A 142568-nucleotide genomic window follows, 5' to 3' on the forward strand; every position below is an offset into this window, starting at 1 on the left:
TTATCTCTAGTATAAGACAATTGATTTTCTTTCAAGATGGGTGGGGTTGATGGTTTTGCGGGTTCTGGTTGTGCATGCAAGTCCTGTGTGATTATTGATTGGGTTCTTATTGTTAATAATTTTGATATATGCCTAGTTTCTGTCATTCTTATTGTGACTCATTTTGCTTTTTAACTTATATTTATTTTTTTCTGTCTTCACTTTTTATCATATTACAAAGCATTTTTTTTTTCATGTAACAATCTAAACATTGTTTCAGGTAAACTTAAAAATAACAAAGCAAATGCCAGAATCAAGACCCCCAAGACACGTTGTGATGCTCAAACCTTTTTTATTATTAATTTATTTTAACCAAGACACTGATGGAGTGGGACCGTGGCTAAGTATTTAAGAGCCTAAGAACAATTTTTTTTATAAAAATTTAAAATAATATTAATTATATTTTTTATTATTTTTTTAGATTTTAAACTACAAAATTATTTATTAATGTTTTTATAATTAAATTATTCTAACATGTATATATGTGTGCATGTATCTAGGTGTATATTTGTTGTAGTCTATAGCTTTATATCTTTTACTTTCACTTTTAATTATTTATTTCTCTCATTTATTAATTATTAAAATATTAAAATATAACACAACTATTTTATTATGATGTACATTTTTACTTGCATTATTAATAGGCCTAAGACAAATGTCTCCATGGCTATCTACATGACCATGGTTGGAGTAGTTGTTAATTACCAAAGTTTAAGGTAACATCTCTCTGTATGTTTTCTTGAATATTTGTTTGAGTCATGCACATGACTTTGGACATTTGATTGACTGTGTTATTTGAGTATTAATGCAGATATTAGTTGTAACATTTTTTTTTTCTTTTTCATGCATTTCTTATACATTTCCCTTCTAAAAATGTAGTATTATAAAATTTGAAGATGTTAAACATTGAAATTGTTGCTAAATCCAGTACATATTCAAATTATAGTCAAATTAAACATACTTTCCTACTTTTCTTCAAAAGCCTGCAACTGAGAATTGAGACTGTTAAATCAGTTTGTTGCATATATATAATCTAATCCATATTCAGAATGTTGTTGCTTGTTCTGAAATTTGCTTTACTCAAATCCTTTCTTTTCTTTTCTAATACCCATACATTGAAACTACTTTTTCCTGTCTTGATGATTTTTTTTATTAAAAAAATGATGTCTATCTCTTTTCATTAGGAGATTTGTCAAACAGGTGGTTTATTACTTTGCCAACTACTTCCTGATGAAATGTCTGCTCAAAAAGGTACCATGATTTATTCTTGTAAATTTTGAAGTGAGGATTTTTCTCCATATTTGTAAGAATTTTCTTAATCAAGCTGTCTCAAGGAACCCGAGCCTATTATCATCGTATCTGAATCCACTAAGCTCAAGGGAAGCAAGCTAACAAAAAACTACCTTTCCCGCCAAATTCATTTTGAACTCTAACAGATTTGTAACAAACTTTGTAACTGTCTTTGTGTTAGTTTCTGCATCTATTCTCAATCTGTATATAAGTTCATTTTGCTTAATGAATAAGATAGAAGCTTGTTTTGATCATTTTGCTCAATTTCTTTGCTTTCTTGTTCATAAGCTTTTCCTCTTTTCTTCTCGAGCAATAGCCTCTGCTTTTCTTTATCTCAATAGTTATTGCACCTAATATGTAGTTAATCATCTGTGTGTGGTGATTCTCTGGTTCAAGCTTGATTTGTGACATGGTATCAAAGTTCTTCCATTGAAGAGCTCTGCTGCACAATCAAGAGAAGTTTTCAAAGCAATTTATCCTTTCTTCACCTCTGTTTTGAGTTTTGTAACATCTCAATTTTCGTAAACTAGATTAAAAGGAATTGTTATTTATAAATAAATAGAATTTTAAAAATAATGATGAGATTTTATAAATAAATAAATAAGGAGATATAATTATTAATTAAAATAATAATTTGAGAGAAAATAAAAAGGATATTTTATTTATCTGTTTGATAGAGAATAAAATAAAGTTTGTTTTTATAAAATAATAAATAAATAAATAAATAGATTAAATAATAGGTCGAAAATGCCCCTAGCTATAAATAGCAACATGATAGGTCAGTTTTCTCCTCAGCCTCCTCTACCTCATAATTTCATTTTTTTTTCTCTTCTCCCAAAACCCTCTCTTTTTCCCGCAGGTCACCTAACCTATCTCAGAAAAATAACGATCTCAGACTCATACACCGTTGGATCGTCGTGAAATTTGAGCACCACGTTTGCAACCCAATTTCGAGCATTCTCACCGTTGGGAATTTCTATATTATGTCTTAGCTAAGAGAAATACCCCTCACATTGTAGCATTTTCCTTTCCCGTAGACCAGAGCTGTCTCGGAAAAACTACGATCCCGGTTTCGTTAACTGTTGAATTTTCATGAAATTTGGATATGTTGTTCGAAATTCAGTTTAGCACGCTTTCACCGTTGGGATTTGCGAGATAATATTTGTGGAGGGAGAAAAATAAATTGCATGATGACAGTCCAAGTGGAGGCTTCAATCCCTTCTCTGTCTCTTTGACGTTTGGAAACTCTATCGAAGCAGTTAGAGGAAAAAAATTGGAGGAATCTCAGAGAACCGCTAAAGATGCTGATATCGCTGGCTGAAGATACGTGAGCCCGCTTAGAGGTAAGGGATGAGTTATTCACAATTGGAAATTAGTAAGAACATGTGTAGGGATCCTTAGAGATATCAATTGGAATGAGTTGTGGGGTGCTTTTGCAATTTTCATTTTATCCTTATAATTATTACAGTGAAATTATATATGTTTGACAGACCAATTTTTGTGAAATTAATATGCTATTATGTTGAGCATGAACGCTATAAATCAAGTATTTTTTCTAATTAATATGAATTGATGAAATAAAGTAAGGAGAAATTTAGAGAGAGATATTGATTTTGTATTTTCTCTTTTTCTTGTTGTTTAGGTTTTTATATATAATTTAAAAAAATAATATCATAATTGAAATTGACCAAAGTGTTCATATAATTATTTAGAATTTGTGCATTGAAAGCTTACTTTGAAATTTGTGATTCAATATGATGTATGCTAGTTTATAGATATAGAGGTAGTTATTTATATTAATAATTTATGTAAATAATATTGTAGAGTGCTATAGTATGATTTCAAAAATTATTAAGTGTTGGAGTTTGAGAATATTATGGTTAAATTTCATGAACATGTGTATGTTGTACCTTATGAATATCATTGGAAATGTTATGAGATGATTGATATGATGTTATGAGATGTTAAAGTGTGGACATGATATTCGATTGTGAATAAGTGGATGTGTTAACACTTGATGTTACATTAATTATATCGTGAGCTATGAATTGTACAATAACCCGACCAGTGTTTATGCGCAGTGTTAAAGAGAAAGTGTAGGTTCCTAGTTAGGAACTAGTGTTAAATTGTAGCGCAATTGTGTTAAACATGTTTGAAACATGAGTGTGAGGTCATGATATTGTATAATTCATGAGCAGTGCTTATAAATGAAATATGTGATGAATTATGAAATAATATGTTGCCTTGAGATTATAATATTGTTATTGAGATTGAGTAAAAGTGTAAAGTAGAACAGGTGTTGAATTGTGAGATACGTGAAAACATGTGATGGTGGATTGTGACATTATGAGATGTGAAATTGTGAATGAGTTTTGGTTGTGAATAAGTGTGTGATTAACTCTTGATGTAACATTATTTGTGTTGTAAGTTGTGAATTGTACAATAACCCGACCAGTGTTATCTTGATAAAAGTGTAAATGCACAGTGTTAAAGAGGAAGTGTAGGTTTCCTATTTAGGAACTAGTGTTAAAGAAAAAGTGTAGGTTCCTATTTAGGAACCAGTGTTAAATTGTAGTGCAATATGTTGTACGTGTTTAAGACACGAGTGTGAGGTCGTGGGTATTGTATAATTTACTAGCAGTGTCTGTGTGCTAAAATGATTTTAGGGGTTGACCTGAATCAGGAGGGAGAGGCCCTGACAGACTCTTCGGAGTGTAGGCCTTGGGGGTCACCGGGTTTGAGTGCTCCTTTAAGCCTATGCTGATCCCATATGATTGGAGCATTCTTGCAAAACATCGTGACCCTGACTGGTCTCCCTATGATCTTACATAGTGAGAGTGACCTGACAAACCCATGGTGTGGTGTGTCTTGTTATGTACTCCTAAGCGCCCCAGGGTGGTTTTTCACTGACATGGTACCACATTGCATATAAGATTGAGTCTTAGCATAACTGTTGCATATGCTTGCTAATTGATGTGTTATTATATCTTGATCGAAGTGTGGGATTCTTGTGTAATGTGATTGATGATTGAAAAGTGAATTTTGAATGACGAAGTGGTGAAGTTACGTGAGCTATGTTTAAGCAAGTGGTATCTCATTTATATAATATGTATATTTAATTGTCTTGTTTCTCTATTAGCTAGGAATGTGATAACTCACTCCCTGTGTGTTGTTGTGTTTGGATCCTGTGATGATATTGAACTTGTATTCGGGGGAGCAGATGAATAGGTGGATGACTATGAAGAGCCTCATGCTAGAGGACACGGGAACACAACGCTCTGATAGGATGTGACATTAGGATATAGGTTTTATATTAATTGTATGAAGCTTAGACGACCTTGCTTGAGTCGAGAATACTTTATTATTTATTTGGACAAGTTTGAATATGATGTAGAAGAAAATGAATGTGAGCTTTTTTCCCCTTTGAAAGACTTGTAAAAAAAATGTTTTAAAAATACTTTTAATTAATATTTGAATTTTTTTCCTTATTAGTATATATGTGAGGGGTAGAGGGTGTCACAAGTTTCATCTGGCTTTATCTTCGATTGTGACAATGAGTGAAAGAGATACACACATCCCAGCCATAGACAGCTTCCTTTACTTGCATCCAAGCGAGAATCCCGCGAATTCGCTTGTATCTCCAGTTCTTGATTCCACAAATTATCACTCATGGAGCATATCAATGATGTCTGCTTTGAGTGCCAAAAATAAACTTGAGTTTGTTGATGGAGGAGCAGTTGAACCATTGAAAACTGACCGGACCTATGGAGCTTGGAAGAGGAGCAACAACATGGTAGTCTCATGGATTGTACATTTTGTGTCTATGACAATTAGACAAAGCATTCTATGGATGGATAAGGCTGAAGAGATCTGGAAAGATCCAAAATCCAGATATGCACAAAGCGATTTACTCAGGAATTCAGACCTTAAACAGGAAGCAGCTTCGATTAGACAAGGTAACAGTTACAGAATATTTTACAAAACTACGCATAATATGGGATGAGTTAGAGAATTTTAGGCATGATCCTACATGTACATGTAATTCACGATGCACTTGTATAGCACTTAAAACTGTAGCACAGAGAAAACGAGAGGATCGGGCAATTCAGTTTCTTAGAGGTTTGAATGAGCAATTTGGAAATGTAAGATCACATGTACTTCTCATGGATCCACTTCCAGAGATTTCTATAATTTTTTCCTATGTTGCACAGTAGGAGAGGCAGCTTGGAAATAGTTTGATAAATGTTAACAACATAGAAATGAAACCCAGCCTGGTTAATGCAGCAAAACTAGTTTGCAATTATTGTGGAAGGACTAGACATATTGAAAGCGTATGTTATAAAAAATATGGCATGCCTTCGGATAGTAATGAGAGGAACAAGATGAATAACTTTAGAAATAATAAGATCTGCACTTACTGTGGGAAAACAAGCCATACAGTTGAGGTTTGCTATAAGAAACATGTATTTCCACTAGGTTTTAAGTTTTCTAATTCAAGGAGCAGTGCAAATAGCTTGGTGGCAGGAGATGAAGCAATCACCAATAATCAAACACAGCAAATTGAGCCCAAAGAAATTCGATTTTCACCTGAGCAATACAAAACTCTACTTGCCTTAATCCAGCAATCAAGTGAAGGGAATTCAAACAGTATGTCTAGCAGTTCAAAACATATTGTCTCTTGTTCAGTTGATACAACACCAGTCCATGGTAAGCACCCATTCTTTGTGAATAACACATGCACACACTGCACTTAGGTCTTAGATTCAGGTGCAACAGACCATGTGTCGGCATCTCTTAGTTCTTTTAAATCATATACAAAACTGAATCCTCCAATCCTAGTTAAGCTTCCCAATGGTCACCATGTGTCAGCTACACATTCGGGTGATGTATGCATTTTTGACTCAATAGTTTTGTTTTCAGTTCTATATGTTTCAGCCTTTTCTTTTAACTTGATCTCAATATCTAAGTTGGTTTCTACAAACCATTGCAAGCTCATTTTCTCCTCTGATTCATGTTTAATGCAGGATGCACTCACTCAAACCAAGATTGGTATAGCTGAAATGAGAAATGGATTATACTATCTCACTCCAACTAGACCAGCCACTTGTAGTATTGAAACAAAAATTGTTCATCCAAATTGTACCATCATACCAATAGATCTATGGCATTCTAGATTAGGACACCTGTCTTTTGAAAGATTATAGAAAATGCAAGGCACTTATCCCTTTCTGAAATTCAATAAAGATTTAGTTTGCAATACATGTCATTATGCTAAGCATAAAAGGCTTCCTTTTTTAAATAACAGTACATATGCATCATGTAGTTTTGAAGTTTTACACATAGATATTTGGGGACCATGTGCAAAAACATCAATGCTAGGACATAGGTATTTTCTAACAGTGGTTGATGATCGCACACGATTCACTTGGACATTTTTTATGCATACCAAAGCTGAGGCTAGAAAACATATTCAGGATTTCATTATTTTAGTTCATAATCAATTTGATAGTAAAGTTAAAGTTATAAGAACTGATAATGGGGTAGAATTTCTTATGAATGATTTTTATAGTTCAAAAAGTATTGTGCATCAAACCACATGTGTTGAAACACCTGAGCAAAATGGAATTGTAGAAAGAAAGCACCAGCATTTATTGAATGTAACAAGGGCCCTTCTATTTCAAGCAGATTTGCCTCATAGTTTCTGGTCATTTGCTTTGACTCATGCAACTCATTTAATTAATTGCATACCTACTCCCTTTTTGAAAGATGCATCTCCATATGAAATACTTTTTGGAAAACCATGTGATATATCAAAACTTAAAGTTTTTGGATGCCTATGTTGCATTTCCACACTTTCAGCCAATAGGAAGAAGCTAGACCCAAAAGGCCATCCATGTGTGTTTCTAGGCTTTCAACCAAATACAAAAGGATTTTTAGTTTACAATCTCCACACAAATGATTTAACAGCATCCAGAAATGTGGTTTTCTATGAAAATCATTTTCCTTTGCATCATACAACCCAAGAAATTGAAACACAGCCAATACCACCCATAGTTTCTCCTACACCATTCCAGTTTGAACAATATTCATTTGATACACCTGCTTTTAACCCCTCAAATACCTCTATGCCATCTAAACCAGTCCTATAGAGGCCAACAAGAGATAGGAAAACCCCCACATTCCTTACTGATTACCACACATTTCTCAATTCAACTAATACACTCAATTCAATATCAGCTTCAGTGATGCAACCAGGCAAAAGTTCTGTAACTCATCCTCTTGATTTAGTTTTGTCCTATTCTAGATTGTCTCCATCCTACAAACATTTTGCCTTATCCATCTCCACAACTGTTGAACCAAAGACATATACTTAAGCATCTCAGCATGATTGATGGCTTATGGCAATGAAAGCTGAGTTAGAAGCTCTCTAATCGAATAATACATGGACTCTGACAGAATTACCACATAACAAGAAAGCGATTGGCTGCAGGTGCATTTACAAGATTAAATATCATGCAGATGGGTCCATTGAGAGGTACAAGGCCCGATTAGTAGCTAAAGGATATACACAAATGGATGGGCTAGATTTCTTGGACACATTTTCTCCAGTTGCCAAACTTACTACTGTTAGGTTGGTTTTGGCCTTAGCTATCATAAATGGTTGGCATCTTAGGAAATTAGATGTAAATAATGCCTTTCTTCATGGGGAATTGAATGAGGAGGTTTATATGCAATTGCCACCAGGAATGGTAGTCCCTCATTCCAATCAAGTCGATTAAACAGATCACTCTATGTCCTTAAGCAAGCTAGTAGACAATGGTTTCATAGATTGTCTACCCTTCTTCTGAATAATGGGTTTACTCAAGCATCATCAGACCATTCCTTGTTCTTTTCCTTCAATAATGAGAGTTTTACAGCAATCCTAGTCTATGTAGATGACATAGTTCTAATTGGGAATGACATTAAAAGAATCAATCAGATCACTTCATTACTAGATGTTGTTTTCAAGATTAAAGATCTAGGTAATTTGAAGTTCTTCCTTGGAATTGAAGTGGCTCGATCTCCTTAAGGAATCCACTTATGCCAGAGAAAGTATATTCTAGATATTCTCTTTGATTCTGGTATGTTAGCTTGTCGTCCAGCTGCTACACCAATGGATTGTACTACTCATCTTCAAAGCCAAGGTGACCCCCTGCCAGCTACAGCTGCTTCATCCTATCGAAGATTAATTGGCAGACTTATATACTTAACTAATACCAGGCCAGACATTTCCTATGTTGTCCAGCAACTTAGTCAATTCATGAATGCCCCAACCATAGATCACCAGAAGGCTGCCTCGCGGGTTTTGCGATATCTGAAAGGATCACCAGGACAAGGCCTATTCTACCCAACTTCAGGATCCATTCATATTCAAGCCTTTAGCGACTCTGATTGGGCTGGATGTCGTGATATCAGGCGCTCCATTACTGGTTACTCAATTTTTCTTGGAAATTCTCTCATTTCATGGAAATCTAAGAAACAATCGACTGTTTCCCGTAGCTCATTTGAGGCAGAGTATCGAGCACTAGCAGCAACTACTTGTGAGATCCAATGGCTCACTCAATCCAAATTGCTTCCAACCAAGTATTCCATGAGAGAACTAAGCACATCGAATTGGATTGTCACATTGTTAGGGAGAAATGTTTGAGTGGTCTTCTGTAATTGTTACTAGTCCGGTCCTCTATGCAGCTAGCCAATGCATTTACCAAAGCCTTGCAGCCAGCTTCATTCAAATTCATGATTTCCAAGCTGGGAATGATGAACATCTATTCCCAGCTTAAGGGGGGCTCTTAATCAAGCTGTCTCAAGGAACCCGAGCCTATTATTATCGTATCTGAATCCACTAAGCTCAAGGGAAGCAAGCTAACAGAAAACTACCTTTCTCGCCAAATTCATTTTGAACCCTAATAGATTTGTAACAAACTTTGTAACTGTCTTTGTGTTAGTTTCTGCATCTATTCTCAATCTGTATATAAGTTCCTTTTGCTCAATGAATAAGATAGAATCTTGTTTTGATCATTTTTCTCAATTTATTTGCTTTCTTGTTCATAAGCTTTTCCTCTTTTCTTCTCGAGCAATAGCCTCTACTTTTCTTTATCTCGATAGCTACGGCACCTAATGTGCAGTTAATTATCTGCGCGTGGTGATTCTCTGGTTCAAGCTTGATTTGTGACAAATTTTTCAGAAAAATCATTTTTAACACACCTGAAAATATTAAGAATCATGAATCTATAAGAGCACTATTTTATGGTTCGCGGTTGTATTTCTTGCTTAGCTAACTTTTGTTGCTTCTGTTTTGGTGTTTAAGGAAAGGAGCTATTTCTTTGCTTAAATAAAGTTGTAACAACTATCTTAACAGAGATTGGTAGACACTTCATGACTGTGAAGTATTCAAAGTTACCTTTTATTGTTGAATCCACACTATACACAGTGTGTATGTTTCTGACTTGGGCAAGCTTGTTGGAATGTGCCTTCTTGTTCTATTTCCCCAATTCTCTTGACAATTTTTCATGTACAATTGTACATGAATTGTTATGTTATGCTATTCTTCTTCCGTTGTTAGTGCATACTATTAGTATGCTCTTTATCTTTCATTGTTTGAGGTTCTGATAGAGAATTAGTTATAAGGATAGTTTGGTGGTTGAAGGAAAAAGAAAAGAAGAAGAGGTCGTGGGTTCAAAATTTAAATTCCTCTACTAACAAAAACTAACAAATTATTAACTTAAATTTGTCTTTCTGGTTTAGGAAATTGGCTAGTTATATGAGTTCAATCAAGACATTGAGCATGCTAAATCATCTTTAGCTGAACTGTTTGTTCAATTAAGATGATGAGACATTTAGAGTATCGGTTTCCATTTCAAGCCTCTCAAAATTTTTATTCTTTAAAAATTACAAGTAATGGTGTAAGTTTTTTGTCGCCAAGCTAACTAAACTTATTATAGATAATTCACCTTCAGGTAGTAAGCTTATAGTGGAATTTATGAATTGCAAACTTCATAAACACCATCATTCACATTTGTACAGAATGATTCAAATTTCTTTCTTTCATTGATTTCCTTTTTTATACTAGAAGATTTGTGCATTCTATATTGTGTCACATATTCGAATGAGGAGGGTGTTAAGCACCGTATTTAAAAAACATAATCCGTATGAAATTGGAACTTGGGCAGGACTTCCATTTCTAGGTATTTGGCAATATACTGGTAGGTTATTTCCGTTGGATGAACACTGTCCCAGAATACATATTTTGAAGGGTCTTCACATATTGGTGTGAATTCATTACACAATGGAGCTACTTCAAATAAGCCGGTTCCACAACACCCTTTACTCGTTTCCTTGAAACCTGTATGATAAAATGTCAGAAGAGTACATAATAATTGAATTTAAGCCACAGCCATAATATACTCAATAAATATAGCTCACCATATTTTTCTGGTTGATTGATGAGGTTATTCAATGGGTCATACACATTTGTATAAACAACCCTGCTTCCAGGAAGCATTGCTTGTATCTTAAGCAATTGCCGTGCTAATTTTCGATTGTAGAGCTTCGCATCTGAATTCTCATCCTCTTCACATTTCCGATCCTTTAAACTTACAGACTTTGTTGTTATTTGAATGGGTATGCAACCAATGGAAGGAAGCCCACTGACAGCAAATTTTCTACATCCAAGGTCGTATAGTTCCTAGAATTTTTTAACACAAAGGACATGTTAACCTTTATATATTGGTGGTTATAGTTGTGTATCTACACAGCTTTGGAATTGAGCCTTTCCTAAGTCATAATAACTATGATTAACGAGTCCTTGAGCACTTAGGTTTCTATTAACCAACTACTAAATACGCATTGGTTGTTCATATCTGAAAGAAAAAACATGTACATATAGACATGCAAAATACACATTGCCTATTTACTTATTACCTATATATTTTTCACTTATAATTTTTTTTAATTACCAAGAAAAAAAATGTTAAGTTATAATATAATTCAAAATTTATAATAAATGACTTTTGTTTACCTTAATGAAGATTTGAAGCCTACTTTGCACATAATCTTGGTATCCATCAATGTTGAACTCCAATTTTCTAGTGGGAATGTCATAAAAATTGAAGAGAAAGTCATTAGTTCCTGCACTAATAATAACCAAAGCATCTCTAAGTATTCGTTTAGCTTCATTTTCCCCTGCAATGTGCTTGAGCCTTGCTACATAAACTTTGAAGTATTCAATTTGCTTTGACAACGCTATGGCTCCAGTTAAAGCCGTGGTCAAATCATCAAAACCTGATCCCCCAGACGCGAAGCTAACACCTGTTAGAAGTTCTTCATCTGAGAGATTTGGATCAAGGAAAGGAGGGACAGTGTCTTTGAGGTTCAACATAGAGGCAATGAAGTCAGGAACCAGTTTTCCATTAGAAAATCTACCAGTAGGCATGTGACCAGGGAAATCCTTACCATAAGGCAAATGATTTCCCTTGGCTAAAGTGTTGATGTAGTTGTTATTGCCTGTGTCTACCGTTGAATCGCCGAAGACTAGAATGGATAAGAACTTGGTTCTCATCAGGTCATTGCTAATGCTTGTTGTGACAACAACAAAGGTGCAAAAGTGCATCAAAATGATGAAGTAGATTGTATAAGCCATTAGTAGAACTTTTTCATAAGTGGTAAGATAACACTTCAGTTACCATATTATATATAGTGGATGTTAAGAAGAAACGTGTTGATTTCTTTCAACTTTAAACTTGTAAATTGCAAGTGAACTGTATTCAAGAAATCAAAAACGTGAGAACGATGCCAAGATAACCATTTTAGGTAAGTGAAAACAACATATAGGAATTTTCCTGAATTTGATTGAGCTAAGTATATCATCAAGAGAAATGGTGGAGAGGGGAGAACAATCTTTTTTTGTCCATGAAGAAATGAAACATTGTAGGTTCCATTTAGATGTGGGATTATTCTTCCTACACCTAACATATTTTAAAAAATTTCAACTTTATTCTTTTTTACTTTTTATTTTTTTCGTATAGCCTATAGATTCACAATTCATATGGACCATACGAATTACCAATCCATAAAGTCAATCCATATGGGTCCATACAAATTAGCAATCTGTATGGATCCATATGAATTAAATATACATTAGAAATTAATTGTTACAAAATTTATTATGTAAACTTATATATGTATTAAATATATATTAAAAATTTTAGTATTATATATAACGATGTTAATTATTTTTTAACATAATTAGCTTATTATCTCAGTTGATTAAAGTGTAATACTAATAACGCAAAAGTCATAACTTCGAGGCATGTATGGACCATTAATTTTAAATTATTTCATAAAACATATTTTTAACAATTTGTATGGGGCCATACGGATTTCCAATCCGTTATACGAAGAAAAGAAAAAAGAAAGGAACAAAGAAGTAAAAAAGAGTAAAGTTAAAATTTTTAAAAATATATTGGGTGTAAAAAACAATTTGTTGGGTGTAGAAAGAATAACCTTTGAGACTCAAGCCAAGTTTGAGCCCAAAGTGAAAGAAAAAGTACCCATAGTTAATGCGATGGAATTTCTATCCTCACCTCTAAATTGCTATTTTCGTCACATGTGTGGTGACAACTTGTGAAGTTTCAAAACTATCCTTACAACAAAAATATGCTTTCGTTGAACTACTATACATCAAAATCATATTTTTGCTGTGAATTATAGGGACAAGAGAAAAATTAAATAACAAAAATATGATTGTGTAGAACTATTATACAACTGAATTATTTCGGTTGTTTAATTTTATTCCAAAAACATGGGTCATTAATTTTAAATTATTTCGTAAAACATATTTTTAACAATTCATATGAGTCATACAGATTGTCAATCTGATCCATACAGATTAACCTTACAAATTTTCAATCTGTTATACGAAGAAAAGAAAAAAGCAAGGAACAAAGAAGAAGTAAAAAATAATAAAGTTAATTTTTTTAAAATATGTTAGGTGTAGAAGAAATGTTTTTGGGTGTAAGAAAAATAAACTTAAATGTGACACTAAAGTGGTTTGAACCCAAAGTGAAAGAAAAAGTACCCATAGTTATGCAATGGAATTTCTATCCTCACCTCTAAAATTTATATTTTCACCACATGTGTGGTGACAACTTTTTAAAGTTCCAAAAATATGCTTTGGTTGAACTATTATACAATAAAATCATTTTTTTTAATTATAGGGACAAGAGAAAAATTAAATAACAAAAATATGATTTTGTTAAACTATTATATAGCTGAATTATTTTGGTTGTTTAATTTTATTCCCCTATAATTCACGAAGAAACATATTCTGTTGTATTATTATAAAACAAAATCATATTTTTCGTTATACTGTTTGACTCACATCCTTCAAATTTTATTTAAATACTACATCACACAATCAATATATAACAATGGTCAAAATGTGTAACAATTAAACAACCTTTTCAATCAATATTTGAGGACTAAAATCAATATACATATCATTTTCTATCAAAGGAGTGGATTTAATTTTCATAAAGAATGTTCCACGCTAAATGTAATTTTTTTTTATTAAAGTAAGATTATGTTTCACAAAATTAACTTAAAAGTTAACAAGTTTGAAATTGAAAAACTAAAGTATTAAATTATAAATATTTGATAAAATTAGTTATTCAAGTAGCTGAAAATGTTAAATGAAAAAAAAAATCATTTTTTAAAAGAATAATAAAAAAAATTTGATAAATACATTAAAGGTAAAAAAGGAAGAAAATATAAAAGTTAGAAGACAACATTTTTAAAAACATTACTTGAAGTAATATTTTAAAAAAATTTAAAAACTACTAAAAAAGAATATTTATATAATTATCAAATAAATTTTTCAGCTAGTTTAAAAAAGTTAAAAACTAACTTAAATGACTTACCAAATATAATCTAAATGTAGCTTGTTATTCTATCGTGACCCCGTGAAACCATTTCATAGAAGTTCATTGATATACTCTTTTTATAAAAGCAAATAACTTCAATTCTTGAATAATTAATATCACTTTTGCTTCTATTGTAACAAAAGATTCTCTTTTATGTGGAAAAGGTATGCATCAATAATTATGATTTTGCGTATGGATAATTTCTCAATATCTTGTTCATTTCCCAACAATTTTTTTTCTTTTTGCGATGGTAAAAAGAAACATGCTTTTTTGAAGAATATGTGACTTTTCCATTATTACTATAATGTTTTAACCAACTAAACTAATAAACCAATTATGTTAAAAAATAATTAACGTCACTATATATAACTCTAAAATTTCTAATGTATATTTAATACACATACAAGTTTACATAATAAATTTTGTAACAATTAATTTTTATCTAATAATGTAAAAAAGTTAATAATAATTTTGATCTAATAATATTTTTTACATATATAAATTTCTGATATTTTTTTACATACAGATTGCATATAAATTGTGAGGTTCATACGAATTGTCAATCTGTAGACTATATGAAGAAAAAAAAGGAAGGAAGAAGAAAAAATAAAAAAAAATTAAGTTAAATTTTTTTAAAATATATTGAATGTAGAAGAAATTTAAATAACCTAAACCAAAGTAGAACTACAAATCTTACTCGTACAAGTTTTGGAATATCAAAGAAAAAAACGTACACGAAGGTCACGCACAAAGCAAATCTTAACATGGGTCGGGTTGAAAAATAACCACAAGGGACTGACCCAATAAAAGGGTCCAGTCAACGATCTTCAATCTTTTCAACCAGTTCAAGATTTGGACGGTGCTGGAAATCAAGCCATGCTTACTCTAGATACCAAGAGGCAAGAGATTGATATTTCACCAAATGGGGTTATTTTCTAATATTTCACGAATTTATGAATTATTGATTGGTCATTACAAAATCAGAAAAACGTCTATGAACAGACTTCTCTTCCTTTATGAATTCGTTGTTTTTGAAATAATAATAATATGTTTGAAATATAATATTTTATATTACTAAAATTCACATAAATTATATAATTTATAAAATGATACTCGTCGCTTCATTTAAATTTCGTTTGTCTTACTTTAATTCTTACCAGTTTGCACATTGGCCTATAACTACTCTTACCAGTTTAATATTCAATTTAAATTTTAAGTTAATTCAAGTTACTTCAAAAGTTCATTGGCCCTACAAATTAAATATTGTGCGCGTGTAGTAAATAATTGATATAACACTACTTTTATAAAATTATAGATGTAGACTTCTCTCGTCCTTCAGAATTCAGCTGTGGAAATTGGAATAGCAATGAAATGGAGACCCATTTTGATTGAAAATTTTAAAATACATACATATGACGGTAGTTTGAGTTAATATCTTGCTAAATTCAGCGAGAGATCAATGAGAGAAAAAATTACAAAATTCTTGTAGTTTGAGTTTTTTTTTTACAAGAAATATGTATTTTAGTAGTACGACATTTTTGCAAAAAATGAAAAAGAAAACACAAAAAAAAAATCTTTTCAATTTAAAATAAAATACTAGATTGAATTGAATGACCATCTAACTTGTACACATTTCCATTCAAAATTTTCTGGTCCATTAATTTGTTGATATTTATTTTTTATTTAATTTTCCAAGACAAAATTTCTTCTTTAGTGACGTATGTTTATATCACCAGCTAACCTAATTGGAAAAATTAAAATTGAATAAATCATCTATATATTATGAAGAGAATATTATTTGAAATAATTTGAAGATCATGACAATCATGAATTCATCATGGTCCCCATTCTCTTATCCAATTGTAGCTTGGGACCTGGGAGATGAGTACATTATTATTATAGGCTGGTCCACATTTTAACTAAAACACTAAATACGTGTATGAGAAAGCTGATTGACTATATGTATATAATTGGGCTGAGGTACAAGCTGGTACGGCGATATATAGCCTAATTAGAGTTAATTTATTGCATTGAAGCAAGCAAATTAATCCCAGTTTGCACTTCAAAATCAAATTGCGTTTTACTGTAAAATTGTAAGTTCAGTTAAAATTACACCGTACGTCTCGTTGATGAAAATGTTTGATATTTGAAACTCGAGACATATTCTAATCTTAAAAGTTTTAACCCTGTTCTTAAGTTTTTCTATTAATAATACGAATTATCAAAAGTAGCTTTGTTTTTGTAAACAAGGAAAGAAAATTTTTGGGTGCCCAGATCAGTGGGATTACTAGTTTGCTGAGAAACTTCATGGCTTGAGTAATAATTTTCAAACTCCAATTATCCTTGGTTCGAAGCCAGAAAAAAAAAATAGATGTGAGATTTTTTCATCTTAACTCAGCTTCAAATTTGATTCTTAAATATACAACTATATTAAATATTTAAAAGAGATCGGGTTTATTATTTAGATTAGATTTTATCATATTAGAATAAACTTGTCTCCATTAAAGGAAATTTTTGTCAAAAATTAGCTAGATACACAGAAAGAGAATAAAATAACCTATTTGTGATGATTTACATTACATTATTGTATTGCATGTGATAAATATTCTCCATGTGTAAGATTGGTTTTTGTACAAGGCTAAAACTGATTAATAATATTGTGCAATTAATCACATATTTTATCCTGCATGTAATTAAATATGCAAAACAGGTTCTTAAAAGCTTTCAAAGCAATTTTCTAGGGTTTAGATATAAATTTTAGACACCCTGCAGGCTTATATCGATCAATTAATTCTTGGGTAAGAGTACTCCCTCTATATTCGTGTGTTTAGTTAACGAGTACCTCTGTAGAGTGCACATTAAAAAAAATTAAAAATAGTGATTTTTTGTCAATTAAATACTTTTAAAAAAAAGCATTAAACGCGTTGTATAATTTATTTTATAAATTAAATACCTATAATTTTTAATTACGCTATATTGTTCAAAATTAACATAATGTGTTCTGGGTATCCAACACTCCGATCGATATATTCCAATTGTTCTTTCCATGACATTTCTTTTAATCGATCTCTATATGTCTTATCATTTATAACGTTCCTTTATTTGCCATCGATCCATGTTCTTTGAGGGTTTCATTAGATGCTAAGTAACTTGGAGATGGAAACGCTTAAATGATCATTGCTTTTCATATTTTTTTTTTGTTAAGCCATTTTTAGAGCATAGGACACCATCGTACATAATATATACTTAAAGATAAGGGTACCTTCCAATTATCGATTCAATCTTTAACTACCTACCTCAGTACGTGAATTTGCTTGTACTAGATGAACATTAATGAGCCAGAACAGGTGGCAATATTAGCGAAGGTAAATTCTACCGTGTCGTAGTTAATTGAAAGGTTTTTAATACTTAATTTTATGAACAAACTAATAATATAATGTTATGTGTATTAATTTAAAAAAACATAATACACTTTATATTCTAGAATAGAAGATCTCTAACTCCAGGAAAAATTTTATTTCAGAACAATAAAAAAACTCAAATAAATATTATCAATTAAATAAAATTAAACTCTTATTTATACAAATTAATTCTAATATATATTCAATTAATAAAACACTAATTTTAAGGAATTAATTTCTATACAATTTGATAACAAAAAACTATTATACATCGATACTATAAAGACTTTTTACATCGTTAATTAATAATTTATTTTTTTACAATAACAATGTATATCAATTAAACTCAATATTTAATAATATAATTTAAGAAATTAAATATATGAAATACCTTAAAATATGTTTAATCTAAAAATATAATTATAATGTTATATTATATTATTACTTTATATTATGCACAATAAATAACTAAATAATAATAATAATATAAATAATAATAACAACCACAATTTATTTTAACCATTGTATCCTTTAACCGATACATCAGTGGAAAGGAATTACAGTTTAATTAAGGTGTAAAAATATTTAATAAAATGTGTGCAACAAAAGATATAAATATTAAAAGTAAAAATATTATACAAGAAATTTTCACAAAGTGTGACATTAAAATATTAACAAATAAACATTGGTATTCAAAATATTAAAGAAAAATTAAAATATTGCATCTAATAAAATGTTTTGGAGACAAAAAAATATTATCAAAGAGTACTATAACATAATTTGCTCAAGTATTATGTCAGCCCATAACTCAAGTGCTCAAGTGACCTTTCAATCAATTTTTTACGATTTAGGTTATGAGGCTTCAAAACCAAATCTAAGGGAAGTAGCATTCTCATTCTATTGTTCACCTATAAACAATTTTTTTCAATCATTTATTAATGGGATATAGTTGTAAAAATTAACAATATAAAATAGTTAACTAAAAATAATATTTAAACTTACTTGTATTCTCTAATCATTTGCACCGATTTGCATCATTCAAGTAGCTACCCAAATACCACAATCATTCCTATTTTATAAAATCACCGATTTTCAACTTGTAATCACTACTCGAAAATAAATTTTTAAAAATATCAACGTTAACATTAGTTTTTAAAAATTAATGTAAATTAAACTACACAATATCATTTTTCTGAAAAATGGATGTTGTTTTCTGTTCACCAACATCGATTTTTCTAAAAAAATTGATGTATGTTTGAATTTTTTTTTTAATTAACAACTATAATTATACATAACATATTTTATCATTCAAAGTTGTGAAAAATCTAAAAATAAACATAAGTCATTCTTGAAAAGAAGTAAATAAAAACTAAATTAAATAAAATTAGAATATTCAATATATTTTATATAATAAATTGTCTATCTATAAAACGATAAGTTGACAAAAAAATTCCTAATAGAAACATTCCAAGCATCACTTCCCACAAAATATATCACCAAGAGTTATAAACAAAAATTTATAGATATTAGTATAGTATAATGTACTTGAATTATAAACAAATTCAAAATAAAATAAAATTAGATGTTGCATCTAATTTGAGTTCTAACTTCCAAATTTTGTGATTGTGCAAAAGTCATCCATTCATAGCAAATTTTTGTAGACTTCCTCCAATAATTATAAACAATCTTACATTTTGTAATCCCTTCCAAATTCATGAGTGAATTCTACGCCTTTCATAAATAAGTACATGGTATTATATATAATATATTACATATTTAAAATTTAAAATAATAATAATAATAATGTTGAGCAATATTATATATTATATAATTTTGAAATAAATATAAAATAAATCAAAACAAAACTATTAATGCACATAAACGTATATTACTGCCCATAAACAACATGTAAAAAGATAGCAACATATAAATGGTTAAAAAAAATCAAATATACCAATAAAGATAAAAAAAAAAAGTGGTACTTAATTGATATGTAAAAAGCAAAATAAAACAATTTCATAATATAAAAATTAAATTTCCTAGAATTTGCAACGGTTTTTAAAATATATTACTATCTTATTTTTAAAATATTTGACAAATAAAATAAATAAAAATATGACGGTACCAAACCCGTCAATTATAAACGGCACCGAAGCAAGCACCTATGGCTATTAGCGAATCCCTTCGACGGAAGCCAGAATTATTCATATAAACTTTTATAATTAATTAATAATATGCATTTTGTGTATAATATAAATATTTCAAAACTTAGATGAATTTTAAAAATATAAGTTTAAAATATTAATAAATAAAAATATAATAAGTTTAAATATACTTATAAAATATAAAATATTCAAAATAATTAAAATGTACATAATTAATTTAAAAGAATAAATTTTAAAATTAGAAAATTAAGAATAAAATGTAGATTTTAAATCAAGATAAATTAATAAATTAAGTAAAAAAAGTGCTTAACATTATATTAAAAATAAATTACTTTGTATCAAAATATATAATAAGCATACTTATCTATATCTATCACGAAATATATGCTTTTCACCCTGCAACCCGCGTTTTCATAATGTTCATGTTTTATAGTTTTGTCCGTATTGCAAAAGGGTTAGGCTTTTAAGTTAATCTCCTTTTTGTGTGTTTTTTTTCAACCCTTATTCCTTTGTCTCCTTTTGAGTTCTTGATTCAATGCCAATATTTAAATTTATAACCTGCCCACTATTTCCCATGGTTGCTTCTGGATCGATCAGCATGCATGATTCATCAAGGCCCACGGTTTTATGGGGACTGGTATTTTTGTTTTTTCTGCTTATATTAATATTATTAATTAGTACTGTATATTTTTTGTGTTTATACTTTTTTTAACCGTGATATATTATACACTGTCCTTAGCAGAATAAATTTAGACCGAGGCTATATGAATTGCTGCTTTTCTTATGGTATTTGAGTGGGAGAATAATATGTTTGAGGTATTAAGAGTATGTTAGGGTACACTATAAAAAAATGCTTTTCTAATTAATATTGTTTTTTTAAATGGTACTTTTTATCTTATAAAAACACTTGTTTTTAAAAAAACTTAATTACAAATTTTACCATCCAATTTTTATTATTTTATGAATTTTATCACTTAATTTTTATTTTTGTAAATTTTATCATCTAAATATTTAATTTTTATACATTTTATCACTGCCGATGTTTCACAAGAAAAAATTAAATATAAAATAAAACGATATCGTTTTGTTATCAATATGATGATAAAATTTATAAAAATTTAAAATTTATATGGTAAAATTTACAAAATATTGAAAGTTTGATGGTAAAATTTGTGGAAAAAAAAACTTCAAAGGTACAATCCACAAAATTATAAAAGTTGAGTGATAAAATTCACGAAAATAAAACTTTAGTGATAAAATTTGCAAAATAATAAAAATTGGATGATAAAAATTGTAATTAACTTTTTTTTAAAAAAAGGGTTTTATATAATATAACTATTTCAAAAAAAATTATATATAATCATGGTTATCAAACTCTCTAGTTAACTTGCTAACTCGTACAAGTTTATGAGTCTGTTTATCCTCTCTGAGTTGACTCTTGAGTAAACTATTTTTTTAGTAGACTCTGAGTAGATTCTATAAACTCTGAATAAACTCGGTAAACTCTTGAGTTTATCACTGAGTTAACGAATCAGTAAGTTAACAAAATTAGACCAAAATGTAAGTCATTTTGAGTTGTTTTTTGTCTGTTTAGTGTTCAACATACTTTCATTTGGCGTGTTATTCTCAAATACAAAAATTCTCACATTTAATAATATAATACTCTTGTTCTCTAATAATATCAAATTCTCGATGAGAATGATCTACTATTATTATAACATATGCAAGTTATTATTTGGTAATGATGTATTATTAGACTTGATTATTTAAGTATTGTGAAATTTATGATATACTATTTTGCTTTATTATATTGTTGAAATGTTTAATTGATATTTTATTTATAGATATTTTGTTATTATTTTTATATGAAGTGAACTCTTTCGAGTCTACGAGTTGAGTCCACGAGTCGAGTTTATGGAATTCTCACGAGTTTACATACTCTACTCTACAGTTTGGTAACCTTGTATATAATTCTAAGTACAAATAAATAGATCCCATGCAAACACATGTAGGTGTGTGTATACGCTGAGAGGGAGTCCATTGATAGTAGATGACAAACTTTTGTACTAACACTATTTTATAACCTCCTTTCTTTTTTTATAATTAAACTAAACAAATTATTGGTACAAAGAGCTAATTTTAAGCACAAATTTTACTAAATATTAGAGATACAAATCACCAACCAAAACCAAAGCTGCACAGTAAGCCAAATATCTCAAGTACATAGCAAAGAACTAAACATCTACTGATATATAAGTAAGCACATCTTATAATTACACAGACAAAAATATATACTATCAAGACTCTTAAGAATCTAAAGATGCCTTTGTGACATGGAAGGCAGAGCCAATGTCCTGTTTTTGTGTTCCTTAATCCAAGTGTAGGGGTTCTAAGAAACAAAATGTTGAAGAACCACCTAAAACGTATGTCGATAGCTCACTACTTACATCAATTTGTGTTCCACTTACAATTATAAATCCAAATATAAAAGCTTTTCTGTGATGCTCACTCATCCATCTTGAGAGGAATAATCAAAACCACATCTAGTATTGATCCTTTTTCAAGAATACACCTTAGCCATTTTAACAATGTGATTCACGCCCTTCCTATTTGTTGAAAACATTGTAGATTTTCTAGCCATCCATATTGACTAAACTACTGCAAACCGGTCGACAGTATTTTTTTTTTTTTTTATTATTATGGGAGTCACAATTAAGATGTTCCATACACCGAGCATTATTATGTAATGCTGAACTAATAATATCTTACCAACACAAAACATCATTTCATACCGTTGAGAAAAAATGCTTTAAAAAAACAACGGGACTCGCAGAATACTTGTTTGTTGTAAAAAAATGAGAATAATAAATCTGGATTGTACAATTATATATAAATGATCAAAATTATTATAAGTTGTTTATTATAGTAAAAAAAACCACTTAAAATAGTCATGTGTATTTTTATTTTTATTTTAATCACTCATGTGAATTCTTTTAGACAAATCAAAGTTGAAGTATGTTAGACAAATTGTCTTTCGGCAGGGGATAGTGAAATTTGTACAGCATATATTCACACTTGCTACAAAACAAAATGCTGTAGTGATGAAAAACATGTTAATCATCAGACTTACATATGTTAATATAGCCTTTATCATAAAAATTAATTAACTACTTATATAAAACTATGATCAGTTTAAAATAGCTATCATATCTATACTATTAATTGATTTTTATCAAATAAAGAATGTAGGTAACAGAGACATATATTTGGTGTCTATCCATCTGTAGGAGACTATTTTTTTTTTCTACTTAGAAAAAGAAAAGGATGAGCGAGAATATGTTGAACGTGGGCTTAAATATGTTAGAAATCCCTTAAATATATCCAAATTTAGTAACTGATTTTTTAAATTTTTTTATTTTTTGTTGGGTCTCTAAAACTTCAAAAATTTTGTAGGAGATTCGTGTCGTCCGTTCCCGTCCAAAACGTGATTATGCGTCTATTAGTTGGACACGTTAGCGATACATGTGCGAAATCACGTCAAAGGTATCAATGATATGACGTATCACCTGGATATTTTTTTTAATTTTTATATTTAATTTCAAAAAAAAATTGTCCCCACCCATTTTTTTTTCCCTTCCTTCTTCCCCTCTTCTCTTCTTTCCCCGTTCTTCCTCCTTCTATGGCGATCCCAAAACCCCAAACACCACCTTCGTCCAAGTTGACCCCTCCTTTGTGAAAGTCAACCCAACCACTCAACAACAACAGCTTGAAACCCAAACTCTACACAATCCAAATCCGAAATCCAACACCACCACCACCAACAAGATTTGTGCATGTAATTTGCACATGTCAAACCACACCCAACCCAAACTCGAACCTACAACGTTGGAGCTTGATCTTGCGCCTTTGTCCATGGGTTCGCCTAGCACTAGCAACGGTACTCCACTGAAATGTTCAAGGACTTGGCAGTGGCATCTGAGTCAGTGATGGAAGCCATTGCAAAAAGACAGATTTGAAGGTCGCATAATGGTTTGGGTCACGTGGTGGTTTGGTGAAGGTCATATGGGTAATATGAGGGTGAGTGGGGCGACATTGATGGTAGTTTGGGTCTTGGCTATGTGGAGTTCTAGGGGTGCGCGGGGTGAAGGTTGTTTGGGTGATGGATTGATGCAAGGAGGGAAAAGAGAGAGTTCAGTGGAAATTAAGTTTGGGTTTGGAAAGAGAATTGGGAGATAGAGGAGAAGGAGGAGGTGATGGAGAATTCGCGCATGCGAGCAGAGAACCGACCAAGGAGGGGGGAGGAGGTGGGGAAGGAGGAAGGGAGGATGGTGCCGGTGGAGTCGTGGAAGGAGGGGGAGGTTAGGAAGTCAGTGGACTGTGGCGAGGAGGGTGGTGGAGGAGGAGGAGGAGGAGGTGTTGTCATCGCCATTGACGGTGTAGTTCACGAGTTTGGACGTTGGCGATGTAATTCACGCGTTTGAACATCTAACGTGACTTCATATGTGTATCATTAACGTATCCAATTAACGGAGATGTCATCACGTTTTATATGGAAATAAACGGCATGAATCTCACACAAAATTTTTTAAGTTTTAGGAACCCAACAAAAAATAAAATAAATTCAATAATCGATTACAAAATTTAAATATATTTCAGAAATCTCCAATACATTTAAGCTTTTTTTTCTCTATCACGAAAGGAGATAATACAAGAATGATCTGAAAAATTATTGTGTGCAAGTATCATTATTGTGCGGTTAATTGTAATGTTATTTCAGGAGTATTTTCCTGGTTGCTTCTTCCCTTTCCTTTTGTGGATAAGCTTTTGACTGCGTGTATCAGCAGAGTTAGGGTAAACCGCACATTAAACTCGCGTATTTAAATTTTCCACAACAAAGCTGTTTTCCAGGTAGAAAAAGGTGAAGCAAAAAAGAGGAAGTAGAATGCATAACCAACTTGATAAGGTCTAGTATAGTACGAGTACTAACACACTTTTAACATACTAATTTAAACACTTACATTTTTTAAAAAAACTTATTAAAAATCATAAAAACATGTAGATCTCATTTATTATTTAATGAATCTTAGTAATAATTTTATAATTTTTCATTAACAATAAAATTATTCTACACACTCTTCAATTTACTACACCGCCACCCAATACATATTTTCTCAAAGATAATAGAAGGAACCCACCACTATATAACATGTGAACGTGACTGCGAGAAAAATTGAAAACCACTCTTTGTGCTGGGTAGTTTCGTCAATTTGAATCCACAAGTTCCACAATTATTATTAAATCCACATTTGCATTATTATGATCGTACCTACGGTTCACTTGCTATATAAATACACAAACTCACCCTCCAACCCTTTCATTTCACATAGAACTCCCCAACTCAAAGTCTCCACATTATATTATAGAGCAATAATAATAATAATAATATGGGTAACAGCTTAAGGTGTTGTTTGGCTTGCATTCTTCCGTGTGGAGCCCTAGACTTGATCCGCATAGTGCACTTGAACGGGTACGTGGAAGAAATCACGCGTCCAATCACGGCTGGGGAGGTTCTGAAGGCCAATCCAAACCATGTCTTGAGCAAACCTAGCTCCCAAGGCGTGGTTCGCCGGATTCTGATCCTCGCACCGGAGACCGAGCTCAAGAGAGGAGGCATATACTTCTTGATCCCGGCGGCATCGTTACCGGCGGAGAAAAAGAAAAGACACATGAAACATGTGAAACACGTGAGTGGTAACCACGGTGGTGATGATAGTAGTAATAAGAATGCCGTTATCAAGAAGGTGTCTTCCAAGAAGAGCAACCATGATTTGTCATCATCACAACAACGTGATAATGGGGGCTTTGTAGTTTCTAAGGAGAAGAAATGCTCAGGGCGGGATCGCCGGAGTGGTCGCGGCGGATTGTGGCAGCCTCGGTTGGAGAGCATCTCAGAAGACTAGTTTTTTTCCGGTGGCCGGTGCCGGAATTTGGCTTGCCGGTGGGGACTGGGAACCGAAGGTGGTTCAACACTTGAAATTGTTAAAATATAACATGACTTTTTCTCTCTCAATGTATGCGAGTATCTAAATTTGTGGATATAGAAGAGTTACTCTGCCTTCCATGATTTTTCGATCTTTTTTTTTTGGGTTGAATTAATCAATTTAAACATGCTTGCTTAATACAGATCAAAAAATAAAGGAAAGGAAAATAATCGAGGGATCTATGAATAATACATCAAGTATTCTTTCTCTTTCTCATACATTACAGAGAGAGAAAAAAGGATATTAATTTCATTTTATTTTCTTTTATACATATCTCAAATTTTGAATTTCAAACTAATTTATTTGAAGAGAAATTATCATATAGTTTAATACCATCATATAACTATGGTCTTGATCAATATCTGTGTAATAATACATAACAACTTTTTCAATTTATAAAAAAGAAGATTGATTGGACCATGATGAAGTAGGATCATTTAATAATTTATCGTGTGATGGATGACATTTGAAGAATTTGTGGTTCTTCCTAATGAAAAGTTAAGAGGGAGTTTAATTTGTCTTGCTTTTGGTTAATTAATCTATAAATGCCCCCTAAACAGAAAACATTAATGGTGGCATCATGAATTAGATCCATATTCCAATGATTAAGCCGAATTTTAATTTGGATATTTAATTAGAACATGCACGTTAGCCACCTATGCCCACTCAAGGAATCTATTAAGTAACCAGGAATAAAAGGCTTAGGTTGACATTATTATTTAAATTACTAATTATTTTGTAGTTGGTCTAGATTAAAGCGATATAAGTTCTACTTTCAGGAGATGAGTACAGGTGTACTCGGAGCAAACAAATTAAACAATGTCCAAAATAATTAGAAAAATGTACGAGTATTTCTGTTCACGCTAAGAATGAAGTCAAAGCAAAACTTAATTAAGCACATAATATTGGACACATTTTCGTAGGAGACGAACCAAAGTACAGATTGGAGTCCCAATTAAGGTTGATGATTGTACTTCTAGGCTTTCATTCCATCGTTAACAATTCAGGAGACAATTTAAGCTCGGTTAGTGGATTTTAATTAGCTGGCCAACATTAAAAAACTAAGGACTTGATACTAAGATAATTAATTTTATTATATTTCAAAATTCATATTAAACTATAAAATATAAAATTATACCATATACTAAATAAGCAATCTACTACGAAAATGCCTAAGACATAAATCTGTGTATAAAGCTACAAGATATTTGACTCAAATAGTCCAAAATTTACAAGTGATGAACAATTTGTGGCCGCCAAGGAACAAAAATGAAAAGAGAGAGAAGGGGGGCATTCAAATAGCGGGAAACTCCTGATTGATGAATGACCACTCACTAGAAGTTTAGTAAAACAAGTACTTATTAATTAAAATAATAATATTTTCTTTTGGAACAAGAAAAAGATATATGGTAGAAACAATAGAGAGGAGAAAAAGGTGGGACTTAGTAGAAACATTGGCGACCTCACCACGCTACTCAAGCAAGAAAGCTGGCATATCCTCCTTGACCTATTTCTTATTAAATTACTCACTTGTTCACGTGGATTCCCTCTCTTCTCTCCCATACCAATAATACACAATTCTTTCCACATCCCTTTCTCACACTCCAACTCATCCACATATTATTATACTAGTTCGATTGGACCATATACCTACCTTGGTTTCACGCCTCTAGATCATCATATTACACAGATCGATGCACATCTGTTTTAGTGAACAATTAACTTAGGTTTAGTCATTGTTGTTAGTTTTCTTTTCTTTAAATCAAATGGTTTAACTTTAAGCAACATACGTAGGAATACAGATTTGATTGGATGTACTTCTTTCAAGGTGAAATTTCATCGGTTTGGTTAAAAGGAAGGGCAAGTAAACGCGTAAACTTAGCTTAATTAAACTTGCTTTTAATCAAAGAGTTTTTTTTTTCTTAGCATGCTATGAAGTAATTTTTGTTGAAAATGATAATTAATCTTTGTTAGAGACAGTGAATATTCATAAATTAAAGTATGTATTTTCTTCCCAATATAATTTATTTTATACTTAAAGAATTCGAATTCTGAAATACTTAATTAAGAAATATAAGTCGTTATATTACATATGTTAAATATTGTTGATTTTTAATCAAAGAGTATGATTAAGCTAAATACCAACATGTGTGATTGTAAAATAATTTATTTAATAATTTCCAGATTGTTTAACTAGCTAGATATTGTAAAGTAAAGCAATTTTATAAATTGTAAATGTACTTAAAAGAGATTTTATTTGAAACTTAATTTGTGAGTTTCGTTTATGATTGGTAACGTTAATAACAGACTGTCTTCAAAAAAGTATAAACAACATTAGTAAAATATTATGTTTAGTTATATTTTTTATCTCTAATTTTTAATTTTTAGAGAATTTTACCTTCAATAAATAATTTTACATTGTTAATCAAAAATCACTTTTGATATGACTTTTAAGATAGATATTGTAAAAGTTGACAAACTTATCATACTCGGTATAAAATTATTTTACATTGTTATTGTATTGTTTACTTAAATGCTTATTTCGTCCTTACAATTTAACATTTTTTTTCATTTTCGTCCTTGCAAAAAAAATTGTTTTAATCCTTGTAAAATACGTTTAATTTACTTTTTATTCTTAAAGCGTTTTAGATAATATTTTGAACCATACAAAAAATGTTATCTAAAGCGTTTTAAGGACGAAAAATAAAATAAATATAATTTGCATAGATTAAAGCAATTTTTTTCAATGATGAAAAACAAAAAATACTAAATTCTTTTGGATGAAAAACATTATTTAAACCTAAAATCAATTCCATTTTAAAAATTTGGGAGGCTTGAATAAGACAAACTTATTCAAACATACTTAGAGTTAAAAATTACTCAAAAGATACTAAGCATACATATGAGGGAAATCATTGAGGTTAAATTAATGTTTTAGTCTTCTAATTTATTTTTTAGATTTAATTTGATCTTCTATTTTTTTCGTATTCAATTTGGTACTTTAATTTTTTAAATTGATTTAATTTAATCCATCAGTATTATGCATATTTTCCAAAAAAAACAATCAATTTTAAAAATTAAAGGATTAAATTAAACAAAAAAAACTAAATGATCAAATTGAATCAATTTTAAAAATTTGATAACCAAATTAAATTTTAAAAAAATTAGAATAATAAATAAAACGTAAATAATAAATTAGAATAAAAAACACTAATTTAACCCATCATTAACTAATTAAAAAAACTCAATCAATTTGGTGATAATGCATAACATATTAACATATTGTAAAAAGAAATGATAGAGATTCCAAGGACTGGAGTAAGTAGCATTGAGCCTTGCGCTGCAGTTGGTTAGGACAAAGCAGATCAAGAAGCAAAGTTCACGGGTTCAGTCGCCAAATCCCGAAGGAAAACTAGCCTGATTCTCTCAAAACATGCGCATATATCCCATAATTGGAGATTGGAGTTTTAGTATTTGTGTGTGTCTATATATATAGATTAAAATAAAATGTCAAAATTAAAATATTTTAAATTAAAATTAAAATTTTATTTAATCATATAATTTTTAATTAAAAGAATATTTCTGTCACAATTATCATCATGATCATTTTTATTATTATCATTATTAACTGTTATAATCATTATCGTGAACATCACTATGATCACTAATTATTAATAATAATGATAATTATATTGATGACGATAATAATAATTATGAGAGGATCAGAATTCTAATGACAATCTATAAGACATATTTGGTATAATGAAAGCCTCGTGCTTATAACTTACCAAAATTGCGCATATTGACTCCTTATAGAAAATTTCTTGGACATATGCATAAGTAGTCAATATGTATAATGCCTTGTTCAGTGAGTTTTTAAAGCATAGAAAGTATTTTACACATGACCTGTAATTGGAAGAAGTACCCTTAACAGTAGCATATTTATAAGAGCTAGCACTAGCTTTTTCCTACATTTCTTACCTAAATTACTGGACTGAACTTTATATACTTGCTTACTCATTATAGTAATTTATTTATTTTTTGAATTATCATATTATTAATATGAAATATCCACCACATTTACACAGCCATGTTATTCTTTAAAACTGGCTTCAATTGATTCATGGTTTATTTTTTTCCCTTAAATGTTTAAAAAATAAATTAAAAAACAAAAACAAAATAATGTTCAAATTTAATGGCCTTCCAAATAGCTGATATTTATAGAATATGCTCTCTTTGAATCAGTACACCTTGCAGTCCCACATTATAAATTAGGTATATTCAACCAGGTTCATTGTCTTGCAATGATGCAGTTGTGTTTTTTCTTTGGTTGTTATTTAAAACAATTGAAACTCGTGTGCCATTACCTTATACATTTAGTGCTATCTATAAATTTCCCCAAAAGAACTATTTTGGAATCATAATAGGAGAGTGAATTACCATATTTGGAACTTTGTAGATAGACACAAAGTATATTGGAAGACCAGTTGAAAGGATAAAATTGAGGATATCAAGTGATACGACCCCCAAAACAAAATACTTGTTCTAAGAAGATAACATGTTCATCTTATCTAACAGATTTTCAAGGGCTTAATTAATTAGGTAGATCAATGATTTTGCAATTCAAAATAATTATCCATTTCTGTCACTTTTTCTGAGTTTGAATTAATACCAACTAAATTGTTCTTGTAGAAATTTACCTTTAGCCCTTAGACAAGCTAAAAAATATGGTTGTCCTTGTATTCACCGCACTGTTGTCACCATTCAAAGGCACATCATATGTATACTGTAGAAATTTTAATATGTTCCTCCGCAATCTTGTATCCCGAAAAGAAACTTTTTTCAGTTATCAATTTTATGATTCCACTAAGACCGTGTAGATGCTACCTAGTAAGGAGATTGGTCAAAATTTCTCTATTTGAATCGAATTCTCCTGTTTTGGTATTTAAGCAAATGAGGGAAGAGTTGCAACTTGCATCACCTCACTAGTTTGCCATTAGAGTGAAATTCAGCCTTCATGTTGCAGATATCACTTTTGACTAGATCTCAAAACTTGAAAGAATTTGAAACTGTAACCGTCTAAACCCAAGATTTTACTATTGTCACCGCTCCATATTGCTTCTTGGAGTTCACTTTCCTTAAATGTGTAGGTTAACCTTTCATTGCCTGTAGAGATATTTGTTTGAAATCGATGCCATCAAGAGTTGGTTTGGCCCATTTAGTTTTTGAGAATAGTGATGGTAAATGTTTCTCTTGATAAAAATACCTTCAAAATATGATATTATTGAGGGCATATTTAGATAAATTTCTCTAAAAATACTTGTAAGAAAAGAAAAAACTCATTTTGTTTTATTTCCTTTTTTTTGGAAATACTAATAGATAAACTTATGTAAACAGACTCAATAATCTTCAAAATATGATATATATACATCCAAAAATAGTGTTTGATAATTATTGATACAATACCTTCAAAATCAAATCTATATAGAAGAAAAGTTGTTTCCCACGATCATAATCTTAGGTGTGAGTGATTTTAATTTGTAAAAAGAAGAATGTAGGATCCACACAACATCTGTTATTTTCTTCTAATGTGTCTTACAGCATTTGGCAAAGATTCTATTATGGTTGGGTTAATACGGTTCTACTACGTACAAAATAGAATATACCATTTTATTTTGGTCGATCTATGATTTGGCACATGGAAACAAATTCACGGAGTGCTGGAAGCTTTTGTTAACATTGAAATTAAATATGTTTCAATTGAGCACAGTTGGATTTTGATGAGGTGATTGACATTATTAAAGTTAGGAGTTGGTTCTGGCTTAAGGCTAGGCTAAAAATGCCTTCCATGTCATCATATATGAGTAGTGGACCTCTTGTACGTCCTCTTCACTTTGATGAACATATCTTGATGTAGTTGGGCTTAGGATTCCCCTTTGTGCAGAATGCTTCTTTCGATCAAGTTCTTAATTATTATCATTTATTTATTATCAAGTTCTAATTATTAGGTGCTATATTTGCTGATAGCTTGGTGGTGTAAAAGTTTGATATTGGTTGGATGTTTTGGATGTGCTTTTTGGTTTTTCAAGAAGCTTGTGGAAAAGGATAAGCACCTAAAATTGAATGAATTAGTGACTAAATTTTGATTATAGAAAATTATTTTTTCTTCACTAATTCTGAGATCACTAAATTTTAATGATGGAATTTTTAAAAATTACATATAGGTTGTTCTGGCACTAATTTTAATTTTCATAGAAGTTCAAATGATTATATGAGAGAGGAGTATTTAATTATTTATCTTGCAATTTGAAGAAACAATTTATCTAGACTTTCCAAGATTGAAGGGTCAGTTGTTGAAAACTTGAGAAGGGATACTCATCATATATAAGAAGGTTGTTGGTTTGTTATTCCAAAAATATGGTTGGGATTACATAATCACTGAAACTTGCCGTCAAAAAGTTGGTGAATGTTCATCTAGTACCCTCAAAAATTTGTTCAAGATTATATTATTATTGTATATTTCTTCTGTTGTTCAGTTTCTGTTTAATTAGTGTGTGATGGTAGTTTGGTTAGGTAAAAGCCCAACAGAGGTTGGAAATATTTTGAAGAAAATTATGAAATTGTTTATTGAGGAATAGGAAATATGAGAGGAACAAAACTTTCATTGATGAAATTCTTAAACAAAAACAAATATATTTAGTTTTTTTTTTATTTCCCGTGCTTTATATATATAAATAGCAAGTATACAAACAAAAATTAATCAGTATGTACTATCAATTTTCCTTTTTTTTATTATCTAATTTATTTTCTGTCATTGTCCTGCACTCTTCAATTTCTTGACAGTGAAACCCCGCCTATTGGGCATAGAATTATGAAGAAATGACTGTGAATAAAATATAATAATAATCAAATGATTATTAAATATACCCATTTTTCTCTTTATTTCTTTTTAAGTCATGTCCTATTTAGAGACTATTAGACTAAGACATAATCATTTTTTGTTACCCTTTTGTTCAGTGGGATTCGGACAGAAACCTACTACCCTCTCCTTTTCCTCTTCCGCCTCCTTTAAATCCTATCAGACCTTCATCCACAAACTAGGACACCATTTATTTTTCCCTTAAAACTATGCCAAATTAATGCTGAGAATTTATTTTCTTGGTTTCTGAGCTGTTGGTTGGTCTTCCGTTTTCAGGAAAATATTTCAGGAACGATGGTGAACAATGGAAACAGTGTAGGATATATAAGAGGTATATCTGATTTCTTCCCATATTCCATTTTTTATGGGTGAAAATTCTATATTGTAAGGCATTTCTGGAAATGAATTAATTTGATCATCATAAAGAGATGGTGGTGGCATTGTTTTTGGTTGCATATATCTGGGGGAGTTGTACCGTTTTGATTTAAATTTATGAGAATTACTGTGTTGTTTTTATTGGGTTTCATTAATCCTGTGTTGTTTTTAACATATTGTTTTATTGGGTTTCATCATTATATATGTCAATCTAGAGTGTTTCAAGTCATTCTCCTATAGTTGTTTTATATTCCTCCATCCTTATTTTAATCGTTGTACTCGTCTTATCTTTTAGCTAGTTTGCTTGCGAGTGGTATTATGCAAGTGCAACTTAATAGGTTGATAGGGTTTTCAGTTAGGCTTTCCAATACCAAGACAAATTCAATAACATAGGAAATATGTTGCCTTCATTTTAATTATATGTCTGTATTTACAAATCCATAGGCCAATGTTTAATTACCTACAAAGTATTGACAAAAGTGTAAACTATTTAAGTACTCCAGGAGTTCATCTACAGAATCAACAACTATGTTCCTGATTTGTTCAATGGTTAAATCACTGGCCACACCCTTGCATTAGGGTGCACATCCACAACAGTTGCGGGTTCATGCTTGGAAGTGAAGGAACTGTCTAGATGCAAATCATGATGACCAACCCCTAACCTATTTTGTTGTTGTACCACCAACACAGACCCATCAAAAGTTGAATCCGAAGACATAACATATTTGCTATATAACCAAGTTCCGGGTACTCATTCCACTCTGTTAATCGACTAAACAATGAAGACTCTCTTTCTTGGCGCCTACCCACCAAAATCAAATCATAGCAACCTTCGAGTGACCTTATGATACTGACCATTCCCTCACTATCTCTCAAAACTTCCTCTCTGTAATCATGGCGTTTGATTTGGAGGTAGTCAACCATAAACTTGTGAATCAAGTCACCATCAGGGTCTATGTTGATCAATTGTCTACTCTTCTTGTGAGGCTCCATTAAACGAAGCATTGTGACCTTCACATTCGAGTGATATGCCATGTGTATTGCATATGCCAAGGCTTCACGGTCATCTGGCCCTTCTATAAACACAATTCCAACACTGTAGAAGGACACAGAAGTTGAAGGGTTGTTCCTAGTCAAGTTTTCACGCTCAACTAGGATCCGAACGGAGCATGGCGCGGTTCGAAGCAAATGGCGATTCAATGCTCTAATGGGGTATGCTGATTCCATGACCTAATTTGCTCCCCATTTCCTGTGAAATGCCACAATCAACATGGCATGCATATTTCGTCGTGCATGGTCTCATAAGGGGAAATGGATGTGCAGAGTTTCACCATCACGTTGCCCATGTTCTGTGAATGTTTAGAATGTAACGTATCCTTGTTCTTGGGTTGATGATATATTAAAACTGTCTGCCTTTCAGCTCAACCAGGTGTAGAACATATGGAAGCAAATGGGGTTCTCAATTGTGGAGTTGGACATTTCTAGAAAATTGATCATGGGTGGGGTGTTTTCTTCATAGTGTATGCATGCCTTCAAGGGAAGTACAATATTGGGAGGAGCATGCTCAATGGTCCTCCTTTTAGTTAAGGACAAGTAACTCTTAGATGGTTCATACATAAATTTCACTATGGGATTGGAAGCTGTTGTCAACTATATTAAAGCTATAACAACATTTGAGCGTATGACAATCATCTATAATCTGCAAGACATGTTCAACTTCAAATTGGCTATTAGAAAAAAAAATGAAAAACTATGTAGCTAAGTAACTAATCATTAATTATGTCATTGCATCTATTTAGTTTTTTCTCCTCTGCAAAGCAAATTAACCATTTTCACACAGGGTTATCTAACTTATCCCAAGTTTAAAAAAAGGATTAGAAAACCCATCACACTTGATTGGTGCAATTAATACCTACAATCAATAATCTTAAAGTACATAGAAGAATTGCATAAATCAGAAGTGATGGAGTAGTTTAACCCCGTTTTTACTTGATATAAGTTAGACAACCCCTGCATACATAGATGTTTGCATGGGACTCAAATTAAATTGCCTAGCACTGACAATAAGGAGAACAAATGTTAGTAGTAAACCCTTACATGAAGGTATTGTAAACTTTGCAAGTGAAGCAACTGCGTGAGGCCTTGGGAACTCATGATGAGACCTAAGGTGAGAGCATCAATGAGTGGCAACATGCAATAGAGTGAGAGGGTAATATAGTTCCTACTAGCTTCCCAAAGAAATCAACTATGGCCACAGGCTGCACAATTGCAAAGCCATAGAAATCCACTAGATGGAACTTGAATCTGGCACTACTAGAGAAGAAGAATAATGACATAAACACTGTCGAGGTCAAGGTATCTAACCTTTCTACCAATGTTGAACCTAGTGGTGGGCCTTCTGGCATCGCTAGGCCCAAAATCATTGGCCCAACTGCCAATGAACTCACCAAATAATGCACACACTAACAGCATAAGATAGATGGAAGCTATGGAGGACTTGATAGTTACATAAAAGTATTCTCAATATTTGCAACGGAAAATTATAATTTATTTTACATTCAAAAATATATAACAATAATAAAAAAAGAAAAATAGATTTGTGTACTCGGATGTGTGTTTTTGAAGTAACAAATCTGTTTCAATAGTGTGAAAATTCTACATGTATCCAACCGAGATTAATTTAAGTTATCAATTCTTTGATGAGTGGAACTCTATAGAGCAAATCATCTTTCTATTTTCCAAGTCTAAAACTAGGCGGCTTGGACTTTTCTAGTTCGTGTCTTATATACTTCGGCTCATGTATACACTTTTATTTATAATATTAAAGAGATATGGATTTTAACCTTCTTTAAAAGAAAAAAGGAAAGATTTTATTTAAAATAATTTCATATCTCTTTATCTTTGTAACAATAAAAAAATTATCTCATATCTTTTACTTTTAAAAGACGATTCACAATTAATCACATTATCTGATCATGATATGTAGCACTAGAATATTATTCTTATTTTATGGACAACTTCCACATTTATAAAATAATGCTCCCTTTTTTATATTAATTGCATTCTTGGTGCTAGCAAAAAATATAATACTATTTCACTAAAATATTTATTTGATTAAATTAAATTCTCTAATTTAATTATCAAATAAATTATTCTTTTGCAAAGATTGAAACACTCGTTTGATAGTAAATTAATTAAATTAATCATAATTAATTTACTAATTAAGGTAGGCATCTAACAACACTCATGAAGTAACATTTTTACCTTCAAGAACCAATAGAAGAGTAATGTAATATTTTCTTCCATCATTTATAACTCAAGGTTAATTCTAGAGTATAGTATTATTATCAAACTCTAATAAGCTAATACATTTAATCAATGAATGACTTAACCAAAGTCTTAATTCTATCATAGAGCCCAAACTCATTAGCTAGAGTTAATGGATTCATTCTTGATTGATCATTAATTCTACAAGTATTTAATCATATCTAATATTCATTCAACTAGTGTTCTAAGTCATTAGATGTTTGAAATTAAAATATAACAAATAACTTATTAATTCTTATGATAATCTCGTGTTAAAAAAAATTATTATATTTCTTCTTGAGAACTTCCTATTGACATATCAAGGTAATATTAACTATTAAGAATCCTCAATTAAGCCAGTTCAATGATGACATCCACATATACATATGCAATTTAATAAATGAGATCTATTAATCTTTATCCAATAAAGACCATTACATATATATTGATATATCCGGATTAGTGATGTCTTATTTACAATAATCTTATGTTGAAGAACAATTTAGATTAAAATTATAAAGGAGTTGTTTCTCATTATCATAATCTCTATCATAATAACAAGCATTTAATTTTAATTAAGGACTTGTCAAATTAATAATTTAATAAAAAAAATATATATGATAATAAAATAAAAAACAATTCTTTACTAAAAATGATAACGATCGAATCTTAAGAATATATATTTATCCCCATGAGGACTCTCTAAGTCGCTTCCCTTTAGGTGTCTTGCGTATCATCCATAACATGATAGGTCGTAAAACACATACAATGATAATCACCATAACAATGAAAAAAAGGCTCGTCATTTTGGAAGAGTTCTTTTTGTGTTTCCATATATAACTCTTTGCTGATGTGAGACTAGAATGCCCTGCATGCCACACTTTAGAGATTAATCCATTTACCAAAGATGCAGAGATTGTCAATCGACCAACCTCTGAATTTAGTAGCTTGAAGTCTTCCAAAACACTAGTAGTGACTTGAAAGGAACCAGTTGACGAGAATGTTGCAATGAAAAATAAGGACTTGTAGAGGTCGATTTCCGGGGACAAAACTTGTCGTAGAATCGAAGCAGCACATAAGGTAAATAGGAGTGGCAAGACACAAGAACACACGCCAATGGTCCATGTTTTTTCCCCCGTGCTCATCACACTAGATATATTTACTTTGACTGTCATCAAGAATAGGAATATCATGGTCCCGTAAAAAAGAGATTGTCTCACATACGTAGAAAGGTTTTGGGGCGAACAACAACTCGTTAAAGTTTTCAACTTGTCCAAGCATTGATGGTCCCGTTAGTATCCCTGCCTGAGTACATGCATTTCCATAACCAAATTAAGTATTAGCTAATATCCACCACCAATTTTTCTTCACATGCATTCCCAATTGGACTTAAGCAACACTTGTTTACACTATACACATCAATTGGGGGAAGGACATAAAGTTGGAGTGATAAGGAAGACATGATTCTAATACCCCACTAACATAACATATTAACTACTAACAAGTGTTGATCGATACATTCCTTTAGGGGTATATCGTAATACTGGTATATCTATATGCATAAATATTTCCTTTGATTAAACTTTCATTTTTTCTATAATCTTTTAATGTTATGAAACATTTTTTTATTATTAAAACACCTTATTTTTTGAGTTAAAAGAATTATGGATACAGTTATATAAATAAGAGAAAATAGGTTATTGTTAGAATTGATTTTACCTTAAGTTATTGTTTTTGTTTTCTCGCTTGTATTTCTTGGGAAGGAATAGGTTGTTAAGAGTTAGGAAATTCTGTTACTTCTCATAACCAAATTTCCTATGTGGTTAGTGGAAATGTAGGCTTGTAACTAACATCATTAATAAATATACAAAAAAGCTTCTCTCCTATTAATTCTCTCATCTTCTCTAAACACTATTGATTAGCCTAGGTGTTCCTTTCTTTTCAATACCATTGTACAATATCTGTTTATTTCATAACAGATTGGTATCAGAGCTCAGGTTGGGTTTTTTGGGGAAGTTGTTCTTGGTAAAATCAAAAATGGATTCTGCAAAGTTTGATATTGAGAAGTTTACCAGCAAGAATGATTTCAGGCTATGGAGGATGAAGATGAGGGCGTTGCTGGTTCATCATGGATTAGAGCAAGCTCTTGAAGGAGAAAAGGGGTTGCCTACAACAATGTCAGAAAGGGAGAAGAAGAAGGTTCTTAACAAGGCTCATAGTGCTTTGATCCTGTCTTTTGGAGATAAAGTACTAAGGGAAGTTTCGAAGGAGAAATCGACTGTAACGATTTGGAACAAGTTGGAAAATTTGTACATGACCAAATCGTTGGCAATAGGTTATACTTGAAGCAGAAATTATACACCCTTAAAATGACAATAGGGAAGTCGCTAGAAGATCATTTGGATGACTTCAATAAGATCATTCTTGATCTGGAAAATATTGAAATCACCCTAGAAGATGAAAACCAAGCACTTTTGCTCTTGAGATCATTACCGAACGAGTTTGACAGCCTCTCTGATACACTCATCTATGGCAGGGATACTCTCTCATTAGAAGAAGTACAAGCAACTTTGTTTACAAAAGATTTGAGGAGGAAGTCAAAAAGAAAGGGTGATCTAGATGCAGGGGGATTGTTCACTAAAGAGAGGCCTGAAAAGAAAGAATTCAAGGGCAAGAAGATACAAGATCCAAATCGAAAGAAGGCAAGAAGATGAGATGTTTCATTTGTGGAAGTGAAGAACACTTCAAGAAAGAATTTCCTGAGTACAAGAAGAAAAAGAAACAAAGGGACCAGTCAAACCAAATTGGGTTATTGACTCGAGTTGCTCATTTCACATGTGTCCTACAATGGACCAGTTTAGTTCTTATGAGAAGATTGATGGGGGCAGATTTTACTTGGCAACAATAAAGCTTGTAAAGTAATGGGAATTGGTACTGTTACTCTGAAACTCTGACACAAGACACTAAGGGGCACTCCCAAATAGAATGGATTGGCCGAGAGGATGAACTGAACTATTATGGAGAGGGTCAGATGCATTGCATCTTATGCAAACTGTTTTACACATTTTTGGGCTGAAGCTATGATGACCATAGCTTACTTAGTAAACAGATGTCCATCCACTGCTATTGAGATAAAAACTCTAGAAGAAAAGTAGAGTGGTTACCCTTAAAATCTTGGACATTTGAAGACCTTTGGTTGTGTGGCATATGCTCATAAAAGGCAAGGAAAACTAGAACCAAGGGCTCTGAATTGTATGTTCCTAGGATATGCTCAAGGGGTTAAGGGTTATAGGTTATGGTGTATGGAGAAGGGCCAGCCTTAAGTTTTGATCAGTAGAGATGTTGTGTTCAAGGAATCTGAGATGTATTACACAAGGAAGGCCTCAACAGATCAACAATCAGGATCAAGCATCGATAATAATGTTCTAATGGAGGTGGAGCCAGTACAAGAAAGACCAAGACCAGATATCAAAGTTGAGAATCAGGAGAATGAGCCTACACAGACTCAACCTGATCTGCAGAACTATAAATTGGCCAGAGATAAAGAAAGAAGAGTCATTAACCCGTCACTAAGGTTTGGCTATGTTGACATGGTTGCATTTGCATTGAATGTAGTAGAAGAAATTGAGAATGATGAGCCTAGGAATTATGTTGAAGCCATCAAGAGCAACTAGGAGGTCATTAACAAGATATGAGTTGCTCCAGTGTATGAAGAAATCAACTCACTTCAGAAGAATGATACTTAGGTTTTGGTAGAGAAATCGAAATGGACTAGACTGGTCAGCTGCAAGTGGATCTTCAAATTAAAGGAAGAAGTTCCAGGGATTGAAAAAGTAAGGTTCAAGGCAAGACTAGTTGCAAGAGGATTCTCTTAGAGGGAAGGAGTTGACTATAATGAGGTATTTTTACCAGTTGTAAAACATTCTTCAATTAGAATGTTACTTGCTAGTAGCTCAAAACAACCTAGAATTGGAACAATTAGATGTGAAAACAGCCTTCCTACATGGAGAATTGGATGAGAAGATTCATATGACTCAACCATAGGGATTCATTAAAGAAGGTGATAAGAACAAGGTGTGTTTGTTAAAGAAGTTCCTTTATGGCCTCAAACAATCTCCCAGACAATGGTACAAAAGGTTTGACGCCTTCATTGTGGAGAATGGACACAAGAGGTGTAAGTATGATAGTTATGTGTACTTGAAGGATACTGACACTGAATCCATAATCTACATACTACTATATGTAGACGACATGTTGATAGCTTGCAAAAGCAAAATGGAGATTGTAAAGGTGAAAGAAATGCTTAAAGGTGAGTTTGAAATGAAAGATATAAGGCTTACTAGTAAGATTCTAGGAATGAAGATACTAAGGGGTAGAACCAAGGATATCTTGACTGTTACTTAGAAAAGCTATATAGCCAAAGTGCTAAAAAAGTTTAGTATGGAGAAGTCCAAACCAGTGGCAACTCATATGGCTCAACATTTCAAACTTTCACACCAAAATTCACCAAAGTCAAAAGAAGAAGTAAACTATATGAAGAATGTACCCTATTCAAATGCAATATGGAGCTTGATGTATGTAATGATATGTACAAGGTCTGATCTAGCCTACTCAGTAATTGTAGTCAATAGATACATGGGGAAACCAGGAAAACTACACTGGGAGGCTTTGAAGTGGATACTAAGGTACTTGAAAGGAACCATTGAAACTGGATTGTTGTATGAGAAACATGAAGAAAATGTAGGGAATGTGACAGGATTTGTTGACTCAGATTATGCTGGATGCATTGATACTAGGAGGTCATTAACAAGATATGTGTTTCAGTTCTATGGAAAAACTATTAGTTGGAAGTGCAACCTACAGAAGGTGGTCTCATTGTCCACAACGGAAGCAGAGTTCATTTTTGTGACTAAGGTAGTGAAAGAGGCAATATGGATGAAAGGAATGACAGTGAGTTTATAGGCTCAAAAAGGAGTTTCTAAGGTCTACTGCGACAACCAAAGTGGTATATATTTGGCTAAAACCAAACATTCCATGAGAGGACTAAGCACATAAATGTTAAGTTTCACTTTGTGAGAGAAATCATTGCAAGTGGGGAGGTGAACCTAGAGAAGATCAACACTGATCATAACCCAACAAATGCTTTGACTAAGGCTCTACCTAGACCTAAGTTTCTTCATTGTATACAGATTATGCAAATAGTGTAGATAGTTGAAGGTTTAAACCAAGGTGGAGAATTGTTAGAATTGGTTTTACCTTAAGCTATTGTTTTTGTTTTCTCTCTTGTATTTTTAGGAAAGGAGAGGTTGTTTGGAGTTAGGTAATTTTGTTACTTCTCATAACATAATTCCCTATGTGGTTAGTGGAAGTGTAGTAGCCTTTATAAGGCTTGTAACTAACACCATTAATAGATATACAGAAAAAGCTTCTCTCTCATTAATTCTCTCATCTTCTCTAAGCACTCTTGATCATCTTCTCTAAACACTCTTGATCAGCCTAGGTGTTCCTTTTTTTCAATACCATTGTGCAATATCTATTTATTTCATAATAATTATACATTTATCATGTAAAATAATTGTATATTGTTATTCTATCACAACTCATCATGTATGATAAGTTTGATAAATTTTATGATAATCACTTAAAAAGTCCTATCAATAATAATTTATGAGTAGATGATAGTATAAAATATTAGGAAGAGAAGACTGATTTTAAATTAGGAAGAATAGAAATTAATTAAGAATAAAAATGTATTTTAATAAAAAAAATATCAAATTTGTAAAAAAAATCATTGAACTTTAATTGCAAAACACAAAAAAAAATAAACTGAATTGTCTGATATGGTGATGTAAATCACGTATCATTACATGATTAAATAATATATAAGTCACAACTTAATAAAGACCCTAATAAAAACTAATAAACTAATAAGTAATATTTGTCAATTAAAAAAATTAATATATGAAATAACAACTTTTGGAAGTTTAAATAACAATGAAAGAGTATAAATAGCAAAGCCCCTCCTCAAAGACAAGTTCAGCCCAGCAGGTTGTGAAATGAAAGTACGTTTTAATATGTGACCGCCATATATAAAAAAATAATATTCTACTTATATTTTTATCTATTTGCACCCTTTTATTAAATTCTATTACGAAAATTTAATTTCCAAAATAAAGAGATGTAATAAGAAGAAGAAAAATGAAATATAAATAGAATTACCCTTTATATAAAAATGGCATGGGCAGGTCAGAGACGCTTTCCCTGCTTCCCAGGTCCAGTTGTTTTGTTTCATTCAGTATATCGCATGCAATGTTTGTTGGACTATCAATATGGTTTTGAGTTTTGACAGCTAATATATTCCACTAACACAAAAATTACATACAACATTTTAGGTATTTTTCTGTTATTATTAAAAATTAACATTTGAATTTAATAATTAATATAAATTTTTAAATCAACTTATTTCATTAGTTAAATCTTCAGATACCACTAAAATAACTCTTAAAATACTACTCATAACTTTTTATCTATTTAACTATTGTAATATATATAAACAATTTTGAAATTAATTTAAATTTTTAATTTTAAATTAAAATTAATTAATGACTATCAACTCAAATTACTAATTGTTAGATTTTTTTTAACTCAAATTAAAATTAATTAATGACTATCAACTCAATTTTGAAATTAATTTAAACTACTCATTGTGAATTTTAAATTAAAATTAAGTAATGACTATCAGCTCAAATTACTAATTGTTAGATTTTTTTTATTATAGATCAATTTAATTATATGTTTAAACAATTTTCAATTTTATTGATAGGATCCTTAATTTGTATACCTAATTGATCAATTTATATGTGATCTAATAAATTTATGATCCATAAACAGGTTTGGAGTTTAAGTATATATTATTTTAATTTTAATAATATAAAATATATGATGCTAAATAAAAGAATGTGTATAATATTTTCAAATTATGAATTAATTTAAGATTATCATATTTACTAAATAGTAATTTGAATGCATATTTTAATAATCAATATATATATATATATATATATATATATATATATATTAAAAAAATCTACGTAAACTGTTCATCTACATATTTTATTAGATTGGAAAATATGTGTTGATTATTGAATTTAGTAAATATTTTAAATTCATGTAAAAAGAATGTCTTGAATAGACACATTATAATAAACAATAATTAACTAATAACTAATGATAATGATTATATTTTTTATTATGGAAATTAATTTAAATTAATGTGCTTTTTAAAACGGAAATAAGAATTGTTCTGCAATATCTTGAGATAAAAATCTTTTATTTCCTCAGCGTCAGCATATTATGTGTAACATGGTTGAGATAATTTTCTTTTATAAAATTTATCTCACGTCAACTGTGCTGCCCTTTCTTTACTCAGAAGGGCTTAGTCCAAGTTCCACCAAGTAAATATTTATTAAATTGAAACATCTTTTTATTCAAATACAAGAAAAAATTAATTTCAATTTTAATTATAAAATCTATATAGATAGATTTTATCTTATAGAAAAATTGAAAAATACATTAAATTATGTTTTTCTGTATTAAATATTTTCTTTTCATATTGATGCATAAAATATTTTTTCAGTAATTAATGTATGTGAGATACAAACAGTTTTTTCTTTTTAATCCTGATGGGAAGATGCAGCTGGATCACCTCCTTTTTTAGGGAGAACTAATATTAGTTAAGTAATTTAGTTTAACACTGATTCACCATTAAAAAGAGGAGTGAGATATGTCTGAATAAAATTTGAAGTAAGATTAAAATCATCGACTTATTGTCCTAGGTCGAAATAAATTAATAGGAGTTTCTTTTTTCACCCAATCATATCGACACTTAGGATAACATGAAAAAAAGGAAAGTCTTGCTCTTTTTTCTCTAAGAATTTTGCCACCATTCTATCACAATCATTTTACAGTGAGAACGGTAAATTGCGTATATTGCTTAGACAAAGAATCTGTTTCAGCTGGGTTTTAAAATGAAGGTATAACATAGGTAATAATGTAAAATCTCTCTCCCTTCCTCCATTTCTCCTCTATAGGTATGGCTTCAGGCTCTTAACAACTAAATTAAGTTTTTAATCTGTGCAAAAGACATTTTAATGTAAAAAAAAAGAAGAAAGAAAATTGTGTTTCACCTCTCTCTCTCTCTCTCTCATTACAGGAACAAAAATGAAAAGATGATAACAAGGAAAGATCATTTTTCATCTTGCCATGCTACTTTTTACCATTTTTTTATACTCTTTTTATAAACCACTCTACACAATGATTTAATACTTTGTTTTTATTTTATGCGTTCTTCTATATGAATAATCTCTTGCAGCAACCAAACAATTAAGTCATATTGTTAATGTTTTACTTCTCCATGGTGTTTAAATTCACAATTGTTCACGATCTTTTTAAATGCAAGGGGGTATCTCCATGTTCAACCAATCGTCATTCTTATTTTTATTTTTTCAGATAGTGATATAAACGGTGGATGAGGGCATCTCAGTTTGCAATGGGTGAAAAAAAAACTATTACTGGCTGCCTTTTCTATTACCTTATTATTTTATTATTTATTTATTTAATATTTTTAATAATCTCTTTTACTTTTGTTGGGCTTATGGATTTACTCATTCATTGTTTTGTTCAAGTGATTATGATTATTATTTTTTATTTAGAGAAATAATTACAAGGACCACGATCAATGTCCTATATGTACCAAAATTTATTTATAATTATATACAAATTATAAATTATAAATAAATCCACAATGTTTTATGCAAGAGGATTTAAAAATGGTTACAAGAACCATAAATCCACAATCAATGTCATATACAGAAATTACGGTAATTATAAATGTTCGGATTTGCAGTCAATTATTTTTACCGGTTTTCAGTATAAAAAAAAATACAGTTAAAAAATTCGTTTTGTTAAGATATTTTAATTTTTTTTATTATAAATAATAACTCTTACTTTAAATTGTTTGAAATATTATTTTACAATAATTATTTAAATTATTACTTTACCTAACACATAATTATTTTTTATTTATCTCATTTATAGTATTTTAAGCATAGTAGATTTATGATCAACTATATATCTATATTGGAGAATAATAATTAATAATTACAAATATTATACTTTTTTAATTATAAATGATTCTTAATTTAAAATTTTAAAATATTCATATTATTACTTGAAATTTATATAAATATTCATGAATGATATTTAACCGTGTATGACACAGGTCACACATTCTAATATACTTACAATACTATATACACGAAAGTTTATAATTAGATGAAAATATAAAAGCCAGTTATTTATCATTTATGTCTTATTTGGATTTTTTTCATAAATACTTATAAAAATAAAATGAATTGAATTTTTCTTATAAACTAATATCAATTTATGCATTTAATTTTTTTAAAAAATATATATTTAACTTTTTTAAAAATTGGAATACATAAGTTAATTTTAGTTGTATAAAAACCTATATTTACTTTATTTCCTTCTCCTGTAAATATTTATAAAGAAATTTATTCAATCATATTGTTATTGTTTAACAAATGCATAAGTGGGCTATTGTTATTTTTTGTTTCAATTAAAGGACGTGCATGTAGTGAGATGTACATGTAAGATGTTAGACAAATAACATGGTAACATTATTATAGGAAAAATACTCCTTTATTCTTTAAACTTTTTCAAAAGATTAGAAAAAAATATGTAAAAGAAAATATACACGTATTTTTTAGAGCTTATATATGAAAATAAATTAAAGACATCAAAAGTATTTATTTTAATTGAACCAATTTATAAATTAGTCAAACTAACTTACAAACTAATAAAGCAACTTGTTAAACTAACTCTAAGATTTTTGCAGTTTAAATATAATATATATTGATCCGTAATTCCTTATGTATATTAACCAGAATATATGCAGTAAAAAAACAGAAAAACCTAATAATTTTGTGTTATTTTTGGATAAAAATTAGAAACGTATTTTTACAAATTTCAATATACTATCCCAAATTTCACGGAACAAAATATATATAAATTTTTATTTTAGAGGTAAAAGCATTTCTGAACTCTATCAACTATTCAACTCTTAACTGATATCAAAACATGCACCTTATCAAAATTATGCCACTTGAAACTATACGTATGACTTGGTTATACCAAACATCGATTTCTTGAATTTAGCTGGAAGTTAAGTTCATAGTTCTGAAGTATATGTGAACGTTGAAGTATTCTTGAATTCGTTAAATAGAACCAAAAATTGAATGTCACCAGTATCTCATAAACAGGAGAAAGTGTAACATATAAGCATGACATATGTAATAGTTTTATCTGTAACGTGAACGAGCATTTTCAAAGCAGAGATATTCTTAGATGGAAATAAACTTAACATCTTATCCTTACACACAATCAATGGAAAAATTAGTAAGTAATAAAATATAAAAAAATCATTATTTATTTAATAGAATTAATCTAATTCATTTTAATAAAAAAATAATATAATTTGTTTCCTTAAATAACAATTTGATCATATGAAGATATATTGAATATATTTATAAAAAAAAATTCAATTTCTCTGTTATTTTTTGTTTATCTAAAATAAAATACGTAACTTACTAAATGAGAAATTTTATAAATATATTTTGTATGCATTTATTATTATTATTATTATTATTATTATTATTATTATTATTATTATTATTATTGTTGTTGTTGTTGTTATAATAGGCTTGTTAAACTTTAAAAAATGCTGATTTAAAACTTAATTTTTTAATCAACCAAACTTTAAAATATTTCATAATCTAACTTATTAAAATTTAGCCTAGAATGCAGTAAAAAAACCTAGAATAATCATTTTAGATGTTTTTCTAAAATATTTATATGTATTTTAAAATGTATATATAAATATATTTTAAAGTATATACATAATAATCAATTCGATATATTATATATAATATAGTTTACATAACATATTTAAAATATATTTAAGAAATAAAAAACAAAAAAAAATTGCATAAGAGAAATGGGTCGGTCATGTTGCCACCTAAAAAAATCAAGAGTTTTAGTTAAAAAAATTTAGAAGAGAAATGGATAGGTGGGACTCCTTCAGTTTTATTTAAATATATATATATATATATATATATATATATATATATTAAAAAACTACATATAAATATTTAATAATGCTAATAATATTAAAAAATACATATAAAATATATTTATAAAAAAATATTTAGTTAGTAATAAACAAAAGACGACAAAATTTTATTACGTAAATATTTTATGTATCTTCATAGGATCAAATGATTTTTTAAGGAAATAAGTTATATCATTTTTCTTATTAAAAAGAATTATATTAATTCTAATAAATGATAAATATTCTTCCTTATTTTTTATTACTTGTCAAATTTCTATTGGTTTTCTAGGGATGAAATGTTAGATTTATGTTCATCCAAAATAAAGTAATATTCGTATTTAAACTTTTTTTATATTTTGATTAGAAAACAAATCGTGTATTTAAAAATTAACAAACAAACAAACCAAGCATTTTGTCAGTTGTCAAACTGCATCATTAAAAATTCACATAGCAGATTGATGACATCATCCATGGGGTCATCATATGCCATCAAACTCTTTGGTATGGTAGCTCATTTATAAACACATCAGCGATCTGTTTTAGATCTTATCTCTATCCGTCGGGATCTAACAAAAGAAATAAATCTTTTAAAGACCTAACACATATCCTATAATTAATTCTCAAGAACACATAATCCTTTTTACTAAAAGTGATATGATAATTTTCTTGTGTAGATAAAGTGATGCTTCTATGATAATACTATTTTTTTTTATATATTTGTTTCAAAATTTGCCTTTCTTAACTTTTGAAAAACTAAAAGTACTTTTTTGAAGCTTTTGTCTTCAATAAATTTTTTTATCATCATTTTTTAAAACAATATTTTAATCTAAAATTTATCACCTTAAAAAAATAATAAAATTAGCATAACACTGAAAGAAATGATAAGAATATTCTTAGGTTTTTGTTAAAGAGTTTTTAAATACAAATACTTTATATGTATATATTGAAAATAAATAGCAAGTTTCCAAGTACATGCCCAAGTACTTATTACTTTTTGGGTTGTAATTGCTATCCATTGATACAAAATTATTTTAATTTAATTCAGTGATTTCAAAATTATTCTCTCTCTCTCTCTCTCTCTCTCTCTCTCTATATATATATATATATATATATATATATATATAACACTAAGAAGAGTTTTGTTGCCTAATCTACAATGATCATATCTTACTCGATTAAAATTATTTCACATAAAAATATTTGCGATCTTGATAAAGTATTTTGTTTAATTTTGTTCAGTATTCTCAAAGCATTTGTCTTTAGTTTTAAAGCTTCCTTAATGCACGTCCATCTTAATTAATTCAACTTCAAGTAGAGTCAATGCTCGAATAATTCAGCTTCAACTTAAGAAACTGATATAACAAAAATTTAAACATACAATTACACTAAATACAATAGACTATTTGCTTGAACACTTCCTTGAATCACTCCTTCAAATTTTCTATTCTTGAGGTACGGCAAAAACTAAGATAGAAAAAGAATGGATTGGCTAGGGGGAGATGCAAGGTCGGCGAGCAAGGGAAAAGGCATGTGTTGTGTGGCCCCGTGACAGTGAGAACGAGGGCTAGGACAAATGAATCTGCAGAAATTTGGCTCAATGCCTAAGGGAAGCGTGTGCATCACGTAATGTCTCATTCCCACTTGTCCCACCTCAACACAACTCTCCTTATTAAACTAAAATGTGAAAACCCCCATTGCAAAATTGCCCCTTTTCAGCACTTGGCCTTCAACCCTTGTACTAGAAAAACCCCACCCAGGGTCATTCTTGTCATTTCCTATGTAGAAGACAAAATTTATGGCTGCCCCACTTGGATAGATAAGGGTTGCAACCTGGAAGCATCCATTTGTTTAAGGAAGAAAAATGCTACGAAACAACCAAGTTGACCTTGACCAGCTTACCCACCAAACAAGCCAGCACCCATCTTTGACTAGTATGGCATCCAATTAAATGCATGACTTGTCCATATGCCCCTCCACTTCAATCATCAAATTGGAAACATATTACATTGAAAAAAAAATATAAACCCCATTTTCTTATAGACCATATTTAAATGATGACTATAATGTTTAAATGTAAGCCATGTACCATAATATCATGTTTAGCAAAAATAATTCACATTTCTTGTGAAACTTTACTATTTTGATAGTGAACAATTGTGAAGACAGGAAAAAATTAACAGAATCTTACAAAAGATTAACATAAGGTTCTCCTCCCAACTAAAAGAGAAACCCCAAAGTAATCAAAAAATTTCACCAACACCATGTGTAAAAACATACAACAGTTATGAAATATATACTATACCAATCCTGTGTGGCTGTATAAAATTTACAACAAAAACAAACCAAAAAATGCAATAAATGGAATGAACCTTATTTGTCCAATAAATCCTAGTCCCCCCCTTCCAAAATTTCCAACCTTCCATAGCTACCAAAAAGAAATTCCTTCAGCATAGTAGAGACTCAAGGAACATGTCATCTCTAGGCTCCTCCTTGGCTCTGGAAGAGAAAACATTGTCAGATAGTTGTTGTTGCTGCTGATTCATGTAAGATTGCATTGGATTCCCAAACCCTGAGAATCCAAAACTTCCTGGACTTTGTAGCATCTCTAGGGTGAAGGGTGATTGCCCCTCTGGTGGTGCTTGAGATCTTTGGTTCTGATGGGAATTGTCACTGTGTTGGATCACTTGCAAGGGACTTATGGCAGTGGCTGCAGTGTTGGTAGGGTTTGAAGCATTGTTTGGCATTGGTCTGTTAACAGAATGGCTGCCACTGCCACGAGCTGCAGGAACATCATGGTTGTGCTTCCCCTCATAGGTTGTGATCACAGCCCTTAGGTCATGTGAAGCTCTTTCCACATGCTTCCTCACTGGACATCCTGGGTGTGTACACTTGTAGTAACTCCTACATGTCACAAGTTTAGCACAATATCAGACAAGCCCATCTAGGAGTGCTATTATTCTTCTAAATCACATGGACACATTGGAAAAACGAAAGTTGCCAAATTTGACCAAGGAATTTTTGGACAAGGAAAAGGGAAACAGGTACAAGTTAGTGTACTGTAGAATTTCAACCAAAAAAAGTCATTGTAAGGTTTGAAAAGATGTAGACAAAGAAATAGCAGCCATCATGCAGTTATAATGTTTTTACCACATTTATATTATACAAAATAGTCTATGCATTTACAATTGTCATCTATGGTATGCTGTTAACTTTTTATAAGAATAAGAACTACTAGTACCTTACAATTCTTAACTATTATAAATGCTGATTTATTGAGAATGTAAAACTCTTTAACATACTTTTACATTAAACACTTATTATTAGCATGACTGAGGAATTCCTTAATTGGATTCTCAAATTACTATATTTCCTAATGGAACTTCAAAGTATAAAAACTTTCAAAAAGTTGGACAAAAGTAAAACCTAAAGAGTATGTTTCTTTCTTCTTTTTTTACCTTGGATTTGGATTGCCCTTCACTACTTTCTGCCCGTATTTTCTCCATCTATACCCATCATCTAGGATATCAATGTCACTGGTTGTCTGAACTACAACTCTAGGTTCTCTTACTGTTCTACTTCCAGGGGCAGACATACCCTCATTTTCACCTTCAATTTTCCTGAAAAATCAATGGAAAAATTAGCCAGGGAATGAACCACACCAATGATATACAAATAAAAGGCCACAAAGTGGATTAGAGAACCTTAATTATGATGCAAAGTGAGGAAATAAAAGCTCACCATCTTTTGGCATCAGGTTCATCTTCATCATATTCATCCCCTCCTGATTTACACTTTTGAGAACTCTGCTCAAAATCATCATCTCCAATTGATATTGATGAGTTTTCTGGGGTGGCAGCTGAATCCATTTGTCCACTTCCATGTGTGGCATAGGATTGATCTGGGATTTCAGTGCTGATGGGATTTGAATGAGGGATTGCATGAGAAGAGGAATTTGATGAGTTTCTCCTAGTATTTTGAGGCTTAGGATGGTTATGAGTACCCTTATAAACGATCTCAGTAATTTGTCCATCTAAAGACCTCTCAACCTTCTTCTTTGTAGGGCAGTTGGGGTATGTGCATTTGTAATAACTTCTTGGATTTTCACTTCCCTTCACTTGTTTTTGGCCATATTTCCTCCAATTGTACCCATCATCTGACCTTCTGCTTAAGGTCTGAGATTGTGGGGGGTAATTGCCATAATCCGATTGAAACCCATTGCTATGATTATTTTGGACACTAGCAATCTCAGGGGAAAAACTTTGCATGGATGAAGATTTTTCAGTTTTCATCATGCTCTTTCCTGAAGAAAAATTATCCTGCTTTGTGGTCTCCTGATAACTCCATGGCTGTTGCTGTTACAAGGAATCAGATTGAAAATATTAGAAAAAGAGAACTTGCTATGTTAAAAACCAACAAGACAAAAGGCAAAGGCTTAGCTTAAATGAGTCTATGTATTGAAATAGGTCACATACTGTTTGAACTGTGACATTTGAAGACTGATATGTTGCTGTGGATGAAGCAGGAGGTCCTTGTTGGGTTTGAAAGGAGAAATTTGAGAAGCCTTTGTCTTCTTCTTTGACAATTCGCTGGTTCCCCCCGGAACTGCTCTTCCAATTGAAGCTCCGAGCAACAAATGCTCCAGTTGTTGGAGATGGCAGAATCTGAATATTTACAAACACAAACCCATTAATTCAATAACAACAAAAAGCAAGTCGGTGAGACAAGAAACACAAACCTATATACAAGACAGAACAAAGTACCAAAAAAAATCTCAAGCGAAGCATGTTCAAACTCCAAAAGTAAGTAATTCCCTTGTTTCAACATTCAAACCATTGAACAAATCTCTTGCATGATGAAACTATCAAGTCAACTCAAGTCATAGTCAATTACCAAATTTGAAAAAAGTAAAAAAGAAAGGAAAAAAAACTAAACCATAAAACTCTCTCATACAACATATAGTAATAATCTTATAAGAACTCCAACAGGATTGTCTCCTTTTAACGATACCAGTGCCACCTAAAACTACAAAACTCTTCCATTTTCCTTTGTTAAAAGTTTTCTAAACAACCAAACTCAAAACAACAAAACAATTTAAGAAGATAAAGAGTTGAAACTCACGTTGGAAGAGTTAAGGAGAACAGGTGAGTCAAGAAGCTCAGCAGGGCTCAAACCAGGAGGAATAGAAAAGTAGGAAGAAGGAGAAATGGGAGGAGGAGAGAGAGGCAGAGAAGGTGGTGGTGTGGACTTGAATTTGGGGACACCAGAGCCAGTTCTCTCAGACAAACCACCACCACCACCATGTGGTGGTTTGTTGTTGTCTGTGGGAGAAGCAAGAAGGTCAGAGAAAGAAGTGGTCATGAAAGGGTGTGTGGAGAAGGTGAAGTTGGTGAAGGAGTTTGCACTTGCAGAGGTGTCTAAACTACCAGAAGAAGATGCCATGAGAGGGGTGTGAAGAGAAAAAGAAAATCTTTGAACTTGGAAATGGAAGGGTTTAATATAAAGAGAGAGAGAGAGAGAGAGATGAAGAGGGTTACGTACGTATGGCACAAGGCTTTGGTTTCTATTGGGGGACGATATTTCTGGGAAGGTAAGAAACGAAAGGGAGAAGGTTTGACCGTGGAAAATTTGCCACCGTGTACAATGTACATCTTTTAAAAAAAAATAAAAATTGCTTTTTTGGGTCAAAGCTCGTGGGTTTGACTGGATGGCGGCTCGGCTCGCACTGAGATTTGCTTCTATGTTTGTGTTTCTAACTGCTGCTGCTGGGTGTAGTCTGGAATCTGCTGCAAATGGGTAGGGTAGTTGCTATTGCTATAGCCTTTTTATTTTTTGTTCCCTCTAAATTAAAGCTTAGCTAACACGTTAGCTTGGACACTGTTCCTGTGCTAGAACCAGAAGTTGAGGAGTTTATACTTCAGATTATGTCGTTACTGTTAAAGATATATTAATTATTTTTATGACTAGGTCAAGTTAATAACCTATTTTAAATAGTATTTCAGCCTAAACCAAACACACTCTATAAGAAATTTATGTGCTTGAATTGCAAAGTAATTACGACATGATGAATTTGATTTTGCATGCTTCTTGAAGTGAGTTTTTGTCTTATTTTATTATTTTTTTATGATATTGGTTTAAAGTTATTTTTACTTTAAAATAATGATAAATTTTATTAAGAACTATGAGTCTATATAAGATAATTATTTTTCATTTCAACACGATTTATTTAATATTTATGAGTTAATTAGGATTAAAACCCTAAATCACTTGTTACAATTACTTGTATCCGTCTGTTAATTTATCATATTTTATTGTTATTTATGCTTATTTTTATTGGCAAAATGAGGTTTTGGTGTATGTTTATGACAAACGAATGTCCAAGGTATATTGTTAAAAGGCTCTACTTTTGGAGCCAACAAACGTGCTAAACATCAGCACAATCATGCTAATGCTGCAAGTTCCAATTTAACACTCAAAGGAGCAGTACAATCGTTCTGCATTTTTCACAAGACAAGGATTCAGCGTCAAATCCGAGCATAGCTATGTTAATCCTTAGCGTGCTCATCAAGGGAATCTTTTGAAGATTTTGAATTCAAGTTTGGTCGCCCAAATAGCACGACCATGCTAATTAAACTTCACATTTCAAGCTCCAATTTTTCATTATAAATAGAAACTGGGAAGTGAGAATTAGGTTATCTTTTATTCTTTTTCAAAAAATAGCAACTCGGAGTGAGACAGTGAAAGTGAAGAGCGTCACAGGGGTTTCAATCTGTATTTTTTTTTTCTTGTACTCTTTTTGCTTTTATTAAAGAAAAGTGTTATTATTTAATTGCTTCACATTGTAATTTGTTTACGGATAATGCATAAAAACTAAATTCATTATTTAATTTTTAAAGTATGAAATACTTTTTCTTGGACTAATAAATGATTTTGTGCATAGCACTTTTAAATTCACTAGTTGTGAAAAGGCAATATAAAAGATATATAAATTGTTTTGGTGACAATTTTTTATACTATCATGCGCTAATTCTGAAGTCAAACCAAAGTTTTAGTGACAAATTTTAAAAAATGATATATAGATTGTTTTGCCATTAATTTTAATTTTTTTTGGTGATTTTCTTTTTACTTTTACATATATGAAAAAAATACAAATAATTTCCATTTTTGGGGGGTGACATTCCTTATGTCAAGTTCTCTGCCCTTAATAAAAATTATTGATTGGCCATTAGAAAAAATGAAAAAAATACAAATACTTTTTAATATTGATAATTTTCCATTTTTTATAAACTATATTTTCCATTTTTGGTGCTTATTTAATTTTTAGATTAGCTCCTTAGTCTTAGAAAAAAAAACAACGATGCATGCCATTCAATGAGAATATGTTAAACCCCTGTACAAGATTCGATTAAAAAATAAAAATGGTGGTCGTTAACTCGTTATTGCCATTAGGTGAAAGTTGGGCCATCATTCGGCGTTTGCATTTTCAACGCGGGAACAGTGGAAAAGGTGAGAAGAACGAAGAAATTAGGAACGAATACGGAATACTAGGGAAAAAAGGTTAAATGTTGAAAAGTGACATATTGCTATTATTATTAGATTGATCCAAATTGGCGCGTAAGCTGTGCAAAATATATTTCTAGAAGACGAATAACATGCGACGTACGTAATACAAGGATAGCTTGTTGTTGTGCATGATTTGCTTGAGATTAAATGAGTAAAAAAGAATTTTTTTTTATTATTTAGTATGGATCTCATTCTTTTACTGTACAACTTTTTTTAATTTAAAGAGAATGTATTTAATTAAAATTTTAAAAAATTAAAAGTTTTTTAATAAAAAAAATCTTCAGATATTCAATTAATATTTTTAAATAATAGAAATAAATTTTATGATATTCACTTAACACTATTGAGGTTTTTTTTTAAAAAAATTAATAAAATTTGATAATATTCAATTAATATTTTTTACAATTTAAAAAAATCTTCTTGATATTAAAAAATATACAAATTTCAATGAATTATTTTTTAGGATCAATTTTAATTAATTTCATAAGACTTTTTCAATAAAAAATACACATTAAATAATCACACCTAAACTTTTGAGATTTTATGAGATTTTTTTTTTCTTTTCATTGCCAATTGACATGTTTTTTTTTTCATCACACATAATCTATTGTCTCTTTATTAAAAGCTGGAGATATATGTTTTTTTACTCTTTCAATCAATGATCAACATGCTTCAAAATATATGGTATGACATACCAAGAGATTTTTCAATTCTTTGAATTTCAAGATATCTTGATTACATACTTATAAGTATAAATGAATGTGACAAATATATAATTTTAATAAACGTGAAAAGTTAACTCATATATAAATAGATAAATACATAAATGAGGTTTGAAACAATTGTTGTACATATTTTTTGTTTGGTGGGATCATTATTATACGAATAACTACAAATATTCATGTTACTAGTAGACATTATGGTATATAATTTTATACAATTAACATAATTAATGATGAAAGGAGCTAGAATGGATATATTATGTTTCTAAGAGAAAATTGATTTGTTATACAATAGGTTTAGAGTTCTTTATATAAAATGGATTTTATTTACAGTATTATATTAGGTGAATAAAATTTATGAATTTTAATCAATAATTTTAAATATTTTTTAAAAATTTATTTCTTAATATATTTTTAAATCTTATGAATTCATATTTTATAAATTTATTAAAATCTAAACAACAAAATCTTAATCATAAAATTTTTTAAAAAAATCTTAAAAATTATTACATTCTTATGAAATCTTTTAAAAAGCTACATATTTTTTATATTAAAATAATTTTTTAAAATTTTAATCCAATACTGTTCCTAAATATTTTTTCTAATTCTCTTTCGGTCTATTTCATTTTATTCAGTCAAATCATACCTAAAGTCTTGCTTGTCTTAATGTCAGTATGTCACTGTAAGCAATTTTTAAGTGAGTGTTTGAGGTTACAAAGTTATATTTTGGCTCCCAAAATTATGGTAAGAAAATTAGAGAAAAAAATTATACATTATTAAACTCAAAAAAATTAAAAAGTGAAAAGAAGTATTTATTATTTTAGATTTCAAACGTGGAACTAAAATTGATTTTAGGATTCTCTTTATGCATTATTCTGCTAGTTCATTTTTAGCGTGCTAAATACTAGATTCATTATTTCAAAAAGATAAAAATACTAGATTCACATTTTTTCACCTTTTCTTCTTCTTTTGATAAATTTCACCTTTTCACCTTATACGTGTATCTACATAAACATAAAATAATACCTCTCGTAGTTTTGCATCGTTTTACAGAACAGATTTGATTTTATACGTTACTATGCTACACACCTTATAAGTGTATGCAGCTTTTCTGTAATTTCTTAAGTTAGTCTAATTTTTGTAATACGGATAGATGACTATTTACATATGCACTTGGGTGGACTTACCCGAGTCATTGGCTACTAGGAGTTTATGTGACAATGGTTCACTTTCTCAAATTAGATTCTATCACTACATTAAAAAATACCAAAATTTCTTACATCATATATAATATCATGAGATAAAAAAAAATTCAAAACCCCAAATGTGTTCTTCTAATGCTCTTAAAGAACTAATACCCTCATGTTTTATCAAGATGGGGCACATGTCTTTGATGATTGATGACACATGTCTGGCATAAGTGACTTAAGTATTTTGGAGGAGTCGGGAGTCGGGGTACTAGGTTGGCAAGTCCAAAACTCACCAAAGTGTTACTGTTAAGAGTGGTTCTATGTTTTTTTTTGTCTATCCACGACCAAAGAAAATAAAGTCAAATCAAGAACCTCACAAAATACACTGCAATAGTTATTCACTTCTTTGTTTTATCACAACCTTATAAAATTAAGTATTGTTTTGTCCAATTATATGAGACAGGCCACAGATGTTTCTTTATAGTATTATTTTTAATTAAGTTGTTGTGCTTTCAAGTAAACGCCCATATAATCGCTTTGGTCTGTTTGTAGTACCAACTTGCCACTTTATAGTATCTATAAAGCAGTGTGGATTACCAGTTCACTAGATTCTGATTTCTCAAAGGGTGTCGGCATTTGGAATTGTATATCCTTAATTAACCATGTTCATTACTCGTATTGGAAGATAAAAAGGTATTAAAAGAAGGCTAAACCACCCCCACCTTTTATTGACTCGCTTAATTACTTTAGAGTTTTAAATTCAAGCAGTTAAATGACATTATCTAAGGTCTCTTTTACTGAACAGGAAAACGTGTCACTAATGTCTCGTCAAACCAGATCGATAATCCGTATTAATTATGCTTCACTGTTATTGGTCTTTTTCTATTCTTATTGCCATCTAAAAGAAGGAAAGATAATGATCCAAAAGAAAGGCGATTCGATCGTTATTTTATTTTTTATATATAAGATATCCCGTTAAAGCTATAATAAGTATAATAAAATTCAAGACGTATTATAAAATTATATTATTGTAATAAAATTTGTATTAAAGTTATTTTGATATTTCTTTACTTTTCATTATAAATCATGTACTCGATCATATGCAAACATTTTACTGTGTGATGTCTTAAGTTTTTGCTCCTAATGTGATTGATAAATCATTTTGATAGCTTTTAGTTTGACTAACTTAACTTATTAGTTTGATTACAATAATTTTTTTAATACACAAGCTTATGTTAAGGTGTTTCATAAATTGTTGTATTTAGGTCAACTATGGTTATTTGTGGTTTGGATTCCATAGTTGAGAGACCATAATTGACCTAAATAAGCATAGTGGTTAAATAAAGACAAGGATCCATAGCAGAAATGCAGAATGGCCTCTAGATTAACGGGGGAGAACTATTCAATGGTGCCCCTTCTTGTAGATTTCATTTTCTTTGACCGGTTCTGCTGCTTAATAAATTGTCGTATTTGGGATATCATCATAAAGTCGTGTGGGATCAATAATAGTCAAATATCAATACAGACTTCAAAGTATGGAACACGTTAACACTTAACCCACCTAGGATTTCACTAATTCCAAATCCTATGCTGTGCAAATCAAATTCTAATGGAAAAAATGAAAAGAAAAGAAAAGAAATTTTTAATATATTCTTATTTATTAGATGAGAAAAATAATAATATTTTATATATTCTCAAAATATATCAAGAGAAAATAAATATGCATTAACAACATAAAATATTTTTATAATGTGATCCAATTATAAATCATTATACAAAAATTGTTGATTAAAACATCAAAATCAATTGTTAATTGGTTAACAATGTAAATTCTTCTACACTGACAACATATACTCATTAAATTCAAATACAAAATATATTTATTTTATTTAATATTTATATATACAATAAGATGATTAATGAAAAGATATAGTATTGGTTAAAAAAGAATTTCGTCCACGGTATTGAACTGCGGTACAATATAGAATGATTTTATCAACATTTACTTAATTTGCTAACTTGGATCTCTTTTCCTTTAGTATTGTGGCTTGTGCTTCAGCATCACCATCGTCATAATAATAAACGCGTTTTCATTTTCAAAAAGCTTGTACTTGCAACAAAAAGTGAGAGATCTAGAGTGCATACTATATATTTTTGAACCGAATCCATTTCCTGGCCCCTCCATAATGGTGTGAAAACAACATCGTCATAATACACTTGAAAACTATGTTTTGCATCAGCTTAGCCTTTTGATGTAACACTCACCAATAACAGTAATTGTAGAGGTCTTGACTTTTGAGGGAGGGATTTATATTGAACCCGTCAAAATATTTATAATTTGGGATAGATCAGGCATGTGATATCCATTTTGACCATTAATGTTTTTGAAAAGCCAACAATGAAAATCTTTGACCGAGGCTTATGCACTTTTTGTCACATTATTATATCATCTTTAATAGAAGATTAATATTTGTCATCTTAGTTAATTTTTTGGTAAATTTTGTATTGTGATATCATTCTAAAGATTTTTTTAATTTTTTTCTCCAATAAAAGATTAAGCTTTTGATCTTAAATCATTTTTTTAGGTCCTATGAGAAATCCACCTTCTAATATTTATTTATAATTTATTTTAAAATAAATTAAAAACAAATAATTATATAATTTTTAACGATGAAAAAATTAATTCAAAAATAGAAACTTTTAATAATTAAAATATTTATCCAACAAGATAATTCAAACTTGCAATACACACATTGACATTAAAATAAATCTATCTACTAATGTGTCGGTTGGATTTCAAAAACAAAAAAAAAAAACACTAAACTCTTCCTTCTCCCTTCCCACTCCCCCCCTTTCCAACGGTTGGATTTTAAAAGAGTAAACAAAAAAGAGTGCACAATCGGATTTATTATGAAAAATAATGATCATATAGGATGTGGTGAGAGACATTAAAATATCATTTTTGTGGGGTCTGCATGTTGATTTTGAAGTGTTTTTCTACCAGAATAACCTTATAATGTTGGAGGTCAAATCGGTCCCCCCAAGTACAGATTTTAACAAGATTCGTTCTTGCATCTAAGATCTAGGTGTAAGAACAACTATTGAAGGTCCTCTTAAGGAGGTTTTTTAATTGCTTCCTCTGTCGGAGACAAGACAAGCCTAGCAACTACAACTTTGTCATTGTAGTTAATTTCAGAACGACCAAACAAAGATTTGGCAAACATTTTTTTTTTGCCAGAAAATAATAAAGGTTTTCACTTTCTGAATAAAATCTACCAGTAAAATTAAACATCCAAAGCTTTTGTGAAGCCAATTGCCAACAAAACTAAAACTTTGCATTTGTTTCTGCTTATGGAACTTACAAACTCCTTCCAGCATGTAGCTTCCATCTTTTTCGATCTAGTCCCACCTGTCACAAATGTGCACAGCTTCTAGTAAGATATGATGAATATTTGTATGAAAGAATGTAATGATTAAAGGATATCTTGTATGGTTGCTTTATAATTAGATTTCCAATTTTTAAGTTAAAAGTTTAGCCGAGGATGCAGAACAATGAAGCTTTGCAATAAACATATCCGTTTTTACCTGATCCTTAATCTTGTAATATTTGTCATATTATAATTTGTGATTTTATTTTTTTCAGTGAGCTCATAAAGCTTTTTAAAAACTTTGTCATTCCATGGATGGGAAGACACATATATTAATCATAATCATGAAGCAATGAACAAGTTGCAATATTCCATTGTAGATCAGAGACGGACCTACATTGGGCAACATGGGGACACATGCCTCCACTTAATTTCTATACTTTTTAATATTATTATGGTTTAAGATTGTCATTTAAGTCTCATTATCTTTCCTTTTGTCCCCATTAATCAAAACTTTATCTCATGTGTAGAGATAGTATCTTGTGCCCACTACGCAAAACTTCTAGTGGTTTTTTTTAATTGAACACCAAATTCAAGGATTCATGTTAATCACAGATGATTCAGTTCCTGCATGACTAGCTTAAAATAAAGGTCTGAAATGTCCAAAAGTACATACCCGGAAGCTTCAAAAGTTTTATCCCTCCACACAAGCGTGCAGCCACGAGCTTCCATGTAATTTAGAATTTGTTGAGGTATCAATGACTCAAAGCATGCATGTAACTTCACTTTAGTCAAATTTTGACAAGCCAAAAGGAAAGCTGCTAGGCCATTTGAAGTTAAACCCTCCACATGAAAAATGGATACATGCTGCAAGCAGCTTATGCTAGCAAGTGCAATGAGCCCCACATCTGTTACTGAGCAATATGACAGCTTTATCTGCAATTCAAATAAATCAATGCTAGGTTAGTTCTTAAATACACAGTGAGGTATTTGACAGCTTAGTATATAATATCATGCACTAATGATAATAAATACTGGCATACAAAAGAATCTCCAAATGTTTTGGACAACTAAGGAATAGGAACCTACATGTTTTAGGTTTTGAGAATGTTGAGCCAACTGAATCATTCCAGTATCATTAATTTTGTGGCACTTCTTTATGTCCAGCATCTCGAGATACTTACACTTGGAAGCAATATTTGAGAGACCCTTTGGTGAAATACGAGGGCACCCTCGGATTTCAAGAGTTCTTAGTTTCTGGCATTTTGAAAAAGACTCTAATGAAGTATCTGTGATGTTGTTGTTATAAGCAATGTTAACAACCTCAAGTGAAGGACAGCCAAGGGCAGCTGCAACAATTCCCTCATCAGTTATTCTTGAGCTCCTGTGTAATCAAACAGAGTAAATTTTAAAGGAAAAACAAAGGAAATTGTTAAAAAAATCATAACCACGTATTTAGAATCACCATCCCTACATGAGATTAGACTTGTCAAGTTTCTGAGCAATCAAAACTACATGTTTTGCAATGATCAAGTTTCATGAAGCCTTTTCATTCATCTCATTCAAAAAATGAGGTGAAGAATGCTGTGAATTTCCTCCCATTAATGTTTAAATTGGGTTTAAATGTAACAAAGTTGAGATGTGAGAAACCTATAGAGATCAAGATGTTTGAGCTTTGAACAACTGCTTGCAATATGCTTAAGTCCATCATCAGTTATCATCAAACATATGCCCAACTTCAGACAAGAAAGTTTGGTACATCTTGAGATTGACTGAAGCCCTACATAAATCGAGAAGCATAAATCATGCACTGAAGGTAAGCACTTTTTAATGTAAATGTAAGGTTAGAAATGCAACCTTGGTCATCTATTTCAGTATCTGTGACATCTAATTCTTCCAATAGTTGACACCGTCCAATAAACAAAAAACCTTCTCTGCTGACTAAGCTACATGACTCCATTCTAAGGGAAGTAATCCTTAAACATGAATTTGTTAGGCTGGATATGGATGCATGTGTTATCGTGTGACAGCATGTTATGTCTAACTTCTCTAGATCTTTGTGTGTTTGCACAAGGAAGGGGAGATTCTCATCAGTGACTCCAACACATTTACTTAAGTTCAGTTCTTTGAGTGAGGCGCCCAAATTACCGATGGCTTTCAATCCTGACTTTGTACCCAGACAGCTATCAAGTTTAACTGATCGCAATCTAGGAAAACTTTGCAGACATTTTGCTAGATCAGTAGTAACCTGAGTACAATTAAATGAGTGAGCTGCAGCACAAGGCATACTCCATAAAATGGTTTCCGCAGAAACGATTTGACAGATTCAAAACTTACACTCAGGCTGGAGGATAAGATAAGCTTTTCTAAATTGTGAGCACCACTTGTAAGAGAAGCTATGCCAATATGACCAATGTTCTGACATTTTGACAAGTTAAGCATCTGCCAAGAAAAGAGAGAACATGAGTGTTCTAATGCTTACTTATATCAATCAGGGAAACATAATGCCTCACTCTCCTTTCAATAGAGCATACTTAAACTAGTTCCTGAAAACAACTTGCAGAATCCAGATGACTCACTTGCTAGATGTTTGAATGAATGATATAGAGAAACAACAAGTACTATTTATTACATCGAGAATCACAAGCATTTTAGTCAGTCCCCATTGCATGGCCACAAAATTATTTTCTCTATTACAGGCATCAAAACATAAATCAAATAAAAGTTTACTAAATAGAAAATACTTAAGATTTTTAAAGGATATGTATGGGGGGAAAAGCATAAGGTGTAGTCTTTTGACATTATCCTAAATCCTAATAACAGGCACAATATGACTACAATGAACCCTGGAAGAAAATGGAAAACCAAAAGGGATACCTTCATTGACTTGCAGCTTGCTTGGAGGGTTGCAAGGCCATGATCCTCAATGCCAAGGCAGTGTTCAAGAACCAAATCTTCTAGATGTTCTAATTGAAGGATATGATGAAGACATTTTTCTGTGATCTGTACATTAATGAATTGAACATTGAATTATCAGTGCATCTAAAAATTCGTCGTATACATGTTCAAAGAAATCACAATAGGCATGCTTCAACGTTAGCCTAAGGCAAAATACACATGTTGCTGAGTGCTGTCTCGACAGTTAACTTTTATGTAAGAAGCAATAAAATAAAATCAATGTAGGCTGCATAGTTATCTTTACTGGAGTCCAACATCCAAATCACTATACTAAAGCAATCAATCTTAATAAATATCGGTAAGAACCAAGAGGTTTACCATTGAATCTGCACTCTATTAAACGTGCAAACAAAAAACACACCAAATCCACATCTGCAAAACACTCACAAGGCATCAAACTAGCAAGGTTTTAAAACACTGTCTGTAATTATAATTCGCAACCAGAATGTCGAGATTTTTAGAGTTTTTGCAACTGCAATTGTGGCTACATCAGCCACATCTGTTTGCAATTTTCCACAATGTCAAAGATTATGCTGAAACTGCAGCAGCAATAAAACCTTAAAACTAATACAACAGAAAAAGAAGCAGATTTAGCCAATTCCCATTGCAATGTTTAAGGACACATCAGCCAACCATCTCAATCACCCCCAAAAGGACACAACAGCTATTGAAAAGGACATGATTTATGATTGTCAAAAGTGTGACTAAAAAACACTTCTTTCCTTCACACTTCATAGTCACTATATTTCAATTTGGATCTGAACCTAACTCAATCTTGAAAAAAACCAGCTCGTAAGATTAGACTTCTCTCTATTTATATACTCTATTTCGATCATAGTAGTCAAAGTGAGATCTTGGACATACCAAACATCAAAATTTATGATAAAGAGAGTCAGAAAAAAACAGTTATTATTACCGGCAAATAAGAAAGATCCAAACTCCGAATCTCCTTGCATTTGATAGCAATCAATCCCACCCCAAAATCAGTTACCCGAATGCACCACCTCAACCCAACGTGCCTCAACCTACTACACCTAACAGCCACACACCCAATCCCCAAGTCCGTGATTCCCTTACACCTCCCCAAGCACAGCCTCTCCAAGTTCACAGCCTCCGCGATTGCCTTGGCGGCCAAGTCAGTGAGGTCAGGCCTATTAGACAAGTCAATCTCAACGAGGCACGTGCAGTTCACGGCCAGAGCCGACAGCCCCACGTGCGAGAACAGCCTCGACTTGGAGAGGTCAATGGATCGAAGGGAGGAGTGCCAAGCGAGGGAGAGTGATTTGAGAGTGGCGTCGTCGACGCAGGGACAGAGCGTGAGGTCGAGGTGCGAGATGGAACGGTAGCGGTGGAGGGTTTTCGGGAGGAGGAACTCGAGGCGACGCGGCTTGAGGCTGGTGCGGTGCGTGGCTTCGAGCGCGTGGAAGGACTTACAGGATTGGGAGAGGGACTTTCTGGCGAAAGGATCGTCGTTGAGGTGGTCCAGGATGGTGTAGAGGAGCTCCTTCGAGAGGTGGTCGAAGAGATTGGTGGTGGTGTCCGGTGGTTGTTCCATGTTGGTTGGACAAGATAATGGAAATGGATGAATGTCAATGGAACATTGTGGTCTTGTTGGATGATGATGTGGCTGTTAACTGAAAGCAAAGGAGTGTTTTGTTGGGTGTGCGGTGGTGATGGGGAGTTTGAGTTTCGGTTGAAAGTTGAAAGTGGGAACCCAACCTTGCTTAAGGGAATTTTTTTTTTTGTTTCTCACACAAGTCTTCTCCTTCATAGGTAAACTTATTTAAGATAAGGTCACGTACTAAATATGAACATCTTTTCTAACGAGAATTTAACCATAATTCACCGAGGTTGATGTTAACTCCTTCCACTAAATTCAACCATTGGTTGGACAAGACAAGGAGAATGAATGCCAAAGGAACATTCTGGTGGTGTTGGATGTATGTGGTTGGTTGTTAACGGAAAAGAAAGGAGTGTTGGTGTGCAGCAGTATGGATCAGTTTCCTTCAGTTGAAAGTAGAAACCTTTGAGTTTGGTCGTTGGGGACGATGACGAGGAACGTGTCAGTGTCAGTTCACAGTCCTGCTTACTATGTTGATGATGTATGCTTTACTTTTGTAATGATCAAATTGTCTTGTTGTAAATTATTTATTTTTTTATCATGTTGTTGTTGATATGAATCATAAGGGTGACTAATTTCGATAGTAGAATCTTACTTGAAAAATTAAATTTAATACCAATAAAAAATTTTCAATTCATAACATTTGGATTCAAATATTATTTAAGAGAATCAAATTCATCAAGATATTAGTTTTTAATTTTATTTTGATTGACTAGTGACTCAAAAGATTCAACTAAATATTTAAGCAACACAAAATTTCAAATTGAGAATCATAATTTGAAACAATCCCAAAATTTCAACTCTTATAAAATAGATAGCTAGAGTTGGTCTTGTGTTATACTGCAATTTTATTGATAATGACTATTACTATTTACTGGGTAAAACTTGAAGAAAATTAAAATTTAACGAAAATGATTATATTGGCCTATATAAAAATCAGAAGAAGAAAAAAAAAAGTAAATATAGGGTGGGGGTAATTTTTGGCATTGCCAGATAAAGAAAAAAAAATGGTATATGGTGGAGTGGGTATCTGAGGTAGGATAGTACAGCTCCATTGCACATGGTACGGCCACCACTAAAGCAGATCCTTAACTTACGCTATTCATTATGTAATTATTATGTTTATAGTACTTTATCATGAGCATAACAAAGAAAACCAATCAAATTTTGACAATAGTCATATCTCGCGGAAATTCCTGCGTACATGTTCACGTACTTGGGCTTTTCCTTTATTATTATCGTAACATGAATGCTGGTTTGGCAGGGAAAACGAAAAAGAAGGAGAAAAAATAGGTAGGTGAAAAAAGAAAAGAACATAAATGGGTGAGAAAGGAAGATAAATAAAATTGGTTTGATAGAAAATAAATAAAATAAAAAGAAAAGAAAAATGTTTGAATTAAAATGATTTGTTATGTGAAAAAGAAAAATAAAAAAAGAATATAATGAAAATAAATGAATATTCTTCTGTGTGCACAGGAACGACACCCATGATCGTGAAAAGGATAATATGATAACTTTGTTTATTCAGTACATAATTCTTCTTCTTTCTCGTCGGGTTTAGGAAGAAATATTGTACAGTAAAATCGACACAACACAAATATTCAAATATTTCGTTGCACTTCACAGCTCCAAAATCAGAGAAATTTCTTAAAATTTGTAACTTCTCTTCTCCGATATCTACCAAACCCCGCCGAAAAGTTTTTGAAACAATGCTAGTATGATACAATATTAACACGCGAAAAGCAAATAAGTTGTTTTATACTTTCACTTTTTATACCTGTCAAAACTTTTTCTGATTTAATCATTTAAAACTTGGTGCTACTTTCTTGATTTAATTACGGAGAAGTCTAAGGCTGTTTTTGGTTCAACAGATCGAAATAATATAGAGAAGTTGAAAATAATTTGGGAGTTTGGTAGAGGAGAAATAAGGTGGAAATAAATTTTAAAAATGATGGAACTCCATGTATTATTTTTTTAATCTATTTCTACTCATTACTCTATTTTTTCTCATCCTTTGTCTATTTCTCTTACATCAAACAATTTTACTTATCATTTTATTTCTCACATTTTTCTATTCTTCCTTTTATTTTAATTTTTTCCAACTATATTTCTCTTTTCTATATCAAACACAACATAAAACTGCTTTGGATTATTTTTTAGTTTACAATTAAATTTTAGTTAGAACAATTTTTTTAATTTATGATTTTAATATATAAGTTGATTTTAATTTATGCAACAAAAAATTCTTTTTTTTTCATTATAAACATTTATCATTAAACTTATTCAAACTAATTCATTTTGCTTAAAATGAATGGTCTTGAGTGAGTTTCTTTGTTTCCCTAAATAAAAAAAATTTCCATTAAGACAACTCATTTTTATTTGTAGGATTAAATATGATTTTGATCTTTAAATATTTTGATCCATATTGATTTTAGTCCTTCAAAAATAATTTCATTAGGTTAGGTACTTGAATTTTTAAAATCCTTCTTTTAAGTCCTTCATTTAACTGTTATTTTTTTTCTGTTAAAAGCTTATAACAGTAGTTGTCCAAACATTACTATTTTCATTTTCAGCATTAACATTCACTATATTTTGCAAGAATATAGAAAAATTAATCACAATCCTATTATTTCCAAACAAATACATACAATTAAACTCATATATTATATACCTCCGTTGTTGGTAGAACTTGATTTATAAAACAAACATATGAATCAACAGATGCATTGACCATAACATTGTGTGTTTCAACCATATTATCTACAATAGGTGGATGTAGCTTGTATTTAATAGAAAATATTAATGAAGTTAAATAAAGAACGGGGAATTTTAAAAATTTTAAGGACCAAATACAATGAAATTCTCTTTGGAGAACTACAATCAATATAGATTAATATTTGATTGAACAAAATCATATTTAACCCTTATTTGTATTTTGAGAAGATTTGTGTGTAAGATTCTTGCTTAAACTGGATATGGTGATTAGTTAGTTTGTTGGTTGTTAGTCACTAGTTCAATAAGCTTTATAATCCGATTATACCTTTTTCATTCTGCCAATACAATTAAATGAATTACTTTTGTGGTCATGTTTTTTGAGATCTATGGATTTTGGATCACACCAAATTAATATCACTTGCATCACCCATCAATGTTTCAGGGGGATTGCTTTTTGCAACTTCGTTTTCTCAAACCAAATTTATTACTTTCTTTATCATTTTGTTTTATTTTAATAACACCTTGCACAGTTAATTTTTATTTTTAATTATTGGCAAGGAATCGAACCTGAGTATCAGGATTTACAACAACTCACTCATATTATTCAAAAAACTGAGCTAAACCTTCTTGTATCCTGTACATGTGCTTTATTTCATTGTCAGGAAAATTAGATTCTAAAAGTACAAATTTTTTGCTTAGTTTCAAAATATAATTTCATCAAGTATGAAAAAAATTTATACTTTCAAAATCTAATTCCTAAAAATGTTAAAATTATATCAGGAATTCCCAACATCCCGTCGTGGTTCAAATTCTACGTTACCCCAACCCCTCCAAATAAGACTCAGATGACAACTTGGTTATCCCTTCACTTGCTCATTGGGTTGACACCCACATGCTCAGCGCCAAGCTCATTGGGTCAACACACCCACATGGCACAGCTTGGAATTTGGATACAATACCTTCGACATCCTCATTGGCTTGCCTCGCAAGCATATGAATGCTATAGAAGCGTTTCGCAGAATTGAAGGAATAAAGAAAATTTAAAATGGAAATATATTTTCCTTGTCAATTTTGTACATATTTCCTATACAACAATGGGAATACATTTTTATCATAGTACATACAAAAGTCACGACAAAAACGTATTTCTATCATAATTCAAAGAATACATATAAAATATAAAATGAAAACTCATTTTCACATACAAAATCAACAATAAAAACATGTTTCTGTATAAAAAATTTCCTTAATACAAAAAATAGTTTAAAAAAGTGGGCAAGGAATGACAATTTTATCATATCCATGTCTATGATATATGAATGGCAAAAAATCATGGTATAAATTTTCTTGTCACAAATGACACTTGAAACACTTCCAAATCATTCATCCTCCTTGAATCCTATGATTTACATCACTCTATTTCTCCGTGGTTTTGTATAATGACGCACCTTGTACCGAACTTAAATTTCATATATTTTGTCTTCTACTTAAAACAAAAGTTAAGAGTTTCCAAAGCTTGTGTATACATCTCTAATTTTTTATATCCTTTCTTATCACTAACAAAAAACTATAGCACAAAAACCTAGCTTACATAATTCCAAAGAACATGTTTTATTAATAACTAAACAATCATGATTATTAAATTTTTGAATTAACTCATCAACTCTTACGAGTTTACGAATTCACTTACCATCTGCAAATTGACTCATGTGTAAACTCTCTTTTTAATAGATTCTGAATAAATTCTAAGCAAACTCAGTAGATTTTCAAGTTTATCACAGAGTTAACAAGTTAACAAAATTAGATTAAAAGATAAATCATTTTAAGTTGTTTAGTGTTCAACATATCTTCATTTAATGTATCGAATAAAAAAATTATCACCTTTAATAACACCAAACTCCTATTCTCTAATAACATCAAACCCCTAATAACATCAAACTCTCGATGAAAATGATCTACTACTACTATAACATCTTTAAGTTGTTATATAATAATAATGTTTTACTAAACTTGATTATTTAAGTATTATGAAATTTATTATTTACTATTTTATCTTATTATATTGTTAAAATGTTTAATTAATATATTATTTATAGATATTTTATAATTATTTTTATATAAAGTGAACTCTTACGAGTTGAGTTTATGAAACTCTACTAAGTTTACAAACTCTATTTGATAACATAACATACAATTAATAAACATTATAACAGCACTATCTCATCTTTTCCACAAATGTGGTTGAATTCTGACTCCGCCTTGCTGGTTTCTAACTTCCTGTAAACTTAACAACGTTTGCAATTAGTTTTTCAATGATCTACAAAAATACAGACGGCTGAAAACCAATTAGCTACTTCTTAGCAAAGGTTATAATCATGGGATTCTGGGGGGTGATTTTGAAGCCATGAAGAGCCTGCATGGCCATGGATGATTGCACCTCATCTTCAAAATCAACAAATGCGATCCCTGGCTTTGCTTCAATCAAGCGCACTTCCTTAAAACCTGGGTATTGTTCAAAGAGCATTTCAAGCATCCTACCAGTAGTTTCATGAGGCAGATTCTCTATGAACAAAATATTGTTAGGAGCAGCTGCTTCTTGAGCACCGGGTCCTTGACGGAATGATGCCTGCAGATATAGTACATATTCTATGTTAGTGCAATTAATATCAGAATAGATAAGTGCATTAATCATTACCATCATATCCACTGACCTACAGTTAAACAAAAACAAAATACTACAAGAATAATCATAGTTCATTTATGTGCTAGTTACAATCATGCTAACGAGACTGAGATATTACAAAAAACTACGACAATTTTGTTAGAGAAGGGAGGAAATCAGGCACTATCAATGATTAAAGAAAACTTACAGTTGGACCACCATTACTTGCACTATGTGTTCCATTAGCCACACCAGATTGCTGTGCTTCCTCAACACGCCGCTTTCTTTCAGCTGAACAGGCAAGTTTGTCAGTCAAAATTAAACAATAAGAAATTACTACCAAATCAACAAGGTTAGAAAGACGGAACTTAAAAAACAACGTCCAAATGATGGAGTTTTGATATTTTTCTCTTAAGATGTTTAACTGGGACGTTAAATGGAAATGCAGATTTATTTACTCTGAAAAGCTAGATGGCTTTATCCTTTTGGTTCGCTGCCCATGTGCACATGCAACAGTGAAAGGGTGATGCTCTTTTTTTCCCATTTGGAAGGGTTGATGGGTGGGTTAATTTACTAATCTTTCACACACATAGTAGTAGGAAATTTAAAGTCTTTATCATTGCATACGCAGCAGCAGCAGGAAATTCTTGCATATGGTCAAATAAAGAATTTGGTATTACAAACATGATATAACCCACTACAAGCTTCCCTTTAAACAACCTTACAACAGTAACTTGCAATCATATTATCTTTAGGCCTAAGAAATCGGAGGATGTAGTAGGTTTGCTAAAATTCCCAGACAAGGGAAACAAATATGCCTCAAAACGTACATCAGTTGCATTCACAAATGACACCAACAAAGGACTAGTGGGTTCAAAGTTCAAACCATAGTATAATAACCTGCATATTTTCAAGTTTCAACTATTTAACATATTTTCAGTTTTTTTCAGTTATCAGTTTTAAATTCTCAATAGAGAGAAAAATGCCATGTTATGACAGAATTAAATAAAATTAATTATTTTTTCTTCATAATTGTTGATGCCTCTATTAACTTCTAACTTCTAATGGCTAGTTTTCCAATGTTACAATCTCATTATATATGATTGTTTGGCCGTATCAAACCTACTTAGAGGGACAGATATTGTACATAAAGTATGCAAGAGTTCCAAAATTCAAAAATGAGGAAGACTAGGAAACCATAAATGACAATTGTTCTCACCTTTCTCCTCTTGTTTCTTCTTCTTTTCCCTTGGAACAAAACTACCCTCTTCTTTTGCAATACAGTCTGACTTTGTTTTTGCATAATGAATTCTCTGCATCAAAGTATTCACACAAAGAGCCTTTAGACGCATGTTATTGAGAGTCATAGATTAACCAAAATCAAAATACTAAGCAGCTTCATAGGAAATGGGGAAAAAAAATAAAGAGCACAGCACATTGTTAATATCTTTCAGTGTCATTCTTGATAATGAAAATACTTCCAACAGGGCAATAGACATTTAGATCAAAGAAAATTTAAACAAAATATTTAAATGATAACTCTCACAAGCAGACATATTTCGGTACGAACACAAATCCTTAATAGCCAAGTAAGCGAAACTACAACATTCAAGATAAAAGGGGGGAAAACAGTAAGATAACCTGCAAAGGCTACTAGAAATGGTTCCAAAAAGTTTGGTATAAGATATAATAGATTTATGAACAGAACTGTAACGAAATTATAAACACCACTATAAGTTGATTACCATAGGTTTGTCATAGAAAGGGAAGTTTTGCATTTGTCGCACTGCATTGCTTGCAGCAGTGACTTCACTGAAACAAACCCATGCCTGTCCCCGAAGCTTGGGTGTCTTTAGAGCAATAACATCCAAAATTCTTCCATATTGAGAGAATAAGCAATACAGAGATCTCTTCAATTCTGCCACATTGAAAAGAAAACAGAATAAAAATAATGTTAAATTCTGTCATCGGGTCAACATCAAAACCAATTTATTTATCTAAAATCCTAAATTCATATAAACAAAATCAGCAAAAGAAACATCTCCAATTAATTTTAAATTGTCACATGATCAAAATCAAAATAAAATTATTTTTCTAAAACCCTAAAGTCATCAACAAAATAAGCAAAAGAACATATCCAAATAAGTATAAACTGTCATATGATCACCAGCAAAATCAATTTATTTTTCTAAAACCCCAAGTATCAGCAAAATAACATACAAATAATTTTAAATTGTCATAAGGTCAAGCAAATTTAAATTATTTTCTAAAACCCTAAACTAACATCAACAAAATCTGCAAAAGATCCAATTACAACATCTGAGATGCAAAATCATGGACAAGAATAAATAAATAAAAAATGTCACTACATATATCTCGGTTATTTAAGTTCCATGTTATCCAATCGAATCACGCCCACTCCATGAAATTTCCCTTCACAACAATCAATAAAATTTCAGCAGAAAAGATACAATAATCACAGCTTCTAAGCCAAATCCACTGCTACCCTAATTCAGCAGAAAAAAACTTCAGGCACTAGTTTCCTGCCCCCAAATTATTATATCACAAATTCACTTAAAATCTTACAGGAAGAATTGCAACCTAGCAAAGTTCACAAATTACAGTGAATCCAGAAAACGGGTGCATATGAAAAATAAATAAATAAATAAATAAAATGAGGACATGGATGTTATCGGAAGTTACCATCTTTCTTGACCTTCTCATTGAGATTCTTGATGTAAATGGTCTGATTGGGAGGTATATCCCCTGAGAGCATTCTCTCTCTCTTTCTCTCTGCTACTGACGGAGAAGAATGAACAGAGTGTTAGCGGTGGTTGTGCCCTAGCCAAGTAGTAGCAGTGTGGAATGTTAGAGAAATCGTTGTGGTGTTTTGGGGCTTTTTAATGGAAATTCAATTTTCACAACGTGGGCCTGATCCATCTCACCTCAGGATTTTCTTTCTGCACCCAAAAGATTTCCTCATACACCCAGCAGTAAGAGGGGAAAACCAAAAACACCCTTACGTATAGCTATACAAATTGTTAATTCATATGGATCCATACGGGCCTATAAGGATTAAGAATTGTTAAAAATATGTTTTATGAAATAATTTAAAATTAATGACTCATGTAAGTATCAAATTTGTGACTTTTGCATTATTAGCACAACGCTCTAACTAACTTAACTAATAAGTCAATTATGTTAAAAAATAATTAATGTCACAATATATAATACTAAAATTTCTAATGTATATTTAATACACATATAAGTTTACATAATAAATTTTGTAACAATTAATTTTGATCTAATGTATTTTTTTACATATACAAATTTTTATTAAACCTATGATTTTTATTTAAAATTTATATATGTAAAAAAATACATTATTAGATCAAAATTAATTATTACAAAATTTTTTATGTAAACTTATATGTGTATTAAATATACATTAGAAATTTTAGTATTATATATTGTGACATTAATTATTTTTTAACATAATTGACTTATTAGTTCAGTTTGTTAGAACGTTGTGCTAATGACGTAAAAGTCACAACCAATCCATATAAACTTATATGAATTATAAATCTGTATAGACTATACACAAGGACAATGTTAGCATTATAAAAAAATATGTTCTCCCCTCTATGGCAAATGGATTGCGGGGATGCTTTTAACAAATCCCTTTTTTTCTTCTCTTAGCACCTCCTTTTTTTGTATTTCTTTACAAAAATATCCTTTTCAAAAGCTAGTTTTTAGAACAAAATCGCAATGATTTTTTTTTCTAGAAGGGTGAAGCATTCCTTACTCTTGAGCAACTTGACCAAAGCTTCAAAAGAGTGCTTTTCAACAACCAAACCATAACCTATGATAAGAATTAAAAAAAAATGAAAATGAGATGAGAAAGAGTAGGGAAAGGTTTGGCGTGTTGTTCAAAAGAGAAAAAAGAAAGTGAAAGAAACTTACCATTTTTTAAAAAAATATGTAAGATATTTGAAAAGAAAGAGATTTGAATTTAGTAACGGGAAGGTTTTTCTTTTTCTCGATGATGGTAAGGGTGGTTTTTTGAAGCTTAAATGAAGTTTATTCAATTAATATTCCTTTCGAGTCTCAACTCATCCTAAAATACCATATATATATATATATATATATATATATATATATATATAATATTATAATATAAAAAAAAACGAGTTCAAAAACTTCCCCATTTTGAGTACTGTCATCTTGCAATTGCCTACACGAATCAACGCCAGTTGGAGGACCGTGGGAGTAAGTGTGTGTTTGATTTTCCATTAAAACCAAGTTCAATGGAATTTTTCCATTTTCCCACTAGAATGAAAATTAGTTACATTCAACGTAAGTAATTGTTATATAAACAAGCTCTAAAAAATTTAGGACATATAAGATGAGTACCATTACTTACAATGACAAAACAAAAACTATATCAAATTAAATAGATCTCACTGCTTTTAGTTATTTTAAATTATATTTATTTATTGTAGATCTTAATTTATTTTAAATTATGTTTAGCTTATTTTAAACTTTGCTTAAGTCACTTTTCATCCAAGGTGCAGGCTCCGGTGGAGAAGTTTTTTTCCTTGTGTATAATGCACAAAGAAAATTTACCTGTTGTCGTAAGTTTTTTCGGCATTAATAATTATTTAGTATGCTGAATATTTTAATAATTGAATAGAGAATGACTGTTTTGCCATTAACCAATTGAAAATATATTATCGTCCTTCATTTTACTTGATGACTGTTTTGTTCTCTTTGAAATAGAATCATTCTGAATTAGTGGCACCCAAGATTTGAAAGGGTGAGTTTCAGTGTTGGTGGAAAGTCGTGGATAGTAGAAGCATGTTCTTTGGGTCTTCTATGTGCTAATTACATCTTTCTATGTGCCACCGTTGAACATCGTATTTAGCAATAACGTACGACGAAGAACAGTGACGAAGAAAGAGAAAAAGGATCCATGAACAGATGAAGGAGATATATAATATGATAAAGAAATTTTAATTTAAAATCACATAAGGACAAACCGGTAAACAAACAACTGCCTATTATAAAACTATTTAACCGTTTCAATAGGTTTTCATGTCATAAATTCAGCCGTCTAATAATATATTAATAAATCTAAAGGTTAGGAAAAATTTGTCCATCAAACACAAATTTCATTCCTTGACCACCCTAGTCTTCCCCCTTCATCCAAACACTCACTCGTAGTTTATGGGACTGTGTTATGGACAAAGTCTCAAACATTCCAAGGAGGCTTGAGAAGGAAGCCTTGGATCTCCCTCCATCATGCACCATATACTCAGTATTTCCCTGACGAGACAAGTACAACTTATGAATCACAATTCACATCCCAAAGAGTCTTTATTTTCATGCATATCACAAGGGCTCTACTAGGGTTTGTAGGTAGGTCGATCAAGTTCTCTTGAAAAAGTTGTTAAAGCACTTTATGTTTAATTTATTTTATGCTTAATTCTTTAACTGTTTTTCTTTTAAAAAATGTCTCACATGGTATGCACATGAGACTAATTAAATGCTACATGACATTGGAAATCGTCAAATAATTTTTGTGTTGACATGACAAAATTAAACAATCTCATTTTTTTTTTGGTAAAACAATTTCAATTTAATAAAAGGTTATGTAATTTATTAATTCCAAATAAAAATAGGTTAAAAGACCTCATCATATATAGTCAAATAAATCATTGTGATAACAATTTTGCTAACTAACTTTGCTTACAAACTCTTTAACCCCCTCGACAAAAAGACTCTTTCAAATCGCTTTTACCACTAAACATCTATCGTATGTCTAACGATAATTCGAAAGAATATAATTTATGTTCTGTATATTTAAAAAAATACGAATATTCATGAATCACATACATAATCTTAAACTAATCTTTATTATTAGTATCAACAATTTTGATCATGTTTTAGGTGGAAAAAAAACATATACATGTAATGTTTGACTTTCTAAATGAACAAAGCATGAAATATAAATATCATAACCACAACCACAAATATAGTTAACATATTTAGAATATAAAATTTCAAGCAACTACAATAAAAAAAAATCACAAATAAGAAAACAAGAAAGATTTTCAACATAGAATTTCTAAATTCTGACATAATGTATTTATTTGATTGAATACGTATGTTAGATTTAATCGAATTAGTTTGTTGTATGCGGACTAATATAAATTCAGTCCATTTCATAAAAAAAGTGTGACCAATTATCCAACCAATAAAATACATGTGAGTAAAAACATAATCTCACCTATCAACATGAGAATAAGAGAGAAAGAAAAAAGTTTAAAATAATTAGAATTTTTTTATCTAAAAATGCTTAGTTTCGAGAAATTATATTACATGTGTTTTGCAGTAATCCACACGTGTCTTGCCTTATATAAATCTCTAAAACATATATCATAAATTTACAGTTTATAAATTTTTTTCATAAACTTAATAAAACTTCAAACAGACTAAAATATTAATTAATCAAAATAAAATTCTAATAAGTCATTGACGAAAAAAAAGATTCCAAAACAAAAATAAATTGATTAAATGAAAAAAAAAATCAATCAACACATTCAGCTTCATATAGTAAAATAATAAATTAAAATACTAATTTCTCAAAAACTGCAAACCTGTCGGTGTAAACAACAACTGACATCCAAAGTTAGTGTGGAGCTTTTCTTCAAGAGCTACACCAGGATATTAAGGTCATATTAAGGGTGGTCTTTTGTTTTTAGTTTAGAAATTTTTAAAAATCAAAATTATTTTTTGTTAAGTTTTCAGTTTCAGTTTATTTTGGTTTTTAGTTTTTAAAAAGTTGTTGAAAATTGAAAATAGATAAAAATAAGTCAAATATTTTATCTCATCCTGTTCCATTACAAAATCATGCAATATAAAGAAGTAAGAAGTATAACTAATCTTAAGGATTTAAGAAAGAAATATCAGAAATTCATTAGATACTTCAACATATATACAATAAAAAGAAATATATAAAAGGATTTCTTACATGTGATTTCATAAGGATTAAAAAATAATGATAAAGGATTTAAAAAGGACAGAATTAGAATTAATGATTTGAAAAGGCAAACACTATTTTTTTATTTGTTCTTATAATGCTTTTAGTGACTCTGAACCAGCAAAAAACTCACGTGAATAGCCTATCATGCATTTTACACAAACATTACCAAGCATACATTCAACTTTGAACTCAAAGGCAACCCCAAGACAAGATATGCAAGGACTTTCAAGCAATTTTTTGGCACAAAGCAAAACCATATGCGGACCATCTCGATTGTCATGGCACTACTCTAAGCCAAAAAGTGCTTGGGATTGTCACAAATGCCACCCCAAGAAGAAAAGACATCAAACTGAATTTTAACATAATTTTCCTATCAAACTGGAAATACTCAGTGTACCAAAGACTAAAAAATGCTAACTATGTTGTGCTTCTACACGAGAAACATATCTTTCAACATAAACTATGAAGATATATCTTGCAACCTCTGTAAGCCACAGAAAAATAGGCACCAAGTTGCATAGGTACCTTACAAGTCACAACTTCTGAACCTTACAAACAATCCAAATATAACTACTAACACAAGTTCTTTTCCAACAAAAAAATATCGACCTTCTAGACAAAAAAATAGCATCTTCATCCCCTTTACATCAAAATTCCAAACATGGTTTTGTTGCACAAAAAATATCACCCCACATTCATTTTATAAGTGTTTTTGAGGTGAGGATAACTCGCAAGGAGGACTTCACTTGAATGACTACATTGCTTGAAAGTTGAGATTTGAAGAAAAGATTGGGAAGACAATGCTCCAAAGATAGATGTATCAAGATGCCAAATGAGGGAGTATGTGACCATAAATTTCAACTATATCAGGCAACAAAATGACTTTGCTATCTCCCCTTATTTTTCTATCCAAGTCTCTTAAAAGCCATAAATGTAACTGCTGCAGAAAGAGAATACATGACCAATATATAATTTAAAAACACTTTTTATATAATTTTAAAATCTTTATTTAATATTTTTAAAATATGGTTAGACAGATATTTTTCATGGAACATATATCTGTTGGAAATTTAATATTTTCCGACGGAATATATTCCATTGATAATTTTAATATTTTCAACAGATTATTTTTTTCGTAAGAAATATTTAATTAGTAATAACGTTTTTTTTCTTGTAGTGGTCATTAGAAAATACACCCACCTAAACATTAATGGAGTTAATAGAAAAAATCATATAGTACTTCTCTTTTCTTAGAAAAGCCATGATTTGCTCCATTATGTGCACATTTAATTCTCGTTTGTTCGCAATAATTGTTATGTTTTCTCCATTCTTGTCATCATTTGCCAATAATAATTGCCAATGAATTTGATTTATTTAGTAAAAAAAATTAGTGGTATGAAATCATCGCATTTGTAATGTCTCACAAACATAAGTCAAGAGACTAAGGGCACTTATAACTGAGTTTATATGCATATTCTTATAATAATATTATCGCAATAGGGATGAAATTAATTATGTCAAAAAAGGTTTTGCTTAAATAAATTTAGCTTCGTTAAAAAATTTAAAACATATATAAGTCTATCTTGACTGACCTATTTAAAAACTTGGTTAGATAAGTTAATCTATTTAAAAGTCTATCTTATATTGAAGTTTTTATATGATGATTTAACTTTTTACTACATGGGTTAGTAGACTCAGACCAATGGGAAAAGTCTCCGTGCCAATCAAATTAAACTAAGTTTTAATAACATGTTGATATGATATAAATTTATTACATTCATCATAATTTTTTGTTTTTTTACAGCAACATTTATGATAATTTTTGTATATGGGTTTTTGGTGTATTTTTTGTCACTGAAGAAAAAGGCCTCATATGTGGTCTCTTTTGTATATGGTTGGGCTTAGGGCACCTCTGGTACATCTTTTTTAATATATTTTTGCTTTTGGGTTGATAAAAAGAACATTTATGATAATTTATTTAAAAGTTAATTTTGTAATAAGGCTTCTAATTAAATTTATCGTTCAAAATACGCTTACATATTTAATTCTTTATTAGATTAACATGCTTAATAATTTTTAAAAATAAATAAATATATGTTTTGATATGTGATATTTTTTTATAATACTAATAAAAATACAACTATATTAGTTTATTTAAATAGGGGATATGTTATGTTTAAAAAGCTTTTTAAATAGTTTAAAATCTACGTACCAAAAAAATGTAACTGTACCAAAAAAATCGTTTAAAATCTGACACTTTTTTTTAAACTAAATATACTTTTATAAAAATCCAAGCTTGATTTATTTCTTAAAATAGTTTAACTTAACTTGAGTCTGATGTATATTATTAGGCCATAGATTCTTGTTTAGTGATATGACCTATTTTTTTTTTTGGAAAAAATGTAAATTATATTAAACTCAAAATGATACAATAATAAACGGGGCATGCCCCGCAGTTAAAAAAACAAAAGTCTCTCTAATACAAGAAGATCTATATCAAGATGTTAAAACAAATGCAACAGGTGCGCTTGTCTATACATAAGAAACTTAATTTTGCTAATAATCTCTATTACAGAAAATTGATAATCTTCAAAAATCAGCTTGTTCCTAGACAGCCAGATGCAGTAGACTGTAATTGCTATAGCCAGACAACGTAATTTTCCTTGAACACCTGATGTGGATCTGCCCCTAATTAAAGAGTCAGTAATGCGCTGTAAAGAAGTGAAACGCCTGCGGAAAGGAGCCAAATCACGAATGTGAGCCCAAACTTGGAGAGATTTCCTGCAAGAAAAGAACAAATGAACATTTGCAAGCCACAAAATGAAAGACATCTTAGGGGGGATTGCTGGGTTCCATATAACAGAACACCAACTAACAGTAGGCTTGACACCTCTAATGTATTCATAGACTTTGCCAACAAGCAATTGTTCATTGGTGCTCTAAGATTGAATCCTCTTTTTGGCCTCTTCCGTACTTAGCTCTTTGGAGATAATAAAGTCCCTTATTTGAATGATTTTCTTTATCAAAACTGAATCTGACGAAGAAGTATTGTAATTCCACACATCGCTCCCTCTGAAATAGTAATGGTGAACCCACCGAACCCATAGAGAATCTTTCTTACAATGAAAGTCCCACAGGATACGGGAAAGAAGCGCAAGGTTCCAGTCCTTGAGATTAAAAAGGCCTAACCCCCTTCTTTTTTCGGAGAACAAACTATCGACCAAGCAACCAAAGACTTGTTTTTGCCAATATCCGCTTTGCCCCACAGAAAATTACGGCACGAAGCGTTGATCCGGTCCAGAACAGATTGCGGCAAAGGAAAAATCCTCATCCAGAAATTCACAATTCCTTGAATAACTGCTCTGATCAACTCTAACTTACCTGCATAAGATAAAGACTTCTTGCTCCATCCCTGAATCAGGCCAGTAATCTTGGAAAGCAAGGGAGCATAATGACATACATTTAATCTAGATGATAAAAGGGGAACATCCAAGTATCTAAAAGGGAAGTCACCCAAGCTAAATCCAGTAAGCTGCTGAATATGAGAAAGCTCATGAGACCTAATACCGGCTGAGTATATGGCAGATTTATCAGAGCTGATGGAAAGCCCTGAAACCCTACAGAAGTGCTGAAGCTTGGCAAACATAGTTGACACAGAAGGGATATCTCCTCTAGATAGAAGCATAATATCATCTGCAAAAGCCAAATGAAATAGCTGAATACTTGCACAGTTGGGATGAAATTTAAAATTGGCATCATCCTTGAGGCTGCTCATATCTCTGGAAAAGTACTCCAAACAGAGCACAAACAAATAAGGGGAGAGAGAATCCCCTTGTCTAAGACCCCGCTGCCCTTTGAAGTGATCATAAATGGATCCATTGACTGCCACACTAAAGGAAGTGGAAGAAACACATTCTATGATCCAAGTACAGAACTGGGCTGGGAAGCCAATGGACTTAAGCATCCAATCCAAGAATTCTCAGGAAATGAAATCATAAGCTTTATGCAAGTCAATTTTCAGGAGGCATCTCGGAGAGGGTCTTTTCCGGGCATATTTGCGCAAAATCTCTTGAACTAGGAAGATGTTGTCCATCATCTTTCTGTTCTTAATGAAAGCAGTTTGAGTTTCCCCAATAATAGTCTCAAGCACTGGGGCTATGCGGTTGGCCAAAATTTTAGATACAATCTTGTATAACAAATTACAGCAAGATATGGGTCTAAAATGGTTAACCTGGGAGGCCTGATCATGCTTAGGAATAAGCACAATAATAGCATGGTTGAGCTGCTTTAGAATTTTTCCAGTTGTAAAGAATTCATTAACCGCTGCAAAGATATCATCACCAACGATATTCCAAGCCTTCTTGAAGAATAAAACATTGAAACCATCTGGCCCAGGAGCTTTATTATTAGCCATCACAGAAATAATGTTCCAAACCTTTTGCTTAGAAGTAGGACAAAGTAAGGCCGCAAAGCAATCGGTGGGAACCTTAGGACCCCTATTGCAGATCGAAATGGAAGGAGTTTGGGTCAGCTCATGAGCACTAAAAAAATTCCTAAAATGATTCACAAAAGCATGGGCAATTTCATCTTGGGAGGAAGTGTTATGCCCATCCTCTAGCCTTATGGCAGCAATAAACCGTCTGTGTTTGTTGCGCTTGATTAAAGCATGAAAGAATTTGGAGCATTTATCAGCCTGCAGGAGATATTTGTTTTTGATGAGCTGAGCAAATTTCATAGACTCCGCTTTTCTAAGCATAATGGTTTGCCCTCTAGTGCGGTTTGCCAGAGCAAGAAGGGAAGAATCCTGAGGATTTTGCTTTATAAAATTAAGCACACTGTTATATTCAGCCTCAGCTAGCTCTACTCGATTGGAGATGTTGCTGAACTCCTGCTTAAAAAGATTCTTCAAGGGAGCTTTAAGAGCTTTCAATTTCTTATAGACCTTGAACATGCTACAACCATGAATATTTTGCTTCCAGCCATCTGCAACAATTCTTAAGAAATTTGGATCATCCACAATAAGATTGTTGAATTTAAATGGAGAATTACCTCTAGGCACTACCAACTCAGTGGTGACAACTAGAGGAGTATGGTCTGAAATAGAAATAAACTCCATAACTTCACAAGCAGAATTTCCAAAGGAATTGAACCAGACCTGGTTACATAAAGCTCTGTCCAGTTTTCTCCACACCCTGCCATTAGTCCACATGTACAAGGGGCCATGAGTGTTGATGCTCCCCAACCCCAGGTCAGAATAACAATCAACAAAATCTTGCAACTCATAAGCATTGAGTTCAGCTCCATTGAAACGGTCGGTGGGAGATAGAATGGAGTTGAAGTCACCAATGAGGAGCCAGGGGCAATTCATATTAGCATTGATACTATTCAGATTTATCCAAAGAGATCTTCTTGCCATAATGGAGTGAAGACCATAGATGAATGAAACCTGAAAGCGCTTGGCAGTGGTTTTACAATCAATAGCACAATGAATCAATTGAGCATTTGACTCCAAAACAGAAAGATGAATCTTATCCTGCTTCCAGAGGATAAGAATTCAGCCAGCATTATGAGAAGCGAAGTTATGGGTGAAGTGTCAGTCACCAAACTTTCTTCTCATGATTTCCTCAACTAAAGCCTTATTCAACTTTGTTTCCAACACAGCCATGACGTTAATTTCCTTGCAGTGAAGGAAGCTCTGCATCACATGATGCTTCAGAGGCAAATTAAAGCCTCTGATGTTCCAAGAGGCAATGATCATGGATTCGGACGGGAGGAAGCCTCCTCGACCCTAGTTACAACTTTATGATTTCTTCCTCTTTGGACATCAGCTTGCATATCCTCAATACGGGTTATCTTTATGAGTGATACTTTTTTATCTTTTTTCTGGTGTTTTGTTTTCACCTGAACAAACCCCTCTTCTATAGGATCATCCAACTCAGTGTTCCCTGTTTCTTTGAGGTCAGAAGAATTCTGAAGGACAGGAACATGATTTGCAACCAGAACATGTTTTCTGTGAGGAGGGACAGACAGATTAGTCTGGACATTCTTTGGATTATCAGAGGGGCCTGCTGTATTGGTATGTGGGGGCATTGCTGAATCACCCACTTGTGGCTGATCCAAGGTGGGGCAGGCTGTGATGAGAATAGGCTTATTTGCAGTGATAGTTTTACAATTAGTGAGGCGGTGCCCAATCATCTTGCAGTGAGTGCAAAAAGAAGGTCTATTTTCATACTCAATCTTTTGCACAAAAGTCTTCCCTGTAGGAAGTCTAAATCGCACTTCATCGATGAGCTCCAAAGAAGCATCAACCTCAACTAAAGCTCTAGCAAAAGAAATAGACCCCTTAGAAGCAGTAAGATGGTCAGATCGAATGGGCGAACCAATCTTGGACAGGATTTTCCCTAAGGCTTGAGGATTCCAAAGCTCCAGAGGTAGATTTCTGAGTTTAACCCAGACAGGGATCTTGCTGAGCTCCTCATTGCCAAAGTCAAAGAATGCTGGCATAACCTTCAGCAGTAGGGGTCTTTGAAATATGAAGTAAGGGCCTGCAGAGAGGACTTGGTTCAGATCGTCCTCAGACTCAAATTTAAACACCAACCAACCACTTTCATGAGCTGAATATGAAAACTTGACTCCCCATTTTTTGCAACAATCCAACAGAGCTTTCTTTCCTGGGAATCGACCAGCCACATAGCCAATAAGGCTATGTCCCCAAGCCTCTTCCAGGGGTTGCAAATCCGTTTCTTCCAACAGCACTTCATCATCAGAGGGTGGAGGGGAGAACTTCATTCCAAAACCTTTGGAAGGACTTCTGTTATCTTTGAATAGATTAACCCAAGGAGTGAGAGCCTTATTGTCGTCTAGCTGCGGTGATGACTTAGAGCCACAGGAGTGAGATGAATCATCATCAGTGGTTGAATCATTGTCCCCTAAGGTGCAAGAAACCTCGGGGGAAGATTCAGATTCAGATTCAGCACTGTATTCCGACAAATTATCAAACACTTGGTGTGCGACATCATCAGTTTTTGCAGAACTTGTCCTTGCCTTTTTTACGAGCACCTTGCCTACAAGATTATCCTGTGAAGCAGTATAAGCATTCTGATTTGCTTGGACAACATCCAAGCAACCAGCCAGACCAGAAGTAGCAGATGTTTGGGATTTACCTGAACCTGAGGTAGTACCCTTCACTATAATTTGCTTTGCAGCTGAGTGCGATTGATGACCCTTGTTCTTCCCCATCAAGAGCAGTTCAAACTGGCAACTATTTCATAGCCCAAGATGAGAAAAAGTGATAGGGCACGCGATTGGAAAAAACAAGGAAAAACTTTAGAGACCGAGGCAGTGAAAACTTCTTAGGATCAAAGAAGGAACCCCAGCGTTTGTAGAGAGCAAAAACCCACTCCGTCGGTGGCCAAACCACTGAACAACACCCAAGGACCGAAAGAACCTAGGTTATGTTTTTTTTTCCGCGGGCTCTACCCAACTTTGAAAGTTGACCTATTTCTACTCTTAATAGATAGAGATCAAACTCTTAAAATCTTTGCATCAGCATCAAAAGTAAATACCAAACTGAATGCTCCACTAAAAGATAGAGAAGTTACGCATTTACGACTGGTGCCTTACATGTCGCATGCACATGTTGTATGGGTGTGGCTCTGCTTTTCTATAGTTTTGCAGGAGATCTTGTCATTCCACTTCCTCAGCTTCCCAATGAATTCCTTGAAAATTGTTCACATACTTCCAACAAAATGCGTTTTCTTTCATTATTTAAAAACAATGATTAAGGGAGGAAAATATATTAAGATTATATGAGATATAATTTGAGCAATTGTAAATTGTAAATTATATATATATATATATATATAGATAAAACATCAAATTACATCAGGATAATTTTAAAAGAATTACATTCATTCACATCCGTTGATTCTAATATAATCTAATAACTAAAGTCAAACACGTGACCAAGGATATTGTATATCTTCATCCCTAACTCCTCCTTCTCAAGCAACACTTCCTTCGAGACCATTAAAATGTATCAAGCACACATTAAACGTGCCATTCGTCTCCATATTTATGCATTATAACCCATCTTTTCTTCTAAATCAAAAATGCATTTTGCGGCCGTCAAGCAATGAAAAAACGATGTATCTTTAGAGAAAAAAGCTTGAATAAAATATTGATATCTTTCAAAGTCGATAATTTGGGGTATTTTTCCCTATCAATATTTGTAAAAAAAAAAAAAGGTCTAGCCATATATTACATGAGATTCTATATTTGGAATTTTAATTTCTTCTTGAATATTTGGTTTTGATCACCGCCATTCTTAATGATGGAAAGCTTTTAGGGTTTTGACAATTGTTAAATGTTGTTACTTTTGGCAATCTTTGACAAATTTCAGGTTCGATCTATTATTGTGGGAAATCTATTCTAATCCCAACGTGCCATCCATAGGCACCGTGAGATAAAAATAACCTGCAGAAAAACATTTGTTGTGTAACAGATGCTGAATTAAATTTGTGCCAGACGATTATGAGTGATTCCATAAGAAGCAGATTTTAGACAATTGGTTAGTATTCATTAGTCGATACAGTGAAGCTTTTAGACTCACGAGGCTTGTATTCTGATGTCACGTGTTTGTGTCGAGTGATTATATTATAATCGTTGAATTATAATTACCAATTATACATAGGGTAATGATAATTAGTATGCAAAGTTATCCTACGAAACTGCACGAAATCTAAGAATTCTAAAAATTTATTGCAGACAGTTATTATCCGCTCTCTACCTGGATGTTATTTGATTGACTGTTTTTGAATTCGTATCAATTTGTGTTAGCAATATTCGTACTAATTAATGCTATTCTTCTATCTATGATTTTAGGATTGATTACAAAGTAATTTAGGTGCACTGTTTCTTTTTTATAGAAGTAATTTAGGTGTACTACTAATAATTGATAAATATCAGCTACGACTCTAGCTTACATATTTAGGTATGATTGTAGGAGTTAACTTACAGTTAGTACATATATATATATATATATATATATATATATATATATATATATATATATATATATGGAGATTGAGGTGTGAGTAATGAAGTCTCATAATGGGAATCGGTTAAATGATGTTATACATGTTACACAATCATATTTTTCAATCTTTTTAAAAAATGTCACATAAAGAGATTGGCAACTCCATGTAACTGTCAGGTTGGCATTGATAACATTTCCATTACTCCAAGCTAATTATAGGAAATTGGGAACCAAGTCAATGAATGAGTTTTTTTTAATGCTAATTCACCTGACTTTAATTTGTGGCCAGAACAGGCACCAATCACCAGCTAGATGTTTTAGTTAAGCAACTGTCATTGACTTGGTTCAAAAAAACATTAATTATTTTCTTAATATTATTCTCATTTGCTGGTATCTTATCTAAACAAAGGAATTCACAATTACATTTATTTTTTTAATAAGGATATCCTGTTATATCCTAACCACAAAACAGATCCTTATACTTTATTGAAAACAAAAAGCTTTCACTACTTTCTTCATCTAATAAGAATTATTATAAAAATTCCTTGACCATTACTCTTACAACAATGATTAACAATTGGTATTAAAAATGTTACTCTAACTTTTCCAAAACTATCCTTGCAAATAATACTCTTCTCTCTTCTCATTATTGTCATTACATTCTCTCTTCTTTAAATTAGAAATATTTTTAGTTTAAAAATAATTGATACAAGGAACATTATAAATTAAATCTTATAAATAAGAATGAAATGAGTAAAATGCTTTTAACCTAAAAAAACAGCAACATGCAAATCAATGGTCGATTAGTAAATTTTGCTGACCAAAAATCAAACGTGTGGACAACGCATAGTACGCATTTCGTGGAGCATACTGCTCTTTAATGTTCTCATGGCTAATAAAGATATAGTTTCTAGATGAACAATTACTCTTACTTAGGCAAATCATGCTCCTTAGCTCGAGTGATTCCATGGCCAATATAAATAATCTAGATGTACAAGCCACTCTGATTCTGATAACCTCCTTTGATAAGAACTAACCTCTTAACAGAACAAAAACACTGCAAAACAATAATTATGACAACCATGGGGAAAAAAATCTAATTAGAGAGGATAAATTTGTCAAGCTAAAGGAATCGGATCCACCTCTCAAGAGAGGAAAATATGATACACCCATGTTGTTACCGCAAAACCATTGTTCACCTTCCTCTTCAATTTCAAGGAGTTGAAAGCTATATGCTTAAAATGAATCTTAGTGGAGAAAAGAATCTGGAAATCATGTTTGTTTCGTTAACCAGTTGTAGTTTGTAAGTCATCCCTGCCTTAATCAGCATTGATTCTCAATGCTGGAGATTAGCGTTGATTCTCATACGTCGAGACGTTCTCTTCATCCACTACTTTCAGTTCAAGATATCACCAGCAAGCAAAATTGGTAAAATTCATCACTCCAGGTGTAACCTTAGAATGGAGATTGACACAATGGGCAGGATGATTTGTGAGAAGTTGAAAACCATTTATAAAGGCAAGCAGAATGAAATTTATGTTTGCATGTCTTGCAAGCAAGCCGAGGAAGACCGTGGTTTGTGGTGTGGATTACACTGTAACAGATTGGGCACTCCTCAACACCTTCAAATTCTTTATCAAAATTGCGCTTCCAAATTCCTATAGCTTCTGCTAAAGCTCCATTCTGCAGGACCAGAAAAGGATTGTTAACTTTAAGCAAACCTGCTCTGATAATTATTAATTCTCACATTGATCCATTGTCCACTGAATTTCAGAGGTGTATAGCATCAGTAATACTGGTATAAACTAAAAAGTAGTCAATCACATGAAAGAACTTTTCACCCTGCTATATGTTAATAAATCACGCAACGCACACGAGTAATTTATATCTGAATTTTGCCTCCACACAGTTAATTATAGGCATTTTGCAAAACTCGGCAGCAGAAGCCAACTAAAAAATGTAAGACTGAACAAAATTCATAACAAATTACCTGATTACGAACAAATAGCATCATTGACATCAACCATTTCCGTTGCTTGGTCTCACTAATCCCAAGGCTCCTTGTACAATCAACATCTACAGGCCTTAGTGGATAAGATGCAGGGAGACGAATGACTAGATCCATTCCCGTTTCATCCTTGGTATAAGTAGCAACAATCTCATTTGCTGATTTGCTTACACTAACTGAGAAATTCTCATCACGAAAGTCAGATTTCTTAATCTGCATTTGAGATGATATGCAGATATATATTAGAACTAGGCTATTCATATATCAACTAATTGCATGCTACAACAACAAAAAGAACAACCAAAGCCTTTTTCCCACTAGGTCGGCTGGCTACTTGGATCAAACAAGTGTTCAGAACTTCAGATAGACCATTTAGATCTGATTCACTCAAAAACAGATCCTCTGTACCTAAGACACGGATTCTACGTAACTGTTACAGCACAAAATCTAATTGGCAGTTGCACTCTGAAATACTAAATAAGAATTTACAGATAAAGCATTTAAGTTCTGAATCTTAACCCAATTAACTTCCTTTATAGTCCTTCTAAATGCCACCCTTGATGGGGCAGTAGAATCATAAGAATTGTACATATACTACTTACAATCAAGGGTTAATGTTTAGAACATGAATTGATTTGCATTTATATTTTATATTAATATAACTTGGTATGGAAAGAAAGACATGAACATGATTATCACAGAAAAACATTTAATTAATTTCTACTCTTCAAGAAATATGTAGTGATCATGCAACTCTAGGTTAAAATGTTTCCACACTTAGAAATCAGATTCTGGTATTTCAAAAAAATATTTATCAAACAACAAACTACTTATGGTGGAGAAGAAACTACATCATACCTGAGACAATTCATTTGCAATGAGAGGAGGGCTGCAACAAGTCCTTGTAAAGGATTCAATAACAGCTGAAGTGTTACGATCACGCAAGTCACTAAACCAGCCACGTACATAGGCTGGAAGAACCTGGAGCATCAAACCATATATTGCTCCAGCAAGAGATGAAATTTTCCCCAATTCAACAGGCCAAAGAGATTCCACAGAAAACAAGAGTGAACCAGTTGTGGTGGCACGGGTTGCAGCACTTGAAGCTTCTGATAAGCCACCAGAAAGCTCTGCATCTTTTTTCTTTAGACTCTGAACTGTGGAAATCTCTACAGGAATATGCTGAAAAAGGCAATCCAAAATAACTGGAGTAGCAGAGTCTTGTATGTACTGGATCAGTCTCTCCCTTTGAGATGATGATGAAGGTAATGACTGTAGATGTGATATCAACAAAGACCATGCAAGGAAGAGATTTACCTACAATAGTTTTTCCAGATCATTAGTACCCTCAATGAAACGACAAAGCAAATGGATAAATAAACATTAAAAACAATGTTTATGAAGCATAGTTCAACTTCATTCCCATATAAAGCATTCTTACTCGTTGGTCTGCAAGCAAGTCCATTTCAAGAACCTCATAAGGTGCCCTTTCTACCATGAAAGATATTTCCTCTTTCAGATGGACTTTTTCTTCTATTGGCAAGTCAAGACGGCTGATATCCTCTTCACTAGCAGCATATATGTTTGAGTTACAAGCATTATCTTCAAGGACAGCAATGCTTAAAACAGGCTCATTTGAAAGAACAAAATATGCTGCAAACTGCAATGAAGGAATTGGCTTGGAAGTAAAAAGTATAGCATACAAAGAGCTAATAGACCCTTTCCTTAGTCCCCAAAATTCAACTGATTTCACTGCTTTATCTCTAGCTTGTGATGAAGAATTAACAACTCCAGAAGCTACCAAATCCCAGAAGTGTGTATATTCAACCCGTGATGATGCAATAACTGAGGCAGCTTCTTTGTAGCATGCACTTGCAATAGCCTCAGATACACCAGTACAAAATAGTAGGCGAAGGACACCCTCTAGAATCCGATCTTTAACAGAATCCAATTTTTCTGATTTAAATGTATTCAAATTATCTCTCTCTTCATCTTGTTGAAGTTTACAGTGCTTAAGGAGAAGTAAGAAAGACAGAAGGGCATTTTCAGCAATCTTTATGGGAAAAGGATCTGAAATCAAAATAATTTTCTCAATTTTCTGACACATCATATTTAAATTATCAGATGAACTATCAACAAGACCATTTATATTTTCAGCTACATCCTCCATCATAACAACTGCTGATTGAATCCAACACCTTAGGTTAGACAACAGAAAGTCCCAATCTTCTTCACTGAATTCATTCCAGCAATAACCTACCGAAACAATCATAAGTTTTGATAGAAGCATCGGCACCACTGTAAGCTGGTTAAACATAGCAGATCCACCAGAAACATGCCTTTGCTTCAGGAATAATTTATAAAGAAGTTTCCGCTCATCAGAACTAGTACTTCTCGCTGGCTTTAATGCCTGTGGACCACCTATCGTGCTGAAAGGATAACAGGCAATCACCAACTGGAGCCAATCTTCCATGTCTACAAAAGTCATGAGTAATTTCATTAATACCATACGCTACTCATGGCAAGTTTCTTTTAGGATGAGAATTATTCACTGTAACAGTTGCATTTAAACAAAGTGAACAATTAGCACTATCAGAAAAAGCACATGCCCATATACACAATCATACACAAAGAATTACAGAATTTTAGGGAAATTTCTTCCCCTAATGATAAAAATGTCTATTCAAGACGAACCGGTGAATTAGCATTTTGTGTTTTGATCTGAAGAAAGAGAAATTTACCTTCTCCTGTTTTCCATGTGACCAAAGGTGGAAGACTTACGGCCCTCTCCAGCCAGTCTATCATAGTATTTTGCACAAATCTTTCTTCTAAAGAACAATGATGAACACCTGTACCAGGCTCTGCATACCCATACAATGGTTCTAAAAGTACATTTATAAGCAAAGGTAGAATCTTAAGACAATTAGTATTAACAGCTTCACCAAGAAAGAGTTTATTCACAAGAAGTTCTATCAGATTCAATGCCTTCTCCGGCCTCCATATTTTCTCTTTGAACAAAGCAGACAGAAAGGAAACAAGTGCTCTTAAGAATGGTTCTTCAACACCATCAACTTCATCAGCTGGAACTGGCCACATACTAACCGAACTCTTTGTGCCACTGCCTCCATAAACCAGGGAACCATCAAGCAAGATGCTTAATGTTTCATCTAAGAGGCTTTCCTGGGGAGAATTACTTCCCTTGGCATAAGCACTCAATGAAGGTAAGAAAGATGACACAGCACTACTTCCTGGCCATCTCCACGTGCACAAGATTTCAGCAGCTAACCAAGCAGAAGATGCAACCTCTTGACTTTTTTCAAGCAAAGATAAATTAGGCATTCCACAAGCAGCAATAACCCTATCAATCCCAATTTTTGAGATTAGCTTGTCAATTAAAGCTACAAATTTCTGGTGTCCTGAAGCCTGCATTTGGTATAAACTGGTGGTTAAAAGTAGCACATAATTTTCTCTATATATTAGGCAGAAGATTTAACTACATGTCATATTTCCAAGAAGCAAGCGATAACTAGCTTTATTAGTACATATACATTGTTTGAAGGCATTAAGATTTGTTTTGAGCATTCACAAAATAAATACTGAAATTAGAAATAGCAAGAGTTCTGACTGTACTCTGAGAGCCAATAAACTCAACAGGAGTCTTATTTGCTATTCTGGTTTGTTTCTTGGTGAAGCCTACTATAACTCAATTAGCTATATCCACATTGATGCAGTTTTACAATACATATGTTTCCAATATGCATGGAAAAATAAATAACTCTGACTATTCATTCTACTTTGTAAACAATAGTACATATTCAAAAATAAAAGATAAACACACAATAGAGACAAATAATCAAATGTGTCAATACCTTTGTCAAGCTAAAATTTAGAACAACAAACACAGGCCACAATTCATCCTTACTAAGCAGATAATGTAGCAGACTTTGTTCTTCATTTTCATCCACACAGAAGCACTCAAGAACTTCAAGCACCCATGTACAGCATAATGATGCAATTTCATCATTAATAAGTCTGTCTTCGGCAAATATTGAAAATCTTATTGACTGAATTAAGATATTCGATAATCTCTTGCGGCTATCTAAGGAAAGGCTTTTCAAAAATTGAACATTTATCTTGTTACGGAAAGCACACACATGTTCACCGAATGTTAGCCTGGCCTTGGTTTTTGTCATTGAATTGTCATCAAGTGAATCATCCAGAGCCTTGCTTAAATTATACTCCCATTCAATGACAAAAATTGCAGATAAAATTCCAGATACAAGTCCACTTTCCCCATCAAGAGTCTTCAGGCTAAAGAAACTACCATCAAGTATCTTAAGAGCAAATTGAGCTATCTCAACAATGTTGAGAGAACTATCAAATTCTACACAGATCTTTGCATCATTGCTTAACATAGAAGCAGCATTCTGTACCCAAAAGAAAGGTGAGACCTGAACAAAACTGACTAACTTCCTGAAAATCTCCTCATATATGAGAATCAATGCATTTCTGGACAGAAAAGACGATCTTCCTTCTGTTAAACCACCAAGAAGAGAGCTGCAGGTAAAAAGCGCAAGATCAGAGTGAAGACTACTCAACTCAAGTCATCAATCTTGTATTTCTCTGGGACAGGGTTCAAATTAATATTAAGTATATATCTATTCAACTTCATATATAGTACTCTTCCTTACCAGCTACATATGCCTTTTTTACCATAAGCCTTAGCAGCTTCAGGTGCATATTATCCATCTCAACTTTCAGACATCATAAACTACATAAAATATCCACTTTCCTACTATATCTTGCATAGTTATCTGCAGGTTCATAGTCATGATGATGTTTAAAATAGACTGTCTGAATTAGCATTTTTCTTGTTAATAAATATTAAGAAAAAGTAGGTTTGAAAATTCCCAAATAGTTCAGAGACTAAGTCACTAGTTTAATATTCAGCAGGTTCCTGAAGTATTTGGGAATTTTCAAATAGGTCTCTTATCTCTACATTTAAATAGGTATCAAGAGTATTCTTTCTAACTTTGACAGAACCCTAGCCCAGAGACCCAATCACAATCTTTTAAAGTACAAGGACCTATTTAAAAATTCCTACATAATTCAGGGACCAATAATATGAACTTTGGATTTAAAACCAAAAAAAGAGAAGAATGCAACAATCATGTTATTGACATGTTTAGTTATAAACAGGAGAATTTATAAATAATGCAAGACATTAAATCATCTAGCCATGAAAAATTTGAATTAACATACCATATAAACTGCACATGAGAAGTGCTAAAAGGGGGCAGAGATCGAGAAACAGCAATAGCAGATGATTCGAGATATTCATGATGCCAATCTTTAGCATTACAGCCCATTCTATGACTGGAATCGTCTTTCACCTTCCTCTTCATTCTATCATCCCTTGCTTTTTCCAGGAGCGTGGCCAATGTTGATGCATGGTCAGCATCCAGTAACCCTGGTTGGAGCTCAGAATGACTTTGGCCAATCACATAGTTGACGATGAAAGACCATTGTTCTGAGAAATACTCATCATCCAGCAGAGCCAACAACAAATCTAGCCGAGCACTAGTGGAGCAACTATTTGACTGCAGGCACCAAGGAACAAACACATTCTTGAATATTTGCATAAAATCTTCAGCTTCCCCCACATTATCTCCATCATATGAAAGCTGACTAGCATAGTTCTCTCTGTTTTTAATCAATACTTCTTGGATAATCATCCGTGGTCCAAATATTGAAACAGCAACTGACAGAAGTCTCACAGCATCTGGTGAATCCTGATATTGAAAATAGGGTTGGAAAAACATGATAAAAAATATCATTTCCTTTTAAACTAATCATTTGAAAATTATTAAATTTAACAATACCATAAACCTATGCAGCTCTAACACCTATTTTTTAACAGGCCAAATCAACAGTGGTGACATCATAACTGATCCCCAAAAATTGCTGTTTCATTTTTTAATCGCTCCATAAAATAAATATCTTCTTGAAGTGATGTGTCAATACCAAACTTCTCATTATCCAACCAATTTTGAAATCACAAAATTACAAAACAAAAGATAGATTAAAGTGTCAACCAAGTTTGTAGAAATATTAACTTACAGAAGATCTAATGACTGAGAAAGACTTTGCCAACATTGGTCCCACAATATAGGTCAACGGCCAAACTGCACCTTTCAGCACAGCATGTTTCTCCAGCAATAACATGAACAAAATGATTCGTTCAACAATGTCTACATTAGCTGCTTGCTGAAGGGCACCCATGCAATTATCCTCAAGTTCCTCAATAAAAACAGATAGAACATCGCTATCCAATACATAAATGCCCAAAAGGATTTCAACAAAGCACTTTCCCAACTCTTGCAAATAGGGCATTGGATACTTTGTATCAACCATATCCACTTTCTTGTTATGAGAAACATTTTCCTCAGATGTATCTGTTGCTTTTCCCGAGTTTATTATGTCATTAGCTTTCGGGATTCCAGCTGTAAGGAAATCCTTCCATAAAAGCTTTACAAGGACATTATCAATAAGAGTGACTTGGAAATGCCTGATTGAGTCTCCATCATTATATCTGATACAAGCAGAAGACAGGTAAAAAAAAGGGATAAGGAGTAAATAGTTCCTCAAAATGCAGCAAGAATTAAAAGGAAAATTGTGTACCTCGAAGCATTTTTCAATGACCAAAGAAAACATTCTTTCAGTGCCTGCAAAAATGCTAGTCTATCTGCAGATAGAGAAATTCTCCTTCCCGACCACAAGTTCTTGAAAAATTCAAGAAAAAACTTATCCCCTCCAACAGATTTAGGTGGCACATTGTCTAAGAACAAAACCAAAGCTGGATATGAAACCTGCTGGGAACCAAAGCAACCATTCCTAAGAAAATTCCAAAATGGATTCAGTATGCTTTTCTGAATGTTTAAGGAAGACCAACCATCTGGGAATTTTCTAGAGAAAAGTATTATTAGATCCCACATTGAGGGATGGCAAGTTGGATCCTTCTCATTGAAAGCACCAAGAATTGCACCAGCAACGGTTTTCATATTTCCATCATTAATAGCCTGTGGAACATTTTTAATTAAGCTCTTCAATACACTATAAGTAGCTGATCGGATGGTAGGCCTTTGTGACCTCAAGAAGTCTAGAAAGTATTTATGATCTTTGAACAGCTTTTCAGCAAAAGAAACAGCGGCCACCCTAGCCTTCGAAGCATGTTTAGGTTCAGAAGTTATGCTCTCAAAACCCGGTTGATCTTGTTGTAAGCAAATTAAAACATCAAGAAGTGTGGCCAATGCTAACAATGTTGATGATATCACCTATAAGATCAAAATGGAGATGAAACTTCAAGTAGAAAATGAATGGTCCAAAAGGAAAATTTGAAACCCTCAAATATGTCAAACACTGAATCTTTAAACTCTAACTAGAAAAGGGCACTTGGATTGAAGATTAGATTTAGCCAAGATTAAAAAGGGTGAGAATAACGGATAAAAATTAAATTATATACATGCAGCTATAAAATCAGGTACTATTTAGCCAAGACAATGGGTAGGCATACAAACTAGAAGTGATTCATAACTAGCAGGATAATCTCACACAAGGTTGCAGGATCACAATTTCACAATCTTACAGTTTTTTTTATAACTAGCAGTCCCAATATTCCTTCTAACTCACTTTGGTGAGACAGGGTCAGAATCATGGTCTTTTATCGCAATCACATGTTTTCTAGATAGGATATTATTCACAAAATTATTTGAAAGTATAATGAACAACCTTATGCAAATATAATAATTCCAGTTTAATGAAAAGTCAGGTAATTTCTTCCTCTGTTCTGGTAAATTCGTTTCTCCTTCCATGCCACCAAGATAGTTTGACACATTTGAGCAAAAAATTATATGATTATATCAAAAACTTCAAAATAGCTATCTGCATAAAATCAGTTTGTAATTATTTATCCACTGCCAGCCATACCATGAAGCAAAATAGCTATATAAACCTGTAGAAAGGTCTCTACCATAATTTTTAAATCCTTTCATCATTAAAGAACTAAAAAAACGTTTATGTAGTATTTGTGATAGCAAAAGACATCCACCCATTATAGTTTACCATATAGACTACATTTCTTACTCAAATAAAAAAGGAGATCCAGTGCAAATCAATAAATCCTAGACTTTGATTTCCAAGTAAGTTAAAGTGATTCTCACTATATACCTGTTGATATATCTCTTCCAACTCATCTGTAGCTACAGCTTTGTCAGACAAATTTTGTGGTGTGAGCTTTAGGTTTTCTTCTAAATACATAAATATCTCTGTTGTGCATAAAATCAAAGCATCGAGTCTCTTATCCTGTGCCGGAAAGGCTGCCTGTCACAATCAGACAAAGGATTCAAACAAATAACATATTGCACAAATTTGGTAATAAAACTGTGCAAGTACAAGCTTAAAATCTGTTGTGCAGAATATACATAGGTAGTCCATATACCCTAAAAAATTACATGTTAATGAATTGAACATGGTAATGAAACTAAACACAACATACCTATAATAAAAAAGGCATGCATTCTCACACCCATGTACATTTTAAAGATACTTTAAAAAAAAGTCTAACATAATTCAGTTTTCAATTTAAGCATATTAATACCTTCATGTAAATTATCACTGTATTTTAAGCATAGGCTGGTAGTATAACAAAAGCATTAGTTAGTGGAAAAGGATCAGAAAAAGTATAAAACCTACTTTCAAATTGCTAAATCTCATTGTGTCCTTTCGTAAAAGTTTTCCAACAAAGTTGGGGGGTCATTTTTCAACATGTGACATGCAAGCATGTGTTGGACACAAGGGTCTGCATAGGAAAAACATATACTCAAGACTTCAAGAAATATTGCCCATGATAATCAATTCAACACAGATTACATAGAACATTTTATTCAAAGTAACTTAGGACAACTCCTTATCAGTTTCTGAGCTTATATTTACACTGAAATAAAGAAAAGAAATTTTCAGATGGATCATCCTTATCCTGACATCACACTGATACAATAGCTCAAAATACCCAATTGAAGCTAGGCTTGATTTTAATTGGACTTGTTGCACGCCTAATAAATCACATATAGCATAAATCTAGGACCACTGCAACTCAGTTCCAACACTAAATGCCAAAATAGGAATCATAAATTTCTTATGCGTTAATAAGAAGACTACTCAAGTGTTAAGACCATATACAACTATACAAGCTAGGATCTGACACTACTATCTAAAAAACTTTTGCCACAATATTTAACTTACATCCCAGCTCACAAGAAAAACATATTCAAAGAACAAGAAAGGAAACCACTAAGACCTCTAAGATATGCTATAAGACTAATAATAGCATCTTGGTCTTGTCACACGACTAATATATTTGAAGAACTATATCTACAAATTTATCAATTAACTAAAAGTCTCAATGAACTGACTCTTTTTAATACTAAATTACAAATTCCATAAAAAAAATTTCCTTTATGGACCATAAGAAAACTATTATAAGTTAAAGCAGATACTTGTAGATATGAAACAATGGCAAGTCATGTATCTTCTACACAGAATATTGCAATAAGCTTCCAGACAGATCATTTGTGTTCCTCACAGGTTGAAAATATATGTGTGAATGAAGCATTCAATTATTAAAAAATATACAATACTTTAAGCTAACCTTTTCCACCAACACGAAAGAAGCAATTAAGAACACAATTGTAATAATAATCAATGTAACAAACCTGCAAAGACCTTTTTGCAGCCTGAGAAACTTCAGAAACTGGATCAAATTGAGCAAACCACCATGGTCCCATCAAAATCTTCAAATGAGGAGCTAAATCTCTCCTGAGAAGGGTGTGGGAAGGGAAATCAATTATAAATCTCAGACTGCGGGAATTAAGTTGACTCCAACAGATCCAAACTTCAGGGAAGGATCAGAGTTTGGACCAATTACAAGAGTAAATAACTATATTTAATCTTAATTCAAGAAAACATAGATGTTAGAAACTAGAAGAAATGCATTTTACAGCAGACAGGTACACTGTACACTAATTAAAATAACTTTTTTTATGCATAATAGGTAAATTAAGAAGTCCCCACATAGTAGGAACCAGAAAAAAGGCTTTTGTTGTTATCATTTGGTAGTCTAAAATGTTGAGACCATTGTCAAGAAGATGCTTGGCTTCTCCATAAGCTATTGATGCAAGTAAATTAGAAGTTATAACCAATCAGATAATTGAAATGGCAGAATTTAAACTAGTATGAAGAGTAAACATGCTACAAAAGAAAACAATATCCCCAACCATTTAAGGCATTAGCATTTAGCATGATATTGTCAGATAAGATGCATAAATGTTAAAAGAAAATAAAGCAGCACATTTTCAAATTTCATCTTCAAATATTAAATTATACAGTGGAGAAAGCAAGAAGCACATATAAATGCCCCTCAGAAAAGTTCTAACCCAATAGAAGTAACGAGAGCAGTCATGGTATCATGAGTGGCCCGCCTAACCTCCCTATTGTAGTCCAGCAACAGCCTTTTATACTCAAAAGCCTGCATAAGAACAATTTAAATAATCAAATACATTAAATAAGTATCTTCAAAGATTGTCATTAGTGAATTTATAAAATTATAAAGGGGATCACATATCCACCAGATAACAAAGATGCACGATCATCACAAAATAAATGGAAGTGCAACACCTGCTGCAATGTCCCAAGTCCCAACTTGTTATTTGTACATACTAAAATTGGAGGTCTATTTATTTTTTTCACATGTTATAGTACTGTTGTCTGTTGTTGTTATTGTTAGTTTGTTATGTCTAGAGAGTTGCATGGCCTATGAACTTTGCAATTAATTATGTGTTTTCACCATCATGTAATGGTATCCAAATAAACATAGAAGGATCCTTAGATTATTATTGAAGAGGCCTGCAAAAATCCCTATTGAGTAATAGCATGAACATTTGCAAAAGTCTCCCTCCTATGACCTCTCTCTATTACTGAATTGTCTCTAATTTTCACATTTTCACTACTGTTTGGGGGCAGCCTTAATTGCAATCTCAAGGGTGGTGGTTTAATCCCACATCAACTAGTGATAAGACCAAAGTAGTGAGTAAACAAGTGAGGGACAACCCTTTTGTAGGGTTATAAATGCTTTATGTGCTTACATATCTTAGCATTTATCTTACATTTTTCATTACTTAGAACTTTGTTTTAATCACTTTTATGCTAATATAACTATTAATTAGGAGTAAGTTTAGTGTCTTTAACTTCTAAGAAATTTTATTAGCTTTTAATGTTTTATTGTAGGAAAAGAAGAATTGAAGATTTTGAAGTTGGAGTAGCTCGCTCAGCGTGCCTGTACGCGCTAAGCACGAGAAACACAACAAGGAAGGACACGTGGCAAGCATCTAGAAGAAAAGAGGCCAATTGGAAGTTCTTGAAAGCGCTCAGCGAGTCAATACTCGCTAAGCTCATTGTTTTCACAATGAGGATATGGGCTCAATGCGACATGTTGGGCTAAGCCTGCAGTCACTTAATCCAGTGCTGCTTTTGCATGCAAGCTTAGCGCAACATGCTAGGCTAAGTGCGCAGACGATTATGCATAAACGAGAGTGCAGTGTGTTTGGCCATATTTAAGTTCCAAGGATGCGAATTGAAGAAAGATTTGGTTAGGAGAACTATCTAGGGTTTTAGGTTGCAGCGGGGAAGCTCTCTCTTGCCATTTTTCATCATCTCTTTCATCTATTTTCTTCTTTTCTTCTTGTAGTTATGTAGTTAGATTTACCCATTTTGGGGTTGATGTAACTGAGCCCATCCTAATGTTTACATTTTGATTATTAATCTATGTTTATTGTTCATTATCAAGTGTTCTCTTCTATGCATTAATGCTTGTTTTGGCTTGATCACCCTTTGCTTGAAGGTTTGAATTGTCATTGGGAAATGCTTTTGAACTTAGAAATGGAGAGGAACACCTAATGGGTTTTATGCCTAGGGATAGAACAAAGCTTGTTAGTCATTTTGTAACCCTTGTTCTTAAAGCAAATCACTTGGTTAGACTAGTCAAGGGATTAATAGTTTGGTCAAGGGGCTTAGATTCTTTCTATCCGAGGGATCGGGATTTGAGTATTTTTATGAGTTAATGATAATAGTTGGACTTTGAACTAGAGAAGTAACCTTTGTTTGCAAGAGGATGTGGTTTAGTGAAATCAATCCCAACTCTTTTGTTCTTTGTTGTTTTGCAAATTTTTACCGCATTCCAAGTGTTAGTAAAAATGATAAAAACAGTTTTTTTGTTAATTTGTTTTTGCTATTTACATTTTTGCATTTCAATTAAATTCATTGTTGTTCTGATAGCCATAGTTAGTGAACGTTACTATTTTGTCGAGTATTACATGAGTCCCTGTGGATACGATATTTGAACTTCCATTTTATACTTTTTGCACGACTTGGAATGCTTGCCAAGAAGCTTAACAGTTGAGTTAGGCTGAAACCCAAAATTCTAAGACTTTCCTATCTCTCTACCTACCCCTTATATTCATTCAATCTAAAGAAAAGAAATACATGCAATTTTTTAAAACTCTGAAACAATGGGAAATAAGAAGGACGAACAACTTTAGGGAGAAAAGTATCAAAGGTTTTCAGTCTTCGAAAGTATAACCTTCTAGATTTATTTGTAAAGGAGAAAATGTATTGGAACAAGAATAGAACTTGAAAGAAAAGGGTAGACACATCTCAATTACACACCCTAGGGTGTCCATGATGTACTTGGCTTATGTGCTATAGCCAAGTCCCAACTGTACGCAGCATACAAAAAAGATAAGATTGGTAAAGAATGTATTATAGAAAAAGAGTGGCATCTATTGAGGAAATGATGATTTGGACGTGTGAGAAGATCAATAGAAGCCTCAATTAGAAAAGTTGATCAAATAAATGATAACCCAATCATTAGAGGTAGAACAAGGTCAATTATAAAGGATTTAAATCTAAATAGCTTACTTGAAGAATTGGCTTTTGACAGAACACGGTGGCATCATTTTATTCACATAACGTAACCTCTCTAAAGCATGTTTATTTGTATTTATCCTATTCACTAATGGGTTATGAGCCTTAACATAGGACCTAGTCCCAGGTCTGGATGTGGAAGGATCCTTCTTGCAATCTTATAGTGAATCGGGAGAAGTAGATGGGCCCTTTCTATGGCTAACCAAATTGAGAGAATAATTGATGCCCTTTACTGAATACTGACATCCTTTTTATAGACGGCTGATAACAAGGGAAATAGATAACAGGTGATAGGATCTCAAGTCTTGACTAACAAAGGAAAGAGATCCAAAATTATGGGACCCAAATCAATCAGGATTCTACTGAATAAAATCAAGCCTATAAAGGAAACAAAATAAAACTCTAATCAGGTAAACTAGGCTGCATTGACTGCTACTGCCTTCTTTCCCCAATATTATCATAATATCATACCAGAAAGGAATCCACATCATAAGATTCATGACACAGACCAGAAAATGAAATATCCGTAAAAACAATGTCTATCTCAGTCTAGCTATATATGTAATAAATAAGTGGCTTCCATTGATTAGTATACCTAACAGTGTAATGTGAAATATAGTGTCCTGTCCCTTTCAATTCCCTCCCACTTCAATATGTTTATGGAAAAAAAAAAGTGACACACACAGACACATATCTTTTCGCTCTCATCCTGTTGTATTCCTGTCTCTTTTCTCAATTTCGCTTCCATAACAGTTTTCAATAAATGGTAATTATGATTTTTAAAAAATCTGACGTAGTTATTAATAACAAACTGTCGGACCATTGGGGAGAATGAAAATTCTTTTATTCTATGAGGGAAAAATCACCATGGAAAAGAACAATCTGTTCACCATTCAACATAGATATTCTTCATATTAAAGGTAAGAGAACTGATGCAGGGAATACAGAGACAAACAAGTAATATAATATGAAGAAGACATGAAATTTGCATACCCATTGAGGAACTATTAGAACAATTTCTTTTGCAGACTTCTCTTGAAGCAGCATAGATAAAGCTGCCAATGCCTTAAGCTGTAAAAAAAATAAATACACAGGGTAAATAAGAAGCCAATGAGCTTACACACACACACACACACACAGACATGAAAATAGATTTATCACCAGCCAAAATTGTTGTGATCATTGAACAATTACATCCAAATTAGACATACTTCAGTTATGGAGAACAAAATACAGGAAATAATAAATGAATGGACTCATCATGATAGGCACAGACTACAGGTGAAAGTCACAAATCGAACAGCCAGAAACTGGCTTCCAACCTATTTAGATTATGTCTAAATATCCACTTCAGCATTAAACAGCCAAGCAAATACTGGTGCATGAGCATGACCAAACAAACACTGAAAAGGAAAATAACAACACAAATCCCAACAAATGGACAGTGTTATCAATTGCAGATTGCGGGAAATGGTATACAGCCAATAATTCGCTACATCATATAGCAGATAGTGTCATAGGAAAAAGGAAGCAGGATGATATATATCAGCTGAAATGTACGATATATATATCAATTATATATGCATAGAAAATTAAGTTGTGTGCATATACAAATAAATAAATAAAAACTGGCATAATATTAACTTAAAAGTTCAATTGGCCAGAGACTCGCTGGAGATGACAAGGATGTAGGATGTATGCCACAACCCCAACACCCATAGTGGCCTCAATAGCTGACGGAGTTGGAATTGTGGATCCAAGGAATTCAACATCGCAATAGCACTATAGTGGCTATTTAACAACACTGCTGGACAATTAGACATACATCAAACATATCACGTGTTATGCACTATCTATTGTACAACCATGTCCATGATGACATCCAACATCTTACATTCAATGCATGGAACCAAGACACAATTACCATTTAGCTTCAAGCAAACTCACAAGCTTTGTGTTCTAACACAGGAAGTAGCATCACCATGATTAAACAGAACAAAAACACAAAATGACATGACTCTGTATTTACATTTAAGCAATTGCAACTCACGGATGCATCATGCCCTTTTTGTGGAGGAATGGAGGAGGAGGCTTCCCATCTTTTTTTCTACTGCTCAAAGATTCAGCCTATTTGGTGGGAGACTACATCATGGTTGAATATCACTAGTGTGTTCCCATCTAATCCGATTCAGCATTTTCTCCAACACTCCTTTGTGCAAGTGGAAGGTATAAGAAGAGGAAGGTGGCAATCTTGGTGGATGGCTGTTGTTTGGTCTATTTGGAAGATGAGAAACAGAATTATTTTCTCCAATGAATCCTTTAATGGTAGCAAGCTTGTTGATGATGCAGTGTTTTTAGTGTGGACATGGCTCTCAAACTTGGACAAAGATTTCAAGCTTCCTTTTAATCAATGGTCAACTCACATCAGAGAAGGTTTTTTGTTTTAGGTTTCAGTGGCTCTTATTAGGAGCTGTACCAGATCCTTGTATTTTGTAGCCATGCTATGGTTCCTTTTCAAACTGCTTTAGTTTTATTTGGAACCATGACTTTGTCTCTACCTCTGTACTTTTTTAGTACCTCTGGTACTTATATCAATATATTATATTTTTGCTGATAAAAAAAAAAAACATTTAAGCATGCTTGTATCCAATATTCATCATCTATGATTGGCTAATTGATAAACAGGCAAACATAAAGAGGAATTGAACAAAATGCATCTAAAGAGACCCATAGAATACCATAACTAGTCGCAATTGAGCATGTTAGATATTCATATTCTCATAAACTAGCACAGAAGTTAATCCAAAATTACCTTAGTAGTGGGATCCTTCCTCCCTAACCTCTTTAAGTGAACCGCAATTTCGCTATCAACATCCTGCATATCCGAAAAATCAACATGACGACATTATGATAAGGCACGGAAAAACTGTCCACAAAGCAACACTGACAGTCCAGTCAGCTATACTAACACAATTCCAAGCTGCAAATAAGCCTCTCAGTATAAAACTCCCATAAAACAAACACATTGAATGAGAGACACGGTTAATTCAAACTCAGTATATTGAAGCAGCAAATGTAACTCACAGCTGCAGTACAGTACCACTCCAGCATGTTAATTATGAACACAAAATTAAATCTAATTAATACTCTATATTAATTATAAATCATAAGTAACACAAAATTGAGCATAAAACATAACTCTTTGTCACCACACCAATCTCCAAAATAAAAACAGCTGCATAGAACTGGAAACACATACAACAAAAGGAAGAGAGTCCTCGGATGAAGAAGGAAGAGGATCGAGGCGCGAGCTACCGACAAAACCACCGAATCCGACGGCGGCAGCGCCGGAGCCGGACGACAAGAGCGAGGCGGCGAGACTGCAATTTAGAAGGAAAAAATCGATAATACAAACACAAAGTCAGAAACGACGTTGAAAATTGAAATTAGGGATTGAAACAAACCTGCTACTGGAAGGACGTGACTTGCTTCTCGCGCTTTCCCCTTTCTGCCTTCCCATTATTATTCTTCGTTCTAATGCCTAAGAAAATTCCTCCTATGAAGCGGTGCTCTCTGTGCTAGGGAAACGAAGAAATATATATACTAACAGAGTCACCGGGGCGTTTGTTTGGCGAATGATTTTTTCTGCTGCTGAATAAATATATAGGTACTTAGGCGATGGTGGGAGAAACAAACAATAGCGAGAAATGTCAAAGACGAGTTTATGATTTGCACTTTTGATTTTGCTTACAGACAAGTAATGAAGTGTTTCATGAGGCGTGGTTTGCTTTGTCTCACTAACCCTTATAAATATAATTATTAATTAAATTTGGCTATTTACTTTTAAATTAAATAAGCTAAGATAAGAAGATTTTTAAGACTTTTTTTTTTTACTCGGTGAATAAGTGAAGTGATAATTTTTTTATATGTTGAAATATTTTTTTTATCCAGATGTAATATATCGTTTCTCTCAAGTTTTGATTTTCATAAAAAATTGGATTAATTAAATTTTTAGTCCATTAATTCTTTTAGATTCAATTTTTTAGTTCTTTAAAAGTTTTTTTTAACAAATTTTACTACTGCATTAATTTTTTGGTGAGATTTTTAGTCGCTCAATTTATTTTTATCTACTTTTAGTCCTTTAATTATTTTTAGTCCAAAAATGAACAATGGTCAAATAAATTTTGAGAGATTTAAGGTTAGAATATAAAGAAGTTGAAGGATTAAAAATTTAATTAATCCAAAAAATAAATGATATTTTTAAAATTTGTTTTGTTTAGTAAAATAAAAATATTCTTATAATACATATTAGATAGTTTGTTATTGATCTTTATAAAATATTTTTCAAGAGACTAATTTAAAATGAAGAAAATATTATAAAAAAAACTAAAATGAAAAAATAGATATATATTATTTACACTAAAATAAAATAATAAGGATGAATTTGAAAAAATAATAATTTAATAAGAACTAAAACCAAAAAGAAAGTATATTGTATGAAAAAAATATTTAACCATTTTTATATTTTTATTTTTAAAATATTATAACTGTGAAAAAAATTATAGTCTAATTATTCTTTAATTTTAATCAATCCAAACATGAGTTTTTAATATTTGATTTTAAGACATTATATTTGTGAAAAATTAGTTGCAGAATTATAAACTCGTTTTCATCATTGCTCGCAGTAGGGACCGAGAGAATTCAACTTCGTCTTAGTCTTGTCGAATTTTCTTCCCCGCTGTCTCGCAATCTCCGCCGTCGGATTCGGTGGTTTTGCCGGAAGCACGGGCCTGATCTTCCTCCTTCATCCGAAGACTCTCTCCCCTTTGCCGTATGTATTCCCAATTCTGTGTCCCCTTGTTCTGGATATTGGTGTGTGGTGACAGAAAGTTCTATTTGTTGTTCTATTTTATGTTATTTATAATAAATTATACTATAGTATCGGTTAGGTCTCAAATCCAATTTGGTGTTCATAATTAATAAAGGAGTGGTACTGCTTCTGCTGTTTGAATTAACGATGTCTTACATTCCATGGCTATATTAAGCAAAACTAACTGAAAAATTAGTTGATAGCTTGAAGCTTTAAGTTAGCTTATTAAATCATACAAGTGATCGGTAAAATTAACTGTCAAAATAGTTGAAAAATGTAAAATGATATATTTAAAATGGATAATAAGGAAATTGAATAAATATTTTAAAGATAAAAAAAGAATAAAATATAAAAAGCTAGAAGTTCGCGTTTCAAAAAAATGCTAGAAGCTACTTAAAAAAGCTTGTTTACTGAACAATTAAACTAGTTTCTCAGCTAGTAGAAAAAGTTAGAAACTAGCTGAAATGACTTGTCAAACAAAGCCCATGTGTTTGTTTCAAGGGAGTTTTGTGCTAAGAGGCATGTTTGCATCTTGGAATAGATTGGCAATTTTACTTTGTGATCAAATTGTAATGTCATAATGCTGTATTGTTTTGTCATTTGCAGTATGTTGATACTGAGATTGTAGTTCAAGGCTAGGCAGGAAGGGTCCCACCACTGAGTTAATAATTTTGGATTAACTTTTGTGCTAGTTCATGAGAATATGTAACATGCTTAAGTGCAATTATTTTAGTGTATTCTATATTCTCTTTTGATGCATCTTGTCCAAATCCTCTTTAAGTTGGCAGATTTTTCCCTCTATCGATTATCCAATCATAGATGATTCATATTGAATACAAGCATGCTTAAAGTGCAAATAGAGAGAGATATTGTTTTTTTTTTGTTCTCTTGAATCGTGTGGTGCTACTTTCTGTCGTAGAACGTGAAGTGTGGTGAATCTGTTTGAAGCTGAATTCAATGATAATAGTAATAATTTCTTCGTGCTTTTCATTGAATGTAAGATGTTGGACATCATACACATGGCTGTACAATAGATGGTGCATAATATGTTGGATGTATATCTCCAATCCAAAAAGGAAGTCTATATTAATGATTTGGCTGATTCAATGAATTGTATTGATAAATTTTAGAGTTCCTAAAAGTTTCCAAAGATGACGGATAACCATATTTTCTTGCACATTGTCCTTCAAAGTGTATATGCCCTATGAGTCTTACTCTTGGTTCTGGTGCAGCTGCTGGCTGGAACATCATCTGATTCCATTCTCCACAACCCTTGTCATTTTTTTATTTAATCTTTTATGATACATGTAAGTAAAAGATGAATCTCCTAAAATGCCTTGCCTTGATTTTTATTTTTAATAATTTTGTACAGGTAGTGGTGGGTGGCTGAGAGAGAAAGACTAAACAAAGCAAAGATGGAATTGGCAACCTCAGAGTTGTCATATCCAGGGTCAGGGAATTGGGAGATCCCAATTGATCTGTTTGGTTCCAAAAAACATGCCGGAGTCTCACGTGGCGTTCTAGCGTTCACAGATGAGTCTGGTAACATAGTCTTCAGGGTGAACCGCCACCCACCCAATCCTAACTCATTGCCCCTTCCCAAGGACAAGAAACTCTTGCTCGATGCCTCAGGCAATACCCTCTTCTCCATCTACCGCTATCATGTCTGTCACTCTTATCTTAATTTCTTTCTTTTTTATTAATAAAAAATAAAATTTGACATCTTTTTAAAATATGAATTTCTTTTTTCTTTTGATAGAATGGGTCTTGGAAATGCTATAAGGGAAATAGTGAGGAGAACAAGGAACTGGTGTTTAGTGTGCAGAGGACCCTCAAAACAATTACTAGAGTTGAGTTAGAGGTACTTTTCGAGGCTGAGAGGTCCAATGATGAATGTTGTGATTTGAAAGTGAAGGGTTCCCCTTTCAAGAGATCATGTTGCATATATAAACATGTTGATTTGGTGGCACAGGTACTGAATTCAGGTTTTATTTAAGTGACTTAGAGTCTATATATTTTAAAGTTGGATAAAATTGATTTTGATAGAATTAATTTTGAGCCATTAAACGTAATTGAGATGTATGGTCAAATTAATCTCATCATTAATCATTAAATCTTACATTAGAATATGTGTCAAAGTGAGAGGAATTGATTATGATATGCAGCCAAAGAAGCACTTAGACATGTTTAGTTCCCAGATATAATTTATAAACTTATGCCATAAATTAACTATTAAGTGTTACATGGAAATTTACTCCATCTTGTTCTACTAGTACAAATATCATAATCTAATGATATTCTTCTTGATCGTCGTAGTTACTACTCATCCATGTACAATTGGAAATATGTTGAATGATAAGTTACAACTATTAAAGCCCAAGAAACTGTCTTCAGTTTCCAAATGTTATTACATTAGATAGATATGTCTTCTTAAGATTGAAGACATGAAAGTGATGCAGAAGAATTACTGTGTATAAATTAAACTACTGGCATGATTTGATAAGAGTATGGTCGTGATTTTAAAGCTGAGATTTGTATATTATGACAGAGAAGTGGTCTTATACATCGTTCTATAATCATATTGTATGATGCATCTGGAACATGGAGAAGAGAGGAAGCAACTTTGTAAATTAAAAAGTTGTGTATCCTATGAAACACGATTAGATAGAGAGAAAAATTTATACTCTAGAATATTACAAATTTACCATGTAGAAACTAGAAAGTGCATTACATTCCAAGGGATAATAAAGATTGATACTGATTCATACTTTTGTGCAGAGTAGCCTGATGTACAAGCTCCACCAAATACATGTCAGTAGGGGTAAATTTCGCCTCACAATCTTTCCTGGGACTATTGACCATGCTCTTATTGTGGCTTTGTTTGTGATATTTTTGAGTGGAAGAAAATAGTATCATTAACCCACGGCATGCAACTGCAAGAAGAGAAAAAGATTTTGATCTATGATCTTTCTGTCTCACTCATACACAGATTTATTTTGCTCGTAACATTCTTTCACTGACTATTAGGGGGAGGAAATGAGGCATTGCTCCTTACAAGCAATTCATTGTTATGGCACTAAGCAACTCATGAAACATTTGTCATTATACTTATTTCAGCAATCTTCATTCTCACCATTCATGTGGCATATAGCCATTATGTATTCAACTTCTCCAGCAAGGTGCTTTGATGTATTCAAACATAGATATAGATTTTGAGGTAGCAATCAAGATTTAGAATAAAGATCCAAAGGTAGAGAACTAAAGGTTCGTCAAACAGAATATCTGTGCTGAAATTAGCTTCAGCGATTAATTTGTTTGGTGTGATGCTAGACAGAATTTAGTTAATTAAAATTTCCGGGGAGCTTTGCCCAGACCATTCAGAAAAAAATTCTTGTTGTTTTGTTGAAGCAAGATGCATACTGTTAGCAATTTAGCCAGTGTAGCATTAGCAAGTACCTCTCCTAGTTGGACAAGTGTGTGTTAAAGCTTAAACACTAATTCCTAACGTTTTTAATGGTGGAAGTGTTAAATCGATACGGTAGCAACCAATAAGAATATTATGTGATGTATGAGTAAATTGCACTTTTGAAAGAAAGAAAAAAGACTCTGAAGAGGATGATTATGAAGACAGTCTCCCGCCTAGTTGTGCTCACATAAGAATATCTCCATAAGGAATCAATTTTTCTATCACAATTCACAACCAACTATCTCAACACCAAGACTTTAGGAAAATTTGTTCACTCCCACAAAACCAAACAGAACAGCGACTAGAGGCAAACAAAATCTGAATATACCAATTATACAATTATTATTAATTCTTTCAGTAAAGAGAAATCCGCTATAGTAAAAGTAAACTCACTAGAATATCAAAGAATTATAAGGTTGGTTTGATGATAAAAGAAAAAAAAAGGGAAAAGGTTGCAAATTTTATTCTCTCTACTAATAAAATATTAACTATTAACGATTTATATTTTACAATAAAAAAAACTCAACAGAAATGTGTTGAACATGATCTTTTTCTAAGAAAATAACTCATGGCAGGGCCGCTCAGTGTCGTCACTTTAATATGCCTTCCACTCGTTAAAAAGCTCAGAAAAAATAATTGTAATTAATTAAAGACATATAAATGTATACTTTTTTTAGAAGGATATATATAAATGTCTTCCACTCAAAAAATAATTGTAGTATATAAATGTCTTCCACTCATCACTTTAACATACGTCTTCCACTCATAAAAAAAAAGTTAGTCGATTTTTTACGGTAATTTTTTTGGTTTAAGAAAAAAAAGTACTTCACCTGAAACAAGAATTCATATCTTCAGAGGAATTATTCATATCACCCTCACAAAAATTTCTTATGCATATGGACAAATACATTATTCATAGATAGAACCCTCACAAATATGTAAATGTTCAAATAGCGTAACAACCATACGACAATGATTTATGATTGTGGCTCCCGCGAAGCTTATAATTAAGAAGGCACAGGATCAGATCAAGTTGCATTGTGCAACACATGGTGCATATCACCTTTGTGCCTATCTTCCTTTTTAATTAACAAATTTATTCTTTCATGCCTGTCTTTACATTTTACTTTTATATATTGCAGATGGTAAGATTGATATTCCTATCGAGATGAGTTCTGATTATCATACATTTTAACTCTCTTAGCTTGTAACTCATTTTCTTCACTTTTTTCTCCATATCTCTCTACATTAATTTTTTATCATATCATATATCGTATCCATCACTTCTCTCTTTACATTTTCTTTCTTCTCTCTATCTATTTCCTCCCCTCCATCCTAAAATGCGGTAGAGGTTTATCATTTTCTATTGAAATTGAGTTTATAGTACCGTTACTCTCAAAGTCTATGCAATTATATTTACATGCATTTACGCAAATAATGAGATTTTGAAGTAATTAGTTATAACAATACCCACTTAAATTAGATAATATATCATATACTATGCTACTCTCTCTTACCTTCAAGCAAATAAATATAAGATCTATTTTTATATCTATATGCTTAGATCTTTTGGTCAGCTTCAGCTATAAGACTAATTATTTGTGTAAGACTTCCACACACACTTAAAGTTCCTCCCATTTTTTCAAAAGATGTGTTCTGTAAACTCAGATTCTCTCCCATAAGATCTAATTGATTTTAATGGAGTAATTTTATACAGCTCTGGGACATCGTCTATATAGTTATTTTGACAAAGATAATTTTGCAATACTTTGGAGTAAAGTTTTAAATTGCACTACTTACAAATTTGATCACATGTTTTGATATTGTAGAAAATTATTGATAAAAGTGGCCACAATTATTGTCATGTTGTAGTTGCAGAGTCCCAAACTCTCCAAAAAAGGCAAAAACATTCACATTGTGGCCGAAATCATGATCACAAACTATTTTTTAAAGTCGCTACTTAAACATCTCGCTTATAAATAGATCCAAATAATGTGAGGTTCCAATACTCCAAATCTAGCAAGTAGTTTAAGCAGCAAATTATGGAATCCCTTGATGAAGACCATGCTGCCAAACTACTTAGAGCTCAAACCCACATATGGAATCACATATTTAGCTTCATAAGCTCCATGTCCTTAAATGTGTGGTTGACTTAGGCATACCAGATATCATACACAACTATGGCCAACCCATGCCACTCTCAAACCTCGTTGTTTCACTACCAATCCACCCATCCAAAACTCACTTCGTCCATCGCTTGATGCCAATCATGATCCATTCTGGCTTCCAATGAGTGTGACACCTTTCTTGCATTCCATTCTTGATCCAATTTTGACAAATCCATGGAACCAATTTTCTAATTGGTTCAAAAATGGTGATCCTACACCATTTGAAACAGCACATGGGATGATGTTTTGGGATTATGCCGGCGCTGATTCGAAACTTAATAACTTGTTCAATGATGCCATGGCTAGTGATGCTCGATTAGTCACTAGTTTGGTGATTGAGAAATGTAAAGGGGTGTTCATGGGATTGGGGTCATTGGTTGATGTTGGGGGAGGCACAGGGACCATGGCAAAAGCCATTGCTAAATCATTCCCTCAGTTGGATTGCATTGTGTTTGATCTACCACATGTTGTTTCTGGCTTGCAAGGAAGTGAGAACCTTAAATTTGTTGGAGGGGACATGTTTGAGGCAATTCCTCCAGCTGATGCCATTTTGTTGAAGGTAAAACAATTTCACAATTCATAGTACAATTTTACATTTATACCATTAACACCTATTTCATAATTGACTGATGTCAAAATTTAGAGAATTAAAGCAAAGAATTGATCAATTGGAAAAAAAGTGAACGATTTTATCAGCATTGATCACATGAAATAACTTATTATAATTTTTATATGTATAGGTCACTAAGCTAGCACTGTCTAGTAGTCTAACAACATATCTGCAAGACTGCAACTGTCATACCAAATCAGACCAACTAATTCTAACACAAAATGCAATTAATTAAGTTATCATCTATTGACAAGTATTCACATTCCCACGTGGTCTATATATGGCTTGTAATAATTAGTACTAGTTCACTTAGTGGGTACGTAAAGTAGGTTGCATATGATTATTTGACAGGTAAATCTCTGCTCATATTTTAGAAAAAATAGTTATAGATCTCCTCAAATTTGACTTTTTGTGGAGTATTGATTATATATTAATTGTGATTAATAACATTACATGATGTGCCAATTCTACCAAGCTTAACATGATCGAATGTAAGTCAATACTCGATACTTTATTTCCCTTTGATCATTCTTCTGATCACTGTTACTTTGAATGACAATCAGTGGATATTGCATGACTGAAATGATGAGGAGTGTGTGGATATATTGAAGAAATGCAAAGAGGCAATAACGAGGAAAGGCAAAGAAGGGAAGGTGATCATCATAGACATGGTGGTGGAGAATGAGAAGAGAGATGATGAACCTATTGGAACACAGCTCTTCTTTGATATGCTGATGATGGTGTTGGTTACTGGAAAAGAGAGAAGCAAGAAAGAATGGGTTAAGTTGAATTCCTCTGCCGATTATAACAACTACAAGATAACGCCAGTCTTGGGCTTAAGGTCTCTTATTGAGATATAGCCATAGTAAGTGAATAAGACGGGGCCAACACTTATCATTCATATATGTAAGGGCTATATATAGTTTTTTCTTTTTCATGAGTGAATGTTTGATATGTAGCAATAACAATAAACAATAGAGTGAACTCTTCATCATATTTGTGTTGTTGGAAGTTGGAACACCGTAAAAAAAAAAAAAAAAAAAAGGTCAGAGGATAATTATAGTTTGTGTTGCATGGTATAAAAACATAAAATTTAGGAACGTGAATGGTGATAGAGGCTAGGAGGGCAGGCCATCTAATTTTTATGCTCCTTCTAACTTTTGTTCATTTGTATTTTTCATGTTTTCTTGCCTTTTTTTATGATTACTTTTTTTTTATAATCACAATCATGGATCAAATACCTGTGAGAGACTCTACCAAATATGTCCAACACTTGACCAAACGAAGACCTTGCATTTGAGGAAACATTATTGGAGCATTCTAGCGATTATTTCCTTTCTTTGTGCATGCATGCATGTCTCGCTATCTTTCTAAGTGTGGGTTGTAGATCAGAATCGTCAAATCCTTTTAGATGGTCACATTTTGGGTCTACGGTTTTCCATTTGAATCTTTAATGATGTCCAGGCTAGCAAACTAGAATATCACTCCTCTAATCGTGTGACATGTCTCCAAATCGAATGATAATTGTCTAACAATTAGATCATACCGACTGAATTTGATCAATCCCGATATAAAAACATTCAACAAAACTCCTCTAATCCTATGACATGTCGTGACATTTGAAGTGTTATTGGACACTTTGGAACGGGCTTTGATTCGAAGAAGAAAAGAGTTAAGAGTTTGCGGTTGGATATGTCTAATTTGATTGCTCTTCGTGCTATATATATCTACTTTAGCATTACCAATAACACATCACTTAAATTTGGAAAGTGACATGATGTACTTTTTCTTTGAATTATTGATAATGCAACTCATGAAATGGCATGCATCGCTAGACATTGTCGCTGGAAGAATATTCACCTATATATTTTTGTTGTAATTTGATCCAATTTTAAGTACAACTGAGAAGGGAGGAAGAGTAAGAGCAAGCGTAAACACAAAAGGAACAACAAGCACAAAATATTGCAATGGATTTACCTCAGGCTCTTCTCCCATGGATATGTCTTGGCCCCAAAATATTATTATGCATTTAATTTATTTAATTATATTGTTTTAAACTTTAGAATGTAGTTATGTGGGTGTGAGAGACCACTTTTCAAACCAGAGTACTACTTGAAGTGTATTAACACTATGGATTAACAATGACTGAAATTAAGTCATTTTGATTCATGTTATTTTTCTTTTTATCATTTTAGTTTCTCTATACTGATAAGTCTGTTTTAAATCTCCCCATCAAAGCAGACGGTTAAGAATTTTATGGAAAGCAAGCAAGGTTGTGTGAGATAATAATAATAATAATAAACAAAACAACAAACAATAAGTTTGTTATGTTGGAATATTGTGTTGCACTACTGCCTTCCGCCTACCAAAATATGTTTTAGTATAGTTCCAACATTAATTTTGAGATTTCAATATTGGTTTTTGCTGCATCATATGGTACATTTATTAAAACTTGTGTGTGTGTGTGGCATGAATAAATGAACACAACATATTCATGAAATGTGCTAATGACCCAGCTTTGCAAACTATTTTGCGTAGCTAATTTTAACTCTTTGTAACTCATACCAGAAATCTTTTTTTGGTTGTGCTAGCTCACAGCATTACTCAACTCCTCGTAGGTAAGCTTCTGATGTACATATACAGTAAACCGTTCTAAATTTGAAAATGGGTCTAGGATATGGAGGGGGAAATTCCTGGGCAACATGTCGAAATGAGGCACTTATTGTTTACACCCCATTTTTGCTAAATACACCCCATATCCTCCTCTTTCTGTCTCTTAATTCCCATTATATCCTTCTTTCTTAAAGGAGTACACTCCTTGGAACCTCTTTTCCTTTCTGACAATGTATTTCTAGAACTATGTATCATAGTTTTAAAAATATATTTTTGGAATAGGTATATATTATTCTAGAAACACATTTTCGATAGTAATAAAATATCATCTAAGATCGTTGACATTATAAAAGATAATCTTATATCCCATGTTTATTAGTCTTATTTTCATCCTATCATCAGTGCTCCTTAAACCCTATTTAAAATCTTATTTTCATCCTATTTTTATTGTTCTTTATACCTTAATTTTGAAATCCATCTGAAGGGAAAACGCAAAATATTACATGCAATATACACAATATTATATAATGAAGATGAGGTGAAGATGGAGTTCAAAATTAGGGTTTAAAGATAAATAAAGATATAATACAAAAATTAGATAATGTTTAAAAAACACTAAGATGAAAATAAGACTAACAAACATGATAGGTATAAGATAAGTGCTTATAACATCAACAATCTTAAGTGATATTTTATTACAATCGGAAATGTGTTTTCAAAATAATATAGCTATTTTCTAAAAAGGTATGCTATTTTAGAAAGACATTTCTAGAAAGAAAAAGGGGTTCCAAAGAGTGTAATCTTTTAAGAAAAGAAAAGGTATAATAGTAAAGAGGGGAAATGGGGTGCAGTTAGCAAACAATGGTTGTAAATAACAAGTGTCATTTGTTCTCCTAGAGATTACATATAAAAGGTTTTTACTTCCTTGTATTTCCATATTTGCTTCCTGCACTACCAATAGACAAAAATATCCCTCCCTACACATTTTGGAATTCCTATTATGTATAATTTTCCTATTTCGAAATAGTTATTTTCAAAGTATATAGCAACCTTTGCCCACACAATTTTTAGAACTCCTTATCTATCCTTCGCCCCACTTTCCTTCAAAAGCACACACAATGAGATAAAAAAACCCTTGACCATCATCACATTACTCTAAGTATATAAATTGACAACTTCGCACCACCACTCACACCAGAGAAAATATCCTCGTCGGCGAAGCGCTACTCCATACTTCTGAAACATGAACTAACAGATTGGTTGATATTTGGGAGTAATCACTTTAATTCCAAACCCTCCCTTTCTCTAATGCCCAATTCCACAGGCTTCGTTTCACTTCTTCCAATCCGCCATGGCCACCTCTGCGTTACTCTGCTCTCTCCACCACTACGACCTTCCCTCTTCTTCTATCTCCGCCTTTCGATCGATACCATCACCCCCCACTCTTCCGTGTCTCCATTTTTGGAGGTTCTAGAAAAAGAGAAATGGGGGAAGGGGCTTGGCGGCGCGCAGGATAATCAAAAAAAGGTGCTAGGGTTCCAGCATTGATGGCGACAATGGAGAGCAGAGAACGAAGCGTTGTGATGGGTAAAGAGAACTGTAGGGAAGAAAAGGCGAGGGAAACGAGTGGGGGCGTAGAGGTGTTGATGTTGATGGACTGAAACTGCCGATGCAATTTTTTTGGGTGGAGGCCGGGAGAACCAGCACATGGGAGGGAAGGGGTGCTAACTGAAGGGCATAATTGTCTTTTAGTTATTTGGGGGTGTAGAAAGGAAAAAAGGAAATGGAGGAAATAAAAGCCTATATAAAATTGGTCAACTCGTCAAAGATTGATCAACTAATGTTAACGAAGACTAGTTAATATTTTTGGAGATTAATCGTTAACCAATTGACCAGTTCCTGATAATTGATAATTTTTTATGCCAATTGATCGATCTCCAAAAACATTGTTCATCTTTTATTAATATTGACCAATCGTACAATCGGCTAAAAATTCAAATCATCACTTCCACTTTCATGAGCAAGTTTTATATGATTGAGACACAGTGTATACCCCAGCTAAAAATTCAAATTATTACTTGTTTTATCTATTTATTAAATTTTTTAGTCTGCATAAAATAATGTAGGATAAGATTTATTATGGGATAAAGAAAGTATTTAACTGGTGTGTGAATTTGTGCCGTGCACGAGGTGAATGTTTTGGTGAGAGAGGGAATAATTCTGAAATATGTAACAATATATAAACAAATTTATGCATCCCATTTAAAAATATTTATAAATGGATTCGGTTTAAATTTTTTTTATTAATAATGAGTATTTATATATATTTATTAATTTAATCTAAACTATTCTCAGTTTCAAAAATGTATTTATGATACTTTTAAAAGTTTAAATTTCCAAGAATTCAATTATAACAATTTTGAAATAACTAAAATTAGTACATTTTGATTTAATTATTTAATCTCAAATATTTTTTGAAGAAAAGATTTAACATTTTTTGAATATTTAAAATATAAAATATTTATAATAATTTTTAAATAATTAAATTTAGTAAAATTTAAATTACTAATTTAACATAAACAATTCATAGTTTGAAAATAAAAAAATTATAAATTTTATAAAAGTTTGAAATTTTAAGAAAGCATTTATAATAAATTGTAAGTGATTAAAATTATTAAATTTAAAAATACTATTTAACCCCATTTGTTCCTAATTTCAAGAAAGCATTTATAACGATTTTTTAAAGTTTAAAGTTAAACAAAATTTTAACTTTTTTAAATATATATATATATATATATATATATATATATATATAACTAGAAATTTTGAATTTAATTATTTAATCCTAACTATTGTCGATTCAAATTTGTTTAAAAAAATATTCGATGGATTTGGGTGAAAAAAACTTATAAAGCATACATATATTCATATTGAATGAATTCGATGTGAAGTTTGTATAAATAAAATATTTTATTAAAAGGTCCAAATCTTCGCTGATTTTTTTTTTGGTGAAATAAACCACTTCTATAAGTAATTTTTGAGTTTAAAAGTTTTTCCTTTCTTATACTAGAGTGCATGTCATCCCCCTAATTTTTATTTTTTTTTTGTATAGCCATGAATTTATTTGATGGTTCACATGCTAAACTAAGATCCCAAAAAAATCCTAAACTAAGATGTCAATTGCAACGGCAATGATTTGATTGTGCACAATACTAAAAAAAAAAAGACAAAAATCATTTTTTCACATATTCATTAAGCAAAAATTCAACTTTCTTTATTTATACAAAACATACCAATTTTTGTTGGTTGACATTATAATAGCGTTTAGCACATATAGTCTCTCAGGTATCCTAATTACTTTATAATTTATTTTTACAAAATCACAGCAAATTAAATATATAAAATATTGTAAACAAAAAATATGAACATTTTGGAGACGTGAATTACGATGTATTTTTTCCCGTAAAAATGTAAAGACAAATATCAAGAATTTATAATAACTCATTTATTTTATTCAATTAATTGAAATAAATTTTCTTTCTAATTATGTATGTAGTTTATTTAAACGGCATTTTTTTTTATTTTATACAGTTCAAATAAAATTCTAATGTATTATTTTATCTTTTAAATTTTTTACTTAATAACCTTATGTCAAAATACTAAAAAAAAAACACAATCTATTCTTATTATGATTTATTTGAATTCTAATAAATTAAGATGTAATTTGAATTATGATAAATCGTCATTAAATGCTATTTTGAATTATGATAAAATACCATCCAAATCCCTTCATTCCAAAATGAATAAATTTTAAAGTTTTTTCAATTAAGAAAAACAAGTACTCCCTCCATCTTAAAATATTTGTGTTGTTTCAAGACAAAAAGGTAAATGCAAACTAGTGTCTTAAGATATAGGTTAAAAGACTAAAAAAACATATTTATATTGCAAAGTTTTTTCAACTATTTATAAATTTTTTTATACTCTCATATGATCTATACATTAAATAATTTTTTATTTTTTATTTTCTCTTAGGAGAACTAGTTACCAAGGAGAAATTATTAGGTAATACAAGATCATCATGTCATCCATAAATCCAATCAATAATCATATGACATGTGGACAATCATAGATATATTTATTAAATTAAAGATATATTAAGTACTTATCTAACAAGAATTATTGTGCTATTTCTTGATTTAAGAAATTTAAAATATTAAGTTATGTATGTGTCACATAATTATTAGTCGAAATAATAAATAAAGTAATTTTAAACTAACTAATAATATCTCGTTAGCAAGACCCTAATATTTATAAGAGTCAATTTTACTGAATATTCTTGCTCTTTTTCTTAATTTTAATAAATGTATTATTAAGTTTTTCAAAAATAGTATTTATTAGAGGAGAAAATTGAAAAAAAGCTTTAATATCTCATTGTTGAAGTCAATGTGAAATTTTTTTGAATGCTAAAACATTAGTGAATTTGGAATATAAGGGAATAATTTGAATTTGGAAAAAATGTAATTAAGACTATGTTAAACAAGTCATTTCAATTAATTTTTAACTTTTTTAAGGGTCAAAAAACTTATTTGATTGTTCGATAAACAAATTTTTTAAAATAATTTTTTAACCGTTTCTCACGTTTTATGAAATACTACTTGAATTAATATTTTTTAAAACACTAACTTTTAGTTTCTAACTTTTTATATATTTTTTTACTTTTATTTTTAATATATTTATTTATTTTTCTTATTATTTTTTTTAAAATAAATCATGATTTAATTTTTTTTATCATTTTATACTTTTTAACTATTTTAACAACTAGTTTTATTGAAGTAAATTAACTATTTTATGTAACTTTTAAGCTAATCTTATGGAGCATTATTTTCTCCACTGTATCATTTTTTTGACATAATTATTTAATTGTAGAAATACTAAAAATAAACTTAAACTATATTTTTATTATGATATATTAGGATTCTATTAAAGCATCATTAAATATTAATTTGAATTATATATGATAAGACGTCATCAAATTATATGTTAAAAATAAAACCGTGAAACTTGTAAAATGTTGTAATTTACAAGTGTTTTGATCAATAATAAAAGTGTGTTTATTAAGAGAGTATGTTATTATATACTTCCATCACCTCTTTAACCTCTATAACATATAAGATCCATACCCCATCCCTTCTTGTGAGTTAAGAGGTGCAATTTCAAATTTTCTCACCAGCAATTCTTCTTCACCATGCGTACTTCAACTGCTTTTCAATGGCTAAGCCTTGTTGGCATCATTTGGCTCCAATCCATAAATGGAACAAACACCAATTTCCCTGCTTACTCCTCCCAGCTGAAGCAGCTCCTCTCCATGTCCCAGTTTCAGCTCAACAACCTTGCTTTTGCCTCAGATGCAGGCAAACTCTTTGGTTTCTTTTCTGGCATGGCTGCTTTTCACCTCCCCCTTTGGCTTGTCCTCATGATTGGTTCAACTCTTGGATTAATTGGTTATGGTGTTCAATATCTCTTCATATCAAACCAAATCTCCTCTCTCTCCTATTGGCATGTGTTCTTGCTAACTGTTCTAGCAGGGAACAGCATTTGCTGGATCAACACTGTTTGCTATGTGATCACAATAAGGAACTTCTCATCCGATCATCGCCAAGTTGCTGTAGGGTTAACTACTAGTTACCAAGGGTTGAGTGCTAAGATTTTCACCAGCATTGTTGATGCTGTTTCTTTACACAAAAAGGCTAAAACATTTCTCTTTCTGAACTCATTCTTGCCTTTGATAGTTGCCCTAATAGCAGCTCCTGTGGTTAGAGAAATTGAAGCTGTCACAACAAGGCCTAAGCACATTATGAGTGTTGGATTTGTTGTTATGTTTGTGATTACAATTGCCACTGGAATATATGCTGTGATGAGCAGCTTGGAATTTGTGTCAAGCAAAATATCTCCACTTGGTAGCCTTATTGGCATGTTAGTGTCCCTTTTATTCCCTCTATTAGTTCCACTTTCCATGAAGATCAATGCACTAGTAGGGTCATGGCACAAAAATAGAGAAAAACAAAGAGTATATCATTTTACTTCAGAGGAGAGTCATGATGATGAAGGCAGGATAGAGAATGAGGTTAAAGAGGGTGAAGATAGCAGAGAAGTTAATCAAGAAGTTGGTATTGGTATAAGAGAAGAAATAGGAGTGAAATTGATGCTGAGAAGAATAGATTTCTGGTTATATTTCTTTGTCTATTTATTCGGTGCAACACTTGGTTTAGTATTTCTGAACAACTTGGGACAAATTGCTGAATCCCGAGGTTACTCTAGAACTTCATCATTGGTGTCTTTGTCTTCTTCTTTTGGGTTCTTCGGCCGTCTCATGCCATCTATAGTGGACTACTTTTACAGGTAAATGACACCTTTTTCTTCTACCTTCTATGCTATTCAATTCCTATCTAACACCAACCATTACCCAGTATATTTACTTTATCATATACTTCAAAGAATTTTAAAAAATAATGTATATTGGTTAAAAAATTAAAAAGATATATTTATTATAAAAATTATAGAAAAACATAAAAATTATAATAATATAATTTTACATATATCAATAAAAATATGTTTTTTAGTTTGTTAATCAATGTGGTAAGAGTACTAATTAATATTTGTTTAACTTCAGATAATGGCTATAAATGCGTTAGTTGATCTACATAAATGAAAACCAACATGCTATTAAATTACCCTTCTACTTTTATTGATTTTTTTTCATGGTATGGGGTGTGTATATGCAGGGGTAAGTGTACAATATCAAGACCAGCTTCTATGGTAGCATTAATGGCTCCAACTGCAGGGTCATTTTTCTTACTACTCCACAATACTAACCTTGCCCTCTATGTTGGCACTGCCATAATTGGAGTTTGTACTGGAGCAATCACTTCAATTTCTGTGTCCACCACCACAGAGCTATTTGGAACCAAGAATTTCTCTGTGAACCATAATGTGGTGGTGGCCAACATTCCAGTGGGGTCTTTTTTGTTTGGCTACTTGGCTGCTTTTGTTTACCATAAGGGAGGGCATCATGAACATGGGAAATGCATGGGCATGGAATGCTACAGAGACACTTTCATCATATGGGGTTCCCTTTGTTTCTTTGGTACCTTTTTGGCTTTTGTTCTACATGTTAGGACTCGCAAGTTTTACTCATATAAACTATAGGGTACATGTTTTATTTTATTATTTAGACACCATGTAACCAATACTCCAAAATAGCTTCTATACTAATCCCGTACTTGTATATTTTATTACTTGAGTCATGCTCAAAATTAAGTAAAAAACAAAAAAAATAATATAATATAATGGACACACATGACTAGTTATATGACACCTAGAGAAAGACATAGGAAAAAAATATAAGTATAATAAATGATGATATGAAGTGATAAAAAAAAGAGATGAAGAGAAATATGTAGTGGATTTTAATGGATTATTTGATGTATAAGAATATCTAAATATCAATACCCATGCTCAAATGAACACCTATTAGTGTATTAATTAGAAAAGTATGTAAGACCATCTAAATTGTAATTAATTAGCTAGAAATATAGGCCGAAGGAGAGGCACGCGTACGGTGCAAGTTCACTATTGATCTTTATTAATATTAATATCAAATAAAGATGATATGATTTCTTGGTTATGTAGTGCTGTCATCGATTTGTGGTACGAAAAAGGACAACAAGGTTGCTATATCTTCAACGGCTTAAATATTGTGAAGACGTTTCAAAATTTACCTACACCCTAAGTGAAAACGAGTCTCTCTGTTAAAAAAGCTGGAATGCATACACGTTCTTTTTCTTTGATTTAGTCATGATCATTGTGCTGGCAGGTGAATGTAAAAGTTGGCTATAAAAGATTAAGGGATAACAGTTCATTTAATATTAGTAATCAATTATAGTAAGTGATAAAAGTTGGTCATACCCTTCTTAATGATATAAGTAGTTTGTTGATAAAAAAAATTACATGCATCTCTATAGTAAAAAAGAAAAGAAAAAATCCATAAAGATTTATACTTCCTTCAATTTTTTATACCATAAAGCATGAGTAGTGAGATGCTTTAAAAATTAGAGATATAAAAAATATTTAAATAGGTAACAATATTTTTATATTAATTAAAAGAAATATATTAACAATATATTTTTAATATATTCTTTTTAACACATATTTTATTATTCATTAAAATTTATTAAAAATTATAAAATTGAGAAAGACTTATATATTAAATGAGAAGTAAAATTCACAAAAATTTAAAATTTGTAAAATGAGTATTTAGAAGAGTATATTAGAGTCTTAGAGAGTAATACGTTGTTATCACTTCTCTTAATTAATATCCAATTAAATACATTGTTAAAGGTTTACGTAACCATATTGCAACCACATGCTGCAGCAGTATCAGCTACAATTTCTTGTAACAGTGATTATAATCGCAATCTAAAATCATTATTAGAGATAATAGAAGAAAAGTATGTACATATATCCATGCATTGATTTGTGTAGTGATCTTCAAATATTTCGTACCGTCCAAGGAAAAAGTTCAGGCTCTGGCCACATATCTTCCGAGCCACATACATCAATTGAGCTTGAATCATAATCATGCATATTACATATACCATAATTAACAAAAAGGCATGAATTACCTTATTTTTTCTCACAAAAAACAAAAAAAAAAATATTTTGGAAAAAAGGCACATTTCATTGAAGGGCTTGTTAATTTAATTAAAATACTAATTTAATCATATGAAAACAAATAATTGTGACACTAAATGATAGAATTTTAGATGATTAGTCTAGGCTAACCTTCAAAATACTCCCCTAAGCACCTAGAAAGGGAAACTGATCTTAAAGCCACAAAACACACGGGAAATCAAGAAAAAATGAATAAATGTTATTTGCTTATATTTAGTAGTTTGTCTTCTTTTTAAATATTAATTCAATTAATTAATTTATACATTTTAATTAACTGGGAACTTAATTAATTGTTTTTTTGCTTTTGTGAAGTGAAAAACCATCCCGACAGATAGAACTATTGACAAAAATTAAGATGTTTTCAATTTAATTAATTATTTTTACTTTTTTAGGTTATTGATATTAAAGGGAATAACTATCCCACCTAACCGAAATGAATGAATTTTATATCTTTTTAAGGCAACGCAACTGATGCTTGCTTTCATGCATGAACATGACGATAATGAATGTTATATCTTTTTAAAATTCCAAATATTTATGGTCAATTCCATCCATGACCATGGTATGATTCTTAAAGTGGCCATCCTTGATTACGTTTACCTTGTTAGATTTCAGCCATAAAAATTGCAAATTGGCCCATAAGATCTTCATTTCCTGATTGACAAAAAAAAAAAATCTACATTTAACGTTCATTATTTTAAATTAGTTACGTGAATAGAACAATATTTGTTGGAGAGGAGTTGTCCTTAATTGATATTCTACGTATTGTTGGAGAGAATATCTTATTTTCAGTCGTTTAAAAAGAAAGAATTTTTATATATGTGTGCATGATATTTTCATTAAGAGAAATGCTAACATTATTTTTGAAAATACATTATTTATTATTAACTAGGATTCAACAAGACTCTCGAAATTATATCATAAATTTTTAAACTTTTCCCTAAGGTCATGTTAATTAGAAAAATGATATGACCGTGTTTTCATTAATACCAAATTTTGTATTTGGAACGCATTTTAAACAATAAAAAAAATCAGAAATTAAAAATAAAAAATATTTTAGAGAAACTAAAAATGCAGAGGAAACTTAATGAAGAACTAAAAGTAAAAAAAAAATGAGAGATTAAAAAAAATTCTAAAAGAAAAACTAAAAACTTAATTAATTAACAAAAATAATATATATTTTTATCAACCCTTTAGCCTTTTAGCCTTTTTGTATTATTTTTTTCACACCTTAGTTTATAGTCGACAATCACGATATATTTTAAGTTTGCATTCTTATCATCACACACTATAACATATATTTATTTTTCTTTCAATATATATTCATTCTGACGTACGACGTTTAGGTACATGACATTTGGATAGAATGACTAAAGTCGAAAACATACTTTTTTTCAATTTACAGAATTTAAAACATAAAAAAAAATTTACTCTAAATTTAAAGAATTAAAATTAAAACATATTTAAACCTATTTTTTCATATACAACTACAACATTGAATGGAACTTTAATTTTGATTTCTTTTTATAGTTAAAACTATAATATTAGTATTATTTAATTTACAAATATTTCCTCTCGGTGGTATTATCTCTCTTCCCTTGAATCAAGGGCTATATTCAAGTGGTGGGGCAAAATATGCATGTCATTTTTGACTAAAATATATGTTGATCTCATACTTTAAGACTGTATCCTATTTTGTGACATTTATTGTAGTAGTATTAGTTACCTATCATTATGAAAAAATAAACACCCGTGTATGAGAATGGGAGTATGGGACCATAAAATTTATCAACAAATGGTTTTCCAACAAGAATCTCACCTGTATGTGTAGAAGAAATGATCGTTCATAACTCAAATGTGTCCTTCCTCGCCTCAACCCCATTAATGAGTATATGACGCAAACATGATGATTGCCATGAGTCACCCTTATATGAATTATGCTGTGATTGTTATTCTTAACATTGTTACTTTAATTGTGTTTTCACCACTATAGTAAAATCCTGTATATATAACTATTTGTATGTCTCTATGACTATTTTCTTATTAAATGGTTACTTAAAAACGATATATATGATATTCACAATATTGTGATCGATAGTCTTGGATAGGAAAGAATATTAACTTGACATCATTATTTAGAAAACATGTACAATACTATTAGTTTGAAGATTCGTCATATGAATGACATTATGTGGAACTTGCGAGAAAGAACCTTGATTACTCTTACCTGCAAACATTTTGATATTTGGAGAAAAAAAATTATTAGGCTGATCATATATGTAAAAAAATATATATATATATATATATATGTTAGAGCTTTTAGTTAATTTTTATTAACATTTTATTTTGGATTAAAATTTTAAACTTTCAAATATCAACCCTTTTAAAAAAAATTATATTATTTTTTCACCTCCGATCTCTTTAATACTTATAATTTGATATTGATTCTTTATACATTTTTTTAAAAAATTCTTTATCAATTAAACATGTGTGAATCAACTGTGTGGGATCTAGATTGTCTGATGTTTAGACATAAAAAATTATTTTTCTTAAACTCAACTTATTTATTTAGTTTTATTTTACTTTTTTACAAATTTTTTATTTAAAAAAATATATTTTTGTAATTAATATGCGAGACATTTTTACTAAACTTGTTCTTAAAAATTGAGTTTCACTCGTTGTGAGACATTTTTTTAGGTGGACGAAAATTCAGACTGAAATAAATCTCTTAAATAATAATTATGGATCTAAAGTTGAGTTTCAAAATAATTATTTTCATTGTGTATTGAAAAAGCACATTCCCAGCTCAACTTACTACCCCCAAGAAAATTTGTTTCCATAATATATTATACTCCATTGTGTATTGTCAATTTACAATCCCTGTCTTAACTTACTAAACAACAAAATTAAAAGTGTTATTCCGTCTAGAATATTTTTGTAAAAATAATAAAAATAAATAGGGTGTGAGAATAACAAGGCCCATGCATGTTTCTCTATTGAATTGAATGGTCTTGAGCTACCTTTCCTCTTTTTCTCTTATCCGCACCCCTTTACCTCTTTATATATATATATATATATATATATATATATATATATATATATATATATATATATATATATATATATATATATATAAAACAATGGGGTTCCTCTTATAATTTTAGTTACTTAAACTTTGTTTAAGTAGTACATTGTAAAACAATTTATTAATTAATTTCGATCAACTGGGGAAATCTCCCAAACTACGTTCTAATGCTGTTGTCTAGCACCACGTTTAGCAAAGTGGTTTGCACACGGTTTTGCCTTACTAAGGGTATGGCAAAAGTATAAACTGGCTGTTAACACATGCATGCAATTTGCAAATCACATTCCAAAAGGAGAAAATAGCAGCCTCAACAATGACGTTAATCTCACATTTCATAATATTATTGGTAAAACAAACCATAGCTAGCTTAGGGTGAAGCTATAACTAATTCGATGTACAGAAGCCTCACAATTGACATGTAACCTTGACGTAGAAAAAACATATTATGATGAGATATTAATATATTATAAAGTCTAGTTGTGAATATACATAGTAAGAAAAAGCTATTACTTTATTTTGCGATCAGTGAAGTTTCATATAACTATGTTGAGATAGTTAAGATTAAAAATAGGTTAAAGATATATTATTGTTTTAACAAATGACACGACCTTTTAAAAAATTCTTGTGGCTTTTATATTTTAATTTTAATCATTCATCATGTATAGTAAAAATTAGTTATTGATATTTTTTTTTCTTACATTTTAAAACTAACTTGATATGTTTCCTAATATATATATATATATAAATACCAAAGTCCTGTATTAAATTTCTTACATTGTTTAGTGGGCTTTTGTAGTTTTGGATCCGTTTGGTCTCTGGGAATTGTTGTATTTTGGCTGAATGATGTTTCCTTCGCACCATAGGTGTTAATATTATTTTGAGATGTCTATACTTTAGGGGAGTTATCTTGGAAATTTTGGTAGAATGTTCTTTAAAAAAATGGATTTATTAATTGATATATTAATGTTTGCTTAATTCATGATTCAGAAATTGAATTAGTAGAGGTTTGCTAGGTTGTAGTCAACTTATGCATTGGCCACCAACGTGGTTGGGTTGTTATAGCTAATCTTAGTTCTCGTTATTTTTTAATATATATATATATATATATATATATATATATATATATATATATATATATATATATATATATATATATATAATGCTTTTTTATTACTTAACATTGTAAAAATATTAGTTTTTATTAATATGGATCCAATCCGCAATCCTTTTCTCCAATTTTTTCCTTGTTAATCACCTAACTAACTTTATTTTCTAATCTTATTTATTCGGAACCTCTTTGTAAAGAGAAAGAACCCAAAACACTTACAAGATCTACCAACAACCCCTCTTGTCAGACACAAAAGGATCCCTCCTCTAGCTTCATGCCAAACACTAATTATTATACCACTCTTCCATTTCAACTACACAAAGATCCCTGTTATATAAGTGAAACTTAGTACAAGAGAGGGGAATAGTGTTTCAGGCTAGTATTAATACAAATGTAAACATCATCTCAAAATCATACTTATTTTCTCATTTCTAACCTTTCTTGTTACACATTGAGTGGTGGTATACGATAAGTATTCTCTGTTAGCCTATTAGGGATAAATCCTTCCACCAAATATTTGAATTAGAAGAGAAGTTGTCCGAGCACGCTTTGCAAACAGACAACTTGAATTATTATACTATAGTATTAATTAAGAAAAGAGCGAAGACCAAACGGCTGTAGAATTTACGAAATTACCACCTCATTTAACTAATAAGTTCAAATTAATTAAATAGTTCCAAGTCCTTTATCTCTAAACTAGGCCACCACAAAATTTTGACTGATAAATTTTATCCCAGCTAATCCATGCAGTACTTTTGTTCCAGCATCACATATTAAGCATCTAGTTGTATTATCTTTTAAATATCCTACTTTAATTAAGGGTCATATCCTATGTTTAGTCTCTGTCATGTAAAATTTCTGACCACCAGCTCATATTTTACCATATACTATTTAATTTATTAATTAGTACGCCAAAAGGAAAAAAAAAAAACAACAACAGTGCAATAACGAAAAATGTGTTTATACAAACTACAGAAGTTTACTCATACCTAAAATTGAATAACGATTTAATTTTCTATATATGCCTGATAAAGATATATTTGGTAATATAGTGACTCAGAAGGGCGAAGAGCAGGAATGTGGGGGCATTTATATATGACTGTTTGGTCGTGATCATTAACGGGCGACTCGTGTGAATGGATGGTTATTACTTGGTGTGTTTGTTTTTTTTGCCCCCATACCATGTAACCTTTTGCCTTTCTTGTAAGATAACTTACTCATGATTTGCCCTAGTTGGTTGGAATTAGATATCTGAAAGAAATGAAAAGGGACACATGAAGCACCAATCCTTTCCTTCCTACATAAAAAATAATTCTACTAAGGAAGATAATATATTCTTGGAAATGTTAATCCTACAGTCCTTAAAAAATCGTAGGTAACAATGAAGATGCTTAATTGAATTGGTTATGAACTCAATAACTCTTGAGAATTTAGAAATAGAATCCATTTTTACTTGAGAGAGAAGAATAACCTCTTTAAGTAAATAAATTTGTATAACTTTTTTTTTTACTTTCATGAATTAAAAATAATATGTATATATTAGAGAAATCTATCTTATATAGAAACAAGATAATTAAATTTAAATTGTATAATCAAACATAGATGATTAAGATTTAATGTCATATGAGAGAAATATATCTTACTTTCATATAAGATACATTCCTCTCATATATATATATATATATATATATATATATATATATATATATATATATTAAATTATACTAGTATAGTTTTAACAATTATTACACCATTTTTATAACTTCATATAAAATATGATTTTTATTAATCTAACCGTTGAATTATATCTATATATTATCAAAATCGTTTGTGTCAAATTTTGTCAAAATTGAACAACAACAAGAAAATAATTAAATAATCTATATTTTAGTACATCTTGAAATGTTTATATTACGTCGATTTTAATCTATATGAACAAGATAATAAATAATTTTGGATTGATATGAAATTTTGCATACATGACCTATATGAAAGGAACTTTCAATCCAATGATAAGTTTTAAGAAAATGTTATCTAGTTAAAATTTATAAAATAATATAATAATTAATCAAAGTTATACTGGTATAATTTGATTCCTTCTTATATATATATATATATATAGGGATCAAACTAAATCAAGAATAACTTTTCATCTTCATTTATTTTCTTGAAATCTCATAATTAGTATTAGTCACTCGTTACAATAATTAGATCTTAAGAAAAAGAATGATCAGATGGAGAGTAACATTTTTGTGTAACTTGATTCCTCCTCATATTACATAACTTATATACAATTTGAGCTTGAATTTAAATCAATCCTGAAAATTAGCTTAAGAAGCGGTTTCAAATATATGAAGAAAAAAAAATGTCATGTTAACTAAAAAAATTGGTTAATCACATCAATTTCAATTAAAAAGTAATTTTTTTCTAACTTATCTTTCATTAAAATTATGTATCAAGAATAAGAAAAAATCATTAAAACTAACACCTAAATTAAATGAATGATATTTTAAAATAAGAGTATTAAATAAGATAAAATTAGTTTAAATTTTCTCATATTTAATGCAAAAAAAAATGTTTATTTTCTTCTTGTATTTGAGACTAGAGAGAATATTTCAATAGTTTATAATAACCTAATAAGTCCAACAATCATGATTAGGATTAACTTTCATATCTTACAAAAATATCAATTTGTCTCAAATTCTAAAACTTATTCCAAAAAGTGAGAATTATTTTTCTTATATATATTATTTTACTCATATCACATATCACAAATCGACTTCAAATTTCCAACAAAAAACTCACATTTAATATAAGAGAAATTCTATAGCCCAAAAACATTTTGTAAGAATATTTTTTCTCGAATGATATATATACCAAATGCTCAAGCTCATCCAATCCCTAGCTAACCCAGGTCATGTTCATGCTACGTACAAGCCAAATGGGTAATGACTAATGAGTTCATATCAGTGTAGTACGATCGAATTCCCATTCTGTGGAGCATATTTCAGCAATACAGAACTGTTATTCGCTTGGTCGCATATGATTATATATATATATGATTGGATGGGTCAAGTGTTTGAGCCAAAAAAGCTAGCTTCTGCAACAGAGGCATAATATGAAGCCCCTAGATAGATTCTTGCGTACACACCACGTACTGGACCACTTGGGATTTGTCGCTGTTTGAACCCCACACTACCCTTCAAACATGGATCATCAAAATGTGTCATCTGTGTTTGGATCGTTCTAGTACATACATGTGCATCAACTGTTCTCTAGCTCTCTTTTCCTTTTTTTTTAAAAGTGTGATGACAGAGATCGACCTACATATCGAATTACTTATGGGTATAAATCTTTCTTGTATTTATTATCTCTCTTGATTTCCTAACATCTTGTTGGTTGCTTATCATGTTCTTTTTGTTCCTTCTCATCAAAAGTGTTTCTCTATACAATTATTAGTTTCTTTTAATTACTTTGCTTCTTTACAATAGTTTCTTTATAATGATTGAGAGGATTGTTGAAAATTATAGGATATGTTTGAGTTAAAAGAGAACATTGTTTTAAATTGTACAAGACTATCATTTGGCCACAACGTACGTACACTAAGGTTTCGGTAGTCTCTACATGTATGATTGATCAATGCAATTGTGGCCGTTACATGATAACATTTATTTGCAAATCAACAATAAGGTCTAGTGCACTTGATAAATAGTTGGATCTATTAATTATGCATGTTGTGAAAAGTTTTAATTCTGATTAGTGGTCCGATTTGCGGAAAATGTTACCATGCAACATGACACAAATTAGTTAATGTAGAAATTAATTTTAACTTGTAGAAAAATTCCTTCCCACAGGCTAATTGGTTTCCCAAAACTCTTGATGATATAATAAGGATATGCATAATTTTGTGTTCAAGTCTTATATACATTCTTAAAATTGAAAAGAAACATTTTTTTAATCCTTTAAGAGTGTTCAAGGAATTTTTTTTTTACCAAAAATAAACATTTTTTTGGTAATTCAAACACATTTTAAGTCCACATGCTACAATTTTTTTTTTTAAAACAAAACAAAGCAACAAAAGCATGCAAATGATGTTGGATATTGAAAGGAGGAAAAATTGTAAACATACTATCTATCCTCAAATCAGTAAAAGTTGAAGATTTTGACTGACTTATGTTAGCACTGCGCTTTCCCTAATTAATTATGATATTACAGATTCTTAATTAAAATCTCTATAAATTACCAATTTAGCAGCAAACTATCAAATTAATTAAATAGAACTAGAATGTTAATTTTCCTTCTTTTTTTTTTTTTCTATCTCTTCAGCTTTTCTTGCCTACGAATGATGTCAATAGTTGATGTCACCAATGACCAGACCGTCGCTGAGGTACTTCCTGGTCCATTTTTCACTGGATTCGGTTGTTGCATACAATTTTAAGGTGCTAATGAAATATTCAATCTTAGCCTTCAAGAGTAGTACGTGGTATCAAAATCCGTCACGGTTTGATCAGTCAAGGAAACCTTTACAGCTATGACTGATTTATCTTGTCCACCAAAATTGGATTTACTTAAGGACAATTAAACGTACAAAGTAATTAGCTAGACTTATAGTGGCATTGCTATTTCTTCACACACATATATATCACCGTTTTGTCAAATTACTACAACATGCATTCAGAGGTTTCAAATAAGTGAAGTGCTAGCAATATACATTATAATACATTCTTAATTATTTTAGTTAAAATTGTTGCAGTAAAAAAATATATCTGTTCGTTAAAATTTATTAAAAATTATATAATTATGAGTGAAATTTATCAAATAAAAAACAAAACTCATAAAATATAGAGATTTTCAATCAATTTAAGTTAATAATAAAAAATATATTTAAAACAATATTTTGCTAATATTTCTCTTAAAATACTTTGCTAGTATTATATATAGGTTTGAATTAACCTTTATATTGTAATTGTGAAAAAAAGTGTACAAGGAGAAAGAGAGAAAAAAAAATCACAATACCACATTACATCACCACAAGTATAGGAATTTTCAGTCAACTGTAACATTTATCATAAATTAATTTGTATTATTAAAATTTAATAATGCTACTACTCAATATGCTTTATTTAAAGTGATGAAAAACAACAAAGCAACACAATTTGTAAATAATTGACTTGTTAAGAATTTTGGCCAAGATTTTATTACTAATAAAGTGTATGAAAAAAATATGACATTACTTATCATAACTTAAATCCCCTAAAATATAATAGAATAAATTTTGTGCTGAATATATTTCATATCATTTCATCTAATACTATTATTTAATTTCTCTCACGTCCTCTTTAATTTCAGATCGGGATGAAAATATTTTATTATTTATTAATTTTCTCACATTTTGTTATTACTGCTTCTAATTAAAATAGTAAATTAATTTTTTTCTCTATTGTATTATAAAATATCTGTATAATAACATGATAACACATATCATTCTATTTCATCCAATTCTCTATTGAATTCTGTCCTAATTCATTCCATTACACATTCCCTCCATTATTCTATATCGATCTAAACTAAATAAGAAAATATCCTAAGCATACATAATACTAGTAACAGTATAGCTGGCTAGGGTTGCAGTATTGAGATTAATTTATTGTATTTGTTTTAACTAAAATGGTAAAGGGAATTGAGGATTTTGATAGGAATCCAAAGTTAAAAGTTTTAGTGAAGACAAAAAATAGGTTAATTTAATTTTTCCATATACCTGTTCAAATTTTTTTTAAGAAAACTGTTGTCAAGAAATAAGAAAATGCCAGCACAAAATCTAAAATGCTACTTTTTTTTATCATTATAATTTGATCGTTCCACAACAATCAAATAAAAAACGACATAATGAACACGACACATCTCGAAACCTTTTTAACTCTTAGGTTTGGAGAGAAACTGAAAAAAAAAGAAGACAAATGGCATCGATTTTTCTTACTCAACACACCTATATAATAATAAAAAAAAAAACAAAAGTTATTTAACTTTTCTTGGTAGCAGAAGCCAAATCAAGAACAGAGAGAGAAAGAGAAACGGAGAGAGAGGATCCCTTCCCCGTGAGAAAAACTTGGAGTCATCCAAAGAAGGCACGTAAAACTGTAACATGTTTTTGACACTTAGCTTCGCTAGTTGCTACTACGGATTTGTGTCTCAATCAGCAATTGAGATTCCTTTCCAGCATGTAATCTAACCCTTTTATCACAATCTCTTTCATCAGTTTATCACGTTCCCATGCAGAAGAACGTTTGTTTTCACAAACGTATATACTGCTCCCTTTTTACTGACCCCACACGCTTCATCTGTCTTATATATGTGTGATACAGCCAAGCCCTATTTGACACGGCAAACAATTGTACCAGCTTGCAGATTGTCTATTTCTATATTATCCATCTTCATCATAGGAAACTAAGAGCATATTTCCAATTCATATGCTGGATTTGTTAAAAATTAATTTTTTTCGAAAAATTAATTGTTTTTAAGAAAAAAAACTTTAATCATATATTTTTATACACAAAATTCAAACTAAATATCATGTTTAAAGAGATTAAGTTTAATATCATCCGATTAATTATTTATTGATCTCCTTAATGTGATTTGAGTTAAATGATTACATATTTAATTTTATCTTAATTTTTTTTTATTTTGATTGAATTGAAACAAATTCGGTTAACTTTTTACGATGGATAAAAAAAATATATTCTTAAATTTACTACTAACTTATTTTTACAATAAAAATATTTATATATAAATTACATCAATTTTAAGCAAAATTATTTTTGCATCATTAATTTCATTTAAAATTAATTTAAAAACATTCATTCAAACACAAAATTATTTTTAAACATAGGTGACCAATTACATTCAGATATTTTGGAGGTTTAACAAGATTTTTTTTAAATATTTTCTATTATTATTGTTATATATATTACATCTTTAGTCATCGTTGGGCCCAAAAAGTTTTTTCTCATTTGCAATAATGTCCCTCCATACTATATCTAATGTTTTAAGTCATTTCTTTTGTTATTCATTGTTGCCATAAAAGTACTAATTTATTTACAAGCATTAAATTTAACACGATAATTAAGTTACTATCATGTCATGTCCAATTTATCCACTTAGCTAACTACTTTAAATATTAGATAGAATTGGGATGAAGGAGCCTTGTACATGTGAGAAAACTTGAGGAAACTAGTTGGCACAATTAAAATATTGGTGAACAAAATCCCATCACGACACCTAAAAGAATAAAATTGCAGTTATATTTGATCAGGCTCACAAGATAGATGGAGTTGCTCTTAATAATGGGTGTGCAACAACTTGAAGATCGTGGGATATTATCTGCAATTAGTGTCTATGGTGGTCTCCTAAGACCAAGGCAGGACCACTTGATGTTATAATGACATTGATTTTTATGAGTTATTCTAAAACTCTACAACATCAACATTTTAATCAACAGTCACATTTCTACAAGCATAGTATTTAATGCATGCTTAATGTAATTAACTTGTACAGTCTCACATATACATACTTATTTTTCTATCCTTGACACAATATTCCCACAAACATTGGTATAAGTTAAGCCCTAATTAAAACAGTCACAACTCACAAAGTATGATGTTTCCATGTAACACTATTAATTGATTAATTTATAAATGTACCTGGAGTAGGTGATACCAGCCTAAGAAATTCTCCTACATGCATATATCAAAGTAGCATGAGGAAAAAAACAAGATTGTCCCCAGAAGTTAAAAAGTTAAAACACTTCCTACTACGGTAACTCCATATCTATTTCACATGTGACCAACAAGATTCTTTGTTCTCGTCCTTTTCACTAACCTGTTGTTTGGATTTCTTTATATATAGTTCTTCTCTTCATAGTGAGAGAGAAAGAGAGACAATGGTTTCCAGGGTTCACAAGAGAACAGCAGTGTATAGGAGCATACAACAGCTTCGTTCTATCACTAACTCCCATGCGGTGATTAATTACTCTGAAACATCTCTCTTTAATTTCTCCCTTTAATTATCTTATATACTTCATCCCTTCTAGTCAAAGCTTTCTCCACTTAATATTCATATTTGAATATATAGAATTACCACTAAACTTGATATGAATCCTTTATTCTACTTATATTATTATGTGATCGAGATAAATTATGCTATCTTCTCTCGTGATTTTTTTCTCCCTTAATATAATATTGTAAGAGAATTTATATATTAAAGTTCCTGCGTTGAGATATGATGGAATATTTTGCTTGTTTTTGCAGCGCCGTAAAACCTCTGTGATATTAGATGCATCGAAGTACATACGTGGTTTAAAGCAGAAGTTGCAAGAATTGAACCAATTAGCAGTTGCTGCAACTCAAAAAGACATTGAGTATGGTCCAATGCCTATGGTATGATATACACAAAGAATTCGTACATAACATAAGTAATAATTAACTTATCATTCAATTGAAAGGAATATTTTGTCCTATTATACATACCCCTTTCGCATATATAATTTTGTGTAATTACTTTATGCCTACTATTAATGCTTTTGTAGCTTAAAGTGGAACAACAAGAGGAGGGGTATCTGATCAAGGTGTTGAGTCAAAGGAGTTGCCAGGGGTTGTTGGCGTTTATATTGGAAGCCTTTGAAAGGCTTGGTCTTGTGGTGCTCCAGGCTAGGGCTTCTTGTGTGGAGAGCTTTTGTTTAGAAGCATTTGGAATCAAAGTAAGTAATAATGATGTGAAACACTCACTTAACACACGAGAAATTATTATATAGTCTCGAAATGTATCAATGATCTTAATCATTCTTCACGTGACATATTCAAATTTATGACAAAGATTTAATAACGACACGGATGGTCCTAATTGATTTAATAACAAATACTTAATTACTCATTACATAAAGATTGATTAAGATCACGAATAATCTTGGATCGTGTAATAACAAATTCTCTCTACACTTGCACACAAACACACATTTCAAACATAAAATAAAATGCAGGTGACTATGTTATGAATATAATCCATGTTTGGGTGGAGGCATTGACCCAATGGATTCTTTGTTGTTGTTCCAGGAGAGCAATGAAGATACCCGTCTTGTGGATACACAAGTAGTTGAGCAAGTTGTATCTAAAGCTATAAATGATTGGAGGAAAGTTACAAAGCAATGTTGATCCAGAAATGAACTGTCCTAATAAGAACATTTTCTTTTCATTTTTTTAGGGGGGTTTCTTCCAGTTAATATTATTGCTTCATCCTTTAAATGGGTCGGATCGACTGTTTGCCTTCTTATAGCCCAATCTACTGATTAGATTGAGATGTGTGTGGTATATATCATGTGGGAATGGTGACCAAGCTTTGGACAGCGCATTATTATTTTGCTTTCAATTCCCCTTATGTTGAGTGTGAAACATTGAGGTGCTGTAAATATTTCAGATCAAAGAAACCCTCAGTTCAGTTCATATAATATTAAAAATTCACTTTTGGTACTTCATTTTAAGAAAAACCGTTTAAAAATCAAACCAATTGAGAACTAGTGGTCTAGTTAAGTCTTTTGCTAGATCAATCATGTCATTGATCAAGTCTGATCCAACCAGTTTTATGATTGAATCAATAACCTATTTTAATTGAATCAGTGAGTCGGTTTAATTAAATCTGTTAAATCAATATTAATTATTTTTTAAAAAAAATATTATTTAATGAAAATACAAAAAAATATGGTATACTAAGAATTGAATCAAGGACCTCAATATTGTTTAGTAAATCAAACTTATCATCAAACTGTCGTGCATGATTAATTATTAAATATATAACTCAATTAGTACATGTATACTTATATATTTTATGTTACTTATATTGGTCTATGTAATTTAATTATTGACACACTGGTCCAACTAATAACTTATCTATCCAGTATCTTGATTAGATCGACAATATGTCAGATCCTATTTTTAAAGCTATGCATGCTACTCATAAAATTTTTGGAACTAAATTAATTAATGCATGTGAAAGAAATTTTAATTATATAAAAAAATAACTGACATAATGTAAGAATGTTTGAGATAGAAAGATAGGTCACTTAGAAGAAACTTTATTGATTTGTAATAGCTTTTTTTTACCTGTGAAAATTGAAAATAGTGTTAGATAATTTACAACAACTCACACATTTTTGTTTAACCAACTAAGTTAGATGACCGATTTATAATAACATGAAAGAAAAAATATTGAACCATTTTAACATTATTAATTAAGGGTCGGCTTGGGTAGTTGTGAATTTTTTTATTTTAAAATACAATATTGAAAATAAAATGTGTTTTTATAAAAATGTCGTTGAAATAATTTTTAACTCATTTTAAAACACTTTTATAATTGTTTCAAAATCAACAAAAAATGTTTTATATATTTAATTTTTAGTTTTAAAAAAACACACTCCATTTGACATAGTCCTTTCCGCTACTATTATGAGCACCACCGTTATCATTGACATTATTATTGTGAAGTATGGAGAACTCAAGTTCCGTCAAAGGTGCATGGCTTCGTATGGAAGGTGGGGCTTAACAGGATTCAAACAAAAGACAACCTATACAAGTGAAATATCCTTCCAACTGCAACGGTGTTTTGTAATTAAGAACCTGAATCAACAGAGAACATTTTTTTCGAGTGTAGGTTTGCACATGAAATATGGAGTAGATGTCACCTTTGGGGTGGTGATATTAGAGTTTTGCCTGGGGATATTCAGAATCATTTTTGGCAACACGTTGGGACCATAAAAGGAGTAAAAGCAAGGCAAGTTTGGTGGTCGTTGTGGATGGCAGTGCTCTGGGCAATATGGAAACAGAGAAATGCAGTTATTTTCAATGGAAAAAAACTGTGATATTGAAGCTACTGTGGAGGACTATTTATAAATACAACTGATTTGCTGTTAAAAACACTCTTAAATGACTAATTTTAATAGGATAAAAACTTTTAAAATTAATTTTAAAACTTAAAATTCAAGAAATAAAACTAAAATTAAAATTTTAAAACTAAAAACTAATTAATTTAAAATTTTCCAAACTCATAACCAAAAACCATCCCAAACGGGATCATTGGTTGAAGTAGGGAAAGTAATGAAATATTAGTGAGTATTGCTGCCGACAGGCACACTATATGATGTTAAGATTTATGTAATAAAATATTGACTTAAATACTCTTTTACTACTTATAAACTTTATAGGGAGTTATTTTTGTCATTTTAATGAGTTTTTTTAATTAAAGTACATTTGGTTTTTATTTTATTTTAGTGTTTTTTTATTAAATAACAATATTAGCAGATCATGTAACAATATTGGAAGTCCATTATATATCACATTATTTAAGTGTCCCATAAGACAATTGACAATTGCATATAACTTTTCTTAATAAATTATATTTTTAAATTTCTTGTCAACTAATAAGTTTAAGAGTTTAAAATTTATGTAATTACATTATGAAAGTTTTTTACAGTGCTAATTAATAAATAAAAAATATGTTAAAAATTATTTTTATAATAATTATCATAAAATTCAATAAAATTATCATATATATATATATATATATATATATATATATATATATATATATATATATATATATAATTTCTAATTGGTTAACGATATAAAAATATTTTACATTACTACCATGTATACTATGTTTTCTCAGCAAAAAATATTATTTCAAAACATACCCTACATATATACAACAATAATTAATTGATGATCTTTTTTTGTTAATATGATTGATCGAGTTGGCAAGAAATCAAATTGCTCTCAATTCACAAATTGGAAATGTTTTTAATTTATGATAAGAAAAAGACTTAAAACATATTTTTAAACTCTTAAATTTTTGGAGCAGTACTTTTGGTTTTAATTAGGTTTTCAATTAAAAGTTACTTATGTGAGTTTTTTCCTTTTCAACAAAGTTTATTTTATATATAAATATGATCAGAAATCGAACTAGCTATGCCAATATCTTTCATAAAAGAAATTTATTTATCTACCTACTATATAATATAGTAGTACCTTCTTAGTATCCACTTTCAGACATTATGTATTAAATCTCAACTCATAGCACTGTTAACTATCACAAATTAAATTGCATCAGCTATAATTTTCCAGTCTATAATTCTCATATGCAGTATGATTGGACAAGGTTAATTAAGCAGTTTTTGTAATACCAAAGAGGACCATTGATAACACCCTAGCATTTTTTTCATGTGCTCCATGGAGATGAGGGTGAAGCTAACCCAATGAGAATAGAAAACAGAAGTGAGTTGATGGTGAGGGGCAACAACTAATCTTTGGTCATGATGGCCTCGCCACTCACGCTAAAAATAAGGAGAAAATCAAGCCATTTTCTCATACTTTTTGTGATCCAACAAATCAAATTCTTTGCTCAATTACTAGACTTTGACTGGTGTCGTTAATTTGAATTTTAAAGTACCTTTGACTACCCGACTTTAACGCATGTTTCCTTCAGTCAGCGAAAGTTCTTCGACCAATATTCCAATCACTTCCAAATTCCAATCCAATAAGTCAATAACTCGCCAAACACGTATTTGCATTATCGAGTAGAGATGTTTTCTTGACTTTCCCATCTCATAATGTTATTCCACCGAAATTTGAAAGCTATAGCTTCTAGAAAGTGGGTATTGTGATTTTTTTAGTGTCTCTCTAGTTTTATTTATAATTTAAGGTAATGTACACGTATTAAAATATATTTATTTATATTATTTCTTCTGGTGTTTAGTGTAAGACCCTTTCATCAATCAAACAGATCGACCAATAAAATAATTAATTTCATTGATTTTATTGTTTTTTAAAATATTACTAATGTACCAATTTTGTCATTATTAATAATCATTAATTTATTAACATTAAAATCCAAGATTATCATGCGCCATAATCAATAAAAAAAACACAAATACTTAAAATTTATACTAATAATAAAGGAAATACTCTTTTATTTTTTTTCCTTTTAAGTTAAAATAGATCAATGGGCACAAATGTCTCTCTCTATTAGTATTTAATAAGGGCAACTAATAAAAACAATTGAATATTTCATATAAGCCTTATAGTAAATACTAAAGACAGTAATTTTTAAGATAAAATAATTTCATTTGATTAAAATATTCTTCCTAACTACTTCGTATTCCTTAAAAAAAAAACTACTTTGTATAGTTAGAACTATACATATTTTCTGATCTTTTTTATAAGAATTAATTAAATAATAATTCATAATTAAGGAAATTGATTAGTAAAATTATATATGTTCTAAATTTATGTTTTTTCTCAAATTACCCCTAACATCAATAACATATACTCTTAATTTTTTAAAATATATTTATTGTCTTTAACTCTTTAAGTTTTTCTCATCAATGATATATATATATATATATATATATCTTTAATTTTCATTGGCTATTAATGTGAAGAATTATATTCTCCAAAAATGTTTTGCGTGGAGACAAAGTTTTTTTTGACAGGGCGTAGAGATAAAGTTAGCCTCCCATTGAACCTTAAACAATAATATATTTTTCATATTATTTATTGAACTCAAAGAAATAAATATAATTAAGGATATTGTTGTAAAAAAATTAATGCAAGACGTCATAATTTGGTTCTTAAAAGAATTTAGTTCTTAAAAAAAGGACTAGAAGGAGTATCTACTAATATATTTATTTCCTAAGGATAGTGTTAAAAAAATATTTGTACTTTTTTATATTGTAAAATGAAAAATATTTTGAAAAATTAAAACCCACGGTGACAAGTAAAATGACATGTGGGCAGTATTTTTATAAACTTTACATCTTTGTTAATTAATTTAATCATTTATAAAAATTATAATTTGATTAAATAAGTGTTATAATAAATACATTAAAGTGATGATGACAATAATAATAATAACAAATTCAAATTAATTATATTTGATTGAGATTAGTTTCCTTTTTCAAAATTGTTTAGTTGATATTGAAACAAATCAGCCCAATTTTGATTGGTATAATTTGGACTGATCGAGTTATTGAAGGAAGCTAAAAAAACAAATTATTATATTTTATAAGTTTTTTATCTTATTTTTTATATAAAAAATTGAATTATTTATTAATACAAATTAAAAAAGTTCTTTATAATTCAATAACAACGCCAATTCTAAGAATTAAGTTTTTTTTAATTAATCATAGTTTTTATACAATGATAAAAAAATTTCATTTGACCAACCACACTTAATAACAACAAATAAAGTCGATGTGAATGAACATAAAGGGCAA

The 142568-nt window shown here is 31.2% G+C and overlaps 10 protein-coding genes, 1 long non-coding RNA gene and 1 pseudogene across 11 annotated transcripts; 5 read left to right on the forward strand and 7 right to left on the reverse strand.

Annotated features, from left to right (window-relative positions):
- Nucleotides 1-10276: 10276 nt before the first annotated feature.
- On the reverse strand, nt 10277-12018 carry LOC114396954 (GDSL esterase/lipase At2g30310-like). The gene is made up of 3 exons (XM_028359110.1): nt 11387-12018; nt 10792-11053; nt 10277-10711 (listed from the first exon to the last, which is right to left on the reverse strand). The coding sequence occupies exons 1-3, from the start codon at nt 12005-12007 to the stop codon at nt 10500-10502; spliced, it is 1095 nt and encodes a 364-aa protein (XP_028214911.1). The 5' UTR covers nt 12008-12018; the 3' UTR covers nt 10277-10499.
- A 13201-nt stretch (nt 12019-25219) lies between these two features.
- LOC114396959 lies at nt 25220-25978 on the forward strand. Its single transcript, XM_028359117.1, has one exon. The coding sequence runs from the start codon at nt 25299-25301 to the stop codon at nt 25812-25814; it is 516 nt and encodes a 171-aa protein (XP_028214918.1). The 5' UTR covers nt 25220-25298; the 3' UTR covers nt 25815-25978.
- A 23803-nt stretch (nt 25979-49781) lies between these two features.
- LOC114396967 (WRKY transcription factor WRKY24-like) lies at nt 49782-53211 on the reverse strand. Its single transcript, XM_028359123.1, has 5 exons — nt 52802-53211; nt 52156-52344; nt 51422-52035; nt 51139-51300; nt 49782-50584 (listed from the first exon to the last, which is right to left on the reverse strand). The coding sequence occupies exons 1-5, from the start codon at nt 53120-53122 to the stop codon at nt 50128-50130; spliced, it is 1743 nt and encodes a 580-aa protein (XP_028214924.1). The 5' UTR covers nt 53123-53211; the 3' UTR covers nt 49782-50127.
- A 6892-nt stretch (nt 53212-60103) lies between these two features.
- On the reverse strand, nt 60104-65586 carry LOC114396973 (F-box/LRR-repeat protein 3-like). Its single transcript, XM_028359127.1, has 8 exons — nt 64398-65586; nt 63401-63526; nt 62861-62965; nt 62381-62771; nt 62174-62303; nt 61613-61907; nt 61200-61459; nt 60104-60564 (listed from the first exon to the last, which is right to left on the reverse strand). Exons 1-8 carry the CDS (start codon nt 65034-65036, stop codon nt 60555-60557), a joined length of 1956 nt encoding a protein of 651 aa, XP_028214928.1. The 5' UTR covers nt 65037-65586; the 3' UTR covers nt 60104-60554.
- Nucleotides 65587-69954: 4368 nt separating this feature from the next.
- On the reverse strand, nt 69955-73353 carry LOC114396979 (U2 small nuclear ribonucleoprotein B'' 2-like). Its single transcript, XM_028359131.1, has 5 exons — nt 73183-73353; nt 72225-72397; nt 71699-71792; nt 70688-70770; nt 69955-70443 (listed from the first exon to the last, which is right to left on the reverse strand). The coding sequence occupies exons 1-5, from the start codon at nt 73253-73255 to the stop codon at nt 70168-70170; spliced, it is 699 nt and encodes a 232-aa protein (XP_028214932.1). The 5' UTR covers nt 73256-73353; the 3' UTR covers nt 69955-70167.
- Nucleotides 73354-74848: 1495 nt separating this feature from the next.
- LOC114371784 lies at nt 74849-76738 on the reverse strand. The gene is made up of 3 exons (XR_003658077.1): nt 76570-76738; nt 76387-76390; nt 74849-74859 (listed from the first exon to the last, which is right to left on the reverse strand). It is a non-coding gene; the product is annotated as an uncharacterized LOC114371784 (long non-coding RNA).
- Nucleotides 76739-81503: 4765 nt separating this feature from the next.
- LOC114376680 lies at nt 81504-84763 on the reverse strand. The gene is made up of 2 exons (XM_028334910.1): nt 83426-84763; nt 81504-83057 (listed from the first exon to the last, which is right to left on the reverse strand). The coding sequence occupies exons 1-2, from the start codon at nt 84761-84763 to the stop codon at nt 81504-81506; spliced, it is 2892 nt and encodes a 963-aa protein (XP_028190711.1).
- Nucleotides 84764-87347: 2584 nt separating this feature from the next.
- LOC114396985 (E3 ubiquitin-protein ligase listerin) lies at nt 87348-105380 on the reverse strand. Its single transcript, XM_028359135.1, has 16 exons — nt 105069-105380; nt 104864-104984; nt 104417-104479; nt 102598-102675; nt 99060-99151; nt 98340-98442; nt 96796-96948; nt 95251-95903; nt 94690-95161; nt 93832-94361; nt 92439-93126; nt 91311-91992; nt 90011-91044; nt 89428-89886; nt 88552-88782; nt 87348-88244 (listed from the first exon to the last, which is right to left on the reverse strand). The coding sequence occupies exons 1-16, from the start codon at nt 105122-105124 to the stop codon at nt 88017-88019; spliced, it is 5643 nt and encodes a 1880-aa protein (XP_028214936.1). The 5' UTR covers nt 105125-105380; the 3' UTR covers nt 87348-88016.
- An 876-nt stretch (nt 105381-106256) lies between these two features.
- LOC114396994 (protein LURP-one-related 7-like) lies at nt 106257-109881 on the forward strand. Its single transcript, XM_028359140.1, has 4 exons — nt 106257-106435; nt 107851-108138; nt 108234-108446; nt 109253-109881. Exons 2-4 carry the CDS (start codon nt 107890-107892, stop codon nt 109382-109384), a joined length of 594 nt encoding a protein of 197 aa, XP_028214941.1. The 5' UTR covers nt 106257-106435; nt 107851-107889; the 3' UTR covers nt 109385-109881.
- Nucleotides 109882-111968: 2087 nt separating this feature from the next.
- Nucleotides 111969-113712, forward strand: LOC114371789 (annotated as a pseudogene).
- Nucleotides 113713-120463: 6751 nt separating this feature from the next.
- On the forward strand, nt 120464-122621 carry LOC114396998 (protein NUCLEAR FUSION DEFECTIVE 4-like). Its single transcript, XM_028359144.1, has 2 exons — nt 120464-121730; nt 122114-122621. Exons 1-2 carry the CDS (start codon nt 120577-120579, stop codon nt 122535-122537), a joined length of 1578 nt encoding a protein of 525 aa, XP_028214945.1. The 5' UTR covers nt 120464-120576; the 3' UTR covers nt 122538-122621.
- Nucleotides 122622-136137: 13516 nt separating this feature from the next.
- LOC114397004 lies at nt 136138-137763 on the forward strand. The gene is made up of 4 exons (XM_028359151.1): nt 136138-136268; nt 136558-136686; nt 136836-137006; nt 137359-137763. The coding sequence occupies exons 1-4, from the start codon at nt 136191-136193 to the stop codon at nt 137455-137457; spliced, it is 477 nt and encodes a 158-aa protein (XP_028214952.1). The 5' UTR covers nt 136138-136190; the 3' UTR covers nt 137458-137763.
- Nucleotides 137764-142568: the final 4805 nt, after the last annotated feature.

The sequence above is a fragment of the Glycine soja genome, chromosome 2 (assembly GCF_004193775.1).
Source record: "Glycine soja cultivar W05 chromosome 2, ASM419377v2, whole genome shotgun sequence".
NCBI lineage: Eukaryota > Viridiplantae > Streptophyta > Magnoliopsida > Fabales > Fabaceae > Glycine > Glycine soja.

Coding starts and splice junctions, on each gene's coding strand:
- LOC114396954 (XM_028359110.1), bottom strand. CDS start 12,007: ATGGCTTATACAATCTACTTCATCATTTTGATGCACTTTTGCACCTTT. Junction 11,054..11,386: donor GGCTTCAAATCTTCATTAAG/GTAAACAAAAGT, acceptor AAAAAATTCTAG/GAACTATACGACCTTGGATG. Junction 10,712..10,791: donor CAATCAACCAGAAAAATATG/GTGAGCTATATT, acceptor TTTATCATACAG/GTTTCAAGGAAACGAGTAAA.
- LOC114396973 (XM_028359127.1), bottom strand. CDS start 65,036: ATGGAACAACCACCGGACACCACCACCAATCTCTTCGACCACCTCTCG. Junction 62,304..62,380: donor TACTGAAATAGATGACCAAG/GTTGCATTTCTA, acceptor CGATTTATGTAG/GGCTTCAGTCAATCTCAAGA. Junction 61,460..61,612: donor ATTCTCAAAACCTAAAACAT/GTAGGTTCCTAT, acceptor TTTGAATTGCAG/ATAAAGCTGTCATATTGCTC.
- LOC114396967 (XM_028359123.1), bottom strand. CDS start 53,122: ATGGCATCTTCTTCTGGTAGTTTAGACACCTCTGCAAGTGCAAACTCC. Junction 52,345..52,801: donor TTCTCCTTAACTCTTCCAAC/GTGAGTTTCAAC, acceptor GTAAATATTCAG/ATTCTGCCATCTCCAACAAC. Junction 50,585..51,138: donor AAGGGCAATCCAAATCCAAG/GTAAAAAAAGAA, acceptor TGTGACATGTAG/GAGTTACTACAAGTGTACAC.
- LOC114396994 (XM_028359140.1), top strand. CDS start 107,890: ATGGAATTGGCAACCTCAGAGTTGTCATATCCAGGGTCAGGGAATTGG. Junction 108,139..108,233: donor TCTCCATCTACCGCTATCAT/GTCTGTCACTCT, acceptor TTCTTTTGATAG/AATGGGTCTTGGAAATGCTA. Junction 108,447..109,252: donor ATGTTGATTTGGTGGCACAG/GTACTGAATTCA, acceptor ACTTTTGTGCAG/AGTAGCCTGATGTACAAGCT.
- LOC114396959 (XM_028359117.1), top strand. CDS start 25,299: ATGGGTAACAGCTTAAGGTGTTGTTTGGCTTGCATTCTTCCGTGTGGA.
- LOC114396979 (XM_028359131.1), bottom strand. CDS start 73,255: ATGCTCTCAGGGGATATACCTCCCAATCAGACCATTTACATCAAGAAT. Junction 72,398..73,182: donor TGAGAAGGTCAAGAAAGATG/GTAACTTCCGAT, acceptor TCAATGTGGCAG/AATTGAAGAGATCTCTGTAT. Junction 71,793..72,224: donor CTTTCTATGACAAACCTATG/GTAATCAACTTA, acceptor ACTTTGATGCAG/AGAATTCATTATGCAAAAAC.
- LOC114376680 (XM_028334910.1), bottom strand. CDS start 84,763: ATGGGGAAGAACAAGGGTCATCAATCGCACTCAGCTGCAAAGCAAATT. Junction 83,058..83,425: donor TAGAAGAGGGGTTTGTTCAG/GTGAAAACAAAA, acceptor CTCTGGAAGCAG/GATAAGATTCATCTTTCTGT.
- LOC114396998 (XM_028359144.1), top strand. CDS start 120,577: ATGCGTACTTCAACTGCTTTTCAATGGCTAAGCCTTGTTGGCATCATT. Junction 121,731..122,113: donor ATAGTGGACTACTTTTACAG/GTAAATGACACC, acceptor GTGTATATGCAG/GGGTAAGTGTACAATATCAA.
- LOC114396985 (XM_028359135.1), bottom strand. CDS start 105,124: ATGGGAAGGCAGAAAGGGGAAAGCGCGAGAAGCAAGTCACGTCCTTCC. Junction 99,152..102,597: donor TTCTAATAGTTCCTCAATGG/GTATGCAAATTT, acceptor GTTCTTATGCAG/GCTTTTGAGTATAAAAGGCT. Junction 88,783..89,427: donor TTGCAAATGAATTGTCTCAG/GTATGATGTAGT, acceptor TCTCAAATGCAG/ATTAAGAAATCTGACTTTCG.
- LOC114397004 (XM_028359151.1), top strand. CDS start 136,191: ATGGTTTCCAGGGTTCACAAGAGAACAGCAGTGTATAGGAGCATACAA. Junction 136,687..136,835: donor AGTATGGTCCAATGCCTATG/GTATGATATACA, acceptor ATGCTTTTGTAG/CTTAAAGTGGAACAACAAGA. Junction 137,007..137,358: donor TAGAAGCATTTGGAATCAAA/GTAAGTAATAAT, acceptor TTGTTGTTCCAG/GAGAGCAATGAAGATACCCG.